The sequence below is a fragment of the Vanellus vanellus genome (assembly GCF_965231255.1).
Source record: "Vanellus vanellus genome assembly, chromosome: 9".
NCBI classification, from domain to species: Eukaryota; Metazoa; Chordata; class Aves; order Charadriiformes; family Charadriidae; genus Vanellus; species Vanellus vanellus.
The window spans coordinates 11,604,603-11,726,498 of record NC_138914.1 but is presented as its reverse complement, the minus strand read 5'-3'; the positions used below and the strand labels follow the sequence as shown (position 1 = coordinate 11,726,498).

Sequence of the window (121,896 nt, the reverse complement as noted above, 5' to 3'; positions counted from 1 at the left end):
GCTTGGGATGGGAAATGCTCCAGACGAGTGCCACTGGTGCTGAACTGGTATAAAATGACATAAATCGGCATTCCAGGTTAGTTCCTAGAAACGCGCCGGGTCGGCGCTGCGCTGGCAGGCACTCTGCCAGCTCCTGCCTGCCTGCCCACCCTCCGACTGGATCTGTCTCGTCTGTAGCCGGGACCCCGTGGCCAGCTAATTCAACAGAAATGGCCATTGTTCACTGGAGTGCGATCCGGATCCAGTTTGTGCCGCAGGGCCGTCGGTGCACTGACCCGGCACTAACAGTGGTGGGACCATGGCCCTGGGCAGATGGCGGCTCTGGTGCCGGAGCTCATTCCTCGGGAAGGGTTAAGCGGTTCTCCCGCTCTCTGAGGATGTTCAGGGAAGCGTTGGCTGCCCGCTGAGTGCACTGAAGTCGGTCCAAGTGGGACTGGCCAGGCGTGAGAGGCTGCCCCAGGAGTCCAGGGACTCTGCCAAGGCTTGGAGGGGCTCCTTCTCTGTGCGCTCCGAAGCATCGAGTGCTGCCGGTTCCCACTGCTGCCCCTCTGAGCTGTTCGGTTTGCTGATGATGGTGAAATCGCTGCTGAAAGGTGCTGGTGGAGCCGAGGCTGTGGGTGCCCGAGGGAGCAGGGGAAGCTCAGCAGCTTTGAAAGGCTGGTGACAGAGGGCTGTGGCAGAGCTGCTGGCACATCTCTGGCCAGCAGAGCTGCTCCCAGCTGTGTCATCTCCGTGGGCAGACAGGCTAACCCCACGCTGTGGGGCGGCTGACGGGATTGCAGCTCAGGGTGGGAAGGCAGAGCAGCCTTCGGGGAAGCCAGGAGGCGCTGGTGGACATGGGCTGGGACACCTCACTTGTCCCTCAGATCCTGCTGAGGATCCCTCCATCCCGCTTTTACCTTGCTTTTCAAGACCTGAGATCCTGTTACAATCACCTTTATCAGGCCACTTTGGATGTCCTCAGAGCAGATAAGGTTTACTTGGCAAGATCCCTACAGTACAGACACACTGGCCAGTGCTAATGGCCCTTTATCAGCTCATCTCCTGCCAGCTTTTCTAGCTGAGGAGTTGGTGGTGCCTTGCTCCTGCCCTTCCTCCCGGTTTCCCAGTGCCTGCTGAGAGCACGGCCATGGGGAGCTGGCAGGGCTCTGCCCATGGCATCCCTCGCCCCAACGAGATGCGTGGGATCAGCCTGCGCTGTGTCAGGGTGTCCCTGTGGGCACAGGTTTTGGCACCCCCATAGCCTGGAAAGCTGCTGCTTTGCCTGTGACCTTGCTTGCCGGCGGGTGGCCAGAGCGCAGCCTTGGTGTAGAGAGCACGCGGTTCCTCTTCCTTCCTTCGGCCTCGGCTAATAAAAGCCACCATCCCTGCGTGACAGTGAGGTCTCTGTTGAGCACAGCCCCGGAGCCCTGCGGGGAGCACGGTCGTGCTCAGCACCCGGCCCAGCCGGTCCAAAGGATCACAAGCAGCACCAACCAGCACAGGGTGAGTGGGGCCCTGGCTCAGAGCATGGTGATGCCCACAGTGCCAGCACGGGAGGGAGCAGGATCCATCTGGCATAGGTGCTGGGGGAGTGTGGCTGGCTGCCGTGCCTCCCCAGGGCTCCCACTATCGCTGCTGGAGATGTGCCCTGAATAGGCACAGACGAGCCTGCGCGGTGCAGGGCGAGTCCCAGCCGAGCTGCCTGTCTTGGCGGCCCCATGTTCTGCATGACCGGGCATGGCAGCCCTGTGGGGATGCCGTGAGCCAGCTCCTAGCCAGCCTGGGCACGGGGCACCACCATGCCACGCGTGGGCCACCGCTGACTTGTACCTGGCCTCTGCCTCACCTTGGCTAAAGCTCGGCATGGGCAGGTCCCTCCCCTCGCCTGGCACGGCTGCTGGAGGAGGAGACAGGCGCCGGCCGCCCTCCTCCAGGAACAGCAGCCGAGTCAAACCTGAGCCAAGTGGGGCCGAGCTGGCTGACTTCGCAGCCCACCCGGGCCACCGTCACCTGCCCGGCACGCTGGGCGCCGCGGGCACAGGTAGGAGCCGGCAAGCTGTCGGGGAGCCCCAGGCACAGCACAGCCCTGGGCACGGCACAGCCCTTGGCACACGGCGCAGCCCTTGGCACACGGCACAGGCCCTGGCACACGGCGCAGCCCTGGGGCACAGGCAGGGCGCCGGCAGCCAGCACAAGGCGGCACACAAGGACGGGCAATGGGCTCCCTCAGCAGATAGAGGCTGGGTCCCCCCACATTTACAGTGCGCTTCCTGGGGCTGGCGCCTGCCGGACTTTGCCCAGGGAGCCGTGGCAGTGGGGAGGGCTGGGTCCCTTGGGAGGAATGCACCCAGCCGGCAGCACCATGGCTGTGCCTGGGCGAGCTCCTTGTAGCCGAGCCATGCCGGTGCCTCTGCCATGGAGGGGGCAAGAAGCGGTGCTGCCCCCCACCCCCTGTGCAGCCATGCTGGCGTCAGGTGTCCGTCCTGCCTTGCCACCCTTTTGTTCGCTGGCGGGGCCCACCATGCCGCCCAGGGGCCAGGGCGTGCCCAGGCTGCCGACGCCTGGCCAGCCTGGCCTCCGCGGGCGGGCAGGCAGCGGGGGCCTCCAGGCAGAAGGAATCGGCAGTGACATTCCCGTAGCCTGGAGACCGCCGTCCCTTTCAGCGGGCAGCACATTTGAATAAGAATCGTGCGCGGGGAAGGGGGGCCGCCAGCTGCTACCGCCATCCCATCGCCGCCCTTGCCCCGGCTCATTTCTGCACACCCAGCCCGGGGGCAGCGGGTCCCGCATCGCGCTCGCCCCCAGCCTCGGCCCCACCGGATGCCGCAGGACGCCAGGTACTGGGGGGGCTCGCGGGGCTCGGGGACCCTTGTGCCAGCATCTGGCCCCACACCACCTCGTCTGCCGCCTTGGCGTGGCTTCGAGCAGGGATGGTGGCGGGGCAGAGTGGCGGCTCCCCCTGCCGCCCTGAGCCCCCCTGCCCTGGGCTGGCTCCCACACGGGGACAGGAAAGATGTGTTTGGGCAGCGCCGGGGCCAGGCTTTGATCCAGCGCTTGTGAGGCTGGGAGCGGGCGGTACCAGGAGAGAAGGAAGCACAAAAGGCAGCTCCAGCCTAAATTTAACAGCGGAACCCCGGCCAGTGGCAGGGACACCCTTGCCCAGCCAGGTCCGGTGCGCTTGGCTCCCCTCCCCGGCTGGCCCTGGCCTGGTGCTGGGGCCCCCCAGGGACACCAGAGACACTCAAAGGGATGGATCTGTCCCAAGCAGGGCAGGATGGGGCACGGCACAGCCAGTGTGGGGCCTGGGGGTGGAGAGCATGGCCGTGTGCCCAGGGTTGTGTGGTTGTGTGGCGCAGCGCCCCAGGGCTGTGCAGGGCATGAACACAGGGGTGGGCACTGGGTGCCACTCCGGGGGACTTTGGGATCCAACTGTCCAACCTGATCCCACATCCCAGTGCTGTTCCCGGGGTGCATAGCCGTGCCGTAGCCTGGAGAGGCCAAGCCCTGGCCGCCCTACACCCTGTGCCGTACCCCATGCCCTGCCGTAGCGCCGTCTCCGTTTTCCCCCCAGGCAGAGCCCGTGGCTGCCCATGGACCTCCTGGCTCTCGCTCTCCTCCTAGGTAAGCGCTGGCCTCGGTGGGGCACCGTACGCAGCTGGGAACCCTGTGTACCCACGGTGCCAGGGGCTGTGGTGGCCCCGGGACCCCAGCCCGAGTGGAGGGTGCCAGGCAGCAGAGGCGGTGGTGATGGCGATGCTCCCTGGCGGGCAGCAGCCAGGGCCTGACCGCCACAAATCCCAGCGGGGAATCCGGGCTGTGCTGAGCCCCGGCGGGATTAGTGGGCGCCTGACCTGGCTCCTGGCTCCCCCCGGCACCGCTCGGCACCCCGGGAGCTGCCCGCCCCACCAGGAGCACGGGCAGCCACCCCCCTGCCCGGCCCCCTCCGTCCCCATGGCTGCCAGCCCCCCGCTTGCCCCCGCTGCCCGCCCGGCCCCTCTCCCTGCCCCCTGGTCACGAGGCCCCGGCGCTGCTGCCAGCACCTTTCTGGGTCACGGAGCTTTGTGCTGCATCAGTGGGTTGGGATGCGGGGATGGGACGGGATGGGATGGCTGGGGGTGGGGGGGGTGCCAGGCAGGCGTCTGGGGTGCATGGGGGGTAGGGGGTGCCCAGGGACCCTGGTGCAGCCCCTAGCCCGTGCCCTTGTGCTCTCTGCAGCGGGGGTGCCAGTGGCGGGGGGCTGGCAGGAGCCCGATCCAAGCCATGGCTGCACCCGTGGAAGCTGCTACCCGGCCACCGGGAACCTGCTGGTGGGGCGAGCCTCCCTCCTGAGTGCCACCTCCACCTGTGGGCTGGACGGGCCCCAGGAGTACTGCATCGTCAGCCATCTCCAGGTGAGCCCACCTGGCCCCGGCACGGCCCCGGCACAGCTGGGCACTGGTGCAGCCTCCAGCCGCCCATCCCTGATGGTGCCGCTCCCTGGCACAGGACTCTGAGAAATGCTTCAACTGTGACTCGCGGGACCCATCCCTGCCCGAGAGCCACCGCATCGAGAACGTCATCTACCTGAGTGGCCCCCATGGCCAGCGGACCTGGTGGCAGTCGGAGAATGGTGAGGCCGGGGAGGCAGTGGGGCTGTCCCCATGTGCATGTGCTTCAGGGCTGCGTGGCCATGGGACACAGGGGGTTCTTCCCCGGCCTCGGCCATCACTCCTCTGTCCCCCCCAGGCATGGAGCATGTCAGCATCCGCCTGGACCTGGAAGGCGAGTTCCACTTCACCCACCTCATCATGAAGTTTAAGGTGGGTCCTGGCACATGAGTGCCTGGGCTGGCATGGGATGGGACAGGATGGACCCGTGGGGGCTGCGGGGCTGCCCCCCATCCCAGCTGGTTGTCCCACAGACCTTCCGCCCTGCGGCCATGCTGGTGGAGCGCTCAGCTGACTTCGGGCGCAGCTGGAAGGTCTACCGCTACTTCGCCTACAACTGCTCCAAGCTCTTCCCCGGTGTCCCCGTCCAGCCCTCGGGGCTGGTGGACGAGGTGTTGTGTGACCAGCGCTACTCCGAGATCGAGCCCTCCAGCCATGGGGAGGTGTGTGGGGCCAGGGTGGTGCAGAGGGGGTCTGTGGGATCTGGGGGTCTGTGCTCACCCACCCCTTCCTCTCGCTAGGTCATCTTCAAGGTGCTGGACCCCTCCATCCCTGTAGCGGATCCCTACAGCCCGGACATCCAGGGTGCGTGGCTGGGGGTGCCGGGGCTGTGGTGCCAGCAGGCAGTGGGGTGGGTGCTGATGGTGCCAACCACCCCTAGACCTGCTGCGCGTCACCAACCTGCGGGTGAACCTCACCAAGCTGCACACACTGGGGGACAACCTGCTGGACACACGGCGGGAGGTGCTGCACAAGTACTACTACGCCGTGGATGAGCTGGTGCTGCGTGGGAGCTGCTTCTGCCACGGCCATGCTGCCCACTGCGCCCCGGCACCTGGTGCCCCGACATCCTCCGTCCCTGGCATGGTGAGGCGCATGCAACCACCAGCATGTCATAGTGCCCCATGGGACCCATCAGCCACGCTGAGCCAGGTGCTCCCCCTCCAGATCCATGGGCGCTGTGTCTGTAAGCACCACACACAGGGGCTGAACTGCGAGCGCTGCGAGGACTTCTACCATGACCTGCCCTGGCGCCCGGCCGAAGGCTCCAGCACCAACGCCTGCCGCCGTGAGTGCCCTGCACTGGCACCAGCACTGCACTGTGCCCAGGGGCTCAGGGTCCTGCGTGCTGGGCTGCAGGAATGGGGGTCCTGCATGTTGTGCTTGGGGATTTTGGGATCCTGCATGTTGTGTGTGGAGGGTTCAGCACCCTGGGAGCCATGGCTTGGGGCTGGGGGCTGAATGTCCCACATGTCATGCTTTGGGGTTGGGGGTGCTGCATGTGGGGCTGGGGTTTGGGGGGATTGGCATGCTGCAGGCTGCGATTTGGGGGGCTTGGGGTTAGGGTGCATCCTGCTGGGGTGTGGGATGGGGGTTCTCCAGGCTGGGGCTTGAGGGGTTGGGATCGAGGAGCTGCATCCCCGGGTTTGGGGTGGGGGTGCTGCTAGGCGAGGAGTTGGGGTGCCTCATAATGTGCCACATGCCATCCCTGCAGGGTGTGACTGCAATGAGCACTCACAGCAGTGCCACTTCGACATGGCTGTCTTCCTGGCCACGGGGAACACCAGCGGGGCCGTGTGTGACAGCTGCCAGCACAACACCATGGGTCGTCACTGCCACCTCTGCAAGCCCTTCTACTACCGGCACCCCCGCTCCGACATCCGTGCCCCCACTGCCTGTGCCCGTGAGTGCCACGGGACCACGGTTTGTCCCAGCCCCATGGCTCCCAGTGCCGCCACCCCAGCCCCATTGCTCCAGATGCTGGCAGCCCCAGCTCCCCACGGTCTCTCTCTCTCTCGGCAGCATGCGACTGCGACCCAGCAGGCTCGCTGGACGGAGGCGCCTGTGATGGCCACACGGACGTGGCACTGGGCATGATCGCAGGGCAGTGCCGCTGCAAGGAGAACGTGGCCGGTCCCCGCTGTGACCGCTGCAGGCATGGTGCCTATGGCCTCAGCCATGGCGACCCACAGGGCTGTCAGCGTGAGCTGGGACCCAGGGATGGGCATGGGAGGATGTGGGGTGGAGGGATGGGGATGGAGAGATAATGGAGGGGTGGGGATGGAGGGATGGAGATAGAGGGATATGAGGTGGAGGGATGATGATGGAGGGATGGTGATGGAGGGATGAGGATGGAGGGATCTGGGATGGAGGGATGGTGATGGACGGATGTGGGATGCAGGGGTGGAGATGGAGGGATGTGGGATGGAGGGATGTAGATGGAAGAATGGGGATAGAGAGATGGTGATGGAGGGGTGAGGGATGGAAGGACATGAGATGGGGAGGGAAGGCTGTGAAGCCCGTGGGCTGCGGTGCCATGTGGCAGCCCCTCACGTGTGGGTGTGCATGCGTGTGTGTGGGGCAGTGTGCAGGTGTGACCCACGGGGCACAGTGGCGGGCAGCTCCCCCTGTGATCCCATCAGCGGGGACTGCTACTGCAAACGCTTCGTGGCCGGGCGTTCCTGCAGCGAGTGTGTGGTGAGTGCCCCAGCCTGCCCCACAGCCTGCCCTACACCATGCTCCATGGCCCTGACTCTCCCCAGCCCTAGTCAACCCCCAGGGTCAGGCTGGCCCCACACCTATCTGACGTGTCCCCCCTTCTCACTGCAGCCTGAGTTCTGGGGCCTGAGCTACGACGTGGGGGGCTGCCGGCCCTGCGCCTGCGACTTTGGGGGAGCCTACAACAACCGGTGGGGCCAAGCACAGGACCCAGTGGGGCACGGGGACCGGGGGGCGGGAGTGGGGACAGGGCTGGGGGCCAAGCATGGGAGGAGGGAAGGATGGGGACATCAGTGGAGGAATGGGGATAGGGCTGGGGGGACAGACCGGACTCAAATGAAGATAGAGGGGGAGGGATGGGGAGATGAGGGAGGGATCTCCATCACCAGAGGTGGAAGGATGGGGACAGGGATGGAGGGAGGGACTTGGAGAGGGAGGGAAGGATGGATGAGTGAGGACAGAGCCAGGCAGATGGATGGACAGAGGGATGAGTCAATCACCCCCAGGTGCTCCATGGAAGATGGGGCTTGTCCCTGCCGTCCCCACCTCATGGGGCGGCAGTGCGACCAGGTGCAGCCCGGCTTCTTCTGCGCCCCCCTTGACTACTACACCTACGAGGCTGAGCGGGCCACCGGCCATGGCCATAGCCACCCCCTGCTTCCGGTGAGACTCCTGGGGGGGTCCCTGCACCCCCAGCCTGGGTTTGTGCATGGCTGTCACCGTGCACCATGCTCCATGCATGGCCATCACCATACTCCATGCATGGCTGTCACCCTGTCCTGCATGTGTCCGTCACCGTGCCCTGTGCATGGCCGTCCCTGTGCATGGCCACCCATCCCCTGACCCCATCCCTGCAGGGCGCCATCCGGGCAGAGGCGCCCCAGGACTGCCTGGAGTACGACACCGGGGAGCCAGGGGGACGGAAGGGGCGCTCACGGCACCAGCGCAGCCCCCCCCGCACCCCCCATCCCCGTGCCCCCTTGCGCCGTAGCCGCCAGCAGTCCCTGAAGGTGAGCCCCGGGGGGGTGGGATGGGGCATGGGGCATGGGGCATTGGGCAGGGCATGGCAGGTGCTGTGGAGCAGGGGAAGCCGGGGAGGCAGAGCTGGGAGAGCCGGGGCTGAGCCGTGCCGGTACCCTGCCCAGCCGGACGTGGAGGAGGTGATACGGGATGGCGCTGGGCGCATGGTGACATGGACGGGCTCAGGGTTCGCCCGGGTGCGGGATGGGGCCGGCCTGACCTTCCACGTGGATGACGTGCCCTACCCCATGGACTACGAGCTGCTGCTGCGCTACGAGCCTGAGGTGAGTGCAGCCACAGCCACGGCCCTGGCATGTATGGCATGGCACAGCCCTGACACCAGCTCACCTGTCACCACAGTCAACTGAGGACTGGGAGGCCGTGGTCAGTGTCAGCTCCCGGGTGCTGCCCACCAGCCCTCGCTGTGGGAACCTGCTGCCCTCCGAGCAGATGTACCGCGAGAGCCTGCCCCACAGCCAGAGGTGAGACGGAGTGGGATGGGATGGGCTGGGCTGGGTGGGGATGGGGTGGAATGGGGATGGAATGAGGATGGGATGAGAATGGGGTGAGGATGGGGACAGGGATCAGGACAGGACAGGAGCAAGAACAGCCCTGCCACAGTCCCAAAATTAAGGGATAGGGATGGGATGGAAACAGGGACAGTCCTGCCACGCAGGTGAAGGATGGGGATGGGGACAGGGACAAGGAAGGTGGCCAGGTGCTACTGCTGTCCCCTGGCGATCCCTATGGCTCTGTTGTGCCTGTGCCCTGACTCCTGCCTCTGCACAGGTACGTGCTGCTGTCCCGACCCTTCTGCTTCGAGCCCAGCACCCCCTACGAGGTGACCATGAGGCTTCAACGGGCTGGTGTCACCCAGCGCCACCCCAGCGCCTTCATCCTCATTGACTCGGTGAGGGGGATCACGCTGCACCCGGCATCTGGGGCTCAGCAGGGGTAGAGTGATGGGCAGCGATGGGGGACCAGGGGCTGGGGTTGGCAGCAAACCCCCTCTGGGGCTGCACGTGGGGTGGGGATGGCAATGGGATGGGGATGGAGATGGAGATGGAGATAGGAATGGAATAGGAAAGTGGATCAGGAGAGGAAATGGGGATGCAGATGGGGATGGGGATGGGGACAGGGATGGGAATGGGAATGGGAATGGGGATGGGAAAGGGGATAGGGATCGGGATGGGATGGGGATAGGGATGGGAAAAGGAAGGAGGATGGAGACATTGATGGGGTGGGGATGGAAATGGGGATGGGGACATGGATGAGGATGGGGATGGGAATGGGAATGGGGATGGGAAAGGGGATAGGGATGGGGATGGGATGGGATGGGATGGGATGGGATGGGATGGGATGGGATGGGATGGGATGGGATGGGGATAGGGATGGGAAAAGGAAGGGGGATGGAGACATTAATGGGGTGGGGATGGAAATGGGGATGGGGACATGGATGAGGATGGAGATATCAGTGGGGCTGGGGATGTTTATGGAGATGGGACTGGTCTTGGGAATGTCAAAGGCGGTGGGGATAAGGATGCCTGTGGGGTTGGTAATTTGGATGGGAATATCAATGGGGCTGGGGATGCTGATGGGGTTGGGGATGTCAATGAAACTGGGGCTATTGCTGGGTCCAGGGCGGCTGAGCCTCCAGCAGTGTTGGGGCTGCCCTGGGGCAGATGGATCTGGCCCAGGAGAAAGGGCCAGGTCCCACAGTGGTGTGTGGCTGTGCTCCAAGCCCCATCTCCTCTCTCCCTCCCGTTGCCTGTTGCAGCTGGTGCTCCTGCCACGGGTGTCGGAGCTGCCTGGCTTCCATGGGGCAGAGGCAGCAGCGGTGGCACGCCGGGAGGAGCTGGAGCGGTACCGGTGCCTGGAGGCATTTCGCATGGCCCCCCCAACCCCCCTGGCCCAGGCCTGTGCCCGCCTGGTCTGCAGCATCTCAGCCCTGCTGCACGGCGGGGCACTGCGTGAGTGGGGGGCACCCTGCCGGGGCCGGGGGATGTGCCTGGGGCAGTGGGTGAGGATAGAGCCGTGGGTCAGGATGGGACCATGCCCACGGCAGGGTGGGCAGGGGCACCTGTGCCAGTGGGTCAGGATGGGGCCATGCCTCTTGCAAGGGGTGGGTAGGGGTACCTGGGGCAGGGGGTCAAGATGAGACCATGCCCTTTGGAGGGTTGGGCAGGGGTACCCAGTGCAGTGGGTTGGGATGGAGCAATGCCTGTGGCAGGAGTGGGCAGGGGAGTGGTGGCAGGGTGCAGGCAGGGTGTGGGCAGGGCAGCCCCAGCCCCACACTGGTCCTGCTGCCCGCAGCCTGCCAGTGCGACCCGCAGGGCTCCCGCAGCAGCGAGTGCCAGGTGCAGGGAGGGCAGTGTGAGTGCAAGCCCCACGTCCTCGGCCGGCGCTGTGACCGCTGTGCCCCAGGCAGCTACGGCTTCGGGCCCCTGGGCTGCAGCTGTGAGTAACGGGATCTGTGCCTGCTGGGCATCCCTGTCCCTCCTGTCTGTCCATCCAGCCATCAGAGCCCTGTTCGCTGCCCATCTGCCTGTTCACTTGTCTGTCCATCTGTCTGTGCATGTGTCCATCTCACCCCTGCTGTCCTGAAGCCCATGGGTTGGGTCCCAGTTCCCCCTGTCTATCCATCCATCCATCCATCCATCCATCCATCTGAGCCCCGTGCTTCTGCCTGGGGTGGGCGCTGCTCTGCCTTGCACTCACTCATCTGTCCATCTGCCCGTCTGTCTGCCTGCCTGTGTATCACTGTGCCATAGCCCATGGGTTGGGCATGCCCTGGGTGCTGGTCCCCCATCTGTCTGTCTGTCCATCCATCCCTGTGTCCCTACACCCATGTGCCCACAAGCCATGCTGTCCTGCAGCCTGCGCCTGCTCGCCGGAGGGCTCGGTGTCACAGATGTGCGATGTGGTGAGCGGGCAGTGCCGGTGCCAGCATGGCGCTGTGGGCCGGCAGTGTGACCAATGCCAGCCAGGCTACTGGGGCTTCCCCGCCTGCCGGCCCTGCCAGTGCAACGGGCATGCTGAGGAGTGCGACCCCTGGACGGGCAGCTGCCTGCACTGCCGTGACCATACTGCCGGCCGGCACTGCGAGAGGTGAGCCTGATCAGAGGGGAGGGGATGGGACAGCATGGCATGGCCTGGCACAGCGTGGCATGGATGGCCTGGGATAGATACAGTGGGATGGGATAGGATGGTATATGATGGTATGGAATATGATGAGATGGAATGGTGGGATGGGATATGATGGGATGAGATGGATATGATGGGATGGTGGGATGGGATATGATGGGATATATGAGATGAGATGGGATGGGATGGGATAAGATGGCATGGCATGGCATGAATGAAGTGGGATGGGCTATGATGGATAGGATGGGATGGACCCCCAGGCACTCACCCCTCATCCTCACAGGTGCCAGGACGGTTACTACGGGGACCCAGTACTGGGCTCGGGGCAGCAGTGCCGACCCTGCCCGTGCCCTGGCTACCCTGGCACACGGCACTACCATGGGAGCGCCTGCCACGCCGACGAGGAGACCCACCACATCGTCTGCCTCTGCGCACCCGGATATGCTGGTGAGAGGCTGAGCAGGTGCCATGCAGTGGGGACCCCCCAGCACCGGGGCTGTGGGACCCCCAGCACCCATGCCCCCCCTGCCCCTTACAGGATCCCGCTGTGACCGCTGCTCCCCTGGCTACTTCGGGACACCAGAGATGGAGGGGGGCGCTTGCCGGCCCTGCCAGTGCAACAACAACATCGACGCCACCGACCCAGGAGCCTGTGACCCCCGCACAGGGCACTGCCTGCGCTGCCTGTACCACACCGCTGGGCCCCACTGTGCCCACTGCCAGTCTGGCTACTACGGCAATGCCCTGCAGCGCAGCTGCCGGCGTGAGCGGGATGGAGGGGCTGCGCCGGGGCTGGGGCCATGCGGGGGATCAGGGATGTGCAGGGGGTTTTGGGGTGATGCAAGGGCTCGGGGTGGGGGTGCAGCTTGGGGCTGCACTGGGGTATGGGGGGATTGGGGTTGTGGGGGGGGGGTTGGGTTGGGCAGGGTTTGGGGGTATTGGGGGGTTTGGGGCTGGGTGGGGTCAGGGCCAGGTGGGGTTTGGGACTATTGGGGGAGTTTGAGGCTGTCAGGAGGGCTTGGGGCTGTGCCTAGCATCAGGACTGGGCAGGGGACAGGCATCAGGGTCAGGGGACAGGGGTGTTGGGATCAGGGGCGTTGGGGCTGTGCATGGGTTCAGGGCCAGGCAGGTGGTTTGGGGTGCTGGGGCCAGGTGCCAGGAAGGCATTGCCTGGGTGAGGGGTATGGGCTGAGCCCCATGCGGTTGCCCACCCGCCCATAGGCTGCAGCTGTGACCCACGGGGAACCCTGGCCTCCCACTGCACCTCTGGTGCCTGCGCTTGCGACCGTGGCACGGGCGCCTGCGCCTGCCGGCCCAACGTGGTGGGCAAGAGCTGCGACCGCTGCGCACCCCACTTCTGGAGCCTGGGGAGACCGGGAGGCTGCGAGCCCTGTGGCTGCCACCCCACGCGTGCCCTGCACCCGGCCTGCAATGCGGTGAGCACCCTGACACGGCTCCACTGCCCTCCCAGTGCCCGATGAGCCACACGGCTGAGCACGCTGCTCTTGCTGCAGGTGACGGGGCAGTGCCAGTGCCGGCCTGGCTTCGGGGGCCGCATCTGCTCCCAGTGCCAGGAGCATCACTGGGGAGACCCTGAGCGGGAGTGCCGAGGTGAGGGCATGGCACAGGGACAGGACATGTAGAGGGTCTGAGGGCACGGGGTCTCTGGGGACAGGGGGGCCCCAGGGAATGAGGGGTCTTGGGGAAAGAGGGGGTCATTGAGGGACCCTAGGTGCATGGTGGGACTCTAGGGACCCTGGGGACACAGTGGGACTCTCAACATAGGGGTCCCAGGGAGACAGTGGGGACACAGGAGACTCTGGGGACTCAGGAGATACTGGGGACATGATAACATCATGGTAACGTGATGACACCTTTCAGGCATGGGGAACCCTGGGCCCATAGTGGGATGCTGGGGACATGATGGGACCCTGGAGACACAGTGGGATGCTGGGGACATGAAAGACCCTGGGGATATGGTGGGTCTCTGGGGATATGGGGGACTCGGGGAACCCTGGGTACATGGCGGGATTGTGGGGACATAGGAGATCCTTGGTACATGGTGGAACCCTGGACATGCAGGGGGACACAGTGGGATGCTGGGGACATGGTGGCACTCTGGGGACACAGGGGTCCCTGGGGAGGCCAGAACACACCATCACCTGTCTCTGCAGCCTGCGAGTGCGAGCCACTGGGCGCTGAGAGCCTGCAGTGCGAGCAGGCCAGCGGGCAGTGCCCGTGCCGGCCGGGCTTCGGGGGGCTGCACTGTGACCGCTGCCAGCGGGGCTACCAGGAGGCCTTCCCCCGCTGCTCGCCCTGCCACCCCTGCTTCGGGCGCTGGGACCCGGCCCTGGGCAGCCTGCGAGACGGGCTGCGGCGCCTGGCAGCACAGGCACGGGCACTGCGGGAGGGGGGGGCCATGCCCACTCTCAGCCCCCGCCGCCTGCGGGCACTGGAGGAGGCCTTGAGGCGTGTGGAGCAGCTGCTGGGTGAGGGGGGCAGCCCCGGTGGCCCCCTCCTCAACGAGCTGCCTGGGCGGCTAGATGGTACCAGGCAAGTGTGTGTGGTGGGCTGGGGTGAGGGGGAACCCTCTTTTGTCACCCAAAAAGGCTTGAGACCACTTTTCCCCCACCAAAGGATGGAGCTGGACAACTTCTGGAGGCAGGTCCAAGAGCTGGAGCAACATCTGAATCAGCTGGCGCAGGCAGATGTGCAGCACCATGACCGGCTAGCCGGGCTGAGCCGCGAGCTGGGGGCTCTCAACCGAACCACCTCCCACCTCCAAATCCTTCTTGGCACTGTGGCAGCGGCCGGATTCAGCGGTAAGAGCATCCAGTGAGGACTGGGGGGGCTCGGTGGCAACCATCCCAGCTGCACCCTGACACTGGCACCTGCAGAGTCTTACCGCAGCATCCTGGCATCAGCGGAGGACTCGCGGCAGGCGGAGGCAGTGGCCAATGCCATGGCTGGTGAGCTGAGTGAGGTGCGGGCAACGCGGCGGGCAGCCGAGCGGGTGCTGCGGCAGCGTGGCGATGCTTTTCGCCGTGGCACTGCTGCGGCACGGAAATCCTTGCGGGAGGCACAGAAACGGGTGATGGGACTCAGTGTCGCCAGGATCAATGAGAAGGTGAGAGTGGGACTGGTGGGGGGAAATAGGTGCATGGGGGAAGATCGCCATGCCAGGCGGCATACAGGCAAAGTCCATGTGCCGCCCGGCAGGGGGATCTCCCCCCATGCAGTGTTGAGCTGCCATCCCCACCCCTGATATCACCACAGATTTGTGGGGCACCTGGGGATCGGAGCTGCGAGCAAGCACCTTGTGGAGGACCCCTGTGCCGGGACAGCACAGGGACACGGCATTGCGGTGGCACAGGGTGCATGGGGGCACTGCCCATCTCAGCTCGAGCCCTGAGCAGCGCCCGTAACACATCACAACAGCTGGAGGTGGCATTGGGTCAGCTGGGTGTTGTGGCACAGAAGGTAAGGGTGGTGGCTCTGTGGTCTCCTTGTGTCCCCTTCCATGTCCTGCTGGTGCCCTTTCCATGCTACTTTGCACATCCCCTTGTGTACCCTGCTTGTGCCTTTTCCATGTCCCTTTGATGTCCACTTCCATGTCCCACTTATGCCTTTTCCATACCCTCTTGCATGTCCCTTTGTATGTCCCACTTTTGCCCTTTCCATGCCCCCAAGAATTTCACAGAATCACAGGATGATAAGGGTTGGAAGGGACCTCTGGAGATCATATAGTATTCCCCTCGTATATCCCTCTTATGCCCCTTTGCAGATGCCCCTTGTGCCATTTCTGTGCCCCCTTGGGCCACTGCTGTACCCCCTTGCACACCCCCTTTATGTCCCCTTGCACAGCCCTTCCATGCCCCTGGGTACCCTGTTGCACACCACCTTGTGCCCTCTTGCACGATCCCCGTGCCCCTTTGCACACCCCATTACACCCCCTTGCATGCCCCCATCTTGTCCCTGTGTGTGTCCCCCTGTGCCCCCTCCTTGGGGCCGCCCTGTGCCCCCCTCTCAGCCCTGTGCCCCCCAGACACAAGAGGTGCAGGAGCTGGCGCAGGGGGCGCGCAGCCGGGCAGAGGAGGCACTGGGACGCTCGCAGGCTGCCCGCAGCCGTGCAGAGAAGGCGACAGCCCAGCTGCGGGACTTCATCCGACGCATCAAGGCCTTCCTGGCAGGTAGGGGTGGCACAGGGTGGGCATGGGCATGACAGGGGTCACTGTGCCCACCCCAAGCCCACCCCGCTCCTGTGTCCCCACAGAGGAGGGAGCCGACCCAGGCAGCATCGAGCTGGTAGCCCGGCAGGTGCTGAACATCTCCCTGCCCAGCAGCCCTGGCCGGATCCAGGAGCTACTGCGGGAGATGCGGGAGAGCATTGGCCAGCTGGAGGGAGTGGATGCAGTGCTGAACAGCACAGCGCAGGGGCTGGCTGCAGCACGGGGGCTGCTGGCACAGGGACAGGATGCCAGGTAAGTGACGGAGGACATGCTGGGGCAGGCAGGGGGTGGGAGTCCATGCCGCAGTGCTGGCAGGGGCTGGAGCTGCCCATGCCACCGCAGGGAGCGAGCAGAGGGTGTGAGGGATGAGCTGGCAGGAACGCAACGGGCACTGGATGCAGCACGGGTGCAGGTGACGGCAGCGGGGAGTGCCCTGCAGAGCGCCAGGGATGCCATCCGGGCGGCTGAGAGCAGAGCCAAGGAGGTGAGGGGCACCGGGGCTGCAGGAGCGGGTCCAATGCTGCTGGCACAGCTGGGGAGCGGGGTGATGCTTTGGGCATGCTGGGGACAACAGGGTCGGTGCTGTCAGGGCACTGGGAATAACGGGTTCAGTGCTGTGGGGGCACTGAGAGTAACAGGGTTGGTGCTGTGGAGAGCAAGGCTGATGCCATGGGCACACCAAGGGTAGTGGGGCTGTGCCAGGGGGATGTGGATGGTGTGGGGCAGTGCTGTGGGTTTGCCAAGGCCATGGGGCTGGCAACCAGTGCCCACGGCTGCCCAGGCAGAGCACAGGCTGCAGGCACTGGAGGGGAAGGAGTCTCGAGCACAGCGGCGGCTGCAGGAGCTGGCACAGCGCGTCAACACCCTGCAGGAGCAGGGCCAGGATGCCCGCCACATGGCCCAGCAAGCCAAGGATGGGGCAGAGCGTGCCACTGCCGCCTCAGGGACGCTCAGCCAGGTAAGCTCCAGCCCTGCCTGGCTGTGGCACAGCACCAAGGGGGGTACAGGGTGCCAGGGGGGGCTCAGCCTCACCATGCCCTTGGGCCACCAGGACCTGGCACAGGTGACGCAGCGCTATGTGGTGCTGAAGGGACGGGTGAGCGGGCTGGCTGGGGTGTCCGGCGGGGCCCTGCAGCGTGTGACGCAGTTGACAGCAGAGGCCCGTGACCTCCTGGACAAGGCCAGCAGCAGCAAGAGGAAGCTGGAAGGTGAGGGAGAAGCACGTGGTGGTGTGCATTCTCCACCATCCCGACCCCGCTTGGTGCCCACTTCCCTGAGTATGTCTCCCCTTGTCCCCATGGACATGTCCCGCCTGGTGCCCCAAGGGTGACACCGGCTGGTGACATGGCGGGGGGCTGCACCTTGACTGTTACCCCACGCCACAGAGCTGGAGCAGCACTTCGGGGCCAACGAGCAGCTGATGGCGGCGAAGGCGACGCGACTGCAGGCGTTGGAGCAGCAAGTCTGGGGGCTGCTGGAGGAGATCCGGGAGAGGGCCAACGCTTACGCCACCTGCTAGGGACCGACAGCGGGGCCGGGGGCTGGACTGCTGGGGCCGGTCCTACCCCGCAGACCCCCCCGGTCACCGCAGCCCGGGGGTCCCGTCCCCTCTGCGGGCGCCTGTAGCGCGGCTGCGCTTGAAAATAAAGTCCTGAACAGTGGCTGTCTGTGTCCGGTGCCTGCCTGCCGCCTGCCTGCCTCTTGCCTCCTGCCTGCCTCCTGCCTCCCCGCTCCGGCCGGGATCCGCCCCGCGCTTTCCGCGCAGCCCCGAGCGCTGCGCCCGCCGCCCAGTTCGGAGGAGGAGGGGGGTGAGGGGGGGGGGGGCGCGGGAGGAACCGGGACGGGAACGGGAACGGGAACCGGCGGGGCGGGACGGGACGGCCGGGCACCTGCCGAGCGCCCCCTCTGCGCCCCCTTTGCGCCCCCTTTGCGCGCCCCGGTTGCGCCCCGCGATGCGGAGCCCCGGCGCCCTCCTGCTGCTGCCGCTGCTGGCCGGTGAGTCCGCTCTTCCCACCCCCCTCCCCACCCGCGGCGGGGCCCGGTGGCGGACACGGTCCGGCCCGGTCCCGCTGCCCGGTTTCCGGGCGGCCGCGGAAGGGGCCCTGGGCGGCGGCGGGGGGGGGCCCGGCCCCCCGCAGCGTCCTCAGCCGCCCGCTGCCCCGCAGGGCTGGGGGGGGCCCCGGCCCCCGACCCCCCCCAGGGCTGCGCCCGCGGCAGCTGCTACCCGGCCACCGGGGACCTGCTGGTGGGGCGATCCCCCCGCCTGAGTGCCACCTCCACCTGCGGGCTGCGCCGGCCCCAGCCCTACTGCATCGTCAGCCACCTCCAGGTGAGCGGAAAGGGGACTGGGGGGGACGGGAAGGAGATGGGGAGGAGGGGATGGGGATGGGAAGGGATGGGATGGGGATGGGGACATACACTGCCGAGCCCCCTGCTTGCAGGAGGAGAAGAAGTGCTTCATCTGCGACTCGCGGCGGCCCTATGATGCCCGCGCCAATGCCAACAGCCACCGCATCGAGAACGTGGTCACCACCTTCGCCCCCCGCCCCAAGAAAGCCTGGTGGCAGTCGGAGAATGGTGAGCGGCAGGCGGGGGCAGCGGGGCGTCCCGGGGGGCTCTCCTTCCCTTCCTCCCACGCCGAGGAAGTGTGACTCAGCCAAAGGCCATGGCCGCACCCGTGGACCGCGGCTGGTTGGGGGGGATGAGCGCTGGGAACCTGCGGGTGGGTGCTCCCCACAGTCACACATGCCGCCCCCAGGTGTGGAGCATGTCAGCATCCAGCTGGACCTGGAAGCCGAGTTCCACTTCACCCACCTCATCATGACCTTCAAGGTGGGTCCCGGCATGCAGGTTCCTGGGGTAGGATGGGATGGGACTGGACGGGATAGTACAGGATGGGATGGGGCCTGCGGGGGCTGCGGGGCTGTCCCCTGTCCCAGCTGGGTGTCCCGCAGACCTTCCGCCCTGCGGCCATGCTGGTGGAGCGCTCGGCTGACTTCGGACGCAGCTGGAAGGTCTACCGCTACTTCGCCTACGACTGCGCCACTGCCTTCCCCCATGTCCCCCGGGGGCCCCCACGCCGCATCGATGACGTCATCTGCGAGTCCCGCTACTCCGACATTGAGCCCTCCACTGAGGGGGAGGTGAGGCCCTGGTAGTACACCAGGAGGGTTGGGGAATCCCCCTGGTGTCCCTTCACCACCCTGCCTTTGCCTTCCCCCCCAGGTGATCTACCGGGTGCTGGACCCTTCCATCCCCATCCGGGACCCCTACAGCTCCTCCATCCAGAGTGAGTTGCCTGCCCTGGGCTCCTGCCTGGCTGCTCTATTTTGGGTGCAGCTATTTTGGCTGCTCTCTCCCTGCTCTGAGCTCCATGGCGGGGTCATGGCTGGATCCAGCCTGCAGGGGATCGGACCCCTCCTGCACACCCCCCCCCCGCGGGAGCAGCTAAAGGTTGGGCTGCATTGAGGGGAGCAGAGGGGGACGGCTGTGCCAGAGCCCTGCCAGAGCCAAGCCCAGTGCCGAGCGGTGGCTGTTGTGCGGGATGTGGTCAGTGATGGGCAGAGGAGTCAGGCCAGGCACAGGACGCAGTGGGTTAATCACCCAGCGCTAAATTTAGGCTTGAGAGCAGGAGGGGAGGAATCTGCAGGGCAGGGCTGCTGGGAAGCTGCAGTCCCAGGGGAGCAGTCCTGTCCTGCTGGGGCCCCCAGGCTGCACCCGCCAGGCACAGCCATCTTCCAGGCACAGCCTTTGGCGGTGAGTGCCCCACTGCCCAGAAAAGTGCCCTTGCCCAGGGCACTTGTGCTGCACTGGTGAGGTCCCAGCCTGCATCTCCTCGGGGATCCTGCAGAGCCCCGTGCACAGGAGCTGAACCCCCGCAGCTACGTGCAGCCCCATCTGGCCATGTGCAGCCACGTGCGTGTGAGCCAAACCACACGCAGGCCCGTGCCAGTAAGCTGTGGCATAGACAGCCATGCACAGCCCAGCTTGATGGTGTGCAGCCTTGTGTGGACACCTGGTGCCATGTGCAGCCCACCCCAGCCATGCACGGCAGAGCCAAGCCGCGCATAGACAAGCTTGGCTGCTCTGTGCCAACGCAGGTCTCTCCCCACCTCAGACCTGCTGCGCGTCACCAACCTGCGGGTGAACCTCACGAAGCTGCACACGCTGGGGGACAACCTGCTGGACTCACGGCGGGAGATCCGGGAGAAGTACTACTACGCACTCTATGAGCTGGTGCTGCGTGGGAACTGCTTCTGCTACGGGCACGCCTCTGAGTGCGCCCCACTCAGCGGGGTCCCCGCCACCACCGATGGCATGGTAAGGCGAGCTGGCCCTGCGTGCCGTGCCAGAGCCGGGTGGCTGCACTGCCTGGTCCCACAGATCCTCACCATGGCATCCCGGCAGGTACATGGGCGCTGCGTCTGTAAGCACCACACGCAGGGGCTGAACTGTGAGCGCTGCGAGGACTTCTACCATGACCTGCCCTGGCGCCCGGCCGAGGGCTCCAGCACCAACGCCTGCCACCGTGAGTGCCCCGCACCTGCACTGGCTCTGGCTCCTAGAATGGAGATCCCAGTGCCAGGGGTTTTGGGGTGCTGCGTGCTGGGATGTGGTTGGTGGGACTGGCATTCTGCAGACTGGCTTTGGGGTGTCCTGGGTGCTGCAGGCTGTGGTTTTAGGAGGTTTGGGGTTGGAGTGCTGCATACCAGAGTGAGGGGGGTCAGGGCTGGGGAGGTTTGGCACTGGGGGTGCCGTTGCCAGGTGGGAAGTTGGGGTGCCGCATGCCATGCCATGGTGCTGTCCCTGCAGGCTGCGACTGCAATGAGCACTCGCGGCGATGCCACTTCGACATGGCTGTCTTCCTGGCCACGGGGAACGCCAGTGGGGCTGTGTGCGACGGCTGCCAGCACAACACCATGGGTCGCCGTTGCCACCTCTGCAAGCCCTTCTACTACAAGGACCCCAGCAAGGACCTGCGGGACCCTGCAGTGTGCCGAGGTTGGTGCTGGGGGGTTCATGGCACGGGGCTGTGCTGGGGGGGTCAGGGTCCTGACCCTGCCTGTGCCCCCAGCCTGTGACTGCGACCCTGAGGGCTCTCTTGATGGGGGACTGTGCGACGGCGCTGATGACCCAGCCCGAGGGCTGATTGCGGGACAGTGCCGCTGCAAGGAGCATGTGGCTGGTCCCCGCTGCGACCGCTGCAAACCTGGCTTCTTCAGCCTCAGTGCTGCCAACCCGCAGGGCTGCCAGAGTAGGTACCGGGGCGGCACCTGCCGGGGTCGGATGCGTGGCTCGGCCCCTCCGGACACCGCTGGCTTTCCATGCAGGGTGCCAGTGTGACCCCCGTGGCACAGTGCCTGAGGGCAGCCGGTGCGACCCCATCAGCGGCGAGTGCTTCTGCAAACGGCTGGTGACCGGGCGCAACTGCAACCAGTGCCTGGTGAGCGGGGCTGTGCCGGGACCCCTACATGGTGCTTGGGGGCCATGCACAGTACTTGGGACCGCAGCACCACAGCCGGGCACTCCCTAACACACTTGTCCTCTGCAGCCTGAGCACTGGGGGCTGAGCCACGACCTCCCGGGCTGCCGTCCCTGCGACTGCGATGTTGGAGGTGCTCGTGACAACATGTGAGTCTTTGCGGGGATGTAGGGGGCTAGGGGCATCCCTGCCAGCATCAGGGCTGACAGTGCCACTGGGGTGCCAGGTGTGTTGTGGAGTCAGGGCAGTGCCAGTGCCGCAGCCATGTGGTGGGACGGCAGTGTGGCCAGGTGGAGCCTGGTTTCTACCGCATCAACCTGGACCATTACACCTACGAAGCTGAGGATGCTCAGCTGCATCAGGTAAGGGACAAAGGTGTCCCTGGGGTGGGACATCAGGGAGAGCAGGGCAGTGGGTGGCTCTTTGCAGGGTTCCCAAGCCGGCAGAGCAGTGTGCCTGCTGGCCAAAGCAATTTTTTGGCTCCCATCTTATAACTTCTCCTCGCACCAGGGCTCAGTGGTGGAGCGTGAGCCCCCCACGGACCACCCAGCTTCATGGACGGGGACAGGCTTTGCCCGCATGCTGGAAGGTGGCTGGGTGGAGTTTCACGTGAACAATGTGCCTTTCTCCACTGAGTATGACGTGATCATCCGCTATGAGCCCCAGGTGAGCAGGGTGGATCGCCAAATTGAGGGGTGGTGGTGGGGACTGCTGGCCGGTGAGGCTTTTTGGCACAGCTCCTTCTCTGCCTGCAGCACCCGGAGCCCTGGCAGGAGGTGAGGGTGAGGATTGTGCGCCCCAGCCCTGTGTCTGCCAGCAGCCCTTGTGGAAACACCATCCCAGCTGATGACCAGCTCTCCGCTAGCCTCCCCTCTGGTGCCAGGTGAGTGCCTCACCGGGACCAGGCTGTGACGGGGCTTGCGGGGGAAATCTGGCTGCCCATGCTCTGCTTTACCTGTGCCCAGGTATGTGATGCTGCCCCAGCCTGTCTGCCTGGAGCGGGGCGTCTCCTACACCATCCGCCTTGAGCTGGGCTGTGCCACCAGTCGGCAGGATCCCACTGCCAGCGTGCTCATCGATTCGGTGAGGGGCAGCCGGGCAGTAGGACAGGGGACACCAAGCCTTTGCAGGGGCAGGATGTGGCGATAGGGGACATGGGTAGAGGTGGTCATGACATCCTGCTGACTTGCCCCCATGCCAGCTGGTGCTCCTGCCCCGGTACTCCTCACTGGAGATGTTCATTGCGGGCGACCCCGGCTCCATGGAGCGTCGGAAGACCTTTGAAAGGTACCGCTGCACCCAGCCCTTCCACGCCGCGGGGCCCTCGCCTGTGGCCGAGCCCTGCTCTAGCCTCCTGCACAGCCTCTCGGCCATCCTGCACGATGGAGCACTGCGTGAGTACAGCCCCATGCCCTGTGCCCCATCCCACATCCCATGGCGGCCACTGCCACTTACCTGGCTCTTTGCCTGCAGCCTGCCTCTGCGACCCCCAGGGCTCGCTCAGCGCCGAGTGCCAGACCCAGGGTGGGCAGTGCCGGTGCAAACCCAACGTTGTGGGACGGCGCTGCCATCGCTGCTCCCCAGGAACCTTTGGCTTTGGGCCTGGTGGGTGCCGAGGTGAGTGCCACGAGGCTATGCCACCCCAGCCCGGAGAGGAGCCTGGGCACCCCGGGGCTGGGAGGGCTAGGGAGGAAAGCTCCCCACATGCTGGGGGCAGATGTCATGGGTGCCATGCCTTTCAGCATGCCAGTGTAGCAGTGAGGGTTCGGTGAGCACCGTCTGTGACAGCACCACAGGACAGTGCTCCTGCCGTGAGGGTGCCCACGGTCCACGCTGCGACCGCTGCCAGCCCGGCCACTGGGGCTTCCCCGCCTGCCGGCCCTGCCAGTGCAATGGGCATGCTGAGGACTGTGACCCCCAGACGGGCAGCTGCCTGCGCTGCCGTGACCACACGGACGGCGAGAGGTGCCAGAGGTAAGCGGGGCATACACCTGGACCAGGGCAGGGTGCCACTGGCAGCCCTGGCCCCTGCTGACTGCCTGCCTGCAGGTGTGTGGCTGGGCACTTTGGGAACCCGGCACTGGGCTCCGGGCAGCACTGCCGGCCCTGCCCCTGCCCTGAGGGGCCTGGCAGCCCCCGCCACTTTGCCGCCTCCTGCTACCAGGACAGCCACTCCCGGCAGGTTGTCTGCCACTGCAGCCCTGGGTACACAGGTGGGTATCTGCCGCAGCACACTCGGTGCCCTCAGGGGTTCCCCCATCCCCGGGCACTGCCGAGCGCTCTGTGCTGGCAGGTCCCCGCTGCGATGAGTGTGCCCCTGGGTACTACGGAGACCCACTGCAGCCTGGCGGGCGCTGCCTGCCCTGCCAGTGCCACGATAACATCGACATGACGGACCCAGAGGCATGCGACCGGCGCACAGGACACTGCCTGCGCTGCCTCTACAACACAGCGGGGCCCCACTGCGCTGAGTGCCAGCCTGGCTACTATGGGGATGCCACGCAGCACAGCTGCAGGCGTGAGTACCCACAGCCACACTGAGAGAGACTTGCCTTCACGGTCCCACAAGTCCCTGGAGGCAATGTGCACCCATGGTTGCCCTTGCTCATGCACAGCACTGTGGGGTCCCTGCAGCCCTGCTCTGCTCTGGGCTGTCTCCTCTGCTCTGGCACTGTGGCCCCATCCTTGTCCCCATGCCCAACTCATCCCATTCCATCTACATCCTCGTGCCATCCCATACCTACTGCCACCCTGGCTCTGTCAGAATCCCATCCTCATCCTATCTCTATTCTAACCTTGTCCCTGTCCTATCTGCATCCCATCCCCATCAGTGGTCCTCATGCTGTTCCCATCCCACCTCCATCCAGTCCCCACTCCGTCCCTGCCTAACCTCTGTCTCCATCTTGCCCCATCCTGCCTGTACCCTCACCCATCGCCATCCTCATCCCATCCCTGCCTGCATCCCCAGACCATCTGCACCCCCCATCCCATCTCCATCCCAATCTCATCCCCATCCCATCCCTTTCCCCATCCGCATTCCCACTCAGCACCCATCCGGTTCCAGGTTGCTCCTGCAACACGCTGGGCACTAACCCCAGCACCTGTGGCCCCCAGCAGTGCCAGTGTGACGGGCACAGTGGGCAGTGCCACTGCCTGCCCCATGTGGAGGGCCAGAGCTGTGACCGCTGCAGCCCCAACTTCTGGAACCTGGGCAGCGGGCAGGGCTGCCAGCCCTGTGACTGCCACCCCCAGCACGCCCTGACGCACGCCTGCAACCAGGTCAGAGAGGGACGGGGTGCAGGGGTGGTATGATGGGACTGGAGATGTGCTGCAGCAGTGCCAGCCTCGACCACGCTTTGTCTTTTAGTTCACAGGGCAGTGCTCATGCCGGCCGGGCTTCGGGGGCCGGACCTGCGCCGACTGCCAGGAGCACCACTGGGGCGACCCGCGGCAGCAGTGCCGAGGTGAGAGCCGATGCTGGCAGGGGGTCCGTGGCAAGCCCCGCAGTGCCCTGACCCCACTCTCTCCACAGCCTGTGACTGTGACCCCCGTGGTGTCGCCAGCACCCAGTGCCACCGCAGCAGCGGCCACTGTGACTGCCGGCCTGGCATCTCTGGAGTCCGCTGTGACCAGTGTGCCCGGGGCTTCGCTGGCGCTTTCCCCACCTGCCAGCCCTGCCACCCCTGCTTCGGGGACTGGGACCGGGTGGTGCAGGACCTGGCTGCCCGCACCAGGGTGCTGGCACAGCGGGCCAGCCTCCTGCAGCACACTGGGGCCGCCGGCGCTTTCGAGGGCACCTTCCAGCGGCTGGAGGAGAGCCTCGCCACCGTGCGTAACGTGGTGGCCGCCCGCAATGCCACCACTGCCACCGCCGCCCACCTGACGCACGCCACAGAGGGGCTGCGGTGAGCACTCAGCGTGGGGCACGGGTCCCGGGGTGGCCTCAGGGGCTGGTTTTCACCCCCTTTCCTTGCAGGCAGCAGATTGGGGAGGCGACGGAGAGGCTGACACGGCTGGAGGGGGAGCTGACAGCTGCCCAGGATGCCAACTTCAATGCCAGCCATGTTCTGAGTGCGGTGGACCGGGGTGCCCGTGCCCTCAACCACAGCCTGCAGGACCTGGAACAGCGGCTGCATGCTCTTAAGACCTCCAATTTCCTTGGTGAGCTACATAGTCAAGCCAGACCGGGGCGGCAGGGCTGTGGCCTGGGGGTCTGACAGTGTCCCTGCTGTCCCCAGGTGCCTACGACAGCATCCATCAGTCCCATGAGGAGTCGCGGGAGGCTGAGCGCCGGGCAGACGCCTCCACCCGCACCGTGCCCAGCCCTGTCAGCACCTCGGCAGCCACCCGGCGCCGCACCGAGCAGCTCCTGGCCAGCCGGCGGGATGACTTCAACCGCCAAAATGCGGCCAGTCGGCGGGCACTGATGGACCTGGCAACGAGGGCACGAGCACTGAGCCTGCACCCACTCAATGAGAAGGTGGGACACAGGGAGGGGACCTGGGGGGACATGAAGCCCAGAGCCACCCCGACCCCATGCTGCCTTTCAGGTCTGCGGTGCGCTGGGTGACGTGCCCTGTGCTGAGAGCCCCTGCGGGGGAGCCGGGTGCCGGGATGAAGACGGGGGACGGCGCTGCGGGGGTCTGAGCTGCGGTGGGGCTGTGTCCACGGCTGACAGCGCACTGGACCGGGCACGCCATGCCCAGGAGGAGCTACATCGGGCTGCTGGCGACGTGGCCCAGCTCTCCCACAAGGTCCGTAGCGGTGGGAGTGGGTGGCATGGCTGTGCCCCACAGCCCTTGGGGCTGGCACTGAGGGTTTCTGTCCCTGCTTAGGTGGCAGAGGTCAAGGGGAAGGCAGATGAGGCCCGGCTGCAGGCGCAGGCAGCCTTGGACAAGGCGAACCAGACCAGGGCCCGCGTGGAGAGCTCCAACAAGGAGCTGCGGGAGCTCATCAGCCACGTCAAGGCCTTCCTGAGCCGTGAGTGCCGGTGTGCTGGGGGGGGCTGGCTGCCCCTGCCCAGTGCTGTGGAGCTCTGCACCTGCACTGCACCTGCACCACACCGCACCAGCCCTGCACTGCACTGCACTGCACTGCACCACACTGCATGGTCCCTGCACTGCATGTGGGCTGTACCACCCACTGTGCAGTCCCTGCCCCATGCTGCATTGCATGGGCTCTGCCCTGCCTTGCCCCAACCATCCCATGCCCCCTCAACTGTCCTCTGCCTCCCTCCCCTGCCCCATACTCCCTCCCCATGGCTCCCTCCTGCCCTCCACCGCCCCTCGGTCTGCCTGTCCCCTCTGCGCTGGGGTGGTGCAGGGGACACACTGATGGCTCCTGCCCGCAGAGGAGGGGGCTGACCCCGAGAGCATCGAGGTGGTAGCCAGCCGGGTGCTGGAGCTGTCACTCCCTGCCGCGCCGGCCCAGATCCACCGCCTGGCTGAGGAGATCAAGGCGCGGGTGCGCAGCCTGGCCAGCGTGGATGCCATCCTGGAGCAGACAGCTGGCGATGTGCGCCAGGCTGGGCAGCTGCTGCAGGACGCCCAGCGGGCCAGGTGAGCCCGGGGATGTGGGGACATGGCTCCTCCACTGCTCCCCAGCGCCCCCCAGCCCCAGCTGGTGCTGAGGCTGTGCTGCCCCGGCTGCAGGTCACGGGCAGAGGGGGTGCGAGGCACGGCTGAGGCAGTGCAGCAGGCACTGGAGGAGGCGCGGCAAGCCCAGGGCATGGCCGAACAGGCGCTGCACCATGCTGCCAGTGACATCCAGCACAGCGAGAGAGCCCTCGGCATGGTAAGGGCCCAGTCCCCGTGACCTCAGCTCCACAGGGGTGGGTAGGGCCACGTCCCTATGGTGGGGGCACCCTGGCCATGCCTGTTGCCCATGCCACTGGTCCCCAGATGCAGGCCCAGACCATGAGTGCAGAGCAGCAACTGGTGGGTGCCATGGAGCGAATTGGGGTCCTGGATGGACAGACAGATGCTCTGAAGGTGAAACGTGCCAACAACAGCCTGGCAGCCACACGTGCCCAGGAGGCAGCCAGTGCTGCGCGGGACCGAGCCGGTGAGGCCAAGCAGGTGAGTGAGCAGGGAGCAAGGGTGACTGGCAGCAGTCCTGCGGGGGTCTCGCTGACCGTCCCCACTGCCCATCAGGTGCTGGAGGGGCTGCTGCGGGACCATTACCGGACGGCGCAGGAGCTGGTGCAGCACCGGGCACAGGGTGTGCGGCAGGCAAGCAGCCGGGCACAGCAGCTGCGGGACGAGGCTGCCGGGCTGCTGCAGGATGCCCAGGGCAAGCTGCAGCGGCTGCGAGGTGAGGCCAGTGTGGTGGGTCAGGCGGGGCAGTGGTGGTGGCAGGGGGCTGTGCTGACTTGTGTTCCCCTCGTCCCCACAGTGCTGGAGGAGGCGTACGAGCGGAACGAGCGGGTGCTGGACGCCAAGGCAGCGCAGCTGGGCGGGCTGGAGGCCAGGATGAGGGAAGTGCTGGCCACCATCAACCAGCAGGTCCAGATCTACAACACTTGCCAGTGATTCCCCGGAGGGGCCTGGACACCCCCTGCCTCTGCCTGGCCTCCGCCTGCCCCGGAGTGGTGGGCAGGGTGGGTTCTGTGGGGCATCCCCCTGCCTGAATAAAGTTACAGAGCAAGACTGCCTCGCCTCTGCACCGTGCCGTTGGTTCTCCACCCAGGGGGCCCCTAAGCCTCCACCCAGGCCTCCCTAAGCCCCCCGGGGTGGGAGCTGCTTGCGGCCTGCCCCTGCCAGCCCCCGGGTATGGGACACTGTGTGGCCGTGGGGCTGGGGGAGCCAAGGTGGGGCTGGGGGAGCCAAGGGCTGGCTGGGGGACTGGCAGTGGGGTCTGGGGACATGGCGGGCCCGGGACACTCGCTGCAGGCCGGGGCCCGGCGGCGCCGCCCAGCTCGTTGCCATGGGAACGCCCCGGACCGGGTCGCGCCCTTGGGGGCGGGTCGCTCCTCAGGTGCCGTGATGGCGTCACGGCGGGCGTCGTTGCCATGGCGCCGCCGGGAGAGGGAGGGAACAAGCCTGCGGCCAGCCCTGTCGTGAGTCACATGACCGCTTCCTCCCCGCTCCCCATCATCGCCCTTCCGCGTCACGTGGGTTCGTCCGCCGGCTTCCGGAAGTGCGTCACGGGCTCGGGCCTGTCTCCTGAGTCGGCCCGCTCGGAACTTCGGCTCGAAACAAAACAGACCGGAGCGGCGGGCGGGGCCGTGAGTGCGGGGCGGGCCGGGGCGGCGGGGCCCCGCGGGGTGGGGAGCGGCGGCCGGGGTAAGGGCCGGAGCCGCGGCGGCGGGAGACAGGGCCGGAGCGGCAGGGAACGAGGCGGTGTGGGAGGAGGCAGCGGATGGCGGCAGCGGCAGGAGCGTGAGAGGAGCCTGAGGCGAGAGGGGCTTGGGGTGGGGCAGGAGGTGGGGGCGGCTGAAGGCACGGTAGCCTCGGGCGGGAGCCACGGAGCTGGGCCGCTGCCTTGGCCTGATGCTCTGCCTGCGTGGGGGCACTGTCTGGGCCTGCGGCCCTCGGGCCGTTGGGCAGAAGCACCGCTCCCTGTCCCTTTCCCCTCTCCAAATGCCTGAGGCCCGGCAGCAGCGCAAGACAGGCCAGGGGACCGCTGCTGGCTGCTGTCTGGTCAGAGTCATCTTCCCCAGAGGCTTGTCAGGGCCTGGGGGCAGCTGGGCCTTGCAGGCTCCCCATGCAGCACAGCTATAAGGGCTCGCTCCTGGCACGGTGATTTCCACACGGGTTGGAAACACTATGTGTGGCAGTGCTTGGTTGGGTGCCTACCTCAAGCAGCTCTGTGCTTGTCCTGGCTCAGCCTGTGTGTCAGGCGTGCCAGGAAACTGTAGCGAGAGATGAGCTTGAGTCTTGAGACTTTGCATCGCTTTGGGGGACAAGTAGCAGAAGATGACAAAAGTACTTGTATGCACGAGGGAAGCATTTCTGTCAGCTGTATTTGGGACATGAAGGAGCCAAAAGTCCATGGAAGGATGAAGCTGGGGGATATCCAACCTCCTCCACAGCTACCCCAGTAAAGGCCTTTGGGCACTGAGGGGGAGGTGCTGCAGGCAACAACCAGGAGGCCTCTTCCTGCCGAGTGCTCAATGTGCCCCAAACATGAGGGGCAAATTGCGTCTTGTTGTGCACCTTCTGCTGTCATTCCTTGAGCACTTACACTGTCCAGTTCTGGGACTGCTGTGGGAAGGGGAGGCCCTTCTCCCTCGCTCCTTGCACTTATTCCTGAGTTCTCTCTTTCCTCTGGCCAGTGAAAGTGTTTGTGCAGCCCCAGCATGAACTGGGTTGGGGAACTGCGCTAGGGTAAAACAAATTTGGCAGGAAGCAGTTTTGCTCTGGCTGGCATCTTGAACCCGTATGTGCTGCAGCCACGTGGGTGCTCACACCGGCACAAAGGCTGAGAGAGCAGAGGGCAAGGAGGCACCTCCTCTCTCAGCAGCATAGCCAAGCTTTCCCAGCTCAGAGAAGGATTGAGTAAGGGTTTGTATGAGCACCCAGCCCATTGGGTGCTTCTTGGAGGTACACCTGGCATCCAGCCAGGGCGGCCTTTCACCATCTCTCTCCTGCAGCGGCTCCTACAGTGCTGACATTAGCGGTGCCAAAACCTCCATGTCCCTGCACACCTGGGGGCTGAAAATCCTGCCCGGCTGCACATTTCTTGATGGCAGAGAGGCAGAAAGTTTCAGGGATTAAAATAGGTGAATGGGAATAACCTGTGCTTTGCCTGTACTCCTCCAAAACCCCACAGTGCCCACAGCAGCCTCGGGCTGGCAGCTGGAATTGGGCAGAGCTCCAGCCCTGCTTGGTTGCTGCCTGCCATTAGGAATAACTGTTCAGCAAAGCACCCGAGGGAGCCGAGCCCTCAGTGAGGTGTGAGATCAGCAGACTTCTCCCAGAGGAGTGACAATAGACACGTGACCCTGGATCTCCTCCTCACCCCTTCTTGGGCAGAGGATGATCTTTTATCAGCCCTCCAGGACCCTTCTCAGGGCTTGATGTCACCCTGCCCAGCAGTGCCCCTGTGCCACCCCTTCAGAGGCTCAGGAAGGAGGCGAAGAAGCCTTGCCTGGTCCTGCATGAAGCAGTCGCTGCTTCTTGTCTCCCCCTCCTCCTGGAGTTCTCACCCTAGAGGTCAAAGAAAATCAGCAAAAAAAGCTTTGCCGTGTTTGCCAAGCCCGGGTTAGCTTTCTTAGCACTGGGAAGCATCTGTAACTGGTGTGTTTCGGTGTTGGTGGAGTTGGGAGCTGAGCAACAGCGTGTCACTGGCAGCAGCAGCAGCTGCCAGTGTCAGAAGCACAGCCTTGCAAACCACAGCCACATTTGCTGCTGCGAGGGGCCCTTCCTATCCCCTGTGCAGCCAGAGGCACTGCTGCATCCCTGGGAGACCCGGTGTGTGTGGCAGCTTGGGGGTGGCACTGCTGTCCTCCCACACTCTTTCAAGCTCAAGGGCTGATGCTGGGCCCTCTTCAGCATGCCTGTCTCCAGGTTGTTTCGGGCCCTGCCACTGCAGGTGGTGGGAGTTGCTTGTGCCAGGCAGCTGGGCTGGACTCGGCACTCGAGTTTTTCGCTTGGCTTCGGAGGCTCTTGGTTACGAGCGCAGGTTGGCCTGAAGAGAAAGGGTTTGGGCTCAGTGCCTGTCATGGGGCTGGCTTTGCCAGAGCTGAGGGCAGGGCAGGACCACTCTGCTCTCTGGGGTCCCTTGCAGTTTGTGGCTATGACTCCATGTTTGTGGTTACTTGTTGCTCTGAGCCTTTCTAGAACATGAATGCCCTGCAGAGCTGCCAGTGTGCTCCCTCCAAATGAGGATTGGAGGTGCCTCCTGCCCCTGGCTGTGCCCGAGCAGAATTGTGGGGTCTGTGCTTGGTACACAGGTGAGGGCAGGGCAGGGCAGGCCATTCCCGAGGGCACAGGGAACTCCTGAGGGAGAGGCAGGCTTAGTGGAGCTGGGCTAGACCAAGGTGCTGTCGGGCTCAGCTTTGTGTCCTCAGACAGGATCGGGGCCGTGGGATGGGGTGTGAATCAGTGCACCGGGAGCTGCTGCAGGCTGCCAGCAGCTGGAGGTGGGCAGAGTCTGGGTGGCTGGGCCTGCTCTCCCACAGCAAACCGCTGCAGACTGGTGAGCACTATGGGGTTCAGGGCGAGGGAGGAAGCCTTCCCAGCTCTCCGCTTTCACCATCTCCACCGACTTCAAGCAGGACCGTTTTCAGCTGGTTATTCCAGCTCTCCTCTATCGAAGCGTGAACACCCGAGGGCGAAACCGGAGAGTGAAACTGAGACCAGCCCTTGGGCCAGCAGCTCCCAAACCCTGTAAGGGAGCTAGCTGGCTCTGCCTGGGAGGGCGAGTCTAAGGGGGCAGGGGCGACCGCCCTGCCCTCTCCCTGGGGCAGGAGGAGCAGAGGTGTCCTGTTTCCAGGGCAGGTCCCGCTGGCGCTGTCTGTAAACTGGTGGGGAGATGAATATGCAAGGTGCAGTCTTGCTCGTTAAGCTTCCAGCTGGTGGGCAGAGGGGGAGGAACTCTCCTCTTGCCAGGGAGCTCTGCTGTCATCTGTCATGGGAGACTGTCCTGAGCCTGCTCCTGCTTCTCCCCTTTCTTCCTTCTTAGGGCGTTACTCGCTCCTGTTCCCGCCCTCTTACATGGGGCACTGTTTGACTGAAATAGCTGCCGCCTCAAGCCATGGGGCGGACTGCCCCAGTTGACCCTGAAGGCTCGATTTTGCAGATTAGGGCCTCCCCATATCCTCACCCTTGGCTCTGCCTCTGGGTGTTGTTAGCACCGGTGGCTCCTCTGGGCCAGTGTTTCTGTAGTGGGAGCCATGAGCGTGACAATTGCTTTCCAGGTTTTTAATGAGTGCCTCATGCAGAAGACCCCTGGTTGTATCTTGGGAGCTCTGACAAGCCCATGCTTTTGGCAGTAAGCGTTGTAACAGCTGTGATGAGGTAGGTTTCCTCACTGAGTGCTGCGTGGGGCTTCCTGTAAACGCCACAGTGAAGGTCGTGTCAGGGCACTGGCCCTGGGAGGGCCTGGCGTTGGGGCAGAGAGCAGATCCTGATGCTGTTGGGCCTTCTCCACTCTCTCCTCCCACCATGCTTGCTCTCTCCTCTCTTTAGGCCACTAGTTCCTTGCCAGAGAGTTTGACCACAGAGAGTCGCCAAGATAGCTGGGCCAGGAAGAAAACGTCGCACCCCTGACCCAGACTCCATTACTGACCCCGGCGGGCCGTTTGTGTCCTCCAAACGGCTGAAAATGTCCAGCAGCACCAATGCCCCTGGCCAGAGGAGAGCGTCTCGGGGCTTGGAAGATGCCACCAACAAGAAGAAGCAGAAGGATCGAGCCAACCAGGAGAGCAAGGAAGGTGAGAGTCCCTTGGCAGCGCTGCATCGAGCAGGCCTGTGGTTTCTCGGCCTTGCAGGGTGGGAGCCTCGCAGCCATCTGCTGCAGGATAAGCAGATTTAACTAATCGCTTCCTGCAGCTGATGGTAACCCGTGTGATGTGGGATCCTCTTCGGCACAGTGTCCTCCCTGGACCTGTAACCTTCTTCCTTTGGGCACTACTTAGCCCCAGCTATGTGAGGAAGGTCAGACCTGTGGCTTTGTTAGCTTAAGCCTGGAGTTGGCCTCGGTGTTGTTTCTAGACTCTGCTTTTTGGATGAGGCTGAGCTGCCCTGATCCAGAGGTAGTGGGACTGAAGCCTGTGGGTGCTCTTGCAGCTGGAGGCACTGCTCTTTCCCCATCGGTTTGCTGAGGCCAGATGCTGCGAGGCAGTGACTCGGTGCTGACAGCACCTGCCAAGTGCAGGGCCTGTGGGTGGGGCTGGTGTTTTAACTTCTGTGTCAGGGCAAGGTGTGGCTCAAGTGGAATAGTTGCTGTGGACTAATTCCCTCTGTAACTGCTGTGTATATGATGACAAAAACGATGCTTCAGGTGCAGGCTCCAGTGTGGGGCAGGGAATGCCTGCAGGCAGGATGCAGGTAAGAGTTCTTGCGGCCATGGAAAGTTGCTCGATTTCTGTGCCTGCTCCATTGTGACTGTTGTAACCTCAAAATCACAGGGTGTTTTATAGGCCAAGGTAAATGAGCACTTGCTGAGGTCTTTGCTGGAACAACCAGCTGCCATCCCCAGTGCAAAACCCCATGGTGTAGAGTGCACAGTGTTGTGCCTTCTCTCGCATGGGAGGTGTGCTGTTTCTCTGGTAAGGCCTGACCTTCCACACCTTCTGACCCAGGAGGCTCTTGCCTTCCCAGGGGCTGTGGTGCAGCCATGCTGTCTCTGTCCCCTCTGTGCAGGGATGGCGAGGGGATGGAGCAAATTGTAGATCCTCCAGGCAGCACTGCTGCAGAGCTTCTCACACTGCCAGTCCAAGTGGCACCTTTGCACCAGTGACTGTGGTGGTTAGCAGAGGTTTTGTATGGGTTTGTAGCACGTCAAGGGAGGCAGCGACAGCCCTCTGAGCACTCCAGGGTGGAGACCACAGCTCACGTTGCTGCTGTTTCTCTGCTCCAGGACAAGGTGCTGTTGCTCTCAGCCCCTTGCCTGGCAGAGCTCACTGCCCTGTGGGGGTGGAACAGGGCCTGAGACACTTCTGGCTGTTGGAGGTAATCCTGTGGGGAGCACGGATTAGGTGTCAGGTCAGTTTGGTTCCCCAGCCTGATCTGGAAGGAGATTTTGGCTGTGGATGTTGGCAGCTTGCAGGAATGAGAATGCTAAAGTGTAGCTGGGCTGTGTGGTTCTCTTGTTACAGCAGAATTGGTTTGAGCATAACCAAACATCAAGTTCTCTCTGTCAGACCAAGGCAGGACTCCTCTGTATGGCAGGAGGCTGAAGGCATGGTGCTCTGAACAGGGGCGCACAGCCCAGTTACCACAAGCTTGATGCTGAGACATGCCTCGAAGCAGCACTGTCTGTGCAGTGCAGTGATGTTGTGTTGCTTCTACTGTGGTGCTGGTTAGACTGAGGTATGGTGGTGTGGCCCGGAGCAGCTGTGCTGGGGGCTGGCTTGCTGTGGTGCTGCAGGCAGGGCTCCTGGGAAGGAAGAGGTGTGAGGAAGCAGAGGAGGGAAATGAGCAGCACATGCAGGATGAAAGGCCTGGACAGAGGTTCAGGGGATAAGGAGGAGACTTGCGAGGTTTTGGGCGTTGGTGTGCCGGCCCATGCTCTGATGTGACAAAATGACAGACCTGCCTGCGCTCTACTTCTCTGCCCACCAGTGTCTCGCCCTGAGCTCGAGCAGGCTGAGACTGCCCAGGAGAAGGACTCAGAGGAGGGTAAGTCAAGGTGTGCGCCGGCTATCAGTGCATGGCCACGGAGTGCCCTTGCCAAGGGATCTGAAGGTCTCACCTTGTTGTTGTCCTGTGGTCTAGCATTGAGCAGAACTAACCTGAGTGCTCCTTGCCACAGCATTTGTCTTAAGAGAATGCAGCATTCCCAGGGGCAGAGAAGGATGCACATGGCTGACAAGGGCTGTCTGCAAGGAAGAAGCCCTGAGCATGTGACAGGCTGCTTCTGACTCAGGTGTTATGGTGCCACTGAGCACAGTCCTGGGATGTTTTGCTGCCCACATCTGTCCTGCTTGTTCTGAGCAGGGAACTGTGCTAGGCTGGGAAAATCCCAAACCGTGTCACCCAGCAAGCACTGCTGGCTGTTTTCTGCCTTGGTCCAGGCCTGCTTTGAGAGGAGATGGAGTAGGATACCTTTATACCACAGAGGGCAGAATGAACCAGACTGAAATTAAGGTGATTGAAGTCACCTTTTTGCCTTGAAGACTTCAGAACACCACAGGGCCAGACCTGGAGCCTGGCAGGCACCTGATCAGGGTTCTGCCTGCAGCAGAGTGACACTGCCACACCATTTTCTCCCTGGGTGTGGCCTTCTTGCCCGGCTGGCCAGCCAGCCCATGTTTCAGCCATGGTAACAGTGTTCACCTGGCAGAAGTACAGCGTACTTTGGTGATTGCAGCTGGGCTGCTCGGTTTGCATATGCAAAGAGGAAGTGGCAATTTCTGGTTGTGGGCAGAGTCCACTAGAATCCCCAAGAGTAATTCTGTGGCTTCCTCGTTCCCTGGGGAAAGCAGCAATTGCTCTGTAGTTGGCAGGAGCCACCCCTTCTTCCCAGCCACTGCTGCTGCTGCACGTGACAGGGCTGAGAGCAGCGCTGCCTTTCTGATCTCTTCAGTTCCCACCGAGATTCACCTGCCCTGCCACATGTGCTCTTGTTTGTGGCCTGTCTGATGAAAGCAGGTTGTGAGCATCCCATTTGATTAGCATGATCTGTGCTCCCTGCGTTGACCTTCTTAAACTGAGCATGCATTCAGGCTCTCATTCCCCAGTCAAGGAGTGAACACGCAGGCTCATGCCCCAGCGAGTGGGTGACACTTCCCTCCGTCTTCCTAGAGCTGCTGCTGGACTGGAAGCAGAATGCTGATGAGATTATCGTCAAGCTGAACTTGGGCAGTGGAGCTCTGAAGGTGGAGGATGTGGATGCTGCTTTCACTGACACAGACTGTGTGGTCAAACTACCAGGTATGGGGAGCAGAGGGACTGCTATGGGCATTTCTTCAGCAGGGCTTGGGGCAGCTAGATGTGGGGCTGATCCAGGCAGGCATAAAACCTTTCCTTCAGAGGCAGTGCCCTGCTGTCAGCTGGCATAGCTTCAGCCAGCAGGCAGGGCCAATATGAGAGCAGTGTAAAAGAAGGGTGTAGAGCTGAGGAAAAGGGCAGGAACTGGTCTCTGTCCCAAGTGAGCAAGCCCAAACTGCTGCGTTGGTGCATCTGTCCCCTGCTTGCTGGGATGACTGAGTTGGCCCTGGGTCTCTTGGAAAAGTGACTATGCCCCTGAGGGCAGGGAGGCCCAGGGCCTTCCCTCTGGGAAGGAGGCCAGCCAGATGTACAAAGCAAATCCAGGGAAGCTGGCATTACCCTGAAAGCTCCTGGGGTATGGTGGCAGCCTGCCTGCAGCCTCCTTGGCTCTGGATGAGTGCTGCCTTGATCCTTGGGGCAGGTGAAGGGGGGCTGTGGGTTAGGTGACAGCTGCCTGGAGCGCTGCCTGAGGTGCCGGTCCCCCTCTGCTTGCAGATGGGCGCCAGTGGAGCTGTCAGTTCTACGAGGAGATTGAGGGCTCCTGCAGCAAGGTCCAGTGCAAGAAGGGCAACTTTCTACAGCTTGTGCTTCAGAAGAAGATCCCACTGCATACCTGGTCTTCGCTTCTGGTGAGGACGGGAGGATCTGCCGTTTGAGGGAGCTTATGGAGTCTGGGGGAGCTGGGGTGAGGGTTTCGCTCCCTGCTCAGGGAGCATTGTGGGGCACATCCTGTATCCATGTGCTTCCTGAGGGCAGTGAGCTAGCTGCCTCTGTCCCAGGGAGAGGGATGTCGTTGTACCCCTGTTCCTGCCTGCCACATAGCCTCCAGGTTCTGGAGCAGAGCCCTAGTACATTCAGGGAAGGGGGAGTGAGGGTGAGAGGCTGGCAAAGAGCGTGAGAGGTGCTGCTGCCTAGACACCTTCCCACTGTGCTGCACTGCTTTTCACAGAAGAGAAGGAAAGATGGATCCAAAGAGCTGGCCAAAGGGGCTGCATGCTGGGAGAATGGAAAGGAGAAGGCTGCTTCTGCAGAGCTGGCCCCTGAAGAGCTGAGGGCTGAAGGCACAGAGCCACTGAGGTCCCGTCGGGAGCCCTCCAACCCCAAGCGTGCTCCAGGAAGAAGCGAGGCCCTGGGAGGGAAGAGCCCAGCCAGCCCAGGGACACAGAGCGGCCCCAGCGCCAAGCGGGCAGTATACCTCAAAGTGGCTCCTACTGAAGAGGAGCCAAATGCCAGAATCACTGGGAGTGTGGAGCCCAGCAAAGGGCACGGTGTGAGGGCAGGCAGCCGCCGTAATGGCAGAACCAGCCAGGTTGATGGGCCTACAGCTGTCACAGACCTCACACCGCCACTGGAGAAGGTACCTAGGACTCAGCCAAACAAGGCACCCCTGCTTCCTCAGCCCCCGTGCAGAGGATGCTGTTTGCACATGGACCCATCATTGCTGATGAGATGGGCTCGGGAGTTCCGTGGGTGGTTCCGAGAGCTGGCATGGGCCTGGCTGTGGTGGAGGAGAGGGTGACATGAGGATCTGCAGTCGCTGGGCTGAGCATGTGCTCTGGTGCTAACAAGGCTGAGCTGAGCATGGGATATGTGGGGGAAGCAGGTGGCATGGGATGGGGCTGTGCCTGCCTGGCTGGCAGGAGTCATGACAGGTGAGACAGAGCAGCTTGGGGGTGACGGCGTCTGTTTTTCACCATGTCCCTCTGTCTTAAAAGGCTGTGGTTTTGGCCAAGGAGACTGCTTCTGTGGAGATGCCACCTCTCACGGCTACCACAGAGGTGTTCCCCCACCGTGTTGCCACCTGTGTGGAGAAGAGGGTCCTGCAGCCAGGCAGCCCTGCTGAGGCCTTGCGGGGCCGGGACTGCACACCTGTCCTGGGAGAGAGCTCTAGGGCTGTCCCAGTGGCCACCCCTCCCCTGGGCAGAGACGGTGAGAAGAGGGACTGGTCCAAGGATGATGTGGCTCTGGAAGCAGCGGCTGATGGTAAGTGGCTGGAGCCCAGGGATTGGCCTGGTCAGGAAAGTCCATCTGCTCAGGACCTCTCCTGGGTCAGCCTGCAGTGCTTCCTCAGCATGCAAAGAAGGTAATGCCTCTCTCCGTGGCTTTCCTTGCTCAGAGCCGGAGCCTTTTGTGAGCCTGACCTTTGTCAAGAATGACTCATACGAGAAGGGCAATGACCTGGTGGTGGTGCACGTCTATGTGAAGGAGATCCACAAGGAGACATCCAAGGTGTTGTTCCGGGAGCAAGACTTCACGCTGGTGTTCCAGACAAGGTACAGGCATGCTTCAGGACAGTGCCAGACTGCTGTGTAGCTCCTGACTGCAGCCAGGCTACTTGTTAGTTCACTTCTTCTCACTCCCTCCCAATTTCTTTGCAGTGACACAAACTTCCTTCGTCTCCATCCTGGCTGTGGGCCCCACACAGTGTTCCGGTGGCAGGTGAAGCTCAGGTATGGCTCCCATCCTTCTAGCCCACACTGGGGCAGAGGAGCTGAGAGTGCAGAGCTGGAGCAGAAGCCAGTCCTGGCTGGCGGGTCTGTGCAAGGAATGTTCATTTCTGCATCTGGGAGTCTCCCTTACACCATGCTGCACTAATGCCCTAAGCCTGGGCTACCTTGGCTCTGTGTGGTGGCTTGCAGGGGAGGAAATCCCAGTGCCTCCTTGCCTGCAGTTCCCCCCCAGCCTGTTCCAGAACTCTTGGGGAGAATACCAGACCAGCCTGTGTGCACTTTGGGTGGGATGTCCAGTGGGAAGGGAGCATGTGAAGCCAAGCAGAATGGATCTGCCAGGAAAGGGGCCCGCTGTGTGCTCAGTGTGGCCAGGCTTGAGGGTTTCCACCCTGGTCTTCCAGGGCCACCTGAGGATCGGTGCTAGCCAGGTCCCTACTACCTGGAGGCCGTGGCCCTGCCTTGCAGAGGCTTTGGCACGTCTGAAACTGCTGGGGAGTCTGGGGCACCCCTGACTTGCTGTGTGTCTTGCAGGAACCTTATTGAGCCGGACCAGTGCACATACAACTTCACGGTGTCTCGCATTGATGTCTGCCTGAAGAAACGCCAGAGCCAGCGCTGGGGAGGGCTGGAGGCTCCAGCCACACGAGGTCTGCACCCTGCCTTCTTGTCTTGCCTGCCTGCTGCACCCCAGCAGGGCGTGGGCCCTCCTCACTGCTGGCAGCAGCTGGGTGGTGCCAGATCCTCCGGCACAGGGTTGTGGGAAAGAAGAGGTTGAGTGGATGCAAGCAGGAGGGGTGTAGGGCAGGGCGAGCCAAGCTCTAGGGGGAAGAGGGGTAGGAGAGAGCCTGTGTGTGAGCATGGACTGAGCAGCTCAGCCCCGCCGTGGGCAGCGCGTGGTGCTGCTAACCACAGGCCCACCCTTCCCCCTTTTTAAGGTGCAGTGGGTGGTGCAAAGGTTGCCATGCCTACAGGCCCTACCCCTCTGGATAAGAACCCCCCGGGCAGTAACCAGCACCCCCTGTCCAGCAAGGAGGAGGCCCGAGCCAGCGACAAAGAGAAGCCGCGTGTGGAAGATGGTGGTCTGGATGGTGTGGCAGCTCGTACAGCACCAGAGCATGTGTCAGTGAAGCAAGAGCCGCACATCCCCTCGGTGAGTAGGGCTGCACCCACTGGGTTTGACCTGGGCAGGGGGAAAGGGGGCCCCACTTGTGCTTCTCATGGGTTCCTACCTCCTCGGTGTTGCTTTGGGGACCAGAAAACTGTTCATGGAGGAAGAGGCAGTGCTCTTCAGTCATAGCTGGCATGACTGGGGGCAGCAGTTGGCCAGTCTATCCCAGTCCTGGTGGGAGGTGGTGTGATGGCTCCAGCCCAGTCACATTTGAGCGGTGCCTTGGGCTTTTGGTTTCCCCTGGTGTTCCCAGAGAGACCCCCCTGCGTGCAGCATCCTCACATTTGCCTCTGCTTTGTCAGCCCAAACCAACATGCATGGTGCCACCAATGACACACAGCCCCGTGAGCACCGAGAGTGTGGAGGATGATGAGGATGAGGATGAGAAGAAGAAGGTGTGCCTGCCTGGCTTCACGGGGCTGGTGAACCTTGGCAACACCTGCTTCATGAACAGCGTCATCCAGTCCCTGTCCAACACCCGGGAGCTGCGCGACTACTTCCATGGTGAGCCCACGCCAGGAGCCCAGCAGAGCCCTGCTGCTCAGATGGTGCAGCCAGCAGCCACCTTCACTCTCCTGCATCTCTTACAGATCGGTCCTTTGAGTCAGAAATCAACTACAACAACCCACTGGGGACAGGGGGACGCCTGGCTATTGGCTTTGCCATGCTGCTGCGAGCGCTGTGGAAGGGCACGCATCATGCCTTCCAGCCCTCTAAACTAAAGGTAGGACAGCAGGCACTAGTGCTATGCAGGAGCTGCTGTGGGTCCCCAACACTCCTCTGGGCACCTGGATGCCCTGCTAGTGCTGCTGAGAGCTAGGTGGGTGTGGGTGGGTGCAACCAGGCTTTGTGTGTGGGACAGGCAGTGCTGCCCAGGGGGCTGCTGGCTAGCCCTGACTACTGTGCTCCCCCCAGGCAATCGTGGCCAGCAAGGCCAGCCAGTTCACTGGCTATGCTCAGCATGATGCTCAGGAGTTCATGGCCTTCCTGCTTGATGGCCTGCACGAGGACCTCAACCGCATCCAGAACAAGCCCTATACAGAAACTGTTGACTCAGATGGGAGGCCCGATGAGGTGAGCGTGTCCCTCCTCAAAGCTACTGGGAGAGCAGCCCTGGCTTGGGTGGTTTAGCATAGTGCTGAGCCCTCTCTCCCTGCAGGTGGTAGCTGAGGAGGCCTGGCAGCGACACAAGATGAGGAACGACTCTTTCATTGTGGACCTTTTCCAGGGCCAGTACAAATCCAAGTTGGTGTGCCCAGTGTGTTCCAAGGTAGGGCAGGCCTGGGAGGCTCTGTCCCTGTCCTGGCTGTGCAGCAGCAAGCTCCTGACCCTCAGAGAGCACAGGTCACAGGGCAAGGCTGGATCTCGGGTCCACTGGGGCTGCTGCCCCACTGATCTCAGCCACAAGCTTTTCTCGCAACTGAGTGTACTCTCACATCTGCAGGTGTCCATCACCTTCGACCCCTTCCTGTACCTCCCTGTGCCCCTCCCGCAGAAGCAGAAGGTGCTGACTGTCTACTACTTTGCAAAGGAGCCGCACAAGAAACCAATCAAGGTAAAGGACACCATCTACTCTGGGGTGGGAGCCTGAGAGGGCTCCTGGAGGTGCCCCAGGCAGCTGGTCGTGTGCTAACAGGCTGAGTTTTGTGTTAAGGACCCGCACTCCTTGGTGTGGTGTGACTGATCTGGAACTTTCTTGCTGGCAGTTCCTCGTGAGTATCAGCAAGGAGAACTCCAGTGCCATGGAGGTACTTGACTCAGTGGCCCACAGTGTGCGTGTGAAACCAGAGAACCTGCGTCTGGCAGAGGTGAGAGCGCTCAAGCTGGGGAGCAAGCTGTGGGCTGCTCTTGTGGGTGCCCTGGCTCCCACAGTTCCACGGGGAATATGGCCACTGACAGTTGCTTGCCCATATCCAACATGTCCATGGGATGGATTTTGTCTGTGGGTGGCAGTGTCTTGCACAGGGTGCTGCCGGGCAGAGCCCTCCTAGGAGGGCCACCACAGTAGGGCAAAGGGTGTTCATCCTCCCCTGGCAGGGTGGTGAGCTGAGCACAGCATCCCTGTGGTGCTGCTGTCCCCTCAGCTCACTGTGGTTTTCCCAGGAGAGGAAGTGTGGGGCAGCCCTCACATGGCTCCGCTCCACTGCTTTCCTGGCAGGTGATCAAGAATCGCTTCCACCGCATGTTCCTGCCGTCCAACTCACTGGACACAGTCTCCCCCACGGACCTGCTGCTCTGCTTCGAGGTGCTGTCCCCAGAGCTGGCCAAGGAGCGGGTGGTGGAATTGCAGGTCCAGCAGGTAATAGGGGATATTGGGACTGCTGGAAGGCATGCAGAGAGGCTGAGCCTGCAGGTGGGGCTGAGCAGGAGGGGGAGAGCTGCATCGAGCCATGGATGCCCACTGAGGCTGCCTTGTCCTGCTCGGGTGCCCTTCCCTGCCCAATGGGTCCTTTCTCCTGCAGCGTCCTCAGGTGCCCAGCGGCCCCGTCGCCAAGTGTGCTGCCTGCCAGAAGAAGCAGCTACCTGAGGATGAGAAGCTCAGGCGCTGCACGAGGTGCTATCGAGTCGGTTACTGCAATGTGTGAGTTGGCTTGGTGTTTGGCAGGGGGGGAGGGTCCCCTGCCTTGAAGAGCTGGATGGGAGAGCTCAGTCTACTGGGAGGAGGTGGGATGGCCCTGGCCTTTGAGAGGGAACCAGTCTGGTTTGTGGCGCTCCCCGTATCCCCAATGCACCCCCCTGGCCCTGCCACGCTCCTGGATGGTCGCAGATGCTGGGTTCACCTGGGACTGTATGTGTTACAGGGCATGTCAGAAAACACACTGGCCAGACCACAAGGCTTTGTGCCGCCCAGAGAACATCGGTTTCCCCTTCCTCATCAGCGTGCCAGAGTCCCGCCTCACCTATGCCCGACTGGCCCAGCTGCTGGAAGGCTACGCAAGGTGAGGGTCCAGGGAAGGAGGATGCTTCTGCCCTGGAACTGAGCTCAGCCCTGTGCCTGTCCGGCTCTGACTGCCACCTCCTTGCCCAGGTACTCGGTCAGCGTGTTCCAGCCTCCGTTCCAGCTGGGCCGGATGTCACCAGAGCAGGGGCTGCAGCCTCTGCTCCCAGACAAGCTGGAGCCCCTGGCCAAGAGCAGCTGTGCAGCAGCCACCTCTGCCCCCGAGCTGGGGGACGGGGACAGGGCTTCCAGCCTCCTGCAGGAGCCCCCGCTCTCGCCAGCTGTGCCTGAGCTGCACCCAGAGTTGGGGGACACCGGCACTGTCCGGAGCAAGGTCCTGGCAGCCAGGAGTTCCCTGCTGAGCTTGGATTCGGGCTTCTCCGAGCACATGGAGTCGCAGGGTGACAGCTGTTGCGAGAAGGAGCCGTCCTATGAGAGAGCTCTCAAGCCAGAAGGTAAGAGGTGCTGCGGTACTAACCATGTCTGTGCCAGGAGCCCCGGGCGGCCCCAAGACAAAGCAGGAGCAATTCTCCCTCCTTGGGGTGACCTCCCACCACAGCATCTGTTCTCCCCTTGTGAGCTTGGTCCGGAGACCCTTGGGGCCATGAGGCCCTGGGAGCTGTGTTTTGGCAGTCCAGCCCCACCTGAAATGCCCATCTGACCATCCTCTGCCTTGCCTTGACAGGGCCTGTGGGGCAGAGCAGAGACCTGACTAGGAAAGAGGCTGGAGAATTGTGGTGTTGTGGGAGGGGTGGGAAGGCAAGGGCTGGCAGAAGCCTCCAAGTCCTGTGGGAGGGCAGAACCCGGTGCGGGCTGAGCCCCTTGGGGCTGTGAGCGCAGCATTTCCCTCGCTCTGACTCAGCCGCACGGGAGCAGCCTTTCGCGCTTGGCTGCCTGGCTGTCACGTTTCTAGGCACTCGTCTCAGGATGGCAGCAATGTGCAGTGAAGGGGTAAGGCAGGCAGAGGAGCACAGCTTGCCAGGGGCAGACGCCTGCTAAAAATAGTCAAGGACATGGGGCACGTGGTTGTGTCCCTGCAAGGCCGTAGCATGTGAGGTGGGGGTGGGGGCACTGCAAATTCTTGGCCCCTACGCAGGGCAGACAGGCAGTGCCACCACACATCTGTCCCTGCCTGTCCACAGCTGCCATCCCTGGGTACCAGCACACTCCAGACTCGCTGAGTGCCCGCGCCACACAGTTCTACATCAACAAGATAGATGCTGCCAACCGAGAGTACAAGCTGGAAGATAAAGGTGAGCCCGGAGCCCCAGAAGGTGCCACCTTCATCCCTTGCAGCCTCTAGCAGGGTGGTGGATCTGCCTGACCAGGGTGACAGAGGCTGCATGGCACAGGTGAACCCAAGTGTGACAGTGGCCCCGGGCTGGACAGTAGAAGCTGCATCTGGCACAGAGGAGCGCAGGGCTCTGCTGTACAGAGCTGCTGCTTGGGAGCTCTTCTTGGGCATGACGTTACTGCTCTCCTCAGCAAATAGACCAACTCTGTTCAAACTCCTGCATCTACAGAGGGTCTGTGATCCCTGGGTCACATCATGTCTGAATGGGACACTCACATCCAGTGCTGTTTATGTAGGTGCTGCTGAGAGGGGCTGTGCCAGCCTTGCCCCCTGGCTGTGGGTCTCTGATGCCCTGGGGTGGTGAACCGGGCCGTGTGTGTTGACCCACAGGGTCACTTGTCCCCTCCTGGCAGTACTGCATTATTGCTATATTGGGACAGGCAAGACTGCTCCTAGCCCAGCAAGGTGGCCTGGTGTAGCCCTGCAGGGCAGGTGTGAGGTGTGTGCCCCTTCGCAGGTGACACCCCCCTAGAGCTGACAGACGACTGCTCCCTTGCCCTGGTGTGGAAGAACAACGAGCGCCTCAAGGAGTTTGTATTGGTGGAGTCGAAGGAGCTGGAGTGTGTGGAGGATCCAGGCTCAGCAAGTGAAGCAGCTCGGGCTGGCCACTTCACCCTGGAGCAGTGCCTCAATCTCTTCACCAAGCCTGAAGTCCTGGCCCCAGAGGAAGCGTGGTGAGGAAAGTGGCAGGGTGGGTTCCAGCCCATGGGTTCCAGCCTGTGGGGCTCAGATGGCGGTGAGGGTTTCCTAAGAGCTGCCTGGGCCTGTGTGCTGTTTCTTCTGGCCGCCAGGAGCATTGGGCTGAGCTTCCCGTCTTCTGGGGACAGCGGCTAAAAGCCAGCAGGGAGCAATGCCAGCACTCCATAGGGCTGTGCTGGTCTGCCCCTGGCAGGGGAGGCTGAGACCTCCCACATCCCCTCTGCCAGCCCCACATGTGGGGGACCTTGGGGCTGGGCTGGGCTGCGAGACCTGGGGCTGTCCCCACACTGGTGATGAGCACACTCTTTCCTCAGGTACTGCCCTAAGTGCAAGCAGCACCGCGAGGCCTCCAAGCAGCTGATGCTATGGCGCCTGCCCAACGTCCTCATCATCCAGCTCAAGCGCTTCTCCTTCCGCAGCTTTATTTGGAGGGACAAGATCAATGACATGGTGGATTTTCCTGTCCGGTGAGAGCCTGGGGGACGAAGTGCCTGGGTTGGCACTGCCTGTGCTGCCCTGCCTCTCCCTGCCTAATCCTGACTACCCCGACTGTCCCCGTGTCTCTCCCCAGGAGCCTGGACCTGAGCAAGTTCTGCATCGGCCGGAAGGGTGAGCAGCAGCTGCCCATGTACGACCTGTATGCTGTGATCAATCACTACGGAGGCATGATTGGGGGGCATTACACAGCATACGCCCGCCTGCCCAATGACAAGAACAGCCAGCGCAGCGACGTGGGTGAGGATCTGCTGGCCTCGCCGCCCTGCCTCTCCTGCAGCCACGGCCTGTCTGCTCACTTAACCCTTCTCTCCTCTCAGGCTGGCGGCTCTTTGATGACAGCACAGTCACCACCGTGGACGAGAGCCAGGTGGTAACCAGATATGCGTATGTCCTCTTCTACCGCCGGAGGAACTCTCCTGTGGAGAGACCCCTGCCAGGGCACCCCCCAGACCACAGAGCTGAGCGCACCCCCTCTGCCGAAGCCGCTGCTAGCCAGGTGAGAGCTCACGTCACTTTCAGCATTGTTGGAACCACAGAGCCTTAAAATGTGCCCAGATGCCCACGTGCAGGGCCCGGCCTGTCTCTGCCAGCACCCATGGAGCGTGGCGCAGCTGCAGTGTGATGCCTGCCCCTCTTCGACACCGAAGAGCTTGCACTGGCTGGGCATTGGGGCCTGTCTTGTCCTGTTCTCACTGTGAGCTCGGGACGATCCCTGCCCTGAGGAACCACAGGAGAGCGGGTTCCTGTCATCAGGGTGGGAGTGCTGGTGGGAGGGCACTGGAGGAGGCAGGAGGTGGCCCAGCCTCACCGGGGTCTGCACCGAAGGAAGGCTGTGAGCAGTGCAGTAGGAGCTGGCTGTGCTGGGGAGTGGTGAGAACCTGTCCTCCGCAGCTGCTCTCGAGGCAGGGTGGGGGACGCTTTCTGCTGGGGCCCAGCTTGGGGCCAAGCTAGGTGCAAAAAAGGCAAATGCCAGCACTGAGCTGGAGGCCTGGCAGCCTCCGTGGGGTGCTGAAGAGAAACCTGCCAGAGTGAGCTCTGCTGCTGGGCCGTCCAGGAGGGAGGGGTGGGCCAGTTGGTGGCAGGGTGCTCTTGGCATGCACTGGTAGGGAACAGTTGGGCTGATCTTTGCGTGAATGTCAGACATGAAGGCCCAGGCTTGGGCGCAGTGCAGCACCCACCTGGCCAGCCTCCCCTGCATTGCTGTCCCGCAGTCCTTCCCTCCACGCTCGGCACCCCTATGGCCCCATGGGGACTGAGGACAATGCTCAGCTCAGCTCTGGCATGGTGGCATGCATGTGCCCCGTGAAGCCCTTCTGGCCTGTCCCCCTGGCCTGTCTGGCTTGCACAGCCCTCAGCCCAGTGCTGGTTAGGCATCCTGGCTCTGCCCTCTCGGCTGGGGACAGGAGCTGTCTGTCTCTGGGACCAGGGGGTGTCCAGCACGTTGGTGTCTGCCTGCACAGGCAGTTCCTGTCCTGGGGAGCTCTGTGTGTCCTGGAGTAGCCCCACTCGCTGGGGATGGCTTGGGCAACAGGAAGGCTGCGCTGATCATCCCACGCTGGTGGTGGGAGCCTTCAGGAACCCGGGAAGCACTGAGGCTCACTGTAACACCCCCCCTCCCCCCCAGTGCCGGGGTTCATGGTTCCAGAGTGTCCCCGTGGTTCCAGATCCCCCGCAGCAATGGGGTGCACTGGATCCCGCTGAGGCTTAGTGGGTCCCTGAGCACCTTGGACCACCCACACCCTCCCAGGCACTGGGTGCCCTCTGGAGACCTGCGCCCTGATTGGCTGCCCCACATGATCACCAGCACAGTGAAGGGCTGGGCTGTGATTGGCTGCCTGTGGATAATCCTCCTGGAAGTTGGGCTATGATTGGCTGTCGGAGCATCCCCACTTGCTGAAGCAGACCTGTGACTGGCTGTGCTGTGACCACGTCTCCTGCTCCTGTTGCCCCCAACTGGCTCTGGATTGGCTGTCATCTGAAAGATCCTGTTGGGATCACAAAAGCTGGGCTGTGATTGGCTGCTGCCTGCCCTCCTTATCACCTGGACCCACCAATGCCAGAGCATCGGCTCCATCAGGATCCGGCTGCCCACCGTGCAGCCCCACGAAGACCCTGCCTGGCTGCTGCCTGCGCTCCCATCTGCAGAGCCTCCCGCCGGAGCCCGGCTGCGCCCCACACACCGGAGACCCCTGAAGAGCCGTGGGGGCGGGCGCGACCGCGCTGCATGGGGAGGCGGGCTGGCTGGGCACGGGGCTGGGCTCGCAGGCAGCCGCCTGCCCCAGGGGATGGCAAGGGGTGTTGCCCGTTGTGTTCTCCAAGTGCTGACGCAGGTTTCCACATCGCAGGCTTCTCTGATCTGGCAGGAACTGGAGGCTGAAGAACAAGAGTTGCAGCTCGAGGCGCCCCAAAGGCCTGCAAGAAACTCCTGGAGGCCCCGTGGCCAGAAGCGGAGTCCGGGCACCCCCCAGCACTCAGATGAAGGCTGCGTCAGATACTTTGTCCTGGCCACCACAGCCGCAATTGTTGCGCTCTTCCTGAATGTCTTCTACCCGCTCATTTACCAGACCCGCTGGAGATAGGCACGGATGCGTGGCCAGCTGCACAAGCAGGGCTGACAGGGCATGTGCCGTACTGGGACACTACACGACGAAGACATCAGGCGGCAGGACAGAAACCACCGGGAAGGACTCACCAAGGGAAGCATGGGGCCGTCGGCTCCTGCCTGTCTGCTCTGGCATCTCCCGTGCCAGCTGGCAGGGCTGCATGGCCAGCTCGCTGCCTTGACAAGGTGCAGCCCAGAACCAGGAGTCCTTCAGCCCTCCCTCACCCTTGCTGCCTGCTGGGAGTGGGGCAGACCTTGTGCCTACCTGCTGCTCGGGAAGGGATGTTGCCACTGCAGCACAGCCAGGGCCTGGGAGCCCCCCTGGGAATATCGATGATCTCTGAATGAAGTGGAGACCTTCTGGGAGGCTGCAGCAAGGGCAGGATGCCCTGACATGGATCCCGGTCTGGCCACCTCTCCCAGCGCTGCTGCTGCTGGAGCCTTGTGTTCCCCAGGACTGGCTTGATCCATAGCTCTTGGCCCAGCCCAGTCCCTCCTGGTGACAGCTGCCCGTGTACTGGGAGCTGTGCGTGCTGCACCTTCGTGCTGGGACCAAATAGGCTTGTCACCAAGGGCTTGTGTGCTTCCTTGCTCAGCCCTGCTGCAGCTCTTCTCCCTGGGGCAGCTGCTGGGGAGCCTGGCAAACTGGGCTAGGATGCCCATGGCTCCCACCCGCCCCCAATGCTGTGGGGTGTGTGTGTCCTCATTTGGCCCCAGCTGCCTGCATCCTGCATCTGGTGGGGCTGGGTCCCTGCTGGGGGAGTGCGGCACAGTGCCTCGTTTATGAGGGGAGCGGCTGCCCGTGCCATGGCAGAGGCACGGGGTCGGGGAGTGCAGGTAGGACCTCAGTGTGTTAATAAAGCCAGGTTTTCCAAAGAGACGAAGCATCCCTGTCCTGTGTGATAGGATCCCCACAGAAGGGCAGGAACTCTGCCCCAGAGCCCGCTCCAGCACATGGGCAGGTGCTGGTGACCTTCCTGTGCCTGAGGCAGCTGCTTGCAGAGTCTCTCCAGCCCAGCCGGCATGGGGACCCTGCCCTGGGCTCTGCAGGGTACCAGGTACACTCTGTGCAGCAGCAGGCTCTGGGGAGAGCTCTGCCTGCCAGTGCCATGGGGCACAGGCTGGGCTCCTCCTCCCTGGCTGTGGGGTGGCAGCCTTGGTGGGACAGGTGCAGGGCACAGGGAGCCTGGCGGGGCCATCAGTGCGCAGTCCCACAGGACCGGGGCACGGGCTGCAGCTCCAGCGGTGTCTGACATTGAGACGTGTTGCCCTTGGCTGAGTGTGGCTCAGGCTGCTCTGGCGTGTTTGGGTGCGAGAGGTGACTTCAGAGCCCTGTGACTTCCTTTTCCGTCTCCGCTGCTGTCCCGCCGGCTGTGTCCTTGGCTGGCTCGGGAAGGATGCTTGGCAGGAAAGGGGATCGCCTGGGTTTCTGGCTAGGTCTTGAGCCGGACAGCGGGGAGCCCAGGGCTCCCCTATCTCACTCCCCCATCTCACTCCCCCACCCCTCTTTGCACGTGCGCCGCGACATCCTCCCTGCCGAGCGGGTCCCAGCCAGGGAGGCTGGTGGGGCCATGCCGCGGTCATGAGGTGCTGGTCCTGGAACAGTCGCCTCATTGTCTGCAGCCCCGGGCCTCAGCGGCTTCCCCTGCTCACCCACGGTGCTGGCCTCGTGGGGCTGAGTCAGTGCCCGGCGCCGGTGGGGTGACCTCTGCTCCGGCTGGCGCCCCAGGCTTGGGGCCCACAAGCCACTGCTTGCACCTGCCTGCCTGCTCTCCCCGGAGGTGGGTGGCCGGCAGCGAGGCCCAGGCTAGGCGCTCTGGGCGCTGGAAATTCCCTCTGGTCCTGCGCCATTCCTTAGACCCCGGCAGGCGCTGGCAGCCTGCCTCGTGGCTTGCTGCTGCTGCCCAGGCTGGCTGGGTGCCCGTGCTGGGGCGCGGGGCTCTGCTCAGACTGGCTCTGGCCACGGCAGCCCCGTGGGCACGAGTGCCGAGCTGGGGAGAGGCGGCAATGCCGGGGCCAGGCTGAGCGTGCTGCAGCCTGGCTCTCCTCTGGCGGGCAGGTGGGGGCTGCCACCGGGGGCCCTGGGCATGCTGCCTTCCCCCTGCCCCGCTGCTGGGGGCTGGCACCAGCTCCTGCAGTCTGGTCTACGCTGTGTGGGGTCCCCACCCTGAGAGGCTGCATCCCCCATGGCCCCCCGGGAGCGGGGAGGGAGGAGAGGGGTGGGCTGGGCGCTGGTTTCCCCATCACACCCGCGGTCTCCCTCTCACGCCCGCCTTCTGCTTGCAGGGACTGCCCCCGGTGCCGTTCGGATCCGCCCTGGCCGCTGAAGGAGCCCCGGCGCTGGCCGCGGAAGGCCTCCCCGAGCGCTTCGCCAGCCCCGCTGAGCGCCCGGCCCCCTCCTACAGCAGCATGGAAGAAGTCGACTAGGGTGTCACGGGGTCCCTGCCCCGGGGGGGGGGCGGGCCGGGCTGGGCACTGGGGGGTGGAGGGGACGGGGGGGGCGGGTCGGGGTTTGTCCTGCGCTCATTAAACTCGCTGAACTCCACTTGCCTCTGCTGCCTGCTGGTCCCTGTGGTGCCTGGTGAGCGCCCCCAGGGCACCGTGTCCTCCAGCGTGCTGTTGGGGCCGCCAGCACCCTGCTGCCCCGGGTGCCCTCACGTCCCCTGGTGTGCTGGGGCACCCAGTGTGCCCTACAGCTCCGTGTCTCCCAGTACCCCCCCAGGTCCCCTGGTACTTGATGTACCCTGCAGCTTGCTGTCCTTGCTGGGCTCTGCTGCCCTCCGGGTACCCCTTGTGTCCCCTGGTGTGCGTTGGTGCTCGCTATCCCCTGATGTCCCTCAGTGCCAGGTGTTTCTTGGTGCACCCTGCTGCTGGGTGCACCCTACAGCAGTGGGGGGACGCCCATTGTCCCTTGATATGCCTCGGTGCCTAGAGTCCCCTGGTGTCTGCTGCTTCTCGGTGTGCTCTGCTACTGGCTGTGCCCTGTCGCCCGGTGTCCTCCGGTGCAGTCCCACCACCATAGTGCCTGGTGTCCCCTGCTGTGCCCCGGTACTAGCTCGGCGGGACTGCAAGTCTCGGTGCTCTAGTACCTGGTGTCTCCTTGTGCCAGTGCGCCAGGACTGCAAGTCCCCATGCCATATCGCTTGCTGTCCCCCGGTGCAGGCTGGTGCTCCAGTGCCCGGTGCCCCCTGCTGTGCCCTAATGCCCCAAGTGCCCCGTCCCCTCACGGTGTGCCTTATCCCCTAGTGCCCCTAGTGTCCCGTATCCCCCGGTGACGCCCCGTTCCCCGGTATCCCCTGGTGCCCCGCGACGCGCCCTCTTGCCCCTCTGCCCCCGCCTCGTCCCGGTACCGGTGCCGGTGCGGCAGGACTGCAAGTCCCGTCAAGCCGCGGGCGGGCGGCGCGTCCAATGGGGATCGGGGGGCGGTGCGGCCGGTCGCTGCCTCCGCCGCCGCCCGGTGCCGCGGCGCAGAGAGCCCCGGAGCGGCCGCGCGGCGCCGGCCCCGCAGCCCGGCTCTGAGCCGCCCGCCCGGCCCGGCCCGCCCCGCCGCGCCCCGCCGCCCTCAATGAGGTTCTTCCGACTCACCTTCAAGTGCTTCGTGGATTGCTTCTGAGCCCCCCCCTCTCCCCACGGCCACGGAGCCGCCCCCGACCCGCCCCCGCTTCCCGGACCCCCGCGACATGCCCCCCGTCCCCGCCGACACGGCCGCCCCGCAGCCGCCCGCCGCCCCGCGACACGACGCCGCCGCTGCCCCCGCGGGCTCCGGTAAGCGGGGAGTACTGGAGAAGGACGAGGTTGGGAATGGGGGGGGAGGGCACGGGGGGGGGGGCGTCCACGGCCACGCGCGACCGTGGCGCGCCCCCTCCCGCCGCCGCGGGGTGAGTCACTGCTCTGCATTGTGACGTCACGCGCCGGCCTGACATCTGACGTCACGCCTCCACGCGCGGAGAGGGGCGCGGAGTGGGGGGGAGGCGCGAGGGGGCCTTCTCTACCCCCCCCCCCGCGCCCCCACGGACGCGCGTGATAGCAACGTGGGCCCCCTCCCCGTCTCAGCAGAGGGTCGTGGGGAGGCGGAGGGTGCGGAGCCCCCCCCGGCGGGTGAGGAGCGGGCAGTGACAGCGCCGCTGGTGGGACCCCCCGGCCCCCCGAAAGTGGCCGCCCCCGAGCGGGAGACATGGACCCGGCAGATGGATTTCATCATGTCCTGCGTGGGTTTCGCCGTGGGGCTGGGCAACGTCTGGCGCTTCCCCTACCTATGCTACAAGAACGGCGGAGGTGAGCCTCGTGCCCACCCCACAGAATGGGGGAGTGCCCCACGGCCGGGGGGTAGGCACCCCACGGTGCATGGGAACACCCTGCTTTCCACTCCATAGTGTGTGTGGGGGGGGTCACTCCACGGTGGGCCAGCCCACCCTGCATCTCCCCGGGGCAAGGGGCCGTCTTTGGGGATCGTGGGCCACCCCACGGGTGACCAGTGTCACACACCGGGGTGGGGGTCCGTGGGGAGTCCCCGTCACCTGCCCACCCTGACCTACATCGGTGGCGCAGCGAGGGGAGGGCGCGGAGGCGCCTTCGCCATTCGCTGCGCCCGGGCGGGCGGTGCAGGGAGGGAAGGGGGGGCCCGGGGGGGCCCGGGGGGGGCGGCGGCGGCTGAGCTGGCCCCGTGCCCCCCCCCCCCCCCCCGGCCCCAGGCGTCTTCCTCATCCCCTACCTGCTCATCGTCTTCGTGGGCGGCATCCCTGTCTTCTTCCTGGAGGTGGCCCTGGGGCAGTTTATGAAGCAGGGGGGCATCGCCGCCTGGAACATCGCCCCCCTCTTCAAGGGTAACACCGTACCCTGCCCGCGCCCTGCCCGTGGCCCCTGGCCCCTTGCACCCTGCCCATGTCCCCTGGCACCCTGTGCCAGGCTGGCAGCACCCTACTTGGGGCACGGGCTGCCTGCAGCCTGCTGGGGCTGGCGGCACCCTGCCCTTGCCCTGCCTGCTCCCGTGCACCTTGCCCGCCTCCCACTCCTGCCCTGTGCCCTGGCCAAGGGTGGCAGCTGCCTGCACCCGTGCCCCGTGGCACCCTGCGCTGCCCTGCCCAGCCCCACCTGCCCCCGTGGCTCCCTGGCTGCGTGCTGCCGGCATCCTTGCCTGCTGCTGGCTTCCCCGGGGACTGCCGGCTCCCCTCTGTCCTGTGCCATACTGTCCCCACCCCATCCTGCCTGGGGCTGCCAGCTCCCAACGTCCCCTGGGGCTGACAGTTCCCCCTGTCCCATCCCCACCAGCTCCTCATTGTCCTCCCCGGGGCAGCCAGCTCCCTGCATCCCCATCAGCCTCCCCCTGTCCTACCCTGGGCTGCCTGCTCCCTGCATCCCCACCGGCACTCCATCCCTGCCGGCACATCCCATCCCACCCCAGGCTGCCGGCTCTCCCACCCCGCCGGGCTGCCGGGTGCCCATGGGTGCCTGTGGACTCTGATCTCCCCATGCCGCAGGTCTGGGCCTGGCCTCCATGGTGATCGTCTTCTTCTGCAACTCCTATTACATCATGATCCTGGTGTGGGGGCTCTTCTACCTGGTGCACTCGCTGACGGACACCCTGCCCTGGGCCACCTGTGGCCACTCCTGGAACACTGAGCAGTGCACCGAGCTCTTCCACCTCGAGCTCTGCCTCAATGGCACCACCAATGTCAGCGCCAGCACTGGGCCCTTCAACCTCAGCTGCGCCGACATGGCCAACAAGCGCTCGCCTGTCATTGAGTTTTGGGAGTGAGTGTGGGGACCAGGAGGGTTTCACCCAGGGCTGCGGGGGGGTCGCGCTGGTGCTCAGCACGGCCCTGCTCTGCAGGAACAAGGTGCTGCGGCTCTCGGGGGACCTCAGCGAGCCGGGGGAGATGAACTGGCAGATGATCCTCTGCTTGGTCACCACCTGGGTCGTCGTCTACTTCTGCATCTGGAAGGGCGTCAAGTCGACCGGGAAGGTGACGCTGCGGGGAGGGGTGGGGGGACACACACAGACGCGTCAGGGACACCAGCATGCAGGGACAGGACTGTGACACACAGCACTGCCGGCTCCTGCCCTCTGTCACACATCTGTCTGGGAGGTGCTACCATCTGCTGGGGACATCCCCAAGCCCTGGTCCCACTGGGATGCCTGTGGCACATGACAGAGCCCCAGCCTGGGGTGTCTCACTGGCATCCACTCCTCTGCAGATTGTCTACTTCACGGCACTCTTTCCGTACGTGGTCCTCATCCTGCTGCTGGTCCATGGGGTGACGCTGCCAGGGGCGCTGGGTGGCATCGTCTACTACCTGAAACCCGACTGGTCCAAACTGGCCGAGGCGCAGGTGAGGGTGGCGGGGAGGGCAGGATGGGGGTGAGTGCTGGGCACCTCCCTGGCACCCTCCCCGCCCCCCAACACCCTCCCTCGCGCCCCAGGTCTGGATCGACGCTGGCACCCAGATCTTCTTCTCCTACGCCATTGGACTGGGTGCCCTGACTGCGCTGGGCAGCTACAACCGCTTCCACAATAACTGCTACAGGTAGGGCTGTGCCAGCTGCAGGGCGTCTCCCTGACATGTCCTCCAGCGTCCCCTCAGTGTCTCCTCAGTGTCCCCTGGCACCCCCTGACCCGCTCTGCCCACAGGGATGCCTACATCCTGGCCGTGATCAACAGCTCCACCAGCTTCTTCGCCGGCTTCGTCGTCTTCTCCGTGCTGGGCTTCATGGCCTCTGAGCAAGGCGTGGACATCTCCAAGGTGGCCGAGTCTGGTGAGTGCTGGGCAGCAAGGTGCCTGCTGGCCCCGTGTCCCCTGTGTCCCTGCCTGGGGTGGCACCACTGACCCCACTCTCCCGCAGGCCCTGGGCTGGCTTTCATCGCCTACCCCAAAGCTGTGACGCTGATGCCCTTGTCCCCGCTCTGGGCCACGCTCTTCTTCTTCATGCTCCTTGTGCTGGGGCTGGACAGCCAGGTGCAGCAGCAGGCAGGGGGATGGGGTCGGAGAGGGGACAGGATGGGGTGGCACGTCCCCACTGAGCCCTGCTCTCTGCTGCAGTTTGTCGGCGTGGAGGGTTTCATCACGGGCATCCTGGACCTGTTCCCTCAGCCGGGGGCTGGCTCGCTGCGCCGCGAGCTCACCGCTGCAATCTGCTGTGTCGTCTGCTGCCTCATTGACCTCTCCATGGTCACGCAGGTGGGGGACGCAGCAGGGACACTGGGCCAGGCCACCCATACCTGCCCCTGGGATGTCACCTCCCACGGGGCCCCAGTGTAGGGTGGGAGCTCCCTGGGGCTGCTGCACCCCCGGCAGTGGGGGGTGCCTGTGGCATGGGGGTGCCTGTAGCTGTGGAAGTCCCCATGCCATGGGGGACGCCTGTCACCGTGGGAGTGCTGTGGGAGCACAGGGTGCCCATGGCATGCAGGGTGTCCATGCCAGGTGGGGCACCGGTGCTGGCAAGGCTGTGCCCGTGGTGGCGTGGAGGCGCCTGTGCCAGCATGGGGCAGCCGGCACAGCCCCGCTGATGCGTGGTGCCGTCCTGGCAGGGCGGCATGTACGTATTCCAGCTCTTTGACAACTACTCGGCCAGCGGGATCACGCTGCTGTGGCAGGCTTTCTGGGAGTGCGTGGTCATTGCCTGGGTCTACGGTGAGGCCAGGGGACACCGTGGGGGGTGGACACACACAAAAGGGGGCATGGGTGCCCCGTGGGGCCTGCTGATGCCCCTGTCCCCGCAGGCGCTGACCGCTTCATGGACGACGTGGCCCGCATGATCGGTTACCGGCCCCTGCCCTTCATGAAGTGGTGCTGGGCCGTGGTGACGCCACTGGTCTGCGTGGTGAGTGGGGACACGCGTGTGCATGCGTGTGCTCACTGCCCCGGGCCACGAGCACCGGGCTCCCCCCCGCGGCTGCTTCGGGCACAGCAGCCACGGGGTGACACGCGTGGCGGGTCGGGGGCTGCCAGCCGCCTGCCCCCCGCGGGACCTCACTCCCCCTCTCTCCGCCCAGGGTATCTTCGTGTTCCACGTGGTGAACTACAAGCCGCTGACCTACAACAAGACGTACGTGTACCCGTGGTGGGGGGATGCCATCGGCTGGGTCCTGGCACTCTCCTCCATGCTCTGCATCCCCTGCACCGTCATCTACAAGCTCCTGCGCTGCAAAGGTTCCTTGCGCGAGGTGAGGGTGGCGCGGCGGTGGCCCTCCTGCCTCTGTTCCCAATCCATCTCAGCTGTCACTGTCCCTGTCCCCGTCCCCTTCTCAGTCCTGTCCCCATTCCATCCCATCCAAGTCCCAGCGCTGTCCACATTGCCATCTCAGTCCCATCCCCAGCCATACCTGGTTCCTGTCCCCATCCCTGTCTCGCTCCCAACCTCACCTGAATCCCATCCTTGCTCACATCGCCGTCTCAGACTCACCCCCATCTGAATCCTGTCCCTGTCCCCATCCCTATCACTCTTACTCTCAGCCAAATCCTATCCCTGTCCCCATCACTGTCTCAATCCCATTCCCATCTCATCCCTGTCCCCGTGAAGTCCCTGTCCCTTTCTCAATCCCATTTCAGTCCCTTCACCATCCTAGTCTCATGCCCATCCCCTTCCAAGTCCCATTCCTGTCCCTGCTGCTCTTACTTCCATCCAAATCCTGTCCCTGTCCCCATCACTGCCTCACTCCCAAATTCACCCAAATCCCATCCTTGCTGACATTGCTGTCTTAATCCCATCACTGCCTCAGTCCCATCCCCATCTCATCCCTGTCCCTGTGCTATCCCTCTCCCTTTCTCAATCCCATTTCAATCCCTTCCCTGTCCCAGTCTCACCTCCATCCCCATCCAAATCCCACCCCTGTCCCCACCTCGGTCCCATCCCTGTGCACTGGAGCGATGCACTGTGCCGGGTCCAGGCAGCCTCCGGTGCTGCCATCCCTGGGTGCTGACACAGTGTCCCCACAGCGTTGGCAGCTTCTGACCACTCCAATCTGGGGCCACCACCACCTGGAGTACCTGACGCCTGAGGCAGAAGCCAAGCTACTGGCCCCAGAGCCCCCCAAGGAGAAGGCGACGCTCTTCGAGACTGTGATCTGAGCGTGGGGAGGGTCGCGCTGCTCCCGCCCGCCATAGCAATAATGCCAGCACCGCCTCCCACCCACGCTGCCCCGCACCCCCCACGCTGCCTCGGCCCTGCCGCAGGGGGGGGTGCCTGACTGCAAGGCGGGGGCCGTTGGGGGCCGTGGGGCCGGGGCAGCCACAGGGAGCGGGAGGGGTCCCCGGTGCGGGGGGAGCGTGGCAGCCTGGGGGGCCGGCAGGGAGGCTGCGGGCGGGGGGAGCGAGCAGGATAGCCCTTCCCTGGCCCCCCGCGGCCCCCTGCGGGCCCCCACTCACTAACTGCTTCCTGTAGCGTTTGTCTGGTGTAACCCCCACCGCCCCGACATCTGGCAATAAACTGGGAGACCCTGGCAGCCCCGGCACAGCAGGCAGGGCAGGGGGGTACCAGCGGTGGGCAGCTGGGGGGTGAGATGTGGGGTGGCACCTGCCTGTGGGGGACAGGGCTCAGGGATGCTGGTTTCTCTCTTGGGGTCGCTCAGAGGGGACAGGCTGCCAGAGCAGCAGGGTCTCTATCCTCCTTCACAGTGGGGTGCGGGTGCCCCTGGGTCACCCTACGCAGCCGGGGTCGGTCACGCTTCCTGGCTCTACACTGAACCCAAGGGACAGATTTCAGCCCAGAGGCTTAGGGAGTCCTGGCTGTCCCCAGCCCAGAGCAGGGGTTGTGGGGGCTGGGTTAGGATCCAGCCATACCCCCCCAGGAGCTGCTCATGTGGATTTTGGGGCTCTCCACTCCCTGTGCTGTGCCAGAGAGACAGCCCCAGGCTGGGGAGGGCTGCAAGGACAAGGGGATGAGGCACCCCTGGGCTCAGGCATGCAGCCAGGAGAAGCCAGAGGCTCGACCTGCCCCAGACCCTCGAGCTGCCTCAGCCCAGCCACAGTGGGGTGCCAACCAGGGGGTGCACGTGCCCTGTGCCCCGTACTGGCCGCTCCTGGGGAGGCCAGCTCCAGTCCGTGCCATGGAGACCCACATGGTGCCCTGAGAAAGCCCCCAGCATGCTGAGCTCAGGGTGGCTGCCAGCCGTCCCTGTGCCCTGGCTGAGCATCTGTGTCCCACTATGCCCAGCGCTGGCACCCATCACCCTCCAGCAGCACTGTGGCCACCCCAGGTGGTTCCTGGCCATCCTGCCCTTGAAGGGACAAGGGGGGAGAAGTGCCACCACCTGCCCTGGCCATCCTCAGGCACAGGACTGGGGCAATGATGCCACGTCAGGGGGGCCGTGCCCTGCACCCAGGAGCACCGGGGTGCCGGAGTGGCTTGTCTTGAGGCGCTGGCTCGCCCCACCACGATACCCTCTCACTATGCCGGGGTGAGCCGGCAGTTCCTGCCCCACCGGCAACACACACTGTAATTAGCGTGGGTAGGGCAGAAGCATCAGTGATAATTGGCCGTGACTCGTTAGCACTGGAGCGCCGCATGCCCAGGTGCGGCAGGACTTTCCGGCAGGGCTGGTCTGCGGGGCAAGTTGGCATCCTAGTGCGCCGGCTGCCACGCAACCGTGCGGGGCCTGGCTGGCTCCCTGACACTGGAGCGGGGCCGGGGCTGGGCGCGGGGGCGAGCGCTGTCATCACCTTTGCTTCGTGCCGCAGCACGCCCCGGCCCCGCCACCCCTTCATAAAAGGCACGGCTGCGGGCTGGCGTCAGGGCGCTGCCAGCACAGACGGTGAGAGCGCAGGGAATGGGCAGAGGAGAGGCAGAGGACAGGGGATAAGGGGGTGCCAGGGGTCTCCTTTTCTGGCCAGGCTTTCCTCACGGGTTTCCCATAGCACCGAGTGACCGCACACGAGGGGACTTGACGGGCGCCCTGCCCTCGCAGGGGTGGGTGGCCGCAGCACCATGAACCGGATCACGGTGTACGAGCGTGCCAACTTCGAGGGGCTGAGCCGGGAGTTTACCTGCGACGTGCCCGACCTGCACGAGCTGGATTTTGGAAACTGCATCGCCTCCCTGAAGGTGGTGGGGCAGCCTTGGATTGCCTACACAGACCCCAAGTACGAGGGGGAGCCGCACGCCTTTGAGGAGGGTGAATACCCTTCCGTGGGGCGGCCCAACAGCTTCTCAGCACTGCGCCTCGTGCACCATGACCTGGGGGACCCCCAGATCACCCTCTACGAACGCCCCAACTTCCAAGGTGCCTGCAAGGTGGTGACAGAGGAGACCAACTTGGCGTATGGGTACTTCAATGACCGGGTGGCCTCCCACGTGGTGCAGCGGGGAGTCTGGCTGCTCTACCAGCACCCTGGCCGGGGTGGTTGGCACTGCCTGGCATGGCCCGGCGAGCGTCTCGCCGACTACAAACCTGAGCTGAACTTCCAGGCTCGGCTGTCCCACCTGCGACCGCTGCAGCCTGGGCGGCCCCTGGTCTCAGCACGTCTCCTCTGGGAGCAGAAGCGGGTGGAGGCAGAGCGGGAGGTGCTGGTGGATGAGATCGAGGGGGTGAATGAGACGGAGTCGGAGCAGGCGCTGGCGGCCAGCAGCAGCCGGGAGTATGGCACCACGCTCTGGCAGAGCTTCCACTTCAGCAACGCCACCAGCCTCAAAGCTGGGCTCTCCTTCACGCTGACAGTGGAAGCCTCCAACATCTTCACAGTGCAGAAAGGGCGCAGTGAATCCAGCACCCGCCGGGAACGTGTGGAGGTGCAGCTGCCGGCTAAGATCCCCCCGCGCACAGCGCTCAGCATCCAGGTCTTGCGGAAGGAGGTGACACTCTCCGTCCCGGTCCTGCTCACCATCACCCAGAATGAAGCTGTTCGTACAGAGATGGGCGAGTACCACAGTGTGTCGGGTACCAACATCAGTGCCCGCTATAGCTTGAAGCCTCTGCCGGCTGCAGGAAGGGAGCAGGCAGCCACTGAGGGGACAGAGCCAGTGCCTGGCACTGGGACAGAGCTATAGCTGGGCACCGTCTCTGTCCCCTCAGGGGTGTGTGACCCCTGGGGACACCTGTGCTGCCTGCCTGGTCCACCCGTGGAGGAGCCAGCATCAGGCAGCTCTGGCTGGCAGGACCTGACGGTTCCTCCTCCTGCCAGGTGTTGCCAATAAACCCCCTTCCCCAGTCTCTCAGGTCTGCTGCTGCTGGGGCTGGGGGGGGGAGCGGGTGGAGGGGGAGGCACAGGACTTGGGGGGGTCTCTGGGCTGGGGGAGCCAGGGAGGCACAAGGCTTGGGGGGCTAATGGGATGGTGAAGCCAGGGGGGGGGGGACACTGAGTTGCTGGGGGGACACTGGGCTGGGGGAGCCAGGGGACACCAGGCTGCAGGAGCTGGAGGGACACAGGAGTAGGGGAGCAGGGGACTGGGACAGGGACTGGGGCAGGGGACACCGGGCTGGGCTGGTCTTCCAGCACACACACCAGACTGTGGCACCGGGAGGGATACTGGGCTGGAGTGGGATACTGGGCTAGGGAGGCCAAGGGACACCAGGCTGGGCTGGTCCCACACACACCGGGCTGGAGAAAACGGGGGGGGCACCGGGCGGAGGGCGACAGCGGGCTAGGGGAGCCGGGGGGACAGCGGGTCGGCCTGGCCCCGCACACACCAGGCTGGGGCAGCCACTGCGACCCCTCTCTGCCCGGGACGGGCCTTTGGGCACCGCGACCCCCCACGGGCCCATCGCAAGAACCGTCCTCGGGGGAGGCGGGGACAGGGGAGGGGCGAGACTGCCGCCGGGGCTGCAGGAGCCACCGGGCTCACGGCGGGACACGGGTGCCGGTGAGAGAGGGATACGGCGGCCGGGGGAGGACAAAGGGCCGCGGGGCTGGGGGCGCGCGGAGGGGCGGGGCCGGGGAGGGCGGGGCCTGTTACGTACAGTGGTCCCGCCCCCGGATCCGTCTCCGGCCACGCCCCCCACGTGGCCGCCCCCGCCGCCGGTCTCTTTAAATGATGCAACCGACTGCACGCTTGACCCCGCCTCCTTCGAGCCTATTCGCGGAGCCGGCGCCGAGCTTCCCCATCCCATTGGTCGAGGCGGGCCTTTCTCGCCGCCGATTGGCTTCTCTCGCGCCGGTCACACGCCCTCCCCGCTCCGAATGGCTGGGCGTGGCCCCGCCCCCCGGCCGGGCGGTGGCGGCGGCGGCGGCGGCGGCAGCATGGCGGCAGCGGCGGCGGGGGCCATGGCGGCGGAGGAGGCGGAGGAGGCACTGGGACTCTTCACTGGCATCGGCCTCAGCGAGGCCAAAGCACGGGAGACGCTGCGCAACGGGGCGCTCAGCGCGCTGCTCCGCCGGGCCGTGCTGCAGGTGCGCCCGCCGGCGGCCCCCAACCCGCGGTCCCGGTCCCGGTCCCGGTCCCGGTCCCTGGTGCGGCAGTCACCCCTCCGGGACCCCGCCCCCTCCCCCGGACCCCTCCTCCGGCCCCGCCTCCTCCTGGCCCCGCTGAGCGGTCTCGGCCCTTGGCACTCCCCCCATTCTCCCTCCCCTCCCCACCACGGGCTCAGCCCCGGGCCGGTCCTGATGCTTCCCCGGGGCGGCGGCAGGCTCGGAGCGCGCTGGGTCCAGCCCTGGACAAAGCCACCGGGACGCTGCTGTACAACACGGCCGCCCGCCTCAGGGACCCGAAGCACCTCGGCTTCCTCGTCGGCTACATCGCCCGCAGGGAGATCCTCACCGACCTGCAGCTCACCGGTACCGTGCGGCCCCGGGACACCCCCCCCCAAGCCCCGGCGGGGAGGGGAGACCCCTGCTCCTCACCCCTGCTCTGTCCCCAGCCGCCCTGGAGTACGTGAGGAGCCATCCCCTGGAGCCCCTGGACGTGGTGGACTTTGAGCGGGCCTGCGGCGTGGGGGTGTGCATCACCCCCGAGCAGATCGAGGAGGCGGTGAGTGGGGCGGGGGGGGACGGGCTGGGCTGGTATCACACTCCCCACCTGCCTCGCTCACCCCCCATGTCCCTGTCCCACTCCCCAGGTGGAGGCAGTGATCAGCAAGCACCGAGCAGATCTGCTGGCAGAGCGCTACCACTTCAACATGGGGCTGCTGATGGGTGAGTGTGGGGCGCTGGGGCAGCCCCTGCCTGGCACTCCTACTCCCCTGGATCCTGAGAGCCAGCCCTTTGCCATGGGCTGCCTCGGACCCAGCTGCTGCATGGCTGTGCCGCAGCCCACCCAACACAGGGGAGACATCCTGCCACGTCCCATGCGCGGGTCCTAGGCAGTCGCCTGTGGTGCTCGGTGCGAGGCACAGCCCTGGGGCAAGGGCTGCCTCCACCTGCTGGCTGTGGTGTCCTGCATCACCGGCCCTGGCTAAAACCCCCTGGGCTGGGCCATGCCCCTTGCCCACGGGGTGCCCTGTCTGCAGGGGAGGCACGGAGCCGGCTACAGTGGGCGGATGGGAAGACCATCAAGAACGAGGTGGACCTGCAGGTGGGTGCAAGGGTGGCAGGTCAGGCACTGCGTGGTGTCCCCTGTTGGTGCCGTGCCCAGGATGGGACATGCTGGCCTGTCCTGTGGGAGGGCCCAGTGCTGGGGACAGCCTGCCCCAGGCAGGTGCAGGCAGGGTGAGGGGGGTGACAGCTGGACAGGGCCACCTCCAGGCCTTGGGGCACCAGGAGGCTTTTCTACTCCTGTCTGTGTCTGTCTGTCCCAGGTGCTGCATTTGCTGGGGCCAAAGACAGAAGCTGACCTGGAAAAGAAACCAAAGGTGATGCGGAGGGGGGAGGCTGGGAATTGGGATGGTATTCGCCTGCTGAATGTCTGGGCAGGAACCCAAATAGCTGCTCTGGGCCCACCCACTGCCATGGGCATGGGTATGAGGGAGCGCTGGGGGCAGCAGGCTGGGCCAGGAGGGGAAGGTGCGGGCCGGGGCCAGGTACTCAGGGTGCTGTGCTGGTCCCTGCAGGCTGCGAAGGCCCGGCCAGCCCCGGCAGAGAAGCAGAAGGTGGCTGTGGTGGAGAATGGTAAGAGACTGTCCTCCTGTGGACAGCTTCCCCAGCCCTTCGGTTCCTGGCTGGGACCTGCCTCCAAGCTGCACCCTGGGAGCTGCCATCAGTCCCCTGCTCAGCCCCATGTCTCCCTGCAGGTGAGGTGGGCACAGAGACGCGGTCGCTGCTGGAGCAGCTGCGGGGAGAAGCCCTCAAGTTCCACAAGCCGGGTGAGTGTGAGGAGCCGCTGCCATGTGTGACGCCTGGCCCCAGCCCTCTGTGCTGCAGGGGACTGGCACGGCTCCACATCATTTCCCAGCGGCTGCTGGGCTTGGCTTAGTCTGCTCAGTGCCCTGAGCATCCTCTGTCTACAGGAGAGAACTACAAGACGGAGGGCTACGTGGTAACACCCAACACCATGGCTCTGCTGAAGCAGCACCTGGCAATCACGGGTGGGCAGGTGAGGCATCATCCCCCAGCCCAGCGGTTGCCTGCAAGGGTGGCACTGCTGTGCCAGGCTCCAGCTGGGTGAGTGTGGTGGCTGGAGGGACACGCAGCTGACGGGGGGCATGGCCTGAGGTGGCACCCTCCTGGCATGAGGAGCCCTGTGGTTTTGTCAGGGGCTCATGTCAGTGCCCCTGCTGTCAGGGACTAGGGACATTCTCCTGCCAAAGGACAGAGGTGTCCCCTTTTCCCCCTGCAGGTGCGGACACGTTTCCCTCCTGAGCCCAATGGGATCCTGCACATCGGCCACGCCAAAGCCATCAACTTCAACTTTGGCTATGCCAAGGTAAGAAGCACCAAGCCCCGCTGTCAGCTCCCATTGGCCCCTGCCTTCACCTGCTGCTTAGCCGGTGGCCTGGCCCTGTGGTCCCTCAGGGAGCAGCTGCTCACTGTCCCCCCATCCCCAGGCAAATGGTGGCGTGTGCTTCCTGCGCTACGACGACACCAACCCCGAGAAGGAGGAGGAGAAGTACTTCACAGCCATCCGGGAGATGGTGGAGTGGCTGGGTAAGGCTTGGGCTGGGGAGGGCAGGATCAGGCCAGGTGCTGCCGGGAACACCCCTGCATGCAGGTCCTGATGCTGGGCCCTGGGGCTGCCTCCAACCTGCTCTGTTTCCCCTGTCCCCACAGGCTACCAGCCCTATGCAGTGACCCACGCATCAGATTACTTTGACCAGCTCTACACCTGGGCCCTGGAGCTCATCCGCAGGTGAGCTTGCCAGGGCGGTATGAATGCACCAGGGCAGTGCGGATGTCGTGTGTCACATCTGGGGCTCCCCATTGCCCAAGGGATGGGCTGCTTGCATCTTGGTGTTTCCCCTCCGTAGGGGCCAAGCATACGTCTGCCATCAGAAGGTCGATGAGATCAAGGGCCACAACCCACCGCCCTCGCCGTGGCGGGACCGGCCAGTGGAGGAGTCGCTCCTGCTCTTCGAGGTACTCCTGGCCGGGGGCAGGTGCTGCGTGCCTTTGGGGTCCGGGTCCATGTCACAGCTGACAGCATCCCCCCACTCCACAGGACATGCGAAAGGGCAAGTTTGGGGAGGGGGAGGCCACGCTGCGGATGAAGCTGGTGATGGAGGATGGGAAGATGGACCCCGTCGCCTACCGGGTCAAGTTCACTCCACATCACCGCACCGGGGACAAGTGGTAGGGATGGCTTGCAGCGTCCTGGCATGCGTGGCGGGGGTGGGCCTGCATCCCCTGGGAGTGGGGAGGTCTCGGGAGGGGAGCAGCACTGGGCTCTGCCCCACGGGTGACTGTGTCTGCCTTGCAGGTGCATCTACCCCACGTATGACTACACACACTGCCTCTGCGACTCCATCGAGCACATCACGCACTCCCTCTGCACCAAAGAATTCCAGGCCAGGTGAGCGCTGGGCACGGCACAGCCCAGGGCTGAGCTGGACCTGGCAGGGCGGCTCTGTGGGGGAGCAGCTGGCCATGTCTCAGGGGCTGCCAAAGTGCTGGGAGACAGTTTGTCTGTGGGACAGTGTGTATGTGGGGTGCTGGGTGGGCATGAGGCTGAGCTGAGCTGTGCCTGTGTCTCCCTTGCAGACGCTCCTCCTACTTCTGGCTGTGCAACGCGCTGGATGTCTACTGCCCCGTGCAGTGGGAGTATGGGCGCCTGAACCTGCTCTACACTGTCGTCTCCAAGAGGAAGATCATCCGGCTGGTGGAGACGGGTGCTGTGAGGTAGGAGCGAGGCCAGCAGCCAGGGTGGGTCCTGCCCGGGGCACACCTGGCTGTCACACTGGTGTTTTCTCAGGGACTGGGATGACCCACGGCTCTTCACGCTGACAGCCCTGCGCCGGCGAGGCTTCCCCCCCGAGGCCATCAACAACTTCTGTGCCCGGGTAGGTGCTGGGGACAGGATGGGATGGGTCAGGTGGGTGCATCCCCCACCCAGCCTAGTGACAGCAGGCTGTGCTGCAGGTTGGTGTGACGGTGGCCCAGGCGACGATGGAGCCACATCTGCTGGAGGCATGTGCGCGGGAGGTGCTGAACGAGCAGGCCCCCCGCGCCATGGCTGTCCTGGAGCCCCTTAAGGTCACCATCACCAACTTCCCTGCCCCAAAGGTGAGACTGCCATGGGCTGGGGTGGGAGTGGGGTTCCCCAAGGTCAGCATTCACCCCCTCCTTCTCCCCAGGCACTCGAGGTCCTTGTGCCCAACTTTCCCGCCGATGAGAGCCGTGGTTTTCACAAAGTGCCCTTCCAGCCCACTGTCTACATCGAGGAGACGGACTTCAGGGAGGTGAGCCGGACCCACCGGGCCATATTGCCCTCGCTCCTGGGAGCTGGGGCTCAGGCAGCGGGAGCCTGACAGTGCTGGGAGAGGTGCTGGCACTGCACGGGGCACAGGCGGGTGTCAGGCGCCCAACCGCAAGTCTCAAACATGCCAACAGCTCTGATGGGCACCAGGGAACTGCCTGCTGCCCTCAGCCTAGCTGGGACATGTCCAACCCATGGTGCCCACACCTGGCCTGTGTGTTGGGCAACGTCCTGCAGCAACGTGGGAGTTCAGACAGCCCTGGGTGCGCTGATGCCTGGGACAGCATGAGTGGGTGGGGGTACACAGTTCTGGGGACCTGCTGCTCATGCTGGGACCCCTCGTGCAGCCGTGAACTCTCCCACAGGAGGTGGACAAGGGCTACAAGCGCCTGGCCCCCGGGCAGCCAGTGGGGCTGCGCCACGCTGGCTATGTCATTGCAGTCCAGAATGTCATCAAGGTGGGTGGCTCTGAGCACTGGTGACACAAGGTTGGGCTGTGGGATGTCAGGACGTGGCCGTGCGCCACCAGGGAATGGCAGCAATGGTTGTCTCAGGGCGAGTGCTGTGGGCATAGCGTGGGTGGCTGCCAAGTGTGTGGCAGCTCCCTGCCAGCCCTGTGTGTGGTGGGGAGCAGGGTTGCCCCCAGCTGGGGGGGTGGTGGTTAGACCCCAGGGCTACCCTGCAGGACAGGGCTGCTGCCCGACTGCTGCCTAACAGCTGGTCTCATCTCTTGCCCAGGACGCCAGTGGGTGTGTGATCGAGCTGGAGGTGACCTGCACCAAGTCAGACGTGGCAGAGAAGCCCAAAGCCTTCATCCACTGGGTGTCGGAGCCGCTGGCGTGTGAAGTGCGGCTCTATGAGCGGCTGTGAGTACCCTGGAGGCATGGGTGCAAGGTCAGCAACACTGGAGCAGCAGTGTGACCGTCCACCAGCAGGCTCTGCTGGGGTCTGCCCGGCTCCTTGGCAGGGAAGATGCTGCTGTGGGGTCCTGTGAGCAGCTGCCCTGCAGCTGCCCCGGGGCACCATGTCCCCTTGCCTGGTGGCTTTGGAATGAGACTCTTGTCTTGTGGCAGGTTTTTGCACAAAAATCCTGGGGACCCCTCAGAGGTGCCCGGCGGGTTTCTCAGCGACCTCAATCCTGTGAGTAGCAGCAGGAGACGGGGTTATGGGCCTGGGTAGAGCTGGGGATCTCCTGCACCTGAGCTAGAGCTACCCACTTCCATGTGATGCCTACCCTTCCCTGCGCGGCATCCTGCCGTGTCCCGGCGGGGAGAGGGGCTGGGGGGAGCAAGGCTGTAGAAGGGGCAGAGGGGCCAGGGGGGCCATCTGAGCTGCCTCTCCCTGCCAGGACTCGCTGCGTGTGGTCCGCAATGCCCTGGTTGACACCTCCGTCCTCTCCGCTCGGCCCTTCGACAAGTTCCAGTTTGAGCGACTGGGCTACTTCTCTGTGGACCCCGACAGTGAGGAGGGGAAGGTGAGCCCAGGGGAGGGGGGTGTGGGGCTCCCCCTTCCTGCTGTGGGTCCATGGGGCTCAGCGCTGACCCTCTGCCTCTCCCCAGATGGTGTTCAACCGGACGGTGACGCTGAAGGAGGACCCTGGCAAGTCCTGAGTGAGGGACCTGCTGCTGCTGCCCCACCGTGGTGCTGCTTCTCCGGGGGTCTCTGCGCACCCCCAGCGCTGCCGTGCCTTGGCGCAGCCCCCCCCCCCCCCCCCCCGGAGCGCCCCACAGCATCGTCTCAATAAACAGAGCATCCCAGCCTCGTCCCCTGTGCTGTCACTGCCTCCTGCCGGGATTGGAGGGGGGGGGAAGGGTCTCCCCAGCCCCCGGGGGTTCGAGGTCTGCTCCTGCCCCCCACCCCGTGCAGGGCTGGTGCTGCCCCAGCGGGAGCTGCAGCTCTCCCCCCCACTCGGGACCGCCAGACCGGGCTGGGGTTGGGGGTGCCGGGGGGAAGGGGGGGATGGAGGAGGGCCCCCAGAGTGCAGGCAGGGTGCAGGCAGGCGGAAGGTGTGCGCACTGTGTACAAACACCACCCGAACGCCGTCTCCCGTTAAGGTGGACTCGAGTGGGGTGGCCCCTGTTCGACCCCGGGATGGGGGTCAGGGGTGTGCCCCCGCGGGACCGGCGTGGCCCGCACCCAACGCTGAGCTGCAGGACCCGGGGCCCGATCCTGCCGTGGGTGGGTGGAGGCTCTGCCCGGCCCCACGGGCCACCTTAAGCAGCAGCGGGGACGGGGAGGCCGCGCCGAGCACATGGGCACGTTAAAGCAGCCCTGGCTCGACCGCACGGAGCGGGCGACCCTTCGCCCCGCGGTCCCGCCGGCGGGAGGGGCAGGGCGCGGCCGCCGCCGGTACGGGCCATGGAGGCCCCAGCACCCTTCCCGGGGAGCCCCTACATTGGGGTCTTGCCCACCCATGGGGCGGCGCAGAGGCTTGCCCCGGCTGCTGCGTGGGGGTGGCGGGCCGGGCCGCCCGCGCCTGGCGCGGAGCGACGGGGCGGCTGGTGTGGTACCCCCTCGGCTGGCGGCGCCCTACGGCCACGCGTGCCCGTGACGTCCCGAGCCTCACGGCCGCCACCGAGGGCTGTCCCCACTGCCAGGGGTGCCCTCGTCCCCCGCCCACGCGTGTCTCGGCCCCCGCGGAAGGCGCCCCCCGGCGACCGCCCCCGCCTCTTCCCCCCCCCCCCCCCCCAAACGGGGCGCGGCCCCTTTAAGGTGCGGGGCGTGCCCGGGCGTCGAGCTCTCGCGGGACTTGGGGGCCATGCTCTCGCGAGGCCAGGATCGTGCGCTGATTGGCTGCGGGGGGTTGAATGTAAGATGGCGCCCAGGGAGCTGTGAGGGGAAAAGACTCGGGGCCGAGGCGGCGGCGGCGCGAGGCGACGGCGGCAGCGGGGCCGGGGTGAGGCGGGGCCCTGGCACGTCCCGGCGCAGCGGGGCCCGTGGGGTGGGGGGGTGTGTGCGCGGGAGGCGGTGGCGGCGGGGCCGGGCGGGGCCTCCCGTCGGGCGCGGGGGGGAGGCGGCGGCGGTTCCGGGGGCGGCGCGGGCCCGGCGGGGAGGGGGAGGGGGCGGCTCTGCCCGCGGGGACGCGCGTAGCCTGCCCGTGCACGCGCGGGGCGCGCCCCCGGCACCCCCCCGCCCTGCACCGGGCGCGTCCCCGCTTCTCCCCCCCTCCTTTTCCCTACACGGGCGGCGGCAGCGCGCGCCGGAAGGCGCGGCCTCCGCGCGGCCCTCGGCGGCCGCCGTCCCCGGCGGAGCCCCCAACATGGCTCCTGCGGCGGGGGGGCGGGGGGGGCGGTGCGGCGCCTCCCGCCGGCCCGGGCGCCCCGCCGGGGAACAAAGGCGGCGGGGAGCGGCCCGGGCTGCCGGCGGGCGGCTGTGCCGCGGGTAGAAGCCCTGTGTCTCCCGCTGCAGCAGGCCGCCGATGATCTCAGGGGCTAAATATGGAGCTTCGCCTTGTCTGGGCCGGGTGGCGGGGCGGTCTGTGTCGTTCCCCGGCCTCCGGGCAGCGGCGGGCCGCGCTGCCGGGAACACCTGCGGGGGAGGGGGGTTGGGGGGGAAGACACGGGGGGACCTCTGGATACGGTCACTGCTGCTGCCTTGTTCTAAGTTCTGTCTTCCAGTAACTCCGGTGTCACCGGCTGTGCTGCGCCTGTCACCGCACGGTGCTCTGCGCCCCGTGACAGATGTGCTCACATGCTCGTTCCCAGTAACACAGGGATACAATGGTTAGGAATTGGGCATCTCGCAATCCCTTCAGTAGGAACTGCTAGCTGCGTGGATGATCATATCTTTCTTTCCTGATTTTTTTTTTTTTCTTAATGGAATACATTTTAAAAATAAAATAGCTTTAATAAGGAAAGAGGAACTGGGGATGGAAAGGGCTTCTTTGTTCTGTCTTCTCCAGAACGTTACAAGTCTAAGAGCTCAGGACAAGAGCAGCAGAAATACATGCAACATGGTGACTGGTGAGTCCAGATTGTCCACATGCTGCAAGTTGTGTGTGTGTTTTCAGTAACCTCAGTCTAAGTTTTATAAACTAACCGTATGTGCTCATGATCTTCAAGGAGTTTCTTCAGCCTATTTCCTGGAAAAAATGCAGTTTTGATGAACAGGGAGGAATTACCTCCCTTTATTGCAGAAAGCTTATTGCCTGGATGCTATTTCTTTATTTTAAAATGCAGTATTAAAAACATGCTGCTGAGATCTAGTGAAGATGGGTGTTTGCTGTTTCTAATGCAGGTCGACGGGATAAATGGAATGCATAAATTAGTGTATCTTAATGACTAACAGTAAAAGTGGCAATTGCAGCAGCAAGCTGAGTATGTTGCCCTACAAAAGCGTGTTGAATGCACATTTGAGCCTTAAAGAGGTTTTCTGTCATAAATGCAGCTGGGTTTAGTTTTAACAAATAAAACTGAGGGGGAGTACGGCATTACCTTTCCTGACTCTTTTGTTAGACCTGGTACCTCTACTGCTGCGAAGCGTTCTGTAAAGTGCATTTTTGAGGAGTTCAGTGCTTTTAGTTAAGTAACTCCACGCAGCCTTCAAACTAACAGTAACGACTCTGGGAGAAACTTAGTACAGACCGCACTGTTACCTGTGGTGTCTTTAGCTCCTTTCTGATTGCCAGAGTTGGAGAGCTATAGAGAAAACCAAAGGAAGATCCTGCTGCTCTTCCAGAGCAGGAACAAATACCACGTGGCGCAGTGGGGTTCTGGTCCATGGTTGGCACATTGAGTGCTGCAGTGGCTCAGATGAGCATTTAACTGTTTTAGGCATTAGTGGCTCTCAGTGTAGTAACTTCAAGCAATTATAAAGTAAGATTTTTCCATGCTAGAAGAGAGGAAAAGAGAGATTCCTTCTGACAGCTTGTGACAGAGGAAGATTTGCTAACAGGGGAAGGCTGGCTTAGTAGGCTCTTGATTTTGTTGCTAAAAAGAACTAATTAAGATGGAACAGCTGAGCAGGGTCAAGGACTTCTATCTAAGAAATTAATGCTGTGTTTGTTCTGCTTCTTGGTGTTGGAAGAGGTAGGTGACAATTTGGTGGTGGACCTCTTTTTGATCTTTGTGCCTGTTGCTTATGCATCTGGGTTTCTGGTGGCTTCTGGTCTCTGCTGCACAGGGGCACGATGTACCTGTGAGCAGCTCTTGACAGAAGGGTTGGAGTTCCAAAAAGTAAAAGCACAAGGGCTAATGGATAGCTGCTGTTGAAAACAGTGGCCCTGCTGACCTCCCCACTCTCTCCCTTGACAAGATTAACAGAAGGTGAATAACTATACCCTGAGCCGTTCCAACGTAATAAGCACCAATGCAGGAGCAAGGAAGAAGGCAGGACCTTTGCTGAGAGGTGAGTCCATCCTATTCAGCAGCATCTAGCTGTCAGAGAGCATATAATCTCAAAGAGCACCTGTAGTATTCACGTCTGGGTTCCCAGCGTGTCATCCTTGAGGTTTATTCCTCAGAGGAGTCTTCCCTCTGAAAGCTGTGTCTGCTAGTGCACCTCAAAGTGGATGTGCAAAATGCTTGCGCTCTTCTGAAAGCCTCAATGTAGTATTGAAGTCAAATATTTGCAAGTTCAAAGTAGAAAATCAGGACAAGTTAATTGCTCAAAATCTGTTTTCCAGCTTCCGAGTACGTAATGGAGCATCTTACAATTAGATGGAAGATGCATTCAAATGTGCCTGGTGTAGGTCCTGTCTGAGTCACTGAGGATGCACTAACAAGATTGTTCTCCATCAGTTCCAGCTTGGATGTACGGTCACCTGGGAAAGGGTTAACAATGTGTCCTGTGGAGGTGTAGAGTATTGACTGAGCAGCCAGTAATGCTGCCCCTTTGGTGGGGAAAGGCGAAGGTTGAGCTTACAGAGGTACTTAGTTTGTGCTTTCGTAGCTCCTGGAGGAAACCTCACTCTGCAGCTGAGTGAATAGTGTTACTGGTTCTGTCACGCACAGCTGGCTTGAAAATGTGTCAGATCAGAATCTCTGAAAGGCAGGAGAATTGTGTTTCTGTCCAGCCCTGAGTTCTATGGGACCTTCTGTATACTGATTTTTACAGAGTTGTTGTGTTTACTAAGTAAACGCTGTTAGCTGGTGCTCTTTACTAAACATTGATACGTGTTTTAGGAATATTTTCTGTAGTAATCTCATACAGCAACAAATGTTGCTTAATAACTCTAAAAACTGTAGATAAAGTGCAAGTTGCCTCGTGTATTCCCCTTACCTTTGGTATTCATTCTTTCTCCTGTGAGCCTGGTCCAATGCACTAGCCATGAACCTCCTCCATGTAAACAAAAACTTTTGTGTGTTTAGACTGCTGTCACGTAACAGTAAAGAGTGGTTAGAATTTGCTGTAGCTCCCACTGACTTTTGGTGGGAATTGCAGTTGGACTTGTGGAATATGCTTGGGTGCTACTGAGCCTAGAACTAGCTCCCATTTTCACACAGGCTGTTGCAGTCTTATGTTCAATCACATATTTCTGTCCTGGTTCCACTTCGTTAAATCATGGTGAAATGATATATACGGTTCTGCTTTTCACACCTATTCTCTTTAGAATTACAGTCATAATGTATGCATAGTGATGTTTGTCCCCTTTTCTACCTTTCCGCAGCTTACTGTAGTAGTACTGAATCACCTCTTCTAGTCCTAATCTTGTGCTGTTTCACATCTTTTTCACAACCATCTCAGTGTCTGGTAGTGTTATAGCTCAAATGTATTTATACTTTATCAAGACTAATTAGTGCTTTAGAAACAACCAGTATACTCACTGCAGAAAGAATTTGTGGGTTTAAACAAGATAAGTCAATAAGAGGAGAATGCTGTCAGAGTATACCCTAGAGCTGTCTAATGTTCTCAGGTGGAGTAATCTCTTTTGTTGTTTTTTGGGTTGGTTTTTTTTTTTTTTTTTTTTTCCTTGCTCTCACTTCTTCCCTGATCATCTGATTTCTTTTTCTGTCTCTCTCTTGTCTTCATACATGGCATGTTTCATGTTAACCTCTTCCTATATTAAAAGGACATCAAGAACTGATGCTGCTGTTGCCTTTGTCATTTCCAGAGCTTTGCTTCTCCATGTGTATAGTTTCCTGTTTGAGGAATCTCTTGATTTCAGCACTCTCCTTTTGCTTGCTATACTCGAATCGATAAGGCTGTCCTAGTCCTAATAGCAGTGGGCTGAATGCTGCATCTGATCCTCTTCCGTTGTGCTTCCCATTAGCTGCCTAGAATAGAACTGCATGGCCTGATAAAACATACTGCTCGGTTCTCCCACCTCTGTGGCTGCAAAGCAGGGCCAGAGATATTGATTTCTAAGCTTCTCTCACTAATACTACATGCTGCCACCAAATTAAATGTGTGACTTGATTTCGTCTGTTATGGGATTCACTTGCTCTGGGTGAAGAACAATGCTACAAGACTTTACATGGCAGTGAACTCTTCAAATAGTACTACAGTTACACCTGGTTATTGTTCAGACTTTCCTGAGCTGCTAAGGGTTAATCTTAGAAATGTGTGGTAGCACAAGATGCCTCATAAACCCAAGTAAAATCAAAGCATCTGTCTCGGGCAGCTGGCTGTGCATGTTTGCTAGTTTTCATATGGTACTTGGTATGAGAAATTAATTACTGGAATTGGGAATATCCTTGCAACAAAGGAGTGCTGTAGTTAAGACTTTAACTTTCTCTTTCCTTAAGGAACCCTAAGGACCTTGCAATATGAATAATTCTCTGGAGAACACCATTTCCTTTGAAGAATACATCCGTGTGAAGGCGCGAACGATCCCCCAGCACAGGATGAAGGAGTTTCTGGACTCCCTTGCTTCCAAGGGGCCGGAAGCTCTGCAGGAGTTTCAGCAGACGGCCACCACCACCATGGTGTATCAGCAGGGTGGCAACTGCATTTACACAGACAGCACAGAGGTGGCTGGGTCTTTGCTTGAACTTGCTTGTCCTGTGACAACCAGTGTCCAGCAGCAAACTCAGCCAGAGCAGCAGATACAGGTTCAGCAACCCCAGCAAGTCCAGGTAAGTATTTTAAATGATCTCTAAATGTATATGTGACTTGCTAACCCATGGAGCGGTGTTCAGAGCCAGCTACTGTCTAACCTGAAACCACAGGCGAGCACTTAATAAGCAGGCCCAATTAACTTTATATAGAACAGCACTATTTGTCTTTCACTTAAGGAATTCGGTAGTAAATTTCCCTATTGACTGTGCCTCCATTGAGCCCTGCTGTAGGAGGAGTAGCATACATAGCAATGTAGTGGTGTAACCTATTGGAGAAATGGTTGACAGTTCTGGCATGTGCACAGCTCCCCGAAGCCTTGCATACTCTGTGAAGCTGCTATAAATACCACCCCTGTCTGCTGGTCTTACTTTATCTGATTGTTCAGGGTGGCTGTGGGATCTAACTCACCTTTAGGGTTTTTTTAATGAAATCCATACTCTTTAAATCTTTTTGTTTGAACGTTCTAAATGTTGTAGTTCTTGAACTGTCTTTTAAGTCAGGGTGAAATGCAGGGGAGTCAACTTATGTTATAAACTAGGGGGAGATACCTTTCAGGAAAGGAACTCTAAAAGATGCATACATATCAAGGTAGATTATCCCTTTGCATGGTGGAAGGAGTCTTCACCATTTTTTTTTTTAATAGGTATTACAGTAATTTTTATTAAGTATTACATGAGCAAATCTGGCACCAGAGAGGAAAAAAACCCAAAAATGTAACTTGGGATAACTGTAATTCTGTTACACTTCAGATATGAATCTTTTGCCTTCTGTAGCATGAATGTAAAGTTGTGAGCTCTCTTCTTTTGCAACAAATGAGGGTATGGAGACACAAATGACTGGAGATAAGGTAGTGTGAACTTGCTGCAGTGCAATAGACTTGTGCTAACAGCTCACTTGCATGCTTTTATCCTAGAGCAAAGACAAACTTGCCTCTTTTCACTGGGTAACTCGTCTCCAGTTACTCTCTATTGAGTAAATGAATGCCTAACTGGGACTTCTGTAACCTGTTGCCCTGCAGTAACTTGTGTCACAAGGCATTTGAAGAATAAAAGCCTCTAGTCTCAGAGACGTGACTTAGATCTCTGTGTGAGTCTCTTAAAACTGACTAAGGGTGCTTTTGGTTCTGCTGTTTAGCCCTTCTTTTTGGGGGGAGGAGTTTCATTTTTCAGTAGAAGAACTAGGAGGGTCAGCTTTTTTTGGGTGCCTCAGCCTTGAAGATGTGGAAGGCCCCCAAACCAGTTGTAAAAGTCAGAAGGATTTTTTTCTTTTTTTTTTCCCCTGCTGCTGCCTCCTTTCAGAACTATTCGAAGCTCAGGCTTGACCCTTGCAAGTCTTCTAGTAACAGAGATAGGGAGAGAGGTCAAGTATCATGCTCCAGAGAAAAATAATCTCCTGACCTTCTTGAAAATAACCATAGAGTTGCTGCCAGAGACCTGTTCCTGTTTTTTAAACTGAATGGCCTGCACCCTGACTATGAAAAATATCTGATGAAAGTCAAGATTTCAGGAGTTTTCCTAAAGAACGTTGTCTAGTCTCTCCCCCTTGTTTTTGGTGTGACTCTACTTTAAAATATCTGGTTTCACATCTGTCAGTACAGATCATAATTGGTGTTTGTGTTGCCTGCCCTGCTGCTCACTTTAGGATGTTACAAACCCCCAGAATACTTAGGTGGCACATCTGGCACTAGATACGGCTCTAGCTTTTGTGTGTCGGCAGTGCAACTGGATTCATATGTATTTCAACAGCTAGCTCAGAATTATCGCAAAGTTGGGGATTTTTTTGTTTGTTTGTTTTGTTTTTGTTTGGGTTTTTGTTTGTTTGTTTGTTTTTTGTGTGTTTTTTTTTTAAGGATGGGGTGGAGAGGAATGTCTTTACCCCTTTGCAAGGGTATTTTTCTGTATTTCAAGATTTTTTTATGGAGACATGATTTATGTTAAACCCATTATTTGGTGTTCACCTGTCTCAAGACTACCACTGCAGCAGCAGTAGTAGCAGAGCACAGTGTCTGAACAAAGCTGTATTTTATTGTGATTCTGGAGTGACTGTGTTCCACTACAGCAGTGCACTTGACCAGCTGGCTCGCTTTGCTAAAATACTGCTTGTGTTCTATTATGAGAAATTTTGGTCATCTGCTGAAGCCTTTTAGCTTTTGATCAAACTTATGTCATCCCAGTACTTGACTTGATAATCTGTTTAGTTCTTGCTAATCCAGTTGCAAATCAGTGGAAGACCCTTTGAGCGACTACATTTATGTCTGGCAGTGTGACAATGGTGCTGAAGGTGACTAATAATATGACTGGTCAGATGACCTCAGGTTGCAAGTGCTGATGACAACAGCGCGATCATAGAGATAGACAGATGGTGCTCAGGTTTCATCCTAGATTTTACTTGCTGTGAACAACCGAAGACAGTGTGTGACTGCTTGCTGCTTTTATTTATCCTGGCAAAATAAGTTTCCTGTTTGAAGAAGTTGTCACCTTAGGGTTTTCTTGCCTAAAAGGTTCAACAGGTTGTTGCCAAATGTTTATTTTAAAGGCTGAGTGGATGCAACTGTTGGGTTACATACTAGTCAGTGCTACAGTACAAGTGTCTTGGAGCGCCTTCTGTGCCCAGTATTGCAGCGGTGCCATTAACGATCTTAAGAAAGAGTTTAGTATGTCAAGTTGTCATACCCTGTGCTGCATCAGGGGATGGCTGAGAAAGGCTGTTTTGCTTCAGTCGAGTAAGAGTTTTATCAGCTCTGCCTTGGGTGAGATTGTTGCTAGTTGGTCTTGTGCATTGAGGCCATCAAATTGATAATGCCAGCGAGAAGAGGTGTTAGCCCTGCCTTGCTTACTGAATGTGGTATTTCTGCAGAGGTCAGTGAACCTCTTGTCTCTTCCACAAGAAGATTTAACTGAAAGAATATCTGAGGACAGAAAGTATCTTTGCTTAGGATATGTACGGTGCATGTGGGGAAGATCCTCAATTTCGTCTTTCTTTTAAGACAGAGTCTGATGGCTGGGTGGCAGGAGCTTCTTGGATAGGGCTTGTGGGGAGGATGCCACAGATGAGCAAGATCACAGGACTATATAGGGAATGGTTGCAAGTAAAGTGTCTTTCAGTTACGGCTTGTGCCATTTTAATTGCTCAGGTCCGCATGGGTTTACTGTTCAGCTTTTTCAGTCTTCCTCCAGTCTATTCTGTGACTTCAGACCATTATAGGAAGCTGGGCATTATTAATGACATAAGGTGGGGAAAGATGCCCTTAAGTAGCTCAGAAGAAAATCTTACCTCTAGCTCTGCATAGACTGTATCTTTCCTTCACTTCTGATGGATGCAGCTTCGCCCTGCCTCAGTCTTGGTTCTGAAGTTTAGCCCGAAGGTAGGACTCCTATTCGCTTACCTTTGAAAAGCTTCCCAGGAAGATATTAGTGTAGCAGCTGATATTAATTAACATTTGCTAGTGTGCCACTTCAAATAATGTTTCTAGTCAAGAGTAGTGTTTTCAAGGTAGCAGCTACTTATATATGGAAGTAGGTTCCTCTTTGAGAGGTAAGGTGTTTTGTTTTCCCTGGTTCACGTGTTTTAACTGTCTTCGGCCTAAATCCTGCTCCAGTGTACAGCTTGACAACGTGATCTTGATATTGTAACTGTTCAAACACACACAAGGCCTAATTTGGCCTGTGGAATTCTCTCTCTGATCTTGATGAATGAGCAGAGGAAAAACCTGCAGTGAGAATCTGTCTGGCAGTTGTTCTGAAAAGCTGACTTGTACACTCCCGGTAGACCTTGTTTACTTAGATAGATAGCAAAGGACTTCCTGTAAAGTAGTTGAATAACAAGTTCCAACATTTCCTGCTACTTCAGTGATCAGTCTTTTCACCTACTCTATGTGCTTCAGGTCTGTTTTGTACTTGTATGTGTGCTTTCTGGCGTTACGTTAGAAGGAATTCTTTATTACAGTGTTAGTTTTAAATGCTGGAGTCGGTTTAGCTTAGGACAGTTGTTGAAGGTGTATTTTAAGCCTTATTTCCTTAAATTGGGCTAAAAAATAATTACGAGATGTGTTTGTGAAAAGGGGCATTTAAGAGCCTGTCAGGTGCTCTAGGGCAAGCTAGATATCAGAAAATCTATGCAGGCAAGAGTTGGTATGCGTGCTTATTGGGAGTTAGGTTTTAGGAGATATTAGGTAATGTAGTCAGTCAGTCCATGTATGACATTTTCTTTGCTTGGGAATTCTTTCAACTTAATTGTTTAAGAACTGCAGTTTTGCAGTCTGATTCCTTGTTGGGCAGAGAATCCACACGGGCCAGACATGTTATGAGTCCTACTTGAAAGTTTGATGGAGTTAGTCTGTCAACCATGAGGGAAAAAAAAAAAACCACAAACTTTTGGAAACCAGGCTTCAGCTATTCTCATGCTCATGGAGTTACTTATTTTCTCTTTGTGTGTGCTTGGTTGTAGACAGAATATATTTTTGAGCTTAATGTGACAGAAGATTGCCTTTAGGGGAATCTTAAAGATTTAGTTCTGCCCTCCTGTTATGATGCAGGCCTGACTTCTAATGCTTCTAATTCTCTAGTCAGCTAGTACTTGGTCCAACTTTTAGATATTTTATGGTAAAAAGGCATTTCTCTTTCTGATGGTAGCCTGCTGGGAAGTGATTCTTTTCATGCTGTTAGATCCAAACTTCTGGCAATAAGCAGTTTTTCAGTACTGGTAACTTGGCATGTTCCTCCCTTGTACCAGTATAACCCAGGAATTCCCAGCATAACATGTTCTCGCTTTAATATTCAGCATAAGGTGAAGATTTAAAGTCCTCCCTGTTGGTCTTGGCCTGTAAATTTAAAGCATTCCTTATTTTACAGTCCTTTTTAAAGTGAACTGCTGATGATGTTTATTGTAATCCGTTGTCCTTTTTTTCTCAGATAGCAAGTTAGACAATGAGGTCAATGTAAGAAGCTCTGGTCTCAGACTGGATTGGAGTCAGTATATCTGAAATGAATGCTTGTAGCACTCCTGGGTACAACCTACTTGAAAGTAGGGGGGGGATCTACTGCAAAATACAGTTGTTAAAAATGGATGTGTAATTCACAAGGGATGCATAATGTGCAGTAGGTAGAGCTCAAATATTCTTTTAAATAGTAGCAGTCTCTAGTCAGAAGTGTGATGTCTGCACTTTGCAGCATGGAGAACTTCCAGTGATTCTGGAGTCTGACTTCTTCATCTTGTTTGTGTCTGGACTCACTCTTTGGGTGTTAACAGTAACACTGTGTGAACTCTAAAGCAGTAGCAAGATGTGCTGGTTGTGTAGGGGGTAGGATCTAGTCCATGGAGGGTATCGTAGGGCCTCAGGTCATGATTGTTCATCTGCTGAAAGTGATGGAAGTTGCCCATGACTTTTAGAGACAATAGACTTATGCTGTAAAATGGCTAATGGTTCAAAGCTGCACCAGGGGAGGTTTAAACTGGTAAAGAAATGCTTCCTAATGTCCAAGAGGGTGGTCAAACACCCGAACGGGCTTCCTGGAGAGGTTGCCGATGCCCCAAACCTCTCAGTGTCTAAGAGGCATTTGGACAATGCCCTTAATAACATGCTTTAGCTTATGGTCAGCCCTGAAGTGGCCAGGCAGATGAACTAGATGATCATTATAGGTCCCTTCCAACTGAAATACCCTATTCTGTAAAAGTGGAAGAAAATGCTGTCTTGTTGAGTCTGTTCTTAGACCATGCCTCTTGCTTAATTCTATTCCATTACCGTTCTAATTGCACTTATGTAATAAAATTGTTTCAGTGCAGGAGCAGACTTTCAATTCTTACTGCTAGCAACAGCAACAAAAAATATATAGTCTTTGTGTATGTTACAGCAGTAGCATCAACTGTAATGTAAAACTTCGTATGGAAAGAAAGTGGTGATACTTTTAGCATGTTCTCAGTCAACCTGTGCAGATTCTGAAAACACACTCCAGAAGCACAGGATAAATGATACATTTACTTCCTTCTGTGACATGATTTGAAGATAAAGCAAATGTTTCTTCTGTGAAACTGAAAACATATCAGTGCAATAATGCACTTTAGTTGGTCTAGTCTTGGACACCTGCCTTGCAGGTAATCTTTTGAACAAGGACTTAAATTAATACTAAGGATTATATTAGTGGCTTTTAAAATCAGGTATTTTGGAGAATACTTGCATTAGAGGTGTAACTAAAACTGGCTTTCTTAAACTGAATTCTTAACTGGGATCTGTGCTTGGGCCAAGGCAGAACTCATGCTGTAGGGCAGTATAAGAGTATCAAATAGAACTGAAGAAGCATCCCATAGGTGACTTCATCTTTTTCAATTCACTGCCTGATCAAATCACTCATTGATGCAGCTTTTTAAACTGTCATGCGGACACAAGGTCCTATGTTTCTTGTTACCTTGCAGGAAATTATTATAGAAAGTCCACGTCATCTGGATTACAGTATACTGCATATAGCTCCCAGCAGGAACCTGTAAAATTCCATATTTTTCCTGGAAATAGAATTAGCTCTTAACGGGAGGTGACTTATAAAACTGGTCTGCAAGTGGCGCATTTTTCTATCCCATTTTTTTCCTTAGGAATTCTTAATTGGCTGCAAATGAATCCTTAACGTTTTAAAAGACTTCTTAGAGGTGATGTTGGGAAGTGAGATTTCATGTATCTGCGCAATGCAGACCTAGGTGGTAGCTCTGGTATTGCCAGGCTTGACGGCCTCGAAAGTGAGGTAGAAAAGGGTGAGAGAACATGATGAGTAAGAAGACAATTTTACAATAAAATACATCTCTGTTGGCTCCAAACTTCATGTGGCCCTCATAGGTGCCACTAACAAAGCTCTACATCAGATTTGAAAGAAGTTGAGTAATTAATTCTGTCCCTTAAGAGGTAGTATTAAGGAAGCCTGGAGAAGCAGATGATCTTGGGAACCTGGGATATCGCTTCTAGGACAAGGCAAATGCAACAACGTGGCTGTGTAAATGTGTGGGGACAAAGTGGTGAAGTGTCTGAATGAGGAGCGTGGACCTCACTTGGTGCCCTGGGAGTGAAGATACCAGCTGGGTTGGGTTTGAGATCTGGAATGTGAAGTTGCTGAGACCTGAACTTTGTGTTGGGAGCTACCCCTGATTCCTAGCTTTAAGTCTGGTCCTGGACTGCTGCTAGATAGTGTGACAGACCTTGGACAAATGAGCATTGATGTGAGAGGGTGTGATTTTTATTTTTTTTCCCCCCCCCCCCTAAAATTAAAGGAACTGTGTTTGAATCCAAGTCTTAAAATATTTTGTCCATGTTATTCAGCATTGTGTAAGTGCATGAGCTAAAAAATACAACTGAATAATTTGGACAATAAATGGAGTTAAATGGAGTAAGTAAATAATGAAAAAAAAGAATTGGTTTTAATTATCATTGCCAAAGAAATACTTCTGAAGTTTAAAAAACAAATGCTGCAGTGTCGCCCCTTAGCGCATGACAAAGATTCAGGTTGAACTTGCAACTTTCTGTGTTGACACCTGCTTGTGTAGTGTTACTGTTAGTGATTGGTTTCAAAATAATATTTCTGTGCTTTATGTGGAAGGAGCCAAGTGCTGGTTTCAACTTACTGCCTGTCACTGGCAAGTGATCCTGCGGCCATTTGGGGGACTGGGGTTGAAGGCAGTAAAACAAACTTTACTGCATAGTAAGAATGAGGCAAGCTCCTGTGTTTTGTAGCAGATACGCATTACAATTCTGATACAAGGTTTGTGATCTTAAGGTCTTGCTATTGTAAGGCCTGTGCTGAAATAACATTTTAGCAATGCAGATAGCTCTGAAGACTCTTTTGGCTTCCAAGGATGCAGTCTGTTGGCTTGAGCCCACAGAGCTTTGGGGATGCAGCTCACGCGGTGTTCTGTCTGTGCTGAGAAGTGTAGTCATGTGCAACACTGAGCAAACACATCATCTACCATATTGCTGTTGTCAACCAGGCACTTCTAGAGTAACTTGGTTTCATTTTCCTGAGATCTTTAGTAGCGGATTAACACATGGAATCATAAAACTGAGCCTAAAAGACCTGGAGTGTAGACTTCCAGTGGTGGGCCATCTCTGTTGGTGGCCCCACTGTGGAATCACTGACACTTGCTGATCTCTAACTGTTGAATTGGTGTCATTGCAGGTTCAGGTCCAGGTCCAGCAGGCACCACAGCAGGTCTCTGCCCAGCAGCTCTCTCCGCAGCTCACTGTCCATCAGGCTTCAGAGCAACCAATACAGGTCCAAGTGCAGATCCAAGGCCAGGCGCAGCAGCAGGCGTCCCAGACAATACAGAATCAATCTCTTCAGAGCCCCAGCCCATCTCAGCTGCAGGCAGCTCAAATCCAAGTGCAGCATGTGCAGACTGCCCAACAGATCCAGGCTGCGGAGCTACAGGAGGAACATATACAACACCAGCAGATCCAGGCCCAGCTTGTGGCAGGACAGGCCATTACTGGTGGCCAGCAGATACAGATCCAAACAGTTGGGGCACTGTCACCTCCACCTTCTCAACAAGGTTCTCCACGAGAGGGAGAGCGACGGATCAGCACTGCTAGTGTCCTTCAGCCAGTGAAGAAACGTAAAGTGGATATGCCTATTACTGTATCGTATGCTATTTCAGGGCAGCCAGTTGCCACAGTGTTGGCCATTCCTCAGGGCCAGCAGCAAAGTTACGTCTCTTTAAGGCCAGACTTGTTAACAGTGGACAGTGCCCACCTGTACAGTGCCACTGGGACCATTACTAGCCCCACTGGAGAGACTTGGACCATCCCCGTTTACTCTGCTCAGCCACGTGGTGACCTTCAGCAGCAAAACATAACCCACATCGCCATCCCTCAGGAGGCCTACAATGCCGTCCACGTCAGTGGCTCACCAACGACACTGGCTACTGTGAAGCTGGAAGATGACAAGGATAAGATGGTGGGAAGTACTTCAGTAGTGAAGAACTCTCACGAGGAAGTGGTGCAGACTCTTGCTAATTCGCTCTTTCCAGCGCAGTTTATGAATGGCAACATCCACATTCCAGTAGCGGTGCAGGCTGTGGCAGGGACGTACCAGAATACAGCACAGACAGTGCACATATGGGACCCGCAGCAGCAACAGCAGCAGCCCACGCCCCAAGAGCAGGGGCAGCAACAGCAGCAGCTACAAGTCACTTGCTCAGTAAGTTAAAACTGCTTCTCGGTCTCAGTTGGTGATTAACAACTTGCGAATGTTGTTGAGAGGGAGGATGTCAGCAAAGGGCTGGTATCTAGGAAGCAGACATGCGTCTGTCCCAGTAGCCTGGGCGTGACGTAGGGCATTTGACTCCTGATAGGTGTAGGACTGGGATGTGTTAATGTTGGTACATAACTAGGATTCAGAACTTCCCAAAAGAACGTACTGTCTTGATCTTCATAGTATAAATTGATAGATACTCGTAGTGTAAATTAATACATACATACTCATTGCTAGCTTCCTTATGGCAGGTATTACAGGGTCTGCAGTCTTCTGAGCTGTTCTAGAGGTTGCAGTGGACAGGCAGGGATGACTGCAGCGAAGTAAGGCGTGCAAATATACTAGTCACCTGGTTATCAGTTACTTTGTGTTATGCAGCATGTGGAGTCTGCAGCAGACCCAGAGCCCAGGTAAAGTGTTGAAATCTGTCTAGTTGTGAGCAAACTTCATGGGTCAGGTGTACTGAACTGTAATGCCACGTCCTGCTTCTGGTAAATGCCTGGTGCAAGAGCACAGTAACGAGCAGGGGCAAGTAAGCACCTCTTCATAGTCCGTGGTGAACATGGCAGACAAATTTGTTGCTTTTTTTTTTTTAAGGCTTTTACTAACTTTAGGCCATAGATTATTTTGAATTGGCTTTTAAAACTTGAATAACTAGGGCTATTAATGGCCACTCTTATATGTGCAAATGGATGTAATTTATCTTTTATTACCAGAAAGTGAAAAGTGATTGATCTGTCAGAGCCTGTTTTTGCTGAATGGAATAAGGGCAAAAATATCCAAGTCTGCTAGCATAAATGTTGTTATAAATTCTTTCCAGTTTATAAATAACACTGTTGGCTTTATAAAGGCGTATATGCCCTCTACTTTGTCAGTAAGCACTGAGACAAGGAGGATTACTTTCTTTAGTCATGTCTGATTGTTTCTGAGTTGGTTGTGGACTATAGCCCACCAAGGTCTTCGCTGAAAAGGGTTCCCTACATCTCTAAATAACTTGCAGGTGCTGGATGCCCTCTTTTTATAAAGCTGTACTTTAAGCTACAGTTTATGGGTCTAGTAATGCGTGGGATTTTGTTTGGTTGGGGTTTTTTTGTTTTGTCACTTTCAAAGAGCCTTCTGTACCTCATCTTTTCCCTGTATTGGTACTTCAGAGATCATCATGTCATCACTTTTGGCTGCTTGAACAAATTAAGTTGATAGAACTTCTTGCCTTTCTGCTAAACAAGATTTTTAGATTTATTCTAGGGTCTTTTAAGAGCATGATCTGCATTCTTGGGATCCTTTCCAAGGTATTGGCTCTGTAATTTCTTTAATGGTTAATTGTAAAGCTTCTACTAACACACAGTGGTCTGCAATTCTTGGGTATCAGTTTTCTGATCCCAATTCTCTGGAGTACTGGGTGTTGTATAAGCCCCTAAATACAGAGGCCAGTCCAGGAGGGACTTGCTACTGAGGTGAACATCAAACTTTTGGGGCTTGTCCCTCTCACAACTGTGAGACTGAGAAGGAAATTGCCTGCTTGCTCCACACTGTCCTCTGGCATTGTGCTACTGTGGGATCCGGACAAGTTGCGGCTATTTTGGTCTATTTGTGAAAAACGTAAGTCAGTTAAGAAGCAACTCCCAGCTCAGTGAATTAACTCCATCCTGTGTGCCTTCCTTCACACTGGACAAGGTGTCTGCAAGGTCAGGGCGGAAGTTGTCCCTTAGGTTGGGCTTATGGAGGTGGCTGCCTGGAAGGCTTTCTGCTCTCTGGAGAGTAATGGGGCAGCACTCTGGAGGAGAGTGGAGGCTCAATCCTGGCTCCTACAGAGACAAGGTGTCAGTTCACCCTTGGACTCCTGTCCTCTCCTTTTTAAGGCAGAGGCTTGCTTGACAACTTAAATTTTGTTACCATCTGCCTTGTTAAAAGCTGGGCCCTTTCAGTTGTAGTCTCGCTCTGCACGCTGCTGCTGATGCAGGGGCTGATAAGCAAAGAGCTATTAAGAGCTGATGCAAAAAGAAAAAGCAACCAGAGGCAGTCAGAAAGCTCCAGTCTGAGTCTCTTGCTGGCTTTGCCTCTTCAGCTGTTTTTTTGTTCCACTAAGTAAGGTATAGGTATTACTAAAGTCTGTCATTTTCATTGTGGTCTCTAGTACTGTCAGAGCAACTTTCACTGATGATTGACACTTGGCAGTATCAAAGGAAAAGTTACTTCATTATAACAAAGCCTTGCTTTTTGGGCTGCCTCTTAAGAAGGGGGAAGCAAAACTGTTCTGATGTAGGAATTGCTGTCTCTGTAACATTCAGAGTGCCAGTGAGAAGTTGACTAAGGGCTGTAAAGCTTCAAGTTAATCTCCTTAATTGAGGTAGCCATGAGACTTTCTGTGCCACGGGATTGAGAAGCTGTGGTGAAGAATGCAGAGTGAGTGTAGCTGGAGGGCTCTCTGCTCTTTCTGTATAGATGCCATCAATTGCCTGTAAAATAAGTTTCAGTTTGAGCTGGTAATTCTTCGTGACTTAAAGTCCTGCTGCAAAGTAAACTTCCAAAGGGTCTGGAGACCCTTTAGGCCTATAATAGGTCATACACTAGCTCTTCACAGAATAGTAGCTGGTCCTCACAGCAGTATTTTGCCTGGGGCTGGCAGTCTCTCTAGGTGTTGTGACTCAAGGCTGTTTCTGCAAGGGGCCTTGGGCTGCTCTTGTTGTACTGAGAGGATGGACTTTAGTGGTGGCTCAGAGTGACAAGTTAGCTGAAGCTGAGAAAAATGCATTGGAGCAAATAAGGCTTCAGAATCGATAGTGATCGATGTCAGTGTTTGAGGGGAGACTAGAAGTCTGTTGTTGAGAGAAGTTTAGCCCTGTGAAGATCCTTGTCTTAGAACGTAGCGGCTAGCTTCTTAATGGTGTTGCAGCAAGAATGGCTTATGGCTGTTAGGTCCCCTGTGATGTTCAATAGGACTTCTAAATGCATCAAACTGCAAGTCTTGTGGATTTGCTAAAGGGGTTATTTTATGTTCCTTTGGACTTAAAGTGTTCTTGGAGAAACAAATACTCTTTTGTGAGCAGCAATTCAGGTTAGACAGCAAAAGTTGTGTTCCTTGGATTAAATTCTTGTTAGAGGGGAGTGTTGCAAAAGACTAATATCCTGGGGCTAGAGGTATTGTGGCATTACTTGTTTTCTGTCAAACTGTTGCATATCAAAGTCTATATATAAACTGAAATGTGTTCTTTCATAGGCTCAAACTGTTCAGGTTGCTGAAGTTGAACCACAGCCACAGCCACAAACTTCACCTGAACTTCTACTTCCAAACTCTCTGAAGCCAGAAGAAGGGCTTGAAGTGTGGAAAAGCTGGGCACAGACCAAGAATGCTGAGCTGGAAAAAGAAGCCCAAAATAGGCTAGCACCTATTGGAAGTATGTGTCATGACAACATGGCCTTTCCTTCCTTTCAAGTAGGATTAGGAGTGACTAAAATGTTAGCTGTGTGCTGCTCTGGAAAACACTTGTTTAATCAGTGATTGTTTTTAAATTTAAACTTTGATTTACTCTGCAGTACAAATTATTGCATACTCCCACTGCCACAGGACATGTTCCAAGGGAGGTATTAGCTCTGTGCTGAGCCAACTTGAGCACCTGGGCTGGTAGCAGTAGGAAAGGGCACTGTATGACTGCAGTGCATGGACAAACAAAACGGCTGTGAGTGCCAGCCAAGCTGGTAGAGTAGTCACAGAGCTGATGTTTTCTTACTGCAGCAGGGCAGCATTTCATTGTGGACATGGTAAAAGAAGGCAATAGTCATGCAGTTGGCAGGGCAGAGAGTCTTCCTGTCGGATTCTTACCTGTTTATCTTCTAGTAGATCTGACAGCCTAAGATCTTGATTTATTTCAACTTTCTTTTATTATACTGGGAGAATGAGGTAGTACTGGGCCTGCTAGATAGAAGGGCGAAGCTGGAGATGTGGGAAATAATTCCTGAAAGATTGGGACATAATATGACTTTATGGCTTAAATAATATGGCTTTGTTTTGTTTTTCCAGGGCGTCAGTTGCTGAGGTTCCAGGAAGATCTCATCTCTTCAGCTGTGGCTGAACTGAATTATGGTCTATGCTTAATGACACGAGAAGCTCGAAATGGTGATGGTGAACCCTATGATCCAGATGTGCTCTACTATATCTTCCTGTGTATTCAGAAGGTAGGGGGAGGACAGCTACATGTGCAGCAGCGCCATGCATATTGTCAGCATGTATAGGGAAGATTCTCTGTTATAAAAATGGAGACTGTGACTTCTCTTAAGCTTCCCAACAATTTCATAAGGAAAAAGAAGTCTCTTTGCTTTAAAAAAATAATAATCAATCAGATGAAATGTAATTAGTGCTCAGCAATGCTTTTGCCTACTGAGTTAAGTTTGTGAAAAATTGTTAATAACAGAGTTCAATATCACAGTGAGAATAATAAATCCTTTCAGGTTTTTTGACATGGGGAGAAGGGCTGGATAATGTTTGAGGAAGTTGTCAGTGTCAAAACTCAATCTAGTTGAAGCTTTAACAGGCAAGAACTTAGCTTTGTGTGGTGTGGGAAATCTGAGCTGGTAATACTAGTGTGTTTTCTGGAAAAGCTGCAGGAACAGAGCTAAACTCTGATAGGAGAATTGAGCATCTCTCTCCTTAACCTGAAAAAGTAGTGTCCAAAGGACATTCATGTGAAATAACTTGCAGTGAACACGCCTGAAGTAAAAGGCGAAATCCAACTAGCTTTCCTTTCTAAGATGGTTATTGCTTGCTGTCTTAGCATTCCCATGACAGTAACTGAGATTACCTGCCCTGTACTGGCCTTGGTGCAAGGGTCCTCACTCTTCTAGGTAGAATGTATTAGTCTTCAGTGCTATGCTGTAAAATGCTTGACTAACTGGGTACATCAGCTCTTAGGGTAAGGTCTGGTCTGAAGAATATACTCACTACCACTGTACTAGACTGTATTGTGAATCTCTTACAGTATCTCTTTGAAAATGGCCGAGTAGATGACATCTTCTCAGATCTCTACTATATTCGGTTCACTGAATGGCTGCATGAAGTTCTCAAGGATGTACAGCCCCGCGTTTCCCCTCTTGGTAAGAACTTTTGTGTAAGAACTTTAAAACTTTCTGGAGTTTGGAATGTTTAAACTGAACTACAGCATGAGTGTAGTCTGAATAGAAACCCTTTTGAAGTACTTGATGTCCCTGAGACAACTTATTTTGGTCAGGGAGAAAAATGTTGCGTCTGCAGTGAATGCTGGGGTTACTGCACATGTCAGGCTCTAGCCCTGATTGTCGTTTACAACTGTTAGTCTGTCATTGATCAGAAGGCATATTGTTGGGACTTTGTAGTGTCATGAGGTTGGCTTACTTGGAATCCAGCTGATCCTTGATCTGAACCAAGCTTCCTCATCTGAAGTACTAATACACCTTACCTCTAATATTTATTGTTACTTTGGGAGGTAATACAACACTGTCACATTGCCATGTAGCCAATTGGATATGGTCTGCAGGACTAACTGGGTGTCAAACAACGCGTGATTAGAGCCTCGAATACTGCAATCAAATGCAGCTCATCTCAGCCCTGTGTTTAGAAGATGATGGCAACAGGGGTGGGGGAAGCAGTTCCAGAAGAGACAGATTTTGACAGAGTTGCATATGAGAACTAGATTAAGAATTGCATTTTCAGAGCATGGAAACCTGGTTTCTCATTACTTCATTCCCTTTGATCTGATTAGACATCGGTGAAGCTATTGCTTGTGTTCAGAAAGGTAGCTGATGTTACAGGCTAGATGGCTAAGTAGCACCATGAGTTTTGGAATCCTTTTGTTTTCACTCTGGCTGTTTGATCTGTGCTTTGTCATTCCGCAAGCCCCGGAGTTCATACTGCTGTCTGTTTTTCTGTTTATCTGTGTATTTGGAGTATAGTATTTCTCTTCTACACAAAGGAAAAAAATCTGAGAATCAAAGGATTACTCATGTGTCCAAATACATCACTTGGCACTGTGTGCTGACTAAAGCTGCGCACAGGGCCAAGAGCTGATTTGTAACACTGGCCTGCCTGCTCTCACATATTATTGTATTAGAAGCATCTGCATTGGAGTCGAGCCATTAATTAAAAGCTGTTTAAGTGCATCTTTATTTCTCTCTGGGCTGGGATGTATAGGCGTATTGCAGAAGCATACTCTCTGCAACTAGAGGTTGTTGACATATGTATGCAAGCGTTTCCTAACCGTATCTGCTATTTAAAAGTTATTTGCACAGTAGTGAATCTTGACATCAGTGAGGATCTCCTCCTCCTCCTTCCCTTAAGGTTTATACATTCTCCAATACTTACAGACTATAAAAGGCTCCTGTGTTCCTGCTGTCTGGCATGATGCTGACTTCTGATTTTTTGCAGGTTATGTCCTCTCCAGTCATGTAACTGAAGAGATGCTGTGGGAGTGTAAGCAGCTAGGAGCTCACTCCCCTTCCACCTTGCTCACTACACTGATGTTTTTTAATACAAAGTAAGTACTTAGGTCTTTGGGAATTTTGGGGAATAAAAGAATTTCAAACACCTTGACAGGGTTGGTAGGAAACTGCTGCACTGGATCAGGGTGAAATCATGAATTTTGAATGGTTGCATTCAGGGCCCTGTTGCAGCTCCATCAGGCAAAGAAGATGCAGTACAACAAGGAAATGAGTTAGCAGAGGGGAAACTGAACTTGTGGCTGTTGCATGCTTTGCTGCTGGAACAGTCTTTAACTCAGTGTTTGTTTGAGCTTCAGCTGGCTCATGATGACTAAAGATAACTACCTCGCTGTTGTGACTGTATCCTTTACTTGCCTCAATGTCCCGTATTCTCTTCTTGCTGCTCAGATACTTCCTGTTGAAAACAGTAGACCAGCACATGAAGCTGGCCTTCTCCAAGGTATTGAGGCAGACCAAGAAGAACCCTTCTAATCCCAAGGACAAAAGCACGAGTATCCGCTATCTGAAGCCTCTTGGCATACACCAGACAGGACAGAAAGGTAGTGTCTGGAAGTTTTCTTTGGGAATACTTACTTACTGGGCTTGAAGGAAGTGGATGAACCTGGAGATGTCTGCAGGTAGGGCCACAAGAACCCAAGACTCTGCCAGTTGCCTTCAGCCTAGCAGTGCGGGTTTTCTGTGCATTCTGTCTGAGAGAGCATAGTACCTTCTAATAGTAAGCCCGGAGACATACCTTACCTGAGGTGTATAGGACTCATCAAAAGCTAAGGGTAATTTTTTTTGTTACTCTTGTTTTTTATGGGCATAGGGGCTGTTGGGTGTAAGTGCTTATGTACAAAGGGGGAAACTTCTTTGGGAGCACTTATCTTGACTCATGTGAACCCATATAGAATCCATATGCAAGTACATCTATCCTCTTAAAAGCACAGACTCAGGATTTAGCTGAGGCATTGCAGTCTCACTAGGGAGACTTTTCTCATTTTGGGCACAGGTAGATGAGAAATGGAAAGAAGGCTATAGATGGGTTGTGGTCTTCAGTAACCTTGGGATGAAGCAAGCTCTCCATATAATGCTTTGAGCATTTATAACCAGGTGCCTCTGCCCTGGAACAGCCATATGTATCTTGCCAACTCTTGCATGGTAACAAGGTGCTTCAGTAGTGCTGGGACTGTATGGCGCTACTCAGTTTGCTGTATTTATACAGTGTCTGACAGACTTCGGGGGGGGCGGGGGGGGCTGGTTTGTAGTTACAGATGACATGTATGCAGAGCAGACTGAGAATCCAGAGAACCCCCTGAGGTGTCCGATAAAGCTGTATGACTTCTACCTCTTCAAATGGTGAGAGCTCTTGTTCATGTGTATGGTTGCTTGTCTTCTGTGACTGTTAAGCTGCATCTTGTGGCTGGCCTAGTTTTCAGGGCTGTGTTTTATTGCTGGCACAGTTTCTACATTTACTTAAATGGGGAGGGGTGTTGGTGTGAGAGTGTGGGGTTTACTCCAATGCACTGAAGTTGAACTGTGATGTTTAAAAGAGACAAATCCTGATTTGTGAACTGGCTGCTCTTAATCTCATACTCACTCCAGAGGTTTGCTGTGTTGGCATGAGCTTGCTGTTCTGCCTGTGACTCTGTGAGCAAGTCATGTGGAAGCATCCACTACTTGAGATGAAATTAGGGTCCTATTCAAATCAGCTTCTGAACAAAAATGAGGACTTGGTATGGAGATTGGAGGGAGCCTCAGAGGACTCAGCTCTAAATTATGATGATTCTGATAATTAATGTAAACATTCCTCTGTACATCTGGGTCTGCAGCTAGCCTGGATGTGAAAATACCTCATCCTTGCTTCACTCTGAAAAACCCCTAAAGCCGTGTGTGTTATACTTACCAGTGTGAAATAAAAATTTCTTTCTTGTAGTCATCACCATGGCTTTTTTACCCTTGGCATAGCCTAAAAACTTTGGGACCACTATTGCTCCTAGATGTAACTCCGTACTTTCATGTCTCATCAGCCAGCTGTTCACTGTCAGGATTTGTGAAGTCTGGGGTGAGGACAGTGGTGGTCTCTCCCTTCTGGAACATTCTGTTAGTCTGGTTATTTCTGATCTTCCTCATGCAGCCCCCAGAGTGTGAAAGGCCGGAATGACACGTTTTACTTGACACCGGAGCCAGTGGTGGCCCCCAACAGCCCTATCTGGTATTCCATCCAGCCGATCAGCAGAGAGCAGATGGAGCAGATGCTCACCCGGATCCTGGTGATACGAGAGATTCAGGAAGCTCTTGCCGTGGCTAATGCCAGCACCATGCACTAAGGCATCCTTCTTGGCTCAGAAGGGGTGGGGCGGGGTGATGGGGGAGGGACAAGCAAAGATAAATTGTACAGACTTTTACACTAAAGGAGATGCCTAAGTTTTTGGTTTTTTATTGGTGTAGTTATGAAGCCCTTTTAGGCTTCTTCTCTTTAAAAGAATCTAAAGGAAAACCTACCCATTGTGTATCCTACCCAACACACCAAACTGTTGGAACCATTGGAGGCTGCATATCCCCTGCGAGCTGGGAGCTGTGGAAAGCTGCTGGTTGACTCTGTTTTTTTTTATGATGTAGAAAACATGAACTACAGGATTGGCCTGGATGGCTGGGGCCTCTGTCTCCTTGGAGCATGTGCAGCCTAGAGAATGATGGATGGACCTGCTCAGCCAGTGGAGGAGAGGCAGGCATCTTCTTTTCTTGTGCTTGGACGTTAATTTGCTGTTATCTTGGAAGGAAGAGGAGAGAGTGAACTGCAGTTGTGATTTATACAAAAAACAAACCAACGATTTCTATTCAGACCTTTAAGTGACGTTTTTAGATGTTAAAAGTACAAACTTTACCACACTCTTCTTTTTTTGGCCTAACATTGAGGCCTTAAACCTTGAGGCTCCTGTGCCTGATGGAATTCTTGTAACATACACTTGTGTATCATATAAAGATACCACCCTGTTTCTCTTATGTATTCTTACTCTAGTTGTTTATTAAGAATGACGAGCACGTCTTTTCAACATGCCATTGAACAATGTGTCTTTATTTGGGGAAGAGTGAGCTGTGAGGGTGGGGGGGGTCATTATACGAAGATCAGTATGCAAACTGGTTGTTTCCATCCCTTTTTGTGCTTACCAGCTTGACTCTGCTGGACTTCACCTCTACAAATTAGGAAGGTAGAAGGGGATTAACTTCTGTTGAAGGACCTGAATGTCTGCTTGCTGATGGAAGCTCAGTGTCAGGCTAGGAACATGGGATCTGCGAGACCAGATCAGACTGTCAGTCTGTCCTAATGTTCTGTGGCCAGCCTGTGAGACTTCACCCCGAGGCAAATCCTCCCTCTCCCCATCTTTACAAACACATCACACCAAGGGCAGGATGGAGGGGTGTTGGAGGGAAAAGGCCTTTCAGGAGCAGCACGTGGCTTACTCCTGCCATTTAACAGCCTTTTCACAGTTTTTAACACAGATGTGTAGCTTCTGGCATCCTTCATGATCATAAACCCCAGCTCTGTAGCCTTGCCTTGCTGCATCTTAAATGGTTGCTGTATTTTATATCATTAACGAGTAGTCTGCTCTTTTGAAGCCAGCGGGTAGCCAACCGTGCTTGAAATGGGAGATCACCTCTAGCCAGGCTTGTTATTTGTGCCACCAGCTTCCTGGATGCAGAGAGATGACTCTGCTTCTTGAACTTGTCTTCCCTGCTTCTCCATCTCATGTCCCTTCCCTGTTCCAAAATATATAGATATATATTTAAATATGTATTACAGTAAAAAAACTTAAACTTGTGTACAGGCAAGCAGTTTTTCTGAAGCTTCTGTTGGCCAGCACCTGTCTATATTGAGAAGGAAGGTCTGCCCTCTGTCAGTTGTGCACAGTGTAAATCTGCACATAGGATGAGAGTAGCCATAATGTTCCCCGCCTTTGTGTTCTTGATCAGTGTTGAGGTGCGTGGGCTTAGAGAGACTTCGAGCCTCTGGTGCTTCATATTCTCATTGGTGTTCATGGGAAAGCAGATATGTTTGAGTTGGTTGTCAATATGAGTGGTTTGTTCCCTGACTCCATGCTCAAATAAGTGCAGAGAGGTGGCAATGCACTGTTGTTTACCAATACTTGTACTCTAAAGTAGACTCTTAGCTCAGTGTCTGCCCTCAGAGTTATGCCGGGGAAAACAGCCTGGGGTTGGTGCCCAGATCCCAGTGGGTAGGTTGGGAAGATGGTGCCTGGGTGGTGTGTAGTGCTGGCAACATGTACCCTCAGCTCTGTTTAGCAGTTGGGAGCCAGCAGTTGCCCTCTGGTAGGATGGCTGCTGGGATTGCTAATACTGCTTCAGCTGTCAGAAGCCTGTAATCGCTTCACCATATCTTAGTGACTGGAATGTCCATCTCTGGCCCTAATTTAAGTATTTAAGGACACGGTTAGGGACAAGCTCCCGCTGTTTCAAACAGTTGGGTGTGCTTGTTGCTCAGGATGCCTAACAGGCGTACACAGAGTGGATTTCCCATTCTTTTGGGCAGTTTGTCCTGTCTTCTGATCAGTGTTGCAAAGATGTGAGAGAAACTGCAAACACCTGTGCTCGAGTCCCAGCATGTGCTCTGCAGTACTGCATGGGATGCTAACTCCAGCATGCCTGCACCTCAGCAGGAGCCTGCTGCTTTGTCCATCTCCATCAGAAATGCAGTGGATATTGAAGTCATCTAGTCATCTCTTAGATACCCAGTGTACAAGTGGCTTCATTAGGTGGTCTTGGGAGTCACCTCTTACTCTAAAAATTACCAGAAGCTAGAATAACTTGACAGAACATTGTGGCAGTTCCAGGTTAGGGGTGAACAGATACTTCAGCTGAGCTTTCTGGGGAAACAGAATTCCGTGTTACCTTAAAACTCTAGATTGTGCACTTTCCTTACTACCCTTAACTGCAGGATGATCTAAAAATCTTTGTAGGGGAAGAGTTCTCCTTGATCTTAAGAGCAAAGGAACTTGGCACATGGTGAGCTGTGGAGATCTCCTGATGATTGGTTTTGTTATGAGAGACTGAAGTGTTTCCATTATTTTCTCATTGTTTGGATGTACATAGGAGAGGGATTTGCTGATGCGGAAGTGGACTGCTGTACTGTTCTGTACTGTCTCATCAGAATGTCCACTGTGTTAACTTCATTCCCTATTTTTAGAGACAATCGATATACTGTGACTTAAGGATTATTTTCCTGGACCTGGCTTCTAGTCTGGCTCTCTGGAGCTAGTTTAAAAGGTACAGTATTTCTAGTATATAAATACTATGTTCTTTGATAGCGAAGAACACTATCTGCTCCCTTTAGGGGCTCATAGGGAGACGTGCACAGAGTAGCACAGAAGACTGCTGTGGCTTAGGGTTGCTATCCAAGTTCTGGGAAATGTTCCCAGTCAAACATGTAAAATAGCTTTTTAACACTTTCCTATAACCAGCTTGACTGCTGCTTAAAGGGCATTGCCCCTTGGCTCCGAGAGTGCCAAACTGCTAGCTCTTGAATGCGTGTATATATTAAACAAGAACTCTCCATGCCCTATGCCTTGTATGAGACAGGCTGAAAATGCATCGATCTCTAAATAAATAAAGCTGAGAAGTCAAGCTAGAGACCCTGTGTTGTTGGTTTCAAACTATGCCCATCTTGTCTCTGTGGTATGAAAGGAACCATAGAAAGCAGAGCATGACTGACTACTGTGAAGTACCTCACGTTCTGATACGAGACTTGTGTTGTCCTATCTCTTGACACTAATATCATTGCTTTCCTAAGGAAACTTGTAGCCTCTTACGTACTTGTCCATGGCACCATTAGATTTTCATTTACTTTCAAGAGTTCAAGCATTTCCTCTAAGTGGTAATGGCTGAAGCAGTGGAGAGCGGACTAAAGAGTGGTTCTTTGCTCCTGTCTAGTGGTGAGTAAAGGGAAGAGTCTAAGTAACTTATCTCATCTGTTGGCTGCTTCACCCCTAGAGATCTGTATTTTAGATGGGAGACAAGGTCTGAAGTAGTTCCTGAACTGTTCTGCCTTGGACTGATTTAAAAAGACTTAATCTGATCCCTAAATAAGAATCCTCTTCTGCACTGTTGCTCCTGGGGCAGAAATTAAGACAGTCTTGTTCTCAACTGCATCAGGGCTACTGTCTGCCTTGGTGTAGGTAGAATGGATAAGGCCATCTTCAGGCCTCCTATGCTGTGATAAGAACAAATCTAAAAGTGGTAGAAAAGAGCCCTCTGGGCATACGTAGGGTGGAGGACTTGCTGATACTGTAGTTGCTCATCCTCTTGCTGGTCTGATTGACTCTGCACAGTCCAACCGAACTGCATTCTCATTCAAGTTTAATAGTGACTTACTTGCAATTAGCGTCTGGACTTTTAAATCACTGTTCAAGTGGGATATAAACTGTCTTCCACCCTATACAGGGCTCTTCTCCCCATCTTGCTGGAGCTGCTCCTGTCAAATACTACAGGGAACGTATCTTATCCTGATGTTTCAGCCTGTTCTGTTTCACTGGTGCCAATGCATAGGAAAGAGTCCTTCTCAGCTTGAGCATCTTCATACCTTAAGGAGCATCTCAAATCTTCTTCCACAAGTCTCACTGAAATGCTGCCCCAAAATCTCCGAAGCAGTTGCTTTGTCCCCTACTTGTCGGTTCCCTTTGTTGCGTGGCTGAAGCTCAGCTGTCAGCACTGCAGTCACTTTCCCTGTATAACCTTGTGCATGGCAACCACGTTTGCCTGCTGCTCTGTTCTTGTTAGAGCTCATCAGAATGGGGAGGCAGATTGAACCCACTTATAGCAGCAATAAACCATGTCTAGAACTCAAGAGGGAACTGCAGGAGAGGACGAGGTGGAGGGCATGTCTCAGAAAGGCAGGGTCCAGTTGCAGCCCAGAGCCTCGCTTGATAATGAGTGTGCAGCCTATATGCAAAATACGTCTTGTCTGTCCCTCCCGTGTTGACCCTGGTCTAAACAGCACATGTGATTGGCATCCTGCAAAGTGACCTTCAGAACTCTCCAGTAGCTTTGCCCCGTGAGTAACTCACACTACAAATCATTTTAAAGAGATGCACTCAACTATTTTTTTAATTTAATTTTACTCTTATATTCTCTGCTCTTTGTAATCTGCTTGGAAATAAAATGTTTTTCCCTGCAGCCTTTGTTGTAGTCTGTTTGAGAACCATTAAACTTTGTCTGGTGTTTCTATTAAAACAGAAGCCAGCTTGCCTGTTTACTGCTGTGCCTGTGCTCTAGCGTAACGGCTGAGATCAGTGTGTGCCTCCCAGATAGGCTTAGCAAACCTTTGTTAGCACTGCCCTTATTTAAAATAAAGGGTAGAGAGACCTGCTAAACTGATCTTGGTCTGGCACGATGCCTCCTGTTCTGCTGATCCTGTGACAGGTAACGCTGACTTGAGAGTATGTGTCCTTGGCGGCAGCATTTTCCTGTGGAAGGCTGCATTTCTGGACCCTGCCTCTGTGATAAGTATCTCAGTGTCTTTATTGGTTACTGCTTTGGGTGGTGTGAGCCTAGATGCTTTATTTACCTCAAAGGACAGTGCTTTTCTTACAGCTCCATAGCCCAGGCAAACTGCAAACAATGGGAAATCGGTTTCTGGATAGGTGAAATCAACTTAGCTGAGAATCAACCCAAGAATTATGCAAAGAAGTAAAACCAGGGTGAAATGCAATCTTTTATAGCAGACTGTCAGGGAACAAGAATTGAAACCCTATGAAGTTCAGAGCGCAGCATAACGACAAGCGATGTTAACATGTGACTGTAGGAAGATGGCGTTGATGTTGCCATTCACAGTAGTAGTAATGGGATCGCTACCTATCTCTTGGCTTGAAGTTTTAAGTGGCGTTCTGGATCCTTGTTGCTGGCTCTTAACTATGCACAGGCTGCCTTTTCTTGGTTACGTGAGGGCCCCTGGAAACCGCACACCCCCTTCCTCACAGCAAAGTAAACATTTCTATGCTGAGGCGTGCGCCTTCCTTTCCTACTGGAAACAAAACCACAACCTGGTGGGAAACAGCTGTAACTTTTAGAAGCTGCAGCCTCTATTCCGTGCAGATTACTGCTGTTGAGACCAAACAAGCCACCCGAGAGTCCTGCTTCTGTCCATAGTATGGTTCACTCGTTTGGGTTCTTTACTCCCCTGCGTAGAAGTCAACATTAGCATCTACCAAAGCCTACCTTAACCCTCTAAATCCTGTGCTGTCTTTCGGAGAACCCTACAAAGACCAAAATATGTTCATCCAAACTACATGACTGAACCTGATCAACAAACCTCACAGCATACAAGGGACATCTGCTTCTGAGTTATTTCAAGACACCTGAAGACATACCTGTTCTCATCTCCCATGTCCTACAGCTGGTTAACATGAGTAATGCTTAATGTTTTCTTAAAGCTATTTGCTGATCTTTGGACAAGGATTTAGTCTACTGCTGGAGGTACAGGAGCTCTGGAACTTTTCCTGATGCCCAAATGGATCTGCAGGAGAGGAAGCTCTCATCCTGCAAACAGCGGATGGTCGGGTCCTGCCCCTCTCCTGCAAGGCAGACGTGTGTGTCTGCTCCTCCCCTGCAGGCTCGGTCCTCCCTGGTGCTGCTCTTCTCTGGAATCACTCCTCCAGCTGCCCGGGCAGGAGGTCATAGGCAGAGACCCCGGTGTACAGCGTGGTGCGGCCATCCTCCTCGTGGCCCTGGTGTGAAGATGGTGTGCAGGGCCCGGCCTGGTGCCCTTGGGGAAGTGGGCTTGTGTGAGGCATCGCCTGCCTGAGCGTGACTCCCTCTCTCCTCTGTGCCTTCCCTCCCTCCCCTCGCCGGCCATTTCCCTCGCTCCTGCCCCTTGGCTGCCATCCTTCCCGCAGGCCGCTCCTCGCTCACGACGTCACTGTGGATTCCGCGGCTGTTCCTGCTCTCCACCCACAACAGACCCGACAAGCAAGCTCTCCTCTTTCTTCTGAAGCTGCTGGAACAATGCCGTGCGGAACCCAAGACCCAACCCGCCGGGCCCCACGGCCGCTCATTCGCTTTCTGCTCTTTTTTTCGGTGATTTTCTGGGCGGGCCTGAAGGCCTGAGACCTTCCCGAGCGGCAGGGGGCGCTGTCGGCGCCCGGCCCCTTCCGGCGGCCGCTCTGGGCCGCGCTCTCACTGGGCGGGGGCCGCCTGAGCCCTCGCGGCTGCCGTGGGGGAAGCGCGTGCGCTCGGGGGCGCGCGGGGCGGCGGGCACGCGGCGGCGGCGGCGGCGGGCCGGCGCCATGGCGGACTACCTCATCAGCGGCGGCACCGGCTACGTGCCTGACGACGGGCTGACGGCGCAGCAGCTCTTCAGTTGCGGCGATGGGCTTACCTACAAGTGAGTAGGGCCGAGGTCGTGGTGCGGGACCGAGACCGGAGTCGGGGTGCGGGACCGGGACCGGGACCGGGCCGGTACGGTGGCTGACGCCTCTCCCCTCGTTACCCGCCAGCGACTTCCTCATCCTCCCGGGGTACATTGACTTCACGGCGGACCAGGTGGTGAGTGGCCGGGGCCGGGACCGGGACCAGGGCGGGCCGGGGGCCGATGCCGGTGCCGCCGCTGACCCCCCGCCCGCCGCCTACCTCCCCGCCAGGACCTGACCTCGGCGCTGACCAAGAGGATCACCCTGAAAACGCCGCTGGTCTCCTCCCCCATGGACACGGTCACCGAGGCCGGCATGGCCATCGCCATGGCGGTGAGTGCGGCCCCCGCGGGGCGGGCATGGCCTGCCGCCCTCACCGGGCGGGTCCCCTCCGCCACCGTTACCGGCGTGGCGGGGTGGAAATGCCGTGCGAGGTACAGGCCTGTCCGCTCCGGGGTCTCCTTAATGCTCCAGACACCCCCCCGCGGGGGCAAGCCGTGCCTCACGCTTATCCTCGGCATCCCCTGAGGCGGCGGGCGGGGGAGCCGAGCCTGCGGGCAGGTAGCTCGCTCCTCCCCGGGGGTGGCCTGGGTGGTCCGGCTCTCCGTGCCCAGTGGCCGGATCCGCCCCGTGAAGGGCCCGGGGCGGGGGGGGGGGGGGGGGGGGCGGAGGTTGCAGTAACTTACAGCTGCCTTTGTGTTACCAGCTGACGGGGGGAATTGGGTTCATCCACCACAACTGCACCCCGGAGTTCCAGGCCAATGAAGTGCGGAAGGTGAAGGTGAGTGGCTGGAAACGCAGTGATGAATTGCGCTCCCAGGGAGCTTTGTGGAGGTGGGTGGTGGGGTTTGGCTCACTGTAAGAGGAGACCATCAATGTGTGCTGGATCTCGATGTTTCCAAAGAGCAGCGCTGCCGTGGTTGCCTGCACAAACCTCTTGCTGTGTGTTAGGTGTTGTCCCACACGCAGCCTGGGGTTTGAGAACTGCCAGGCCTCCTGCTGTGGGAGTATTCCCCACAATTTCAGGAAGGAGGTTAGCCTGGGAACTCTTGGGAATCTAACGCTCCTTGGGTGAGCCTTGGTGCTGGTTTAGGAGTCATCCTATTGGTGAGCATGTGGCCAGGTTGGGTGGTTGCAGACCTTTGTGAGCGGCTGCAGTAACCACCAGGCATGTGTCCAGCTTCTGCTCGCGCTGGCGGTGCTGCTTAGCCTGGCTGCTGAATCTGCTTCTTTTCAGAAATACGAGCAAGGATTCATCACAGACCCTGTGGTGCTGAGCCCCAACGACCGAGTGCGAGATGTGTTTGAAGCAAAAGCTCGTCATGGATTCTGTGGGATTCCCATCACGGACAATGGGAAGATGGGGGGCAAGCTGGTCGGGATCATTTCATCTCGAGATATTGATTTCCTGAAAGAGTCAGAGCATGACTTGCCTCTTGGCGAGGTGAGAATGGCTTGTGAGCAGACGATGGATGCGAGCGTTGCATTAGGAAGCAGTGTGGCTTGTGTTGAGGAGAAGGGTGAGTGCGTGGCTGTGAGGATGCTACACCAGCAGGAGGGAGCAGCTCCATGTTAGTTCTGTGCGTCCATCTTTAACTGTATTTCCAGGAGAGAGTGTCTCGTTCACTTACACTCTCTCTGCGACTCCTGCAGTGCTGATACAGGAGAGTGGCAGTGCAGTTAATGTTCGCGTGACTCCTCCTGCAGGGTTATGTTTCAGTCTTGTGGAAGCCATTCTCTCTACAGCTGGTGCTCTCCCCTGGTTCAGGCATTAATTCCTGGCGTTCCTTGCTGCTGATGGGGTGCCACATGGTGTGCTGGTGCTGGCCAGGGCTGTAGCAGCTGTGCTGTGCTCAGCAAGCCCTCCAAGTGCCAGTCTTCCTTTTCTGGGCTGCCTTTCCCTCTGTGCCTTGTCAAGGCTACTTGCTCTTTGAAATAACCCCCTGAACTTGGAGACTGGCAGTTTAGCCTTTATAATGCTACACTGTCAAACTCTCCTCGTACAGAAGAATGTTCTCTGCGATGCCGATGTTGATTCCTGTTAGTTCTGGCATTCCTGTTACATGAGCTGTGTAACTGTAGATCTGCAGCGCTGTCAGGTTACACCACCGGTGCCTCTCGGCCAGGCTCTGCTCTTGACTCATGCCTATTTTTAGCTCTTGATGACCAAACCTGGTATCACATGCTCATCCCTGTTTGGTTTGAAATCGCCTATAAATACCTGTAACAAGAACCCTAAACTGGGAGTAGGTTATAGAAGTGCACATGGCCCTTAGAAGTGATGGTAGCTCATTCAGAAGAGCCAGATAAGAATCTCCTGTCATGCTTTGCATGGATCATTCAGCGCTGCAAAGTTGGAAGCTTGCTGCTGTTAGCGTTTGGTGCTTGCCTCTGTCACCAGGCATCAAGGAGATGGATGGTCCTCTAGATCTCTCCCCACTCGCCATCCAGCAGTCATCTTGCTGAGCTGTTTGTTACCATCCGGTTAAACACACGGGTCTCCTGTAGCTCGGGAAGCTCATGGATCCCACAGGCTTAGGGAGTGTGTCGGGATACGCCTGCGATTCCTCAGGCTTTTCCTGAGATGTGGGTTCTGTCACAGACAGGATTTTGGGTGGATGCAGGTGGGGTGAACCTCTTTCCTGATACAAAATGTCTGTTCTTCTCATATAAATAACTAAAACGTTCCCTCTTTTCTTGGTTTTGTGCAACTAATCTACCTTCCTTGAGGGTTAGAGAGTGTTCCCTTTTAGCTTTGCCTGGCCTTCTTGGGTAACCTTTTATGAAAACATCCCACATGAAGTTTGTAATCGCGGAATGCTGTGTCTGGGGAGGGACCTCGAGGTCTCTTGTCTAGCCTTCTGCTTGAGGCACATTCAGCTGGAGCAGGTTGCATGGAGCTGTGTCTGTGTCTCCAAGGATGGAGATTTTGTTGCCTCTCTGGGCTGCTCTTCCAGTGTTTGACCTGTCATGGTGAAAGCTTTTTTCTGTATACCATGTCAGATGTTCCCGTATTCCAGCTTGTGTCCATTGCCCCTTGCCTTTCCACAGTGTTTTGGTGCTTGTTTGTCAGAGTGAGCATGGGTGAGTGTGTTTGTTTGGATTGAAGTGACTCCTTTGCCCCGTTGACCTTGCCAGCAGCAGCGGTGGGTTATTCTGGGCAGAGCCCTTCCAGAGCCTGTGTGCTGGGGATCACTGCCTGCAAATGAGCTTGGGGGTAGCGTTTCTGCCAGAACAGCATGGGACTCTGGAGGTGTCTCCAGGCCTTATTTGCTTGCGCTCTATTAAAAGGGAGGGCTGGTTGGGTGACATCCCAAACAAGGGTCATCTGAGAGTCATCCCTTGCTTCTAGGAGCTCTCCCTCGGCTTGCTGAGGCCCTCTGCCATCTCCTGTTTTCACTACACCAATGGGCTTGGGGGCTGATGGCCTCTGCTCGCATGGGGACAGCACATTGGAGGCTGTTCCTGTGTGTTTCTGGAGGCGTGTTGCTGTGCTGTGGGTTCCTTTGTCTGTAGAGCACTCCCACACGGCCGCTGCAGAGCATTTCACGTGGGCAGAGGGGTTCGGTATTTTCAGATCAGTGCGAAGGAGTTCTTGTGACTTTTTATCTTCTCCCTCCCACTAGATTATGACAAAGCGGGAGGATCTTGTTGTGGCCCCGGCTGGCGTAATGTTGAAAGAAGCGAATGAAATTCTGCAAAGGAGTAAAAAAGGTACCCGTGAACGTCTGTGACATGAGGGAGAGCTGTGGAAGTGCTGGGTTGGGAGCAGTAGTGGGCATGCTGCAGGGGGAATGTGGGCACACGTGTGTGCGTGGGTGGAACACGGAAGGGCAGCATTCCAGCACGAGAAGAGGACAGTGAGGAGAGAGTGCCCGCAGCCCTCTGCCAGGGTACAGAGTTCACATGCGTTCATCTCAAATCCGTTTGAAGTTGAGGGATTCTTGGCAGCCCAGGAACTGAATTGCTGCCTGGCTGTTCAGCCACACGTCTTCAGTTTTCTATCCCGGCCTTCACATTTTGGCACTCAGTTCAGCTCTGTCAGGGTATGGTAGTTTGATTTTTAACACTGTGTCATGGGTCTAATTATTAAAAAATGGGCACTTTTTTATCATCAGTGTGAGGATACTGAGTCCTTTTCCAGTCTTGCAAACTCCTTGCTCTGTTTCTTGAGCCAGGGCTGCTGGTGTCTGTGGCCAAGCAATATTTGGTAACGCACCTTTGAGTCTCCACCTTGTACCAGTTGCGGGCTGCCTGATGCTGGTGGTCTGCCGCACTGCTCCGGCCTAATGTCTGTCTCCTGCAGAAATCTGCAGTGATGTTCTTTCTGTTTGTTTCAAGGCAAGCTGCCAATTGTTAATGAAGATGATGAGCTGGTGGCTATAATTGCCCGCACCGATCTCAAGAAGAATAGGGACTACCCTCTGGCTTCTAAGGATTCTAAGAAGCAGCTACTCTGTGGTGCTGCTATCGGGACCCATGAAGATGACAAGTACCGGCTGGACCTCCTGGTGCAGGCTGGTGTGGATGCGGTAGTGCTGGTGAGCCACCCACAGGCACCACATTGGCCTGGGGGGTTTGGGTGGGCTGAGGATCTGGTTTGAATAAATCCTTCTGGCATTGGGGCAGCAGCATGGCACTTACCGTCTTCATTAGAGGCCCTTTTGTGTTAGAATATGGCAATTTGTTGACCTTTCAGTCTCATTCAGGTTGGAGTCCTCAAATAAGAGGGATTCCTCTTGCCTGGGAACTTAGTTGACCTTGAGTGAGTATGTAGAGTGCATCAAAGCCCTGATGGCTGAGAAGAGAAACACGGTCAGTTAATACAGAGTCTTTTACAAATGCTTCTTGTAGTCTGCTGACATCCTGTCTGATGTTCCTAACTAGTTTTGAATATTTGGCTTCTTTCAATTTCCCTTCAACTGTTCAGTGTTTGTTACTGTGTTATTCTCTTAACTGTCGAATGTTCAGGAGTGGTCAGCCCAGAGCTGCTCTGCTCATGTCCCCTTCTGGCCTGTAAGCTTTTGGGCACAGCAGTCACTGCCTGTATTTGCACATTGATTTCTCATCGATTTGTTAGCTTGCGAGCCCACCATGCTCTGAGGGCATGACTGAACAGCATTGTGGCTGGAAATGTTTAACAGACACTGCAAGTTGGCCAGGTCACAGAGCTTGGCAGGGCCTGAGTGCTCGGTGGTCAACATCTGGTATTTCAGCTGCTCTGCTGCGTGGCAGGGAGAGATGCTCCCCCCCTTCCCCCCCCCAGCCCTGCTGGGTTTCACAAGGAACATTCACTGTTTCACCTGTAGTTTGAGGCAAGGCTGATGGTGTCCTGGTGGTAGAGCCAGACGGTTCTTACCCTCAGCCAGATGTGCTGTTTGTTGCCTACTGCTGAAGCTGCAGGATTTAAGTGTGAAGGATATTACTGAAGTCTTTACGATAAACTGCCTTGCACAGGGAAGGTACATTACTGTCTTGGCAGCAGCTTCTCCTCTGGTTCTGTGCTCAATTTGGGGTGTCATTTTGCCCACTTAGCCAGCTTAGCAGAGACCCCAGTTAGCAGAGTGAAGATTGGAGGCTCTTCCAGAGCTGTATTTGTAATCTTTTGCAGGAATTCCGGTTGAAATTGTTTTCTTTCTGTTGCAGGATTCCTCTCAGGGGAATTCCATCTTCCAGATTAATATGATAAAATACATTAAGGAGAAATATCCCAACCTACAAGTTATTGGAGGAAATGGTAGGCATGTGTTGAAGACTGTTCTTGTCTTTAAAGTATGTTTGCTGCTTAGACATAAAAGGAACTGCAGGGATGTGGATGAAATGATCCTCTTTGATAGATGTCTGTGAACTTGAGATGGTTTCCTCTGGCTTGTGGAACAGAGCAAGACCACTCTGCAGACAGAAGGCAGTACCCTGCTGCTGCCACAGCTGCAAATATTTTGAAACCTTTGTTCTGCAGCACAGCGCGCTACAGTCCTCTGTAGCCTATTACACATCAGCTTCTTTTACACACCAGTTCAAAATTTTGGATAATAATAATAATAATGGATACTGCTTAATGTGGAAATTTAATGTAAATTTTCTCTGCCTCTTGACAGCAGAGTTCAGCAGTCCTTGTTTTTACCTGGCTGGTGTGTTACTGGGGCTGCTCTTAGCCTGTGCTCTGCCCCCGCTGCCTGGTGTGGCCCAAAGAGTGCTTGGCACCATGTGGTGACCTCTGCTACCTCAGCCTTTGGATGTAAGCGTGTTGCAGAGTAGCCTAAAGGACCAGTGTCATCTCATGCACTGGGGACAGCGGGGACAGGAACTAACTGCTGCTTTTGCAGATAGGTCTGGTGGCAGTGGACAGCCAGGCTGGGCTCTGACACAGGTGTACGGCTGGTGCCGTGGGTAGGGGATGTTTGCAGCCATGGGGGAAGCACCAGGGCAGAGCAGTGTTGCATGCAAATCTGCTTGTCTCTCTTCAAACCAGTTTCTGCTCCCCACAGTTGTGACTGCTGCTCAGGCCAAGAACCTCATTGACGCAGGAGTCGATGCCCTGAGAGTCGGGATGGGCAGTGGCTCCATCTGCATCACACAGGAAGGTGAGAGAGATCAGCCGTCTCCTAAATAGGCTGAAGATATCTGTTCAATAGAGATTCCCTGCTGAAAAGCAGCATAGCTGGGATGGACTTCTCCCGTTAGAAGGGCAGTGTCTAACAGCAAGCTGTCTCTCACCCCCTTCGTCCAGGACATTCTCAATCTTAAACCTTTGGGGTGGCAGCAGCAGCAAAGGCATTCCCCAGTACTGACTGAGACTGAGTAGAGCAGGTGTGACACGCGTGGCTTTGCCTGAGAGGAGCTGCTGGCTCAGTGTGGGATGGGGCTGGTGGGCAGCTCTGCAAGGAGAGGGGCTTACAGGATCCCCAGTGCTGACGGGTGAAGTGCACCGGGCTGTCTGCGCTCCCCTTCCCTCTGGCAGCGGTGTGCGTGATGCTTAAGAATTGGTCTGTAGGGTTCAATGCTTTTCTGTGATTTTGAGGCCAAAATGGGATTTCTGGCCGTCGTCTCTGCAGTTAGCTGGAGCTTGTGTGGGGCAGAGGCTGTGTCGCCCTTAGATAAAAGATGGAGAGGGGTGTCCTCAAGGCCTGGAGAAAGGCTGTCTTGAGGACAGGCTCAGTCCTCATGTTCTGAACCTGGCAGGTGAGGTGCAGAGTGGTGGTGCAAGGTGCTGCAGCACACAAACACAGCCCCTCTCTGCTCCTTGGCCCTTGCCATGGGAGGCAGCAAGAGGGTAGCTGATAGCTGAAGGTCCTGCATTAGCTCTGCTGATTCCAGCGTGGAGTCTTTGAGCAGCCCTGGACCTAGGCTGTGTTCCTGCTTTGCCTGCCATGGGAGCACTGGCTGGGGGGGGGTTTCCCAATCAGGGCAGTCTCTCTTGGGTGACCTTTCTAGGGAGCTTGTGGTGTCCTTGGCCTGATGTTTCCATAGCCAGAGCAGAACCAGGACACACGTGTCCTACTCTGGCTCCAAGGCAGAGGACCTGCTGAGGCACGCTCTGTTCTGCAGCGTGGTGAACATCTCCAGAGGATGCCTCTCCCAGCTGCTGCGGGAGGTAGGGTTGGGTACTGGTTTTGGGGAAGGAACAGAGCAGAGGTAGAATATGGCGCTTCACAGGAGACATGGTTGCGAAACTTTTAACTGCAGCTCCCCGGGTTTTTGGCCCTCTTGGGGCTAGAACACTGGCTGTTTGGGTTAGGGGGTCACCTCTCTGGATGGCTGCTGGGGTAGAGTGACATGTGCTGTGCACAGCTGGGCCTGGCTGGTTTGGATCTGGCCTCTGACTTGGCTTGGGCTAGGAAGGGTTTGCAGGGTCAGCTCTGTCCCACACCATATGCTCTGCCTAGTAGCAGGTCACTGCTGGGGTCCTTTGTTCTGCTGCTGTTCTTCTGTCTCTAAAATGTGTGTGTTTGTTTTTGTTTAGCTGCTCCAAAGATCCCTCCAGACCTAAAGTCCCACAGCCCCAAATGCCCTTCTACTGTCACGGGCACCTATAGTAAGTCACTTGCCCTATTCCCAACCCTAATTATGTGTCTTGAAGCAGGACTCTGATTTGGCTGCACATGGCCCTACTGCTTGTTTGAGAATAATTTAGCTGTAGATGCACTTGGGGTTTTGTGGCTTTGGATACTGGTTTTGAATCTGAAATGGAAGCTGAGAAGCCTTTCTGAATTCCTAAAGCAGGGTCTGAATTGTCAAAGCTGAGGGCACTCAGGCTTGCCCACCCTCCACTCCAAAATCCAGTTCAGAAGCCTGACTGAGCTTCTGGCTGCATCTTCTGGATGTCTAGCTGGGCATGTCCCCACTGATCCAGTGTTGGGAGGTGATCCCTGAGCAGTCCTCCATCCTGCTCTAAATCTGGCCCCCGTTGTGGAGAAGTTGTGCACGGGCTAAGCTTCACTTGGAGCTAGCTCCCCTGGGGTTACAGAGGGACTTCACTGTGTACGGCTGCCTTGGCAGCTGCGTACCAGAACCACATCTTTCTGCACTGATGCCTAATCCTCCTGAGGAGAGAAAGGGTTTTTCCCTTGTCCAGCACAGGTTGCAGCTTTGTCTGCTCTGTGCTTTTCTGATGCTGCCGGATCAAGCAGCCACCTGAGGCAAGCCTTGGGTTTTGATGCACCTCAAAGGGAAAGAGGTTTCTGTTGAAGATCCCGGAAGGTTTTCTCTAGCAGCTGATCTCGTAGGGCCACCCTTTGCAGACAAACCCTCACCCAGACCACTCGGCGTGTGTGTGCTCTGAACCCTGCTTTGGAAGCCTGTGCTCTGAAGCTGTGGCGCTGGGCACTGGGACAGTCGGACTGGTGTGATGCTCCCAGGGGCCCTGAGCCAAGCTGTTCCTTAAAGGGCTGGTCTCCATGGTCGCTGTTGTGGGGTTTCTCCTGGCCCTGCACTGTCTATGGCTCAATCCTGTAGACACTGGGCTCTAGACCCCTGAAAATCAGGTGATTCTCTCCACAGAGCTCTTCCTTGCAGCGTTTGCAGCCGTAATGTGGCCTTTAGCAATGTAGTATCGAGTGAGACCATCTCTTTAAGACTAACAGCATTTGTGTTATAGCTGGCAGACTCTCCCTGGCTGGCTGAGCCCTAGCTTAATGCCGAGTTTTGGTCAACTAAAATCAGTTCTTTCTCAGCCTGGAGTCTGGCTTCCCTCTCTCAGCAGCTGCTCCTGACCACTGGGAGCGGAGCAACTGCCGACTGCCGGCCTCAGCAAACCTCTGCCAGGGATGTGTGCTGCCATTGCTGCCGCCAGGCAGGCTAAACCACACCTGGAGTTCACGCTCTGAAGTACTAATCCTGCATGGCCGTAATCTTACCCGGTGTATCGGACTAACCATGACTGGAGAAAAGGCTTCCAGTTAATTGTGGGGAAGGGAAGTCTCCCTGAGAGAAGCTTATCTCAGTGTACTTGCATGCCTGTGGCTGACAAATGTGTTACAAGACGTGCCCTATGCTGGTTTACCCCTCGCACAACGGGAAGCCTCTAACTGCTAGCGACTGGGAAGAGCAGGTAAATCTCAGGCTAGTAACTCCCTTCCCATGGGGCAGCTAAACTTGACAGAATCCTTGCTAAGTTGCAGGGCAGGAACCTAAATTATTTCCCCTAAGCCATCAAATCATCCTGCCCGTTTCCTTTTCCACTGCTGCATGTGTGTTTGTGTGTGTGTGTGTGCAGATATATATATATAAAAATATTTTTATACATATATATACATACCAGCTCTCTCCCAGCCAGCTGCCTTTCCATGCAAGAAGCACATTATACAGCTGCTGGGTATACGGAGAAGGAGTCTGGCACTGCCAGGAGGGAGCAAGTGGTGGGACATGACTACTGGCCAGGGATGCTCTGGAGACGGTCTTTTGGAGTCTGCTCCACTTCCTTCCCAAGCTCCCCACACATCTGCAGTGCACCAGGATGAGCAACAAGTCTCGCCTGATCACAGGCATTTGGTCAAAAATGCCAGTCCCAAGTCACCCACAGCTTTTTGGAGTTGAGGGCCGTGAGGATGTCCCAGCAGGCATCTCCTGGGCATCCGCTTCTCTTACAACTTGGCCTAGGGAAGGAGCATCCAGGGATTTGTGTGTTCCCGAGTGCTGGAGCATGTGTGTGCTGGAAGCCTAAAGGGCCTGCTGGGGAGGGAATGTGCTGCTGCGTGGGGGCTGACCCTTTCTCTGCTCTCTCCCTGCCTGCAGTGCTGGCATGCGGCCGCCCCCAGGCCACGGCGGTGTACAAGGTGTCTGAATACGCCAGGAGATTCGGTGTCCCCGTGATTGCAGATGGAGGGATCCAGACAGTTGGGCACATTGCAAAGGCCCTCGCGCTCGGGGCCTCCACAGGTGAGTGGCGCATCATCCGGCTGGGTTGTGCACATTGTAGGGAGTCTCCTAGGAAGGGTTTCTGTGTGGCATTTGATTCTAGGCATGAGGGTGTATACCTGCAGGTGGCAGGGGTCATGGGGGGTCCAGCACAGTGCTGTGCCCAGGGACCTGAAGGGTTTTTGCGGCCACAACCTTCCTGCTGCTGATGTGCTGCTCTTGATGATTTTTTGTGCCAGTGATGATGGGCTCTCTCCTGGCTGCCACCACGGAGGCCCCAGGTGAATACTTCTTCTCGGATGGAATTAGACTGAAGAAATACCGCGGCATGGGCTCACTAGATGCCATGGACAAGAACTTAGGCAGCCAGAACCGGTATTTCAGGTAAGAGATGGTGCTTTGGGGCAGCACATCAAGCTTTTGGGGCTTCTCTGCTTCACAGACTTCTTTGATTTGTGCTCCCATGCAGTGAAACAGACAAAATTAAAGTGGCCCAGGGGGTCTCTGGTGCAGTGCAGGACAAGGGCTCTATCCACAAGTTCATTCCGTACCTGATTGCTGGGATCCAGCATTCCTGCCAGGATATTGGTGCCAAGAGCCTGACCCAAGTCCGGTGAGTTCTTCCCCTTGCTTGTGCTCTGGTTAGACCACAGTGCTGCCATTTGGGGTCTCTGGGCAAGCCGTACCCATGCTGTGGTGTGTTTTGAATGGTCTGACCTCGCTGTTGCCCTCTTCCCTCGTCTCCAGTGGGCACTGTGTTGTAGATTTGCCAGCTCCAGGGATGCAGGAGTGTGGTCTCTAGTGACATATTCAGCTGGCAGGGCTTGAAATGTTGGGGTTACCTTACTCTGCCTGGCTCTTAGGAGCACAGCAAAGACTGTTCTGGAACCAGTGTCCCTCATCCCAGCTGCTCCAGCTGCTGGAGCGCTGTCTTCCCTGGACCCTGGCTCGCTTGTGATGTGTGTCCTTCCCCCTCAGAGCCATGATGTATTCGGGAGAGCTGAAGTTTGAGAAGAGGACAACATCTGCCCAGGTGGAAGGAGGGGTGCATGGCCTCCACTCGTAAGTGCTGCCAGCAGGACCCGAGTCTCCCTAGGGTGGGTGTTGAGGGGGAGATAAGTACTGCCGTCCTGTGCCTCAGTTGCCATGCTGCTGGCTTGGCATGCTGCCGCCTTCACCTGCTGCTGTGCAGCTGGGCTGAGCTGGGCCAGCGCTCCTCTTGCAGTGGGATGCGAGCAGACAAACTGCTCGCTTCCAGCGTGCCAGGGCTTTTCCCCACCATGGGCTGCCAGACCAGGAACCGTTCCTGACTGCGCCTTTGGTCCTTGCCCTGGGTGAGGTGGGTCAGTAAAAGGGCTCTCCGGTTTGCTGCTCCCCTCACAGGTATGAGAAGCGCCTCTTCTGAAGGAGGTCTGTCAGTGTCTGTCATCTTGCCACTCAGCCCTGCACAACCCTGTGTGGGAGCTGTTCTCGCTGCAGAAGTGCCATTACTCTGTGGGCTGCCTGGAGTTCCCTGTGGCCCTTGGCTGCTTCATCACTACCCAAGAGGGTCCACCTACTGCCTAGAAGTGATCCTGGGCTTGCGCCTGGAGCCTTCAACACGTTGGCCGTGTTTTACAATAAAAGAGGAAAAGATGTGCATTTGGTGTCAGCCTGGAGGCCCTCTTCCTTCTGTACTGCCCTTGTTTTTCCCTGGCTCTTCCTTTGCTTTCTGCGGGACATGGCATGTGAGGGGGAAGGGGGAGGGGACAGCTCATTGACAGGACTAAGCGGATAATGCAGTGTGGGGTGTTCAAAAAAAACTTCCTGAGAGCAGAAAACAAGTGGCTACAAATGGATTTTACAGGGCCATTAGCTACTGCTGCGATCTGCCTAACCCAGCAGCAGCAGTCAGGCTGTGCCCATTCCAGCTGGGGTAATGATAATCATGTAGGTGCTTCGTGTGTGTATGTGCAAACCAACCCACCCACAAGCCCCTGGAAACGCGCTGTAGCTGCTTATGCACACCGGGCCTGTGGACTGTATCTTCCTGTGCTTCGCCCTCACCAATCTGCCTTTCTCATTCCCTTTGTTTCTTCTCCTAAAGATCCCACGCTGCCCCACCCCCCCCAACCCCCAGGTGCTCATCCCATCGCCCCAGCAGCTGCACCCCCTTGGCCTGGGGGGTGCGGGTGCTACACATCACGTGTGGGTATCATGTACTGTTTGCCGGACAGTGTGTGGGCACTGAACTTGGAAAGGCACAGCTAAGAGCTCACAGGCTTATAGAGGCACCGGGGTTTGCGTTTCTGTGCTCTTGACTAGTGCAAACCTCCCCTGCATGGCCAGGTTACCTCTGCTTGCAACACCAGGTGCCAAAGGTATTTTACATGTGTATTTGTGTATCATCCTCCCCCCCCCCCCCCCCCCAATACATGCAAACATCACTCCTGCCGAAGAGTGCATGTACTATCAGTGTTTTGTGTCTCTAATGGTGACTGGAAAAAAAAAATCACTCTGCAGCATGGCACTGTCAGATTTACACATGCTAAAAACAGAGCCTTGAATTACAATATAACTGTGTCGGTGTTTAACATTAACACAGCTGGCTCATTAAGCAATGCTAGACCATGGCCCTGCTCAGGGCTGGGGACTGCAGCCACATATCCCCACCTTAGGCCCACAGAGGTAGCAGGGTTTGTGGCATGAAGCTGCAGTTAGGTACCCCCACCCCCTACCCCAGTGCCTGGGGTGGTCTGCATGACCATGAGCCAGTGCAAGGTGGGGGGGACAGGACAGTGACCCTCTCCATGTCCCCTGCTTGAGCTCTGAGCCTGCAGGGAAATGGGGTGCAGCTCAAGGCATGACAAGGGGGACAGATGCTGGGGGGGTACAAAACCCTGCAGGACAGCTGAGGGCAGGCCAGTGACAGCTGTGATGCACCAGTCGCCGGTGCCAGCTGTGCCCAGGGATCTGCTGGTAGGTGGCACCCCTGGCACCACGCAGACTGCCCAGCTGCCCCCCACCCCCCTGGCCTGACCAGCACCGCAGGGGCTGTGAGCAGACACCCCATCGGTGTTACAGCCTCGCTTTGCCATGCATTAACCACCACGCAATTGCTTTGTACTTCTAATTTACATATATTTCCCTTGTGGAGCTCCAAACATGAGCAGGGGCGTGCAGCTCACCTCATCCGCCTCTGCCCTGCCTCGGGGTGATGGCTTCTTACTGCCAAGGCACAGGGCACCACCTTGGCAGAATGGCATGGGTGTGGGTATGGTGCTGCCAGCAATTGCTTATGCCTCATGCCATGCCCCGCAGCCCCCAGACTGGACTGGGCAAGGAGGCTGAGAAGCCAGGGACTTTGGGGCAGAGCCAAGCCCCCACATTTCACAACACCCTCCTGTGTGCAGAGCCACCACCCAGCCACAGCTGGTCTCCATTAAGTCCGAAGCATTTCTCCACCTGGAGTGGTGACACTTGGGGGCTTCTGGCAGGCAAGGGAAGAGCTGCTCAGCCCACAGCCACGGCAGGCAGCACCTACACCCCCGTGTAGGTGCCCCGCGGAGGGATAAGCCCAGCAGCTGCCAAGCGCTTTTCACTTGTTAGGAAGTTGAAGGTTGCACACGCATTTGGCTGTGAAATAGAAAAGGGAGGGAGTGAAGCCCCAGTCCTCCAGCAGATACAGCCCTTCCACATGGGGTGCAAGATCCCCTCCTTCTAGCTGGTCCCCGGGCAGACACAGCCTTGGGGCATAAGGGGGGGGCTCCCAGTGCCACCACTCCACCTGCACTGGGGCGCTGCCTGTGCACACCCCTCCTCACCGTGTCCTGCACCTCCACAGCAATCCCGCACTTCCGCATCTGCTTCAGTACGGTGGGGTGGAGCTGCTCCACCCTGTCTCCTGTGCCCAGCACCAGGATCTCTGCAACCAGAACACGACCGCAGGTAAGGGTGAGCAGGGCCACGCTCGGCTGCCTCGGCCCAGACCTGCCCTCCCTGCAGGGACCAACAGCTCTCCCACTGCAGCCCAAACGAGGGGGGAGCCTGCCCTGCTGCACCCCTCCTTCCCTGCTGCGTCCCTCCAGCTGCTGCTGCAGAGCAGAAGGATGCCAGAGAGCAGCTCCTTCCCCCAAAATGCCATCAGGGTGGTGTGGAGTGGGCTGGGGCAGAGCTGTGCTGGCCCCAAGGGGCAGCTGGGCCCTGGCAGCCTGGCAGAGCTCAGGTGGCAGCTCAGGCAGGCTGTGGCAGTGCAGGCAGGGCCCTGGCCACTCTACGTACCTATTTGGGGCTCCAGCAGCCGGAATAGTGACAGACTCTCATGCGAGATGTCCCTGTAGGAGCCAACCTGCGGGAACACAGAGGGCACTAAGTGGGACAGACCACCCCAGGGCGCTCACCCACAGCGCTGGTGAGGGCCGAGCAGCCCCTGCCCCGCCACCGAGCACTCACGTTCCACTGGAGGATGGCACGGGGCAGGATGGCGCAGGGCCCCACTACCAGGTCACCGCTGATGGTGAAGCCGCGGGTGGTGTAGCCTTCGATGAAGACAGTGTTGGGGGACTCCGGCTCCAGCACCATCAGCTTCGTCCGCTGGTAGAGCTCGTCGTCCGCTGGCGTCAGGCGGTGAGCCCGGCATGGCACCCTGCAGGGATAGGGAGAGGCTCGGACGCGTGGGGGCCACTGCCACCCCACAGCTGCCCCACAGCGAGCCCCACGGCCACCCCACAGGGATGCCCATAGCGGCCCCACAGAGACCCCCACGGGCAGCGTACAGCCGCCCCCCAGAAATGCCCACGGCCACCCCACAGAGACTCCCACGGGAACCCCACAGCGATACCCCGTCAGCCCCACGGCCACCGCCCCACAGGGCTCTCCCCCGCTCAGCCCCGGGGTGACAGCCACTGCCCCGGTGCCAGTGCTGGTGCCGGTGCCCGTACCCGCCCGCCGCCCGCCGTGCCGCCGGGCCCAGCAGCCGCAGCGCCGCCACCGCCATGTCTGCCCCGCCGCCGCCGCCGGAAGCGCAGAGCGGCCCCGCCCCGCTCGCGCCCACCCCGCCCCGCCCCGCCGCGCGCGCGCCCCCTGGTGGCCGCCGCCGGCACCGCGGGCAGCCCCAGCCCAACCGGTCTGGGACAGCGGCACCGGGGGCGGGAGCGGGGCCGACCGGGGGCTCCCCGCTCCTGCCGGGGGGCGGCGGGGAGGGACACACACACACACACACAGCCCCCACCACCATCCTCCGCCCGGGCCCGCCCCGACCTGGTGCGCCCGGGGCGGGCTGCGGCTGGCGGCGGAGCGAAACCGAAAGCGGCAGCGCGGCAGCGCGGCAGCGGGAGCGGGGGGCGGTGAGGACCACCGCGGGCTGCGCTGCCCTGGCGGCGCGGGAGTCCCGCCCGGGGAGCCCCGATGTCCGCCGTCGGGAGGGCCGCGGACCGGCCCGGGCTGCTGCGCCGGAGGCTGCGGAGCCGGAGGTGAGAGGGGAGCGGGCGGCTCCCGGTCCCGGGTCCCCGCTACCCCATGGGCGGCCGGGCCGGGCGGCGGGAAGGAGCGGGAGCCGGTGGTCGGCTGCGCCCGCCAGTCCCCGCGCCCGGCCCCGGGGTGCAGGGGGAGCGCGGGGGGTCCCCTCCGCCGGTGCCCCGGGGCTGCCCTGGGCTCGGCACGGCCTCCCGGAACGGCTCTGCCCTGGTCCTGTGCCCCCGGCACGGTGTGTCCCCGCTGTGGGGCGGCAGCTGCCAGCCGGGCTGAGCCCCCCGGGCTGCCACTGTGACTTCTCTGCCCCGAACTCCCGGGATGCCGGGTCCCGGTCCCCCTCTCCTCTGCCCCGCACCTGGTGGTGCCGGTGGCAGTAGGTGGCGGGGGACTGGGGGCTCAGGGGGGTGCCCTGAGTCCGGGGACACACATCCCCCACCCTGTGCCACCCACCTCGGCCAGAGCCCCAACACTGTGGGGGTTACCAGGAGGCTCCCCGGCGTCGGCAATGGGACTTTTCCCACCACTGTGCCGTGCCGTGCCGGGGTGGGGAGGCATCAGGCATCCCCAGCACCCCACAGACGGGCACCCTCGGTTGACGGCAGGGTCCCGGGTCCACCTTGGCGGGCACCACCTGTGCACCACATGGAGCCAGTGGGATTCCCCACACGGTTTCACTTCCCCCCATGGCAGGTGCCCGGCAGCAGAGGGCTGGTGGTTCTGGCAGCAGCGGGGGCCATGCTGTGCTGCCGCCGGGCACAGGTGCTGGGGCGGGTGCCCTCCCACGGGGACGGCTCAGGTTTCTGGGCCCTGCCGGGGGCTGCTGGGCTGGCACCAGGTGCTCCAGCCCCACCGGAGCTTTGTTCGGAGCCGTTTCCTTTTGGTTCAGCCACGCCGCCCTCCCCTTGGCACCCAGCCCGCGGCACAACCCCAGCCTCTCCCGTGCTGGGGTGTCCCCGGCTGGGAGGTCTCCTGTGCCCGGAGGTCCCTGACCTCAACCAGCCTGGCTGTGGCCCCCGCCCAGCTCCTGTGCCCCGGTCCCTGGCAGTAAGTCACTCTCTCCCCTGCCTTGGCCCATGGGTCGCCCTGGGGTCGGGGTGGCGTGGTGGTGGCCCCCGTGCCCGTCCCTCTGTGGCACCGGCGCGGGCAATGGAATCCCAAAAGCAGCTGTCCTTGCTGCACCCAGCTGCCCTGGGGTTTCGTTACCTGCACTCCCGCCCCCACCTCACCCCACACGCCCCCCACCCTGCTGCCCGCTGCCACCCCATGCTGAGCCAGGCACAGGGCAAGAGCTGCTTGCCCCTTCCACCCTTCTGTGGGGCTGGGGCAGTGTGTGGGGGATATGCTGGCAGAAGGGGTGTGTGGGAATGGGCGTCACGGGTACCCAGCCTTGCAGCTCAGTCCTCCTGCTCTGGGGCTGGGGGCTCTCTGGCGGTCTCGTGCCACCAACAGCTAAAACTAGCAGCTGGCTTCCTGGGGACTAACTGCCAGGGTGAGTGTGCTGAGCGGCAGCCCCGGCTGCTGGCTGCAGAGTGGATGTGGCTACCTGCACCGGGGCAGCATGGGTCATGAGATGCTGCACGAGCTTCCTGCCACTGCTGGCCTGTGCCAGGCTCTCCATGCCCCCCCCCCCCCAGATTCCCTGGTACCAGCAGGAGCGAGTAGTGCCTGGGCAGGATCTGTCCCCCAGAGAGAGACATGGCTTTGGAATGACATGATCACTCCTGCTGAGCAGGCAGCCGGAGCCATCGGGGATGTTGTGTCTGTTCAAAGCTTTTTCAGCACTGCCGAGAGCCCGCCCCGGGCTGCCATGCTGCTGGGCCTCACGTGGGCTGCCTGCAGGGACCCCCGGCACTCTGGGATGGAGGTGGATCCAGCCTGGACCCCTCCGAGCAGCGGCACAAGGTCTGAGCGTGCTCGCAGCCCACACTGGTGCTACTGGACCCACGCTGGGCCAAGAGGCGGAGCCGAAGCGGGCGGGAGACCTGGATGGGGCGGGGCGAGAGGCGGGACCGAGATAGGTAGGAGGCGGGGCCAGAGAAAATAGGGGGCGGAGCCAGGAAGATCGGGAGGCGGGGCCGAAGGCTGTGGGGAGGCGGGGCTGGGGCGTGGCTGGAGGCGGTGCACAAACAGGCGGGAGGCAGGACCGGTGTGGGCGGGGAGGCGGGGCTGCAGCGGGCAGTAGGCGGTGCTGAAGCGGCCTTGTAGGCGGGGCCGAGGTGGGTGGGGAGGCGGGCCCCGGGCGGCAGCTTTTGAAAGCGCTCCCGCCCATGCGCCCCGGAGCGGTTGCCATGGGGAAGAGGCATCTGCGGCGGCGCGGGGCCGTTGCCGGGGCGACGGGGAGGTGCGGCCGGGCCTGAAGAAGAGGGAGGGGGAATTCACCAAAACCCAGTTTTTGCTTCTTAAAAACTTTAGAGATTTGTGTGCCACAGCACTAAACAAATCGGTTGCGCAGCTCCGCCCCCCCCCCCCCCCCCCCCGCAGCGCTCTCTGGGGTCAGGCACTTCGAGGGGGGTCGGGGCTCCCGCAGCTCCGGGGGCACCGGCCGCTGCGCCGGCGCGTAAGCCCGCAACTGCGGAGGGGGGACACACGTCAGTGGAGGAGGACACGGTCCTAGGGGTGACGGGGGAGGCTCCGGGGGAGTTCTGGTGCCCGGCGTCTGCGCCGGCCGGGGGTGCCCACCTTCTTCCTCGCCTGCCTTCCGGCAGCCTGCCGCAGCGGGCAGTTTGACGCTTCCCGCCCCGCCAACCCTGGGCCGCCTGCGGACAGGAGACAGCCCCACCCCCGGCGAAAGGGCTCGCTCGCCTCCCCGGTGCTCGGCCACGCGGGGGCAGCAGCGGCGAGAACGAGGCAGGGCGGGAGGCCGGGCCGAAACGAGCGAGAGGTAGGGCGGGAGGCGGAGCCAAGGCAGGCGGGGCTCAGGTGGGCGAGAGGCGGGGCCGGAGTGGGCGCGAGAAGCGAATGAGGATGGGTGAGAGGCGGAGCCGAGCTCAGGGAGAGGCGGGGCCAGAAGGCGGGGCGCAAGCAGGCAGGAGGCGGGGCCGAAGCGGGAGATCTTGAAAGCCCCTTTACATCTTCCATAGAGATTACAACGGGGGTGGGGGTGGAGTGGGTGTCCAGTTTTTAAATGCTTTCTACAAAAATGCAAAGAAACCCTTTCAAAGACCTTACAGAACACAGACGTTTCACTTATGTACCTATTCACACATAGATACATATATTTAGGGGAAAGATAAACCTGGGAAACACCAGAAAACCTCCATCAGCTGAAGGGCAGAGACACAGCAATTAAAGCAGAGGGACCGGCAGGCCAGCAGAGAGAGAACGATAACAGCAGAAATGGGCTGTGGGACTCATCTTTTTAGAGTCTAAAATCTTTTATATAATACAGTGGATTTTTTTTAGAGTAGGTCTTTATTTTGAACTCCTTTGATATACATAAAGGAATACTCATTTATCAATATATATAAAAATGAGCAATTTTTCTCTATTTCAATGCCTCATGCCCATACTTACAGGTTTTCATGTTTTTTAATCCCCCCCCCCATGTATTTTCAGACATCATGGGGCTTCAACCCCCATGTGACTCCCCCAATTCCCCACTCACCTGCTCCTCCACCACATTGTCCCATTGTCCATCCCATCCCTGTCCCCACCCCACCCCCCAGTGACCTTGGGCTGCCCCAGATGACATCATCACCCACAGACACACATCCCCCTTTTTATTCCCCCCAAAAAAGGCACAAAGCCACCATACCCAGGGCTGGCCCCTTCCCCTTGGGGCGCTCAACCACCCACAGGCAAACCTGGGGGGCGGGGGGGACGGGACACATCTATTGAGCATCACCAGACCTGTATAGCGAGACACCTGAAACACAAAAAGCCCCAATTATATTTCAGTGGACTCAAAACCAGCACAGAACAAAGCAGAGGAATTCCCTCACACCGAGGGACGGGACAGCAGCTGAGCTACAGGAGGACTCCAGGGAAACAGCTCAGCACCAAATACAGTGCAGCCTTTTAAAGCCAGCGTGACTGGAACTCTTCCAGTCAGTATTAAGACTAATTGGTGCCATTCCGAACACATTCCGAGCACAACAGTAAACCCTCTGGCTGGCCCTGGGAAACACCTCCTCCCTCACGGCACTGCCGCAGGGACATCACCCTGCCAGGCTGCCACACAGGGCTGAGCCATGACCAGAATGGATGCTATGGACCCCCCCCAAAAGCCACAGCTCTCACACTGCTGCTGCTGCTGCACACCCTGCTGGGTCAACAGAGCTGAAAGGGCAGGGTAAAACTCTGAAGAGTGCAATGAAAAAGAAGGAACAAAGCTCAGTCAGTCACTTTATGCTGAAAAGGTGCACATATGCTTATAGATAGATATCTCTCTCTTGCTCCAATAAAAACGTAAAGGTATTTGACTTTGCTTTGGCACTAATTGAACTTGTGCACAGCTGTCAATCGAAACTATTAAACTGTCCATCTCCAAAATACAGAGCTATAATTTGACTTGGGGGGGTGGGGTAGGTGGGTGCTGCACAATTAGCAGGGACATCTGGCCAGCTGCCCTGCCCAGGAGAGATGCTACTGAACCGCCAGAGAAACACACCCCTGACAGCCAGACAGAAATAAAGTACTTCAGAGCACGCCATCTCAATATTGGCAATAAAAGCCTGCTAATATTTGGTTGCCTCTTTTTAAACATTTCCTTTTTCTACATTTTTAAAAACGTCCCTGTTTTTAAAGATTTAGAACAAATACCTCACTGCCAAAGTACACCTAATACATTGTATGCTACAGCCATTTGGCAGCCACAGTTCAAACAATGCAAGTCAATTTGTAAATTATACGATTGTAACCTTCTTTAAAGTTTAATTCAGGGTAGAAAAATCAGCAAGATAAAAAAATCCCCCATATGGTTTTACTGGGAGGGGAAATCAAGTCCCTGCTCCCGCAATCCCTAAGGCTACCGAAAAGGACCAGCAGATTGGCTCATGCTTTTGGCTGTGCTCAACATGCAGAGGAACATGTTTTTATGATATCGTGACTGTTGCCACAGAGAACCCAAAGACCGGCAATGACATCAACTTTGGAAGACAGGCTGTGCTTGGCCCTTTGGAAAGAAATGGAACATCTGAACCCTTATGAACTATTTCTCCCCTCTTTTAGTACAACATTATTTTCACAGCATCATTTAACAGTAAGCTCACAGAAAGAGAAGATTATGCTGTCAGGAAGAAAAAAATGAACAGAGGGAAGCAAGCTTTGCATGGGCGCAACATGCTCCAGAACACACCTTAATTTTAGTATTTGTGTTAAAATATTTCATAGAAAAACTACAGGAGAGTCGGCACATCCTCAATGTTAACTTCAAAGCCCACACGACAAGGATCTTAGGAAAAATGCAGACGTGCATCGGAGAAGTACCTCATACTCACAGACCACTCCAGATCCTCTCCATCTATCCCATACCATCATGGCAGAAGAAAGGGCGACCACAGAGAAACGGTGGCAGCTGACAATCTGCCAAGAGAGGAAAAAACCCTTCAGCATAAAGCTGGGTAGGAATCTAAAGCTGCCTTCTTTCATGAAGGTTTCCCAAGACAACAGCTGAGTGGCGGAAAAAGTATTTGGCATCATTGTTGTTATGGTTGTTGGTGCAAGCCACTAGAGCTTTTGCATTTTTCAGACAACCCTGCTTTTTGCTGACTCACTGGCAGCTTTAGTTGCACTAGAGCCACTTTCCCCACGTACACGCAGGTGACAGACACCTACGTACATTTTCTCAAGCCTACATACAGCCCAGGTTTCCTCACCCTAGACATCCCAAGGTGAAGATTTTTGTTAAAGGGTACAGCAACCCACCTGTCCCACTGAACTGCCTCCTTGCAAAAAAGCAACGATGATTTTTTTTTCCAGGCCCTTTCTCCAAATAGTCAAGATCTTTTAAAACTGCCCTTGTGCCACCAAATCTGCTCAGGGTCCCTGCCAGCTTTTGACTGCCCTTGGTGTTACTGGGCACAGGCTCTATGCCGTCTCCCAACAGCAAAAGAACGGCCTGCTCTCAGACCTGAGTGCAACCCTGCGGGTGCCCACACACTCCTCACTGTTTGCATGAGGGGCCCCTGAGCATCCCCACGAGTGCAGCTGTATGCGCAGCATCAGCTTCACCTACACTGATTTCAGGGGATGCCATTTCCGAAGCTTTAAACCAAAAACTGTGTCTTGACACTCTTGCAAACCCACAGCAGCAGCTTCAGAGGTATTTAGACCAGGAACAAGGGAGAAAAATAAAACAGCTTCATCTCGCGCTTGGGAAAGTGGCAGATAGAGAAAAGGGTCAGCATTCACAGCCCTTATAGAAAACAGGCATTCTCCTTCCCTTCTGAAACCTGCCTCTTAGGTCTAAATATCACAGCACCGTGGCGGCAATACCCAGAGTGGGAACGACAGCCCCACCACTGGACATTTATGGAACAGGGCACACAGACAGAGGGGCAGATTCTGCCACACACAACCCTGAATTTCCTGAAATTTTACATTTACAAAAAAGAGCCACTTGGAACGTATGGCCAAACAACATTTGGCCTACACCTCAATCTGCTGAATTAATAGTCCCTTTCTGGGCAGACAAACTTTTTTGACTTAGAAACCCTAGATTGAAGGTTCCACAGAGCAGAAGGTGGGTTGAGCCACAGGACAACATGCCATCAACACTAGAAGAGGGGAAAAAAAAAAAAAAAAAAAAAAAATCAATCAAGTGAAACATCAGTTTCCATCACGTTTCACTCATGACATTTCCACTGGCACCTAGGTGCTCCAAAAATAGCTATACTGACACCACACACTCAAATAAAATCAGTTACACAGAGAAAAATAAACGGCTATTTCCAACTTGCCCATAAAATTAGTGTGAACAAACAGAAGAGAAACACTTGGCCCTAAAGAAGGCATCAGGCAGCTCTTAGTTTATCCTAGAGGAAAGTTCACTCTTTTACCTGAAAGGAAGACATTCCTAACTACCCAGGCACCAATTCGGGAAGGAGGCACGCTCTGTTAACTGCAATTCTGCACCAGCTTTTCTGCACTGGCAGCAAATTTGCCTTTTCTGCCAGTTTGATGTGGAGTACTTGTAGCACCCTTGAACTCGCAAACGTTTCTCCTTGTTCCCCCAGCCCCACACATGCCTTTACCTGAGCAGCTGGCAGAATCAATCCTGCAGGATTTCCTTCCTGGGACGCATAAGGGGACACTGGGAAAAGAGGAGATAATTACCCTGTTTGTCACAGCCAGCCCACAGAGACAAGCCGGGGGACCCCCGGCCCAACTCTGCCCTCAGGAGCAAGGGCCCAGACAGGCGCCTGGCATGGATTTAACCCCCCAGGCAAGAGGCCAGGTTCCCCACTGGCAGCAGGACCACTCGCCTCCCTGCTGCTTGGGGCTCCTAGCTTGGGACAGCCTGGCCTGCGCCTGGCCACCCTTCAGCCCTGCGGGGAGCGCAGTGCAGCCGGCGGGTGCTCCAGCCAACACACATGCTCTGACTAATTGCAGCTCCATCTCTTTATCACTGCCGGGAGTCTTGCTTCTGGCTAATGCATGGTCTGGACAGTGCACACCCCAGCTCCCGCTTCCACAGGTCTGGCTAATTGAAGCCCCAACTAGAGCTTCAGTGCAGAGCTGATTTCAGCTCCTTCTACTTTTCAGCTCCAGCTATTGGCAACAGTCTGGGCTTTTCACAAGCTCGTCAATCAATCACCATCCTAACTTGAGTATTAGGGTTAAACGCCATAGCTTTACATGGTATAAATATTGCTTATCTTTATCATTAATTACTTAACAACTATGCTAAGCCATGTCCAAAGAAGAGCTGGATTCAAAGAGGAGACGGCATGCCGGGTCTGAAAAGCACCTTTCTCCCCAGAGATCCCCTCAGACATGGAATTCAGCCTACTGCATGGCCACCTCCTGAACTCAGGG

General features: G+C 58.1%; 9 protein-coding genes across 17 annotated transcripts; 8 read left to right on the top strand and 1 right to left on the bottom strand.

Annotated features, from left to right (window-relative positions):
* Nucleotides 1–209: 209 nt before the first annotated feature.
* On the top strand, nt 210–17,111 carry LOC309675584 (laminin subunit beta-2-like; the record flags this gene model as incomplete). Its single annotated transcript, XM_082487910.1, is given in 39 exon segments — nt 210–290; nt 1,601–1,816; nt 1,818–1,935; nt 1,938–1,998; nt 2,000–2,023; nt 3,554–3,603; nt 4,198–4,373; nt 4,468–4,591; nt 4,708–4,781; nt 4,883–5,071; nt 5,150–5,213; nt 5,290–5,495; nt 5,577–5,697; nt 6,124–6,312; nt 6,432–6,611; nt 6,994–7,106; nt 7,239–7,318; nt 7,634–7,790; nt 7,985–8,137; nt 8,273–8,431; nt 8,508–8,629; nt 8,937–9,057; nt 9,925–10,117; nt 10,461–10,604; nt 11,024–11,255; nt 11,575–11,738; nt 11,830–12,054; nt 12,513–12,727; nt 12,806–12,902; nt 13,466–13,844; nt 13,929–14,113; nt 14,189–14,418; nt 14,568–14,771; nt 15,337–15,481; nt 15,565–15,772; nt 15,863–16,004; nt 16,302–16,478; nt 16,572–16,728; nt 16,906–17,111. Coding segments are annotated over 39 exon segments (6,009 nt in total). The 3' UTR covers nt 17,040–17,111.
* Nucleotides 17,112–17,392: 281 nt separating this feature from the next.
* Nucleotides 17,393–27,646, top strand: LAMB2 (laminin subunit beta 2). Its single transcript, XM_082487744.1, has 33 exons — nt 17,393–17,515; nt 17,686–17,849; nt 17,962–18,097; nt 18,279–18,352; nt 18,475–18,663; nt 18,746–18,809; nt 19,638–19,840; nt 19,928–20,048; nt 20,333–20,521; nt 20,595–20,774; nt 20,851–20,963; nt 21,072–21,151; nt 21,229–21,364; nt 21,513–21,668; nt 21,758–21,885; nt 21,968–22,085; nt 22,204–22,396; nt 22,476–22,619; nt 22,745–22,976; nt 23,052–23,215; nt 23,296–23,520; nt 24,067–24,281; nt 24,370–24,466; nt 24,535–24,907; nt 24,979–25,163; nt 25,241–25,482; nt 25,553–25,756; nt 25,838–25,982; nt 26,353–26,560; nt 26,654–26,795; nt 26,903–27,079; nt 27,155–27,314; nt 27,396–27,646. The coding sequence occupies exons 1-33, from the start codon at nt 17,473–17,475 to the stop codon at nt 27,530–27,532; spliced, it is 5,337 nt and encodes a 1,778-aa protein (XP_082343870.1). The 5' UTR covers nt 17,393–17,472; the 3' UTR covers nt 27,533–27,646.
* Nucleotides 27,647–28,154: 508 nt separating this feature from the next.
* USP19 (ubiquitin specific peptidase 19) lies at nt 28,155–49,817 on the top strand. 4 transcript variants are annotated; one of them, XM_082487745.1, is made up of 27 exons: nt 28,155–28,227; nt 32,135–32,379; nt 34,232–34,288; nt 35,414–35,542; nt 36,095–36,228; nt 36,549–36,956; nt 37,315–37,582; nt 37,716–37,872; nt 37,978–38,049; nt 38,581–38,696; nt 38,985–39,199; nt 39,520–39,721; nt 39,808–39,941; nt 40,133–40,291; nt 40,377–40,487; nt 40,662–40,772; nt 40,924–41,025; nt 41,376–41,516; nt 41,680–41,798; nt 42,019–42,156; nt 42,246–42,610; nt 43,298–43,408; nt 43,967–44,183; nt 44,523–44,675; nt 44,780–44,943; nt 45,024–45,202; nt 47,052–48,200. In XM_082487745.1, exons 2-27 carry the CDS (start codon nt 32,271–32,273, stop codon nt 47,283–47,285), a joined length of 4,305 nt encoding a protein of 1,434 aa, XP_082343871.1. In that variant the 5' UTR covers nt 28,155–28,227; nt 32,135–32,270; the 3' UTR covers nt 47,286–48,200. The 4 variants fall into 4 exon arrangements, with proteins under 4 accessions (XP_082343871.1, XP_082343874.1, XP_082343872.1 ...); XM_082487748.1 differs by lacking the exons at nt 28,155–28,227; nt 47,052–48,200 and adding an exon at nt 49,595–49,817 and having other exon boundaries at nt 31,779–32,379; XM_082487746.1 differs by lacking the exon at nt 28,155–28,227 and having other exon boundaries at nt 31,779–32,379; nt 38,991–39,199; nt 47,052–48,199.
* Nucleotides 49,818–50,805: 988 nt separating this feature from the next.
* On the top strand, nt 50,806–56,764 carry SLC6A8 (solute carrier family 6 member 8). Of its 2 annotated transcripts, none has more exons than XM_082487756.1 (14): nt 50,806–51,073; nt 51,365–51,583; nt 52,000–52,131; nt 52,786–53,059; nt 53,139–53,271; nt 53,504–53,638; nt 53,730–53,833; nt 53,938–54,062; nt 54,150–54,262; nt 54,347–54,484; nt 54,835–54,937; nt 55,027–55,127; nt 55,300–55,470; nt 56,243–56,764. In XM_082487756.1, the coding sequence occupies exons 1-14, from the start codon at nt 50,989–50,991 to the stop codon at nt 56,372–56,374; spliced, it is 1,965 nt and encodes a 654-aa protein (XP_082343882.1). In that variant the 5' UTR covers nt 50,806–50,988; the 3' UTR covers nt 56,375–56,764. The 2 variants fall into 2 exon arrangements, with proteins under 2 accessions (XP_082343882.1, XP_082343881.1); XM_082487755.1 differs by having other exon boundaries at nt 51,362–51,583.
* A 148-nt stretch (nt 56,765–56,912) lies between these two features.
* Nucleotides 56,913–59,443, top strand: LOC309675449 (epidermal differentiation-specific protein-like). The gene has a single exon (XM_082487768.1). The coding sequence runs from the start codon at nt 58,230–58,232 to the stop codon at nt 59,286–59,288; it is 1,059 nt and encodes a 352-aa protein (XP_082343894.1). The 5' UTR covers nt 56,913–58,229; the 3' UTR covers nt 59,289–59,443.
* Nucleotides 59,444–60,466: 1,023 nt separating this feature from the next.
* On the top strand, nt 60,467–66,777 carry QARS1 (glutaminyl-tRNA synthetase 1). The gene is made up of 24 exons (XM_082487597.1): nt 60,467–60,628; nt 60,865–61,012; nt 61,096–61,205; nt 61,294–61,369; nt 61,684–61,748; nt 61,972–62,025; nt 62,224–62,281; nt 62,404–62,475; nt 62,620–62,705; nt 62,949–63,035; nt 63,157–63,256; nt 63,380–63,458; nt 63,577–63,685; nt 63,768–63,898; nt 64,026–64,118; nt 64,307–64,444; nt 64,518–64,605; nt 64,685–64,828; nt 64,900–65,004; nt 65,387–65,479; nt 65,760–65,887; nt 66,095–66,161; nt 66,370–66,495; nt 66,581–66,777. Exons 1-24 carry the CDS (start codon nt 60,479–60,481, stop codon nt 66,629–66,631), a joined length of 2,358 nt encoding a protein of 785 aa, XP_082343723.1. The 5' UTR covers nt 60,467–60,478; the 3' UTR covers nt 66,632–66,777.
* A 936-nt stretch (nt 66,778–67,713) lies between these two features.
* On the top strand, nt 67,714–91,748 carry QRICH1 (glutamine rich 1). Of its 3 annotated transcripts, none has more exons than XM_082487689.1 (12): nt 67,714–67,917; nt 68,923–68,983; nt 70,283–70,367; nt 72,707–73,036; nt 81,170–82,189; nt 85,461–85,638; nt 86,262–86,416; nt 87,217–87,331; nt 88,638–88,746; nt 89,099–89,250; nt 89,959–90,049; nt 90,828–91,748. In XM_082487689.1, exons 4-12 carry the CDS (start codon nt 72,728–72,730, stop codon nt 91,018–91,020), a joined length of 2,322 nt encoding a protein of 773 aa, XP_082343815.1. In that variant the 5' UTR covers nt 67,714–67,917; nt 68,923–68,983; nt 70,283–70,367; nt 72,707–72,727; the 3' UTR covers nt 91,021–91,748. The 3 variants fall into 3 exon arrangements, with proteins under 3 accessions (XP_082343815.1, XP_082343814.1, XP_082343813.1); XM_082487688.1 differs by having other exon boundaries at nt 70,275–70,367; XM_082487687.1 differs by lacking the exon at nt 70,283–70,367.
* Nucleotides 91,749–97,910: 6,162 nt separating this feature from the next.
* IMPDH2 (inosine monophosphate dehydrogenase 2) lies at nt 97,911–110,114 on the top strand (the record flags this gene model as incomplete). 3 transcript variants are annotated; one of them, XM_082487666.1, is made up of 15 exons in its annotated part: nt 97,915–98,087; nt 98,200–98,248; nt 98,344–98,445; nt 98,819–98,893; nt 99,350–99,556; nt 101,739–101,826; nt 102,454–102,653; nt 103,759–103,849; nt 104,601–104,696; nt 106,076–106,147; nt 108,346–108,489; nt 108,708–108,852; nt 108,938–109,081; nt 109,447–109,530; nt 109,852–110,114. In XM_082487666.1, the coding sequence occupies exons 1-15, from the start codon at nt 97,990–97,992 to the stop codon at nt 109,871–109,873; spliced, it is 1,617 nt and encodes a 538-aa protein (XP_082343792.1). In that variant the 5' UTR covers nt 97,915–97,989. The 3 variants fall into 3 exon arrangements, with proteins under 3 accessions (XP_082343794.1, XP_082343792.1, XP_082343793.1); XM_082487667.1 differs by lacking the exon at nt 106,076–106,147; XM_082487668.1 differs by lacking the exons at nt 106,076–106,147; nt 109,852–110,114 and having other exon boundaries at nt 97,911–98,087; nt 109,447–109,534.
* A 1,459-nt stretch (nt 110,115–111,573) lies between these two features.
* On the bottom strand, nt 111,574–113,458 carry NDUFAF3 (NADH:ubiquinone oxidoreductase complex assembly factor 3). The gene is made up of 5 exons (XM_082487833.1): nt 113,388–113,458; nt 112,900–113,092; nt 112,729–112,795; nt 112,272–112,372; nt 111,574–112,083 (listed from the first exon to the last, which is right to left on the bottom strand). Exons 1-5 carry the CDS (start codon nt 113,441–113,443, stop codon nt 111,988–111,990), a joined length of 513 nt encoding a protein of 170 aa, XP_082343959.1. The 5' UTR covers nt 113,444–113,458; the 3' UTR covers nt 111,574–111,987.
* Between the last annotated feature and the right edge of the window lie 8,438 nt (nt 113,459–121,896).

Bases quoted from the DNA above. Each gene is read 5' to 3' on its own strand.
- USP19 (XM_082487745.1), top strand. From the start codon at position 32,271: ATGTCCAGCAGCACCAATGCCCCTGGCCAGAGGAGAGCGTCTCGGGGC. The intron at 38,050-38,580 runs GTATGGCTCCCA...TGTGTCTTGCAG, and splicing joins CGGTGGCAGGTGAAGCTCAG to GAACCTTATTGAGCCGGACC. The intron at 39,722-39,807 runs GTGAGCCCACGC...CATCTCTTACAG, and splicing joins GCTGCGCGACTACTTCCATG to ATCGGTCCTTTGAGTCAGAA.
- NDUFAF3 (XM_082487833.1), bottom strand. From the start codon at position 113,443: ATGGCGGTGGCGGCGCTGCGGCTGCTGGGCCCGGCGGCACGGCGGGCG. The intron at 113,093-113,387 runs GTACGGGCACCG...CTATCCCTGCAG, and splicing joins GCACGGCGGGCGGCGGGCGG to GGTGCCATGCCGGGCTCACC. The intron at 112,084-112,271 runs GTGAGGAGGGGT...TCTATTTCACAG, and splicing joins CTGTGGAGGTGCAGGACACG to CCAAATGCGTGTGCAACCTT.
- LOC309675449 (XM_082487768.1), top strand. From the start codon at position 58,230: ATGAACCGGATCACGGTGTACGAGCGTGCCAACTTCGAGGGGCTGAGC.
- LAMB2 (XM_082487744.1), top strand. From the start codon at position 17,473: ATGCGGAGCCCCGGCGCCCTCCTGCTGCTGCCGCTGCTGGCCG. The intron at 21,669-21,757 runs GTGAGCAGGGTG...CTCTGCCTGCAG, and splicing joins TCATCCGCTATGAGCCCCAG to CACCCGGAGCCCTGGCAGGA. The intron at 25,483-25,552 runs GTGGGACACAGG...GCTGCCTTTCAG, and splicing joins TGCACCCACTCAATGAGAAG to GTCTGCGGTGCGCTGGGTGA.
- QRICH1 (XM_082487687.1), top strand. From the start codon at position 72,728: ATGAATAATTCTCTGGAGAACACCATTTCCTTTGAAGAATACATCCGT. The intron at 86,417-87,216 runs GTAGGGGGAGGA...AATCTCTTACAG, and splicing joins TCTTCCTGTGTATTCAGAAG to TATCTCTTTGAAAATGGCCG. The intron at 88,747-89,098 runs GTAAGTACTTAG...CTTGCTGCTCAG, and splicing joins CTGATGTTTTTTAATACAAA to ATACTTCCTGTTGAAAACAG.
- SLC6A8 (XM_082487755.1), top strand. From the start codon at position 50,989: ATGCCCCCCGTCCCCGCCGACACGGCCGCCCCGCAGCCGCCCGCCGCC. The intron at 53,060-53,138 runs GTGAGTGTGGGG...CCTGCTCTGCAG, and splicing joins CCTGTCATTGAGTTTTGGGA to GAACAAGGTGCTGCGGCTCT. The intron at 54,938-55,026 runs GTGAGGCCAGGG...CTGTCCCCGCAG, and splicing joins GGTCATTGCCTGGGTCTACG to GCGCTGACCGCTTCATGGAC.
- QARS1 (XM_082487597.1), top strand. From the start codon at position 60,479: ATGGCGGCAGCGGCGGCGGGGGCCATGGCGGCGGAGGAGGCGGAGGAG. The intron at 63,036-63,156 runs GTAAGAAGCACC...CCCCATCCCCAG, and splicing joins TCAACTTTGGCTATGCCAAG to GCAAATGGTGGCGTGTGCTT. The intron at 63,899-64,025 runs GTAGGGATGGCT...TCTGCCTTGCAG, and splicing joins CACCGCACCGGGGACAAGTG to GTGCATCTACCCCACGTATG.